The sequence below is a fragment of the Nyctereutes procyonoides genome, unplaced genomic scaffold, assembly GCF_905146905.1.
Source record: "Nyctereutes procyonoides isolate TBG_1078 unplaced genomic scaffold, NYPRO_anot_genome, whole genome shotgun sequence".
NCBI lineage: Eukaryota > Metazoa > Chordata > Mammalia > Carnivora > Canidae > Nyctereutes > Nyctereutes procyonoides.
In genome coordinates, this window is record NW_026575051.1 from 20,660,260 (window position 1) to 20,804,438 (window position 144,179).

General features: G+C 42.6%; 2 protein-coding genes and 1 non-coding gene across 4 annotated transcripts; 2 read left to right on the forward strand and 1 right to left on the reverse strand.

Annotated features, from left to right (window-relative positions):
* Window positions 1-44,066: 44,066 nt before the first annotated feature.
* ELOVL5 (ELOVL fatty acid elongase 5) lies at window positions 44,067-119,121 on the reverse strand. Of its 2 annotated transcripts, none has more exons than XM_055329971.1 (8): window positions 118,971-119,121; window positions 72,142-72,207; window positions 68,934-69,121; window positions 53,423-53,500; window positions 52,283-52,454; window positions 49,974-50,098; window positions 47,369-47,503; window positions 44,067-45,933 (listed from the first exon to the last, which is right to left on the reverse strand). In XM_055329971.1, the coding sequence occupies exons 2-8, from the start codon at window positions 72,197-72,199 to the stop codon at window positions 45,790-45,792; spliced, it is 900 nt and encodes a 299-aa protein (XP_055185946.1). In that variant the 5' UTR covers window positions 72,200-72,207; window positions 118,971-119,121; the 3' UTR covers window positions 44,067-45,789. The 2 variants fall into 2 exon arrangements, with proteins under 2 accessions (XP_055185946.1, XP_055185948.1); XM_055329973.1 differs by lacking the exon at window positions 118,971-119,121 and adding an exon at window positions 116,873-116,993.
* On the forward strand, window positions 74,182-75,494 carry LOC129512596 (40S ribosomal protein S27-like). The gene has a single exon (XM_055329974.1). The coding sequence runs from the start codon at window positions 74,992-74,994 to the stop codon at window positions 75,244-75,246; it is 255 nt and encodes an 84-aa protein (XP_055185949.1). The 5' UTR covers window positions 74,182-74,991; the 3' UTR covers window positions 75,247-75,494.
* Window positions 119,122-138,531: 19,410 nt separating the features above from the next.
* On the forward strand, window positions 138,532-138,666 carry LOC129513202 (small nucleolar RNA SNORA44). Its single transcript, XR_008665183.1, has one exon. It is a non-coding gene; the product is annotated as a small nucleolar RNA SNORA44 (small nucleolar RNA).
* The last annotated feature ends 5,513 nt before the right edge of the window (window positions 138,667-144,179 follow it).

Below are 144,179 nucleotides of genomic sequence, written 5' to 3' on the forward strand. Positions count from 1 at the left end.
AGTTTATCTTTGTGTATGGTGCAAGAGAGTGGTCCAGTTTCATTCTTCTGCATGTGGATGTCCAATTTTCCCAGCACCATTTATTGAAGAGACTGTCTTTCTTCCAGTGGATCGTCTTTCCTCCTTTATCGTATATTAGTTGACCATAAAGTTCAGGGTCCACTTCTGGGTTCTCTGTTCTGTTCCATTGGTCTATGTGTCTGTTTTTGTGCCAGTACCACACTGTCTTGATGACCACAGCTTTGTAGTACAACCTGAAATCTGGCATTGTGATGCCCCCAGATATGGTTTTCTTTTTTAAAATTCCCCTGGCTGTTCGGGGTCTTTTCTGATTCCACACAAATCTTAAAATAATTTGTTCTAAGTCTCTGAAGAAAGTCCATGGTATTTTGATAGGGATTGCATTATACGTGTAAATTGCCCTGGGTAACATTGACATTTTCACAATATTAATTCTGCCAATCCATGAGCATGGAATATTTTTCCATCTCTTTGTGTCTTCCTCAATTTCTTTCAGAAGTGTTCTATAGTTTTTAGGGTATATTTTGAGAACCATTTGAATGGTAAATGGTTCTCCAACCTTTTATTTTCAGGTTGTAGGTGTTCTTCTGTCTAAAATGAGTCTCTTGTAGACAGCAAATAGATGGGTCCTGCTTTTTTATCCAGTCTGAAACCCTGCGCCTTTTGATGGGGTCATTAAGCCCTTCACGTTCAGAGTTACTATTGACAGATATGAGTTTAGTGTCATCATGATATCTATTTAGTCCTTGTTTTTGTGGATTGTTCCACTGAACTTCTTCTTAAAGGGGAATTTTAAGAGTCCCCCTTAAAATTTCTTGCAGAGCTGGTTTGGAGGTCACATATTCTTTCAGTTCCTGCCTGTCTTGGAAGCTCTTTATCTCTCCTTCCATTTTGAATGAGAGCCTTGCTGGATAAAGTATTCTTGGTTGCATGTTCTTCTCATTTAGGACCCTGAATATATCCTGCCAGCCCTTTCTGGCCTGGCAGGTCTCTGTGGAGAGGTCTGCTGTTACCCTAATATTCCTCCCCATGAAAGTCAGGGACTTCTTGTCTCTTGCTGCTTTAAGGATCTTCTCTTTATCTTTGGAATTTGCAAGCTTCACTATTAAATGTCGAGGTGTTGAACGGTTTTTATTGATTTTAGGGGGGGATCTCTCTATTTCCTGGATCTGAATGCCTGTTTCCCTTCCCAGATTGGGAAAGTTTTCAGCTAGGATTTGTTCAAATACATATTCTGGCCCTCTGTCCCTTTCGGCGCCCTCGGGAACCCCAATTAAACGTAGGTTTTTCTTCCTTAGACTGTCATTTATTTCCCTTAATCTGTCTTCATGGTCCCTTAATTGTTTGTCTCTTTTTTCCTCAGTTTCCCTCTTTGCCATTAACTTGTCTTCTATGTCACTCACTCGTTCTTCCACCTCGTTAACCCTCGTCGTTAGGACTTCTAGTTTGGATTGCATCTCATTCAATTGATTTTTAATTTCTGCCTGATTGGATCTAAATTCTGCAGTCATGAAGTCTCGTGAGTCCTTAATGCTTTTTTCTAGAGCCACCAGTAGCTGTAGAATAGTGCTTCTGAATTGGCTTTCTGACATTGAAGTGTAATCCAGATTTTGTAACTCTGTGGGAGAGAGGGCTGTTTCTGATTCTTTCTTTTGAGGTGAGGTTTTCCTTCTAGTCATTTTGCTCAGAGCAGAGTGGCCAAAAACAAGTTGTATTGGAACACGGGGGAGTATCACTGGTCCCTCTAGCTGGTCTTCTGGGGGAGGGGCCTGCTGTGCTGATTCTCAGGTGTTAGCACTTGGGGGAGCTGCTCTGCCCCTGCCTGCTGCAGGGCTCAGGGGGGGTTGTTTACCCCGTGGGGCCCCAGGAGGAACAGCAGCAGTTGCTATGGCAACTCTGGAAGCCTGGATTCAGCCTCCGCAGGAACTACGGGGCTCGGCAGGCGCCCCAGGTCTTAATCCATTTTGGGTTGATTTTTGTGTATGGTGTAAGACAGTGGTCCAGTTTCATTCTTTTGCATGTGGCTGTATAGTTTTCCCAGCACCACTATTGAGCACACTGTCCTTTCTCCATTGTATGTTCTTGGCTCATTTGTGGTAAATTAATTGACCATATTTGTGGGGGGTTGTTTCTGGGCTCTCTAGTCTGTTCCATTGATCTATGTGTCTGCTTTTATGCTAATACCACACTGTTCTTGTTTATTTCTTGTTCTTGTTAAGTAATCTCTACACCCAATGTGGGGCTTGAACTCCTAATCCTGCCATCCAGAGGTGCATACTTCACAGACTAAGCCAGCTAAGCACCTGAATACCACACTGTTTTGATTACTACTGCTTTGTAATACAGTTTGAAATCAGGAAGTGTGATTTAATGCTATTATAAGTATCATTTTAATGCTACTGGAAATAGGATTGTTTTCTTAATTTTTCTTTCTGATCATTCACTGTTGGTGTATAGAAATACAACCAAATTTCATGTACCGCTCTCTCTGTTTCATGAATAAATGAATAAAATCTTTTAAAAAATAATAATTTGTTAGTTCTAGCTCGTTTCATTTCTTTTTTTTTTTTTTAAGTTTATTCATGAGAGACACAGAAAGAGAGGCAGAGACATAGGAAGAGGGAGAAGCAGGATCCATGCAGGGAGCCCAATGTGGGACTCGATCCCGGAACTCCAGGATTACACCTGGAGCTAAAGGCAGATGCTCAACTGCTGAGCCACACAGGCATTCCTAGCTCATTTCTTTTTAATGCTGAATAATATTCCACTGTTTGGATGCATCAGTTTATCCATTCACCTACTAACAGACATCCTGGTTGCTGCCAAGCTTTGGCAAGTATAAATAAAGCCTCTACAAATATTTGTACGCAGGTTTTTGTGTGGATATATTTTCAACTCACTCAGGTAAATACAAAGGAGCACGATTGCTGGATCATATGATAAGAATATGTTTAGTTTTGTAGGAAACTGACAAACTTTCTTCCAAAGTGGCTGTACCATTTTGCATTTCCATCAGCAATGAATGAGAGTTTCTGTTGCTCCACGTCCCACCAGCAGTGGATGGTGTCAGTGTTCTGTACTTTGGCCATTTTAAGAACTGTGTAGTGATAGCTCATTGTTGTTTTGATTTTTATTTCTCTAATGGTATATGAGGTAGGGCATCTTTTTATATGCTTATTTGTCACCTGTATATTCCTTGGTGAGGTGTCTGTTCAGGTCTTTTTGCTCACTTCTAAATTGAGTTGTTTTCTTTTGTTGAGTTTTAAGAGGTTTTTTTGTGTAGATTGGATATGTGTTCCTTATCAGATATGCCTTTTGCAAATATTTTCTTTTATTCAGTAAATTTTAAACAGAAATCATTTGTAATTCTTTTGGTTGGAGAAGTGAAGTGAACTCTACAACAGAAGTGACTACAAGATGATAAAACAAAAATCATTTTTTCCATTATAGCATGAAAATTTTTTTGTTGGAATGGTAGTTTTTATTTGGTGGAATAAAAGTACTGCCATTGCTATTCAACCATTAAACAACAATCCTAACCTACTCCCAGGAAAGAGATTGAGGGTAAACACACCACAAATCTCCTCTCTGGAAGATTTTTATAGCCATGAAAAGGAAAGATCATCCACACCTGCATAAACTAATATTATTACAAACTTTCTTATCTCTATTTCTTCTTCTAGAAACCCATTGAGCAGTTTGATCAAATAAATGCTTACTTCCCAAGATTCTTTGAAATAGAATCCACCTTACTGTGTCCAATTCTAAAACATACTATGAACATTATTTATTTTTTAAAAAGATTTTATTTATTTATTCATGTGAGACAGAGAGAGAGAGAGAGAGGCAGAGACATAGGCAGGCTCCATGCAGGGAGCCTGATGTGGGATTCGATCCTGGGACAGCAGGACCATGCCCTGGGCCAAAGGCAGGCGTTAAACCACTGAGCCACCCAGGGATCACTACTATGATCTTTACATCACCCTAATTAAGCCCCTACAATGAGAGACCTGCCTTCAGCCCAACTTCTCAGACCTCATAAATACTCCAACATCACCTCTGAGCTCTAAGACTCTGTCATGGTAGTGTGCCCTCTTTTTTATTACGGGAAGAATAACTAAGCTTTGTCTTAGTAAGAGGTTGTTTCTCTGGTATTTTCTGGGAGCCGCTGTTCAACAGTGGTAAACTGCAATTTTTAAAAATTTATTAATGAGAGACACAGATAGAAAGGCAGAGACATAGACAGAGGGAGAAGCAGGCTCCTCACAGGGACTCAATCCCTGCACCTGGGATCATGCCCTGAGCCAAAGGCAGATGTTCAACCACTGAGCCACCCAGGGATCCCTAAATTGCAATTTTTAAAAAAGATTTTTTATTTTTAAGTAATGTCCACACTCAATGTGGGATTTGAACTTAAAATTCCAAGATCAAGAATCACATTCTCTACTGACTAAGCCAGCCAGGTGCCCCTTATAGGTGAAGTTCTTTTTCCTTTTAAAGACTGTTAAAGTAATCTCTACACTCAATGCGGGGCTCAAACTCGCAACCCCGAGATCAAGAGTTGCACACTCTATTGACTGAGCAGGAATTTTATTTGTTTTCATTTTTATTTTATTTTTTTAAAAGATTTATTTTTTCATGAGAGACAGATGGGGAGGCAGAGACTTAGGCAGAGGGAGAAGCAGGCTCCATGCAGGGAGCCTGATGTGGGACTTCATCCTGGGTTTCCAGGATCACATCCTGGGTTGAAGGCAGGCGCTAAGCCGCTGAGCCACGGAGGCATCCCTGAGCAGCAATTTTAAATATAAATCACCAAGTAGGCCTCCTTAGGAACGTGATATTTGAACAAAGTTCAAAAAAGGGGGTTCACCTTAGGGAATTGTGAGAGGAGAGTGTTTCAGGCAGCAAGGACAGCCAGAGCAAAGGTTCTAATGGGTTTCAGGTCTGTTCTGATTACAGCAGAGTGAGCGAAGAAAGAGTAGTGAGAGATAAGATCAGACGTTATGTATGGTGCTGAGGGAGGTATGTGTGTGCTTCTGCATGCACATGTGCTGTGGGGCAATAATATAATTAAGAGTCAGCTAGTTAGTCTACAAATATTTATTGAGGTCTTTCTATGTGCTGTTCTAGGTACCAGGGACATTGTGATGAGATAAATCAGTTTGATGACCATACATTCCAGTAAACAAACAAAAAAGAGAATTTCAGATATTATGGGCTCTGAAGATAAAAACAGAATAAAAAATGACTTGAAGGAAGAGCCTACTCTACTAATGTGTTAGGAAAGGTTTCTTAAGAAATTGATGCTTGGCTGAGGTACCCATAAAGAGGAAGCAGTTGCCTAATGGGTGTGAAGACAGCATTCCAGGAAGAAATTACAATTCACAAAGCCCTTGGGGAGTCTGAGGGATAGCAGGAGGTCAGTGTGGCTGGAGCATGGTGGAAGAGCAGAAAAGCAGAACTCCTACTCCCTCGATGGTTGAGCAAGGAAGGCAGAGTCATGCCATAGATAATGCTAAGGGCTTGGATATTACCCAACACATTATTGGAAGCCATCAGATGGATAGTGGTATGATTAAGCAAATGTTTATAAAACATCACTCAGATTGCCATCTGAGGAAGGGACTATCAGGAGAAGAAGAAGGGAACGAGGGAGAAAGGGGTTTTACTTGAAGTCTAGAGAAGAAAGAGTTTCCAGAAGGAGGGAGTGGTCTGTTTGGCCAAAGGTTGCTGGCCAGCCTCATAAGATTAGGACAGAGAACTGACCACTGACTTTGGCAAGACCTAGGTCATTGATGACCTCAGTAAGAGCCATTGAGTTAGAGGAGTTGGTGTTGAAAGCCTGACTGGAGTGGATTGAGAGAAAATGAGAGTGAAGATGTCGACAAAGCAACCACAGTCTACCCTCTAGCTCTTACTAGAGCTCCAGGGCGGGCTTGGAGAGTGACATGGCTGGGCCCTGAAGCTGATGGCAAGGGGCGATCTATATCATATTGGGTGAGATCCTCCCATGTGGGAGAAAAGAAGATAAAGCTATGTCTTTTTGACCAGAACTGCCTGAGAGAGCTAGAAGGGGACATTGAAAAATGAAAATATTTTTCTTCAGTTTGTGGGCTTATATGTACACTGAAAAGTTTGAACTAACAAGTGGTGTGGTGGTTAAAACATCAGGGTTTCAGACCTAGGCAAAAATTTTAATGTAGTGTTTTTCTGAGGAAGCACTGTAGTATAGACTGAGCCAGCTTCTAGTATAGACTGAGACAGCTTTTATCTTTGCAGTTGTCCAGAACTGTGCACTTGTTTTGAAGCATTGCTATCATATCTTAAAATTCTTAATATTTTTTAACACGGTGCCCTGTGTTTTTATTTTGCTGAGCTCCACAAGCTATTGCCTAGAGTATAGGTTAGTGCTCATCTCTAAGGCAGGCATTTTGCTATCAAATATGGATCAATTCTAAATAGACTAAAGAAGGCAATATCAGTGTGTTGGTGGTTGTGTGCAAGAATGACTTCCCAGCATGGATGAGCAGACAAGTTTAGCATTTCTAAGCATTACTGTCCTCTTAGTTCATAGGACAGATATCCTTAATTTTACAAGTAAGAGGGAAAAAAACTAGTTAAAAATTATAGATACTTCTGAATATAATTCAGCCTTAATAAGAAAGGGAATACTCATACATGCTACAAAATGGATGAACCTTGAGGATCTTGTGCTGCAATAAGCCAGTCACGAAAAAACAGGTACTGTATGATTCCGCTTATATGAAGTATCTTGAGTAGTCAGATTCACAGAGATCAACAATAAAATGATGCCAGAGGCTGGAGGGATGGGGAAATGGGTGGCTTAATGGGCATAGAGTTTCAGTTTTGCAAGATGAAAGAGTTCTGGAGATTTGTTGCACAACAATATGAACATATTTAACACTGCATTTAGAAATGGTTAAGATGGTAATTTTATGCTTGTGTATTTTACCACAGTTAGAATCCTTTTTTTTTTTCTTTTTCGTTTTTAGAGGGCTGGAGAGAGAGAGAGCTGGTATGCAAGGAGGGGGAGGGGCAGAGGAAGAGTAAGAGAGAAACATTTTTTTTATTCATGAGAGGAGGGGAGAGACAGAGAGCATGCAGGTGCATAAGCAAGAGAGGGATAAGGACAGAGGGAGAAGGAAAAGCAGACTCCTTGCTGAGTGCAGAGCCCAACATAGGGCTTGATGTGGGGCTGGACATGGGCTTGATTCTAGGTCCTTGAGATCATAATTTGAGTGGAAGTCAGACACTTAACCAACTGAGGGGCCCAGGTGGCCCAAGGGAGAGAAAATCTTAAACAGGCTTCTCACTCGTCTCAGAGCCTGACCCCAGGTGCCATCTCATGACCCTGAGATCATGATAGGAGTGAAATCAAGAGGTGGATGCTTAAGGGCTGACCCACCCAGGCACATGCAAATTTTTGTTAATTAAAAAAAATTGTAGATAGTTCTGAAAACTCTTAATACAAAGGTGCTTGGGTGGCACATATCAGATGTTTTCTTCCATGGGGGAAGATATAGGAAATATGAGATTTCTAGGTGATTTTGGTGTCAAAACAGATTTCAAAGGCATGGTGTACTCATCCTTTTGTCTCTAAAGAATTGTGTCATATGAACTACATTATGCTCTCTTGACTTGACTTGTGTATTTTTCTATTATGCTGATAATGTTTTATCCAATTCTGTAAACAAACATTTTTTTGAGAGCCTACAATGTGTAAGGCACTGCCCGAGGCAATGGGTATACAGTGGTGAATCTAACAGATTCATCTCATTCTCTGGTCATAAGGCTCCTGTGAGGGAGACAATTTACCACATAACTAACTTGTGATAAGTGTCATGAAAAGAAATTCAAGAAGCAAGGAGAGAGACTGTGACAGGGTCTGAGGATGGAGGTCTAGAAGACTGCCCTGATCATAGTAGGTTCAAGATGGCTGCCAATTCTTTGCCCTTCTCCCCATGGAGAGGTGGGGTCTATTATCCTTCCTCTGAATCTAGACTGGTCCTATGACTTGTGTTAACCAATCGAGTGCAGTGGAAGTGAGGCTGTGTATCCCCTGAGGCTCCAGGTTCCTGACTTTGTTGCTTGAAATGTTTTCCCCTGGAAGCCAACCATCAGATAAGAAGTCTGGCTACCCTAAGACCACCATGTTGTGAGGAAGTTCAAATTAAGCATGTGGACAGAGAGAGGCCATAAGGAGGAGCACCCAAGCACCAGCCTTTTTCGACCTTCTAGTCTAGCCCTGCCAGCCACCGCATGAATGAAAGCTGAGTTGATAATTTCAGCAGACCCCGCATAAGCACCCAGCTGAACTGTGCCTGATACCTGTTTCATAGAATCACCAGCAAATAAAATCATGGGTGTTTTGGGCCACTATCTTTTAGGTAGTTTGTTGCACAGCTGTAACTAACCAAAACAGAGGAAACAATCTTTGACTGAAACGAAGTGATGGATGTTTGGATTTCAGCACCTAGCTTTAGCCCAAGATTCCCAACATTGCACCAGCCTGTAGGGAAGGAACCTGACAGTTCACTGTAAGGTAGGGCTCAGAGGCAATAGAAGAAATAGTATTTACTAATTAGCAGAGACTTGCTTTCTCTGGGACTCACGGGTGCCATGGCAGTGGGATGAATTTGTAGCATCTGAAAGCAGAAAGGTTTGAGACTTGCTCCCAGGGAATAATTTTTTTTAAGATTTTTATTTATTTATTTATTCATGAGAGACAGAGAGAGGCAGAGACACAGGCAGAGGGAGAAGCAGGCTCCCTGCAGGGAGCCTGACGTGGGACTCAACCCCGGGACCCCAGGATCATACTCTGAGCTGAAGGCAGGCGCTAAACTACTGAGCCACCCAGGGATCCCACTTGCAGGGAATAATTAAACATACCCAGTGTGTCCTCTGATTTTGTGTCACCAGCCTCTCTATATACTTGTCAACGTTTCATCCCTTCTGGTACGTTACCTGGCCTCTGGCATCCAGAATTTCCCGGTTCTACTTTGTGCCTATTACCCCCAGAAACCCAGAGGCACAATGTTATACACAAATGTAGAATTTCTTAGAAATTTTTCTGTATCACCAGACACAATACCTGTAAGGTCCCAGTCCCTCCAGAAAGTGAAAATCACCTGCCAGGCCCTCTCTCCCTGTGTTCTACTGGAAGGGGGTATACAATGAGAGGAGAAGCAGACATGTCTGTGCTAATGACAATGATACCCACTTCCGGTGTGCCTGTATGCTGTGTTAAATATCACAGCAACCTGTGAAGAAGGAACAATGATCCCTCTGACACAGATATGGAACCTGAGGCTCAGAAGACGCGGGCGGCCGTCTGCATTTGCACTGCTGGTGGGACAGGGCTGGAAGTGTGCCCTTTGAAGAGGAAGGGACCTCCCCACCCGTGCTCCAAACCATTCAGTAAGCAAGGCCTGAGTTCTTCGGGCAGGTCCTCTGTCGGTGGGACTCCCATGTTTTTTCACAGAAGGTCTTTGTTTAAAGAGTGGGAAGAAGAAGTTAGTACTTGAAATTCTGCTCTCCTGGCACAAATGGCCTTTTCTGAAATGGTTTATTTATTAGTGGATTTCATCAATTTATCAATAGCACATATTTTGTATGTGGCATTGAGCATAGAGGTCTTCATTATGACTCAGAACATGTAAGTCCTACTTCCCATATGAGCTGGAACTCTGACAAATTGCTTTACTATTCAGATTTTTCAGATCTCAGTTTCTTTTTTTTTAGGCTATATTTTATTTATTTATATTTTGGGGGGCAGAGGGGCAGAGGGAGAGGATCTCAAGCCAACTCTACACTTAGCACAGAGCCTGATGATGACCTGAACCGAAATCAAGAGTCAGTCACTTAATTGACTCCCAGGCACCCTTCAGATCTCAGTTTCTGTCTCTTCCACTGAACCGAGAATAATTTGAGGGCAGAGAATGTTCTGGTCTTCTTCATATCTCTAGCATCTAGTACAGGGCCCCCAAATATTTGAAGGTAGAAAGAATGAGGAAAAGGGAGAAGAAAGAACGAAGGGATTTATCACGTAATACTGATCATGGGATCAGCTATAGATTTAAAAACAAAGTGCAGTGTTTGTTGAAAGACAGGTGGATCTGGGTGGCAAGCTTTTGAGGCGGAGGTGGGACCTGTAGCAAGGGCCCCTTTTATATACAGGGCACAGAAAATGGAACTGACATGTACACATAGGTAAATGCTTTGGCAATCTTCCCCTTTCCTTGTTCTTTCCAAAGCAATTGATATTACAAGATGACAAAGTGGTGCAACAAGAGGATGACATCCAGCCACAACTCTGTCCAACCACTTCCTTTCTAGTCACTTGGTAATAAGATGGTGATATAGATGGTAGATGGTAATAAAATGGAGAGGTTGGAGGAAATCTTAACACACATGCGGTATTCTAGCTTGGTTTTGTGTCTCCAAACTCACCTGATACATGTTCTTTGGTGACCTCGATTCTTCTGACCTTTGCAGAGCAATCTCCCACTTTAGGATTGTGCCAGGATTTAAACAGGGAGCCTCAGCTGCAGAGGGCAAAGGAGTCATGCTAATAAGCTCTCCAATTCTGCTTCTTGCAGACAGCTTCAGTCTGGAAGGAGAAGGCATTATTTTTAGAATCCCTTCTTGCTTTCATCCTGTGCCTTGAATGATTAACTCCTAGTGTTTCCTCCCTGGTTGCTCCTGGGGAAGCAAGTACACTCTCAACGGTGGTTCCTTTTTTTTTTTTTTTGAATCATTTTCAATCTGCCCCCTCCACCCCTCCAACTCTCCATCTTCTGCCCCCACAACCTCCCTCCTCTATTAAAATCACCTCCATCAGGTCTCTCGGACAGTGGTTTGTTTGGGAGGCCCTAACGTGGTAAGAGAAACCTTTAACAATGTTTAAGTCCAGTTTAACTCTTCTGGTGTCTAGAAGTGACTTCATAGGCAACCCCGGTGGCTCAGTGGTTGAGCGCCTGCCTTCAGCCCAGGGCGTGATCCTGGAGATCCGGGATCGAGTCCCACATCAGGCTCCCCCCACGGAGCCTGCTTCTCCCTCTGCCTGTATCTCTGCCTCTCTCTCTGTGTCTGTCGTGAATAAATAAAATCTTAAAAAAAATAGAAGTAACTTCATGGATCTTCAAACAGATAATAGCATAACTTAGGACATTAAAATATGGAGGTTGGGGTGAAGGGATAAGAAGTGCACACAGTTCTGCCTTTTGGGAGGGGCACGTATTTAAAACCTCCATGGTCTAAAGGGGCACCTTGGTGGCTCAGTTGGTTAAGCATCTGCCTTCAGCTCAGATCATGATCCCAGGGTCCTGGGATCGAGCCCCACATTGGGCTGTCTGCCCAGTGGAGAGCCTGTCCCTCCCTTCCCTTCTTCCTCTGCCCCTCCCTCTGCTTGTGCTTTCTCTGTCTCAAATGAATAAATAAAAAAATCTTAACAAAATTAAATAAAAATCAAAACTCCTATGGTCTTTCATAGAGTAAGCAGATGCAGTCACTGTTTACTTATAAATCTACAAAATTCTTTCAAGATATATCTTCACTCCATGGTTTGTTTTTGCTGAATTATCCTTTACTAATTTTAAAAAAGAAATCTCAGAAGGAAAATTATAGTTTTCAAAATTAGATGCAAATCAAAATCTATGAGCATCTTTCAGATAAATTTTCTTGAAAGAAAAATTGATGCAAATTGCTACATTTGGGGGAGTATTTGTATCTGAAACAGAAGAACATGCTCTATGTAAGTAGTGAGTAGCTCCTAATACTGACTTATCTAAGTGCATTATTTTATTTTAAAACATGGGACTGTGGTGACCAGAAAAGGAGCCAAAAAAGACGTCTGATTTTATTTTTGACTTTATTTTTAAATATATTTTTATTTTTTTAAAAGTAGACTCCATGCTCAGTGTGAGGTTCAAACTTATGACCTTGAGATCAAGTCACATGCTTTACCAATTGAGCCATCCAGGTCCCCCAAAGATGGGAGGTTCCATGCCCAGGGTGGAGCCTAAGGTGAGGCTCAAAATCATGACTCCGAGATCAATACTTGAGCTGAGATCAAGAGTTGGACACTTAACTGAGCTACCCCGATGCCCTGATGTTTGAATTTAAATGCAAAAACCTTAAGTGAATTTGAACCTGTAATGAAAAATGGATGGGTTTTGCGACCTTGCCAAAAGCATGGGTGTGTGAGTCTGTTTGTGTGAGTGTAATGTGTTTAAAGTTGTATCGAGTTTGATATGGTGGCTCCTGAGATGTAATGATTACGATTTTAAATAAACATAACTTGTCCTTTAATTCTCTAGAGTAGGTTTTAATTCATTAGTTTGTTTATAAGTTTATTTATTTAAGTAATCTCTACACCCAACATGGGGTTTGAACTCAGGACCCTGAGATCAAGAGTCCACTGACTGAGCCAGCCAGGTTCCCCTAGAGCAGGTTTTAAATAAGCTTGCATTGGACAAGAATCTTACTATCCATTATTTTTTCTTTTTTAAAAATTTTGTGCATTTATTCATGAGAGAGAGAGAGAGAGAGAGAGAGGCAGAGAAACAGGCAGAGGGAGAAGTAGGCTCCCTGCAAGGAGCCTGATGAGGGACTCGATCCCTGGACCCCAGGATCACGGCCTAAGCCAAAGGCAGGTGCTCAATCACTGAGCCATTCAGGCATCCCTTATTGTCTATTTAACAGTGAATGAGGACAAATAAATCTTACGGTTTCCTTGACTAAGAATATTTTCCTGATAATGATTTGGCAACACGAAACTTGGGGGAAGTGAACGATAGTTACTGAACAGACTGCCTTTGATTATCTTATGTGAATCACCTATTTAACCTAAGAATACTTTAAATTATTTTTGTAGGGATAACCATACTAACTAAAAAAAATGAAAACCACATTTATTATGGATATATGTGATATATGCTAAACATTTTTTTATTGTTGTCCCAAGTGCTTTAATTGCAACTCCAAAATTTATCTTCCTCCTCCACCTGGCCAACACCAGCACACATATCCAGACACAGACACATAGACACCTACTCCCATATAGCAACCTTACCAAATTGCATCTTTATTAGTGTCCTTTAAGATAAATGTTACCATGTTTCCAAAGTCAGAATGGCTCTTGTAAAGGAAAATAGAAAATGATGAATAGAAGACCCATTCACTTGGCATACGTGGCTCCCCTTTGACTTCTTCAAACCAAGAAATCAAGAGTGAAAATCATATAAGGAGGCAAAACTTGAAATACTTCCCAAATCCCTTCACATCCAGTCATGTGGACCTGTATTGAGTGAAAAGCCAGTTCTGCAAGTCAGCTGGTAGACAGCAGAGTTATTTTAAAAAGATCATCTCAGGAAGCTTATTTATATTCTCTTTGAAGTAATGAGTCCAGTGAACTCTTGAACTGGAGATTTGAAATCCTTAATTTTTGGCTGTCACTTGGACGAGAATTACTCTTGATAATTTTAAATGTAATTTATTGGAGAGCAACAAAAGTGGCTGACATTATTATTAACTGGACTTTTGGCCTGTTTTGGTAAACACCAGATAAAATGTTTTGGGGGTGGAGCTTGAAAGTCTAATTAGACAATATTCAAAATAAATGTCTCAATATCAAGCATAGTTTGTATTTTTTTTTATTTATGATAGTCACACACACACAGAGAGAGAGGCAGAGACACAGGCAGAGGGAGAAGCAGGCTCCATGCACCGGGAGCCCGATGTGGGATTCCATCCCTGGTCTCCAGGATCGCGCCCCAGGCCAAAGGCAGGCACTAAACTGCTGCGCCACCCAGGGATCCCACTCCTCTCCTTGCCATCTCTCCCTGCTGTGGAGCTTGTCGTCTCTGGCACCTTCAAAAGCTCTGGTTTTCCCATCGTGGCTGATGCTCGTGGCGGGCTGTGGTGGGCTCTGACCCTCCAGCGACTGGTGGCTGGTTCCAGGTCCTGTCCCAGCATTTTAGGTCTTCCTGTGAGGTTGGGTTGGGCCAGTGGAGAAACCAGGTGTGTGGGAGAGTTCTGGGACCTAACCTTCTCTTTCCTCTTCTTTTGTAGTCTCTTTGTTAAAAACAAGTAGAAGAAATAATTAAAAAAAATATTTTATTTATTCATGAGAGACACACAGAGAGAGGCAGAGACACAGGCAGAGGAAGAAGCAGGCTCCCCAGGGGAGCCCGATGCGGGACTCAATCCCAGGACTCCAGGATCACGACCTGAGCTGAGAGCAGAGGCTAAACCACTGAGCCATCCAGGTGCCCCCATAGTTTGTATTTCTACGTGGACATGAACGACTGTTAGAACATTCTGCCTAGCAATTCTGAATCTCAAAAAACTGAGGTAAGAGGTCTGGCATGGAATTTGGCGTAGAATGTTTTTCCACAAAGTGTAATGAGAAAGAACATTGAGGCAAGAGACTTAAGATTCAGTTTAGTTCCAGTTTTACTCCTGTGATCCTGGCCAAATCACTTCAACGTGAACTTGGATTTTCACAGCTACTGAAAAAAGGAGTTGGACTTTTAGTCCAACATCTCTGATGATCTGTGTTAGATTATCCTATATTCAGATCCTATATCCATCCAGATACAGGAGGCCACGTGTTTTGGGCTATACCAATTACCATTTAAACAAATGATCTTCCCTTGTCTCAGTGGAGGAGGAGGTTATACACACGCTCTGCTGCCTTCCACCGTGGGAAATCCAGATGGATTCCAATTAGCAGGCCCCAATTGACTGATATGTCCACAGTCAGTTCCCATTCCACGGATGGGAGGCTTTTGGAGGCAGTTGAGTCATTCTCTCTGTGACCAGTTGGATGGACCAGCAACTACATAATCCATCCTCAGGAGGGAGAATGGGGTGAATGAGCGAAGATTCTGGGGAAAGCTTCATTCAGGTTATTTGCTCTGTGTGAAGGCCCAATCACTTCAACCAGCCTCAATCCACTTGCTCTGGCCTCTTTCTTTCCCCACATCTTCTCTGGATCTTGATTTCCCTTCTTGCTAGTGCAGCTGGATTCTTGTTGGCTCAGAGAAGATAATGTACCTAAGCCATTCACGACCACCCTAACTCTTCCTTGGTGGCAGAACCCTGATTGGGATCAAGGGTGCCCCAGCCTCATGCAGCTAAGTGCTGAGCTCCAGGGGAAAACCCTGGCTGTTGTGAGCCATCCTCCTATTACCCTCACTAGTGATTGGTTTGGGTAGGGGCAGGCATTATAGTTCTGGCTAATGTGGGTGAGATCAGTCGAGAGACTTCTGGGAAAACTCATATTGTGATGTCTGCATGCAATGCCTTTTTTTTTTTTTGCATGCAATGCCTTGAATGTCATGGCCATCCTCTGAAAATAGGAAAGATAAGCTGACAGGCTGAATGAACTTGGTTGTGTAGGGAAATGGGAAGAATTACCTGATCCTTGGTGATATAGCCAAGCTGCTTAATGAATGCTGGAACCCATCTAGGTCTTGAATTCTTGCTATATGAGAAAACTTTTTTCTTACTATTTGGGTCAGAAACCAAAAACATTTTAATACAGTTCATGATGGCATGCTGGCGAAGCAATGAGGAAACCTCATTGCAGACTTCGGCTGGTCTGTGCATACACCATCTCTGAGGAGAAAGACAATGTGTGGGACTCTGGACTACTTGCCCCCAGAAATGATTTAGAGGAGAACATACAATGAGAAGGTTGATCTGTGGTGCATTGGAGTACTTTGCTATGAGCTGTTGGTAGGATATCCACCCTTTGAGAGCCTTTCCCATAATGAGACCTACAGACACATCCTCAAGGTAGACTTAGGATTTCCCCCATCATTACCTTTGGGGGCCCAGGACTTAGTCTCCAAGCTTCTCAGATACCCGCCTTTGGAAAGGCTACCCTTGGCCCAGATCATGGAGCACCCCTGGGTCAGGGCCCACTCAAGGAGGGTGTTGCCTCCATCTTTCAAATGGCTTCTTGAGGCCTGTCTGCACCTGTTTCATTGTGTTTGTTCAGAGCTTTGCTGGCTCTCTTTTGTTTCTTCTAAGATGCTAATTAATAAAAGCTGAATCATTTTGTAAAAAAAAAAAGTCTGCTTGAGAATTTATGTGGACCCAGTTTTCAATATCAGTTCCTCCACTTATAGGTTGTTGCTGAGAAACAAATTAATTCATTAACTTAGTGACTTAAAAAAAAACACTACGCATCTCTCAGATTCCATGCATTGTAAAACTTAGGATAGCTTAGATTTTTCTTCTCTCATGAGATTGTAAACAGATGGGGTTGCAGTCATGATGGCTTAACAGGGGCTGGTGGGTCTGCTTCTCAGGGAGATTACTCAGGTGGCTGATGGGAGGACTCTGCTCCTCCCTACCTGGGCTTCCCCACAAGGCTGTTTTAAACGAAGTTCTTATTAGGTCTATATAGTCCTTATTAAAGGACTAGATGGTATAGTCAGTTAAGTGTCTGACTCATGATCTCAGCTCACGTCTTGATCTCAGGGTCATGAGTTTGGACCCTGTGTTGGGCTCCATGCTGGGCATGGAACCTGCTAAAAACAAAATTAAAATGAAATAAAATAAAATAATCAAAATAAATAAAATAATAAATAAACGTCTTATTATTTTGATGTGGCAAGGACAACAGATCAGGGAATGACTGCCAATGAAAAGAAAATTTGGGGGATGGCTGGGTGACTCAGTGTTTGAGCATTTGCCTTCAGCTCAAGACATGACCCTGAGGTCCTGGGATCGAGTCCCGCATCGGGCTCCCCACAGGGAGCCTGCTTCTCCTTCTGCTGCCTCTCTCTGTGTCTCTCACGAATAAATAAATAGACCCTTTTTTTTAAAAAAAAAAAAGATAATTTGGTAAACTCCCAGATCACAAGAGGAGGGCACATCTATTCCATAGGAAAGCACTAGGAAAGGTCTGGAGGCAGAGGCAGTAGAAAATGTGGGCAAGAGGCTTTATTGAGGTTTCCATGGGAAGGAATGGCTAAGTAGGCTTAGGATTGGCTAGTTTGAATTATTTCAGCAGGCTCTGGGGCATAATGGCTGTTCTCTAGTTGTCTAGTACCTGGCCATGGGGTGATTAGGACAAGTGGACAATGGCCCAGAGTGTGGGAGCTCAATAAAGGAGGGGATGTGAGCCCTGGACCATTTGGCTTGCATTTGAAAAGTGTGCTCACCGACAAGGTGTTTGTTATCTCTAGGAATTGGCTTACCCTTGGAGGGGCAATCCCTTTAGGTCATTAAGGTCAGAGATGTCAAAGCATGAAAATACAAAAATAAAAGACATGATTTGTACATCCTCATAGTGTAGGTGGCTGGCTCTGCCCAGAGTAAGCCATCCAAGAGAGGAAGGAAGAAGCTACAACGCTCTTTGTGATCTAGACTCAGAAGTCAACATACCATTACCTCTGCCATACTCTACACAGATCAGTCCTGATTAAATGTTGGAGGAGACTACACCAACGTGTAAACATCTAAGAGGTGAAGATCATTGGAGTTCATCTTAATGGCTGGTTATCACACATTTAAGAAATTATTTAACCTCCAAGTCTCAGTTTCTTCATCTGAAAAAGATGGTAATTATATTATGGTAATTAGACCTCTTGGTTGTAAGCAACAGAAAATGATCCTAGCTTACTGAGACAAAAGGGAATTTATTGGATATAATTAGGGCAGTTCACACAATAGAAGGAGACTTGGAAGCAGGAAACGGGGTGCAAGGTCAGTGGTTTGGTGGGGAAACCTCCCCCACCCCGACACTGGGTATTTCTGCTGGAGCTGAATTCCCAGCACCATGGCTGTTGCTGTAGGTTGTTCTCAACTGCTTCTACATCCTGAAGATTCCACTGCACTCTTTCCAGGAAGACTTGGCCTCTTCTGCTTACAAGAATTCAACAAATGTCCACTGCAAATCCCCACCTCTTGGGATCCTCATGAAGATTGAATAATATTTGAGTCTTTGGAAAACTGAGAATCATCAGTAATTAGTTGTTTAATAGAAGGAAGAACTCAGTCACCTTGGGGTGGCATCAAGTGGATGCAGAGATCTCGGGTGGAGAGGGATCTTGTGTTAGACTCTGAAGCATCCTCATGTGTCCAGACACATTGACTACTTCTAGTCACATCCTCACCCCACCTCTACTCTTATACACATATATACATTCTGTGTGTTTCCAGCTTTATTGAGATATAATTGTGTAAGTTTAAGGTATACAAGGTGATGATTTGATATATGTCTATATTGCAAAATTATTAGCCATCGTAGGGTTAGTTAATACCTCCATCAGCTCAGGTAATTATTTTTTTTTGTAGTGAGCACATGCACACATTCTTAATTTGCTGAATTTTATGCAAATTCTATCTCCACTCTGATTTGGTTGTCCTGTGAGCAGAGTTTGAGGCAAAGGAGCAGTATGTGACTATGTAGAAAAGCAAAAGTAAAAGCCTCCTGTGAAAATTGCAACCCTGGGCCCTTGGTATTCTGATATGAACCACCATTAATCAAACTGTTTAACTGGTGCTGGCTTCTATTAGTGTCTTTATTATCTTCTCTCTCAGTTTGAATTGTCAAGGCATGGCAAGACACTTGTTCCCAGAGAGCCTGTGCTTTGTTAGCTGTTGGCATGGGTCTTACTATTCAAACTCACTTATTTCATTCAAAGTTTCACCTGTTTTGGGTTTGAACTCACCAAGGTTGATGAGTTTAACTTGTCAGTGGTTCTCAGATTTCAGTGTATATGAGGATCGCCAGGAAGGCTTGCTAAAACACAGATTGATGGGCCTCACCAGATCCTCTGTTATAGTAAGGCTGGGGTGGGGCCTGAGAATGTCTAGTAAGATCCCAGGTGGTGCTGATACTGGTGGTCTGAGACTACACTTTGGAAACCACTGAATTGGGTGACTTGCTGCTGGTGCTGGACTGCTTTGTAAACTTATACTCTTCCCAATAATTGCCTTTCATAAAGAAAGCCAAGACAATATTCAGAGAGCGAATTCCAGGATACTCAGAAATAAATACTGAAACATGATTTCAGTTAGAAAGATGTTTATATGCATGGAATAGTGTTGGCTACTAGCACTTAACCAGATAGTTTATTATTTTTCTCACATTCTGAAGAAATCAGAAGCTGTCCAGGTCTAGTAAGATGACATCACATGATCAAAGGCTCAGGCTTTTGCTTTCTTCTCTGCTACTCTTAGTAAATGACTATCGACCTCATGGTCACAAGGTAGCTGTTGCACCTCCAGGTATTACCTCTGCATTGTAGGCAGGAAGAAGAAGGAAGATAAAAAGCAAATGCAGGGGCTCCTGGGTGGCTCAGTTGGTTGAGCAACGAGCTCTTGGTTTTGGCTCAGGTCATGATCTCAGGGTCATGGGATCAAGCCCCACATCCGGCTCCGTGCTTAGCGTGGGGTCGGCTTACCTCTTTCCCTCTGCTCCCCTCTCTTTCTCAGATAAATAAATAGGAAATGTATGTGGGAGCTTTTCTGAAATTCCCTCTATAGACTTCTGTTCCATCCTCACTGGCCAGAACCATGTCATATGGGCACAATCAGCTTCAAAGGAGCCTAAGAAATCAAATAGTTTTAGTTCAACACTTGTTTACCCAACTAAGATGAGCTTCTGTTAATGAAGAGGAAAGGGAGAATGGATGGAAACTAGCAGGCTCTGTCTCAGCATTCACTTGCTTGATTCTCAAAGGATTCCACACAGTGTACTCAGGCCAACTCTATATATGGTGCTAAAGCAACGCACAACAGGTGAAGGACTGAAGGACACAGAAAGAGAATCTACACTGGCATTTCTTGTTTCATGCCAATGCATATGAAAAGAGTAAACTCTGGGTTAGAACTTGCTTCTTCCTACTGGACTTTTGAGGAGTCTTCTATGCTTAGGTATGTAATGCCTTTCCAAGATGAGGATAAACATGATGCATTTCCAAGCTTATTTGACCACAGAAGCTTTTTAAACATTTTCTTGGAGTTTCTCCCTGAACTAAGTTCCAGGAGAACCTTGATCTCCTTTTGCCAGGAAACTTTGGTCTATACAACATCAACTGTCAAATTCCCCCAAAATGGAAAAGGCTTTTCTTGAACAGTGGGATAGCCCTATCCTTTTTAAGAGGAAGGAAATGAATATAGGAACAGCTGGTGAGTCAGGACATGGGGTGTGGTACCTGTCTGCTGCCTGGTAACTGTGAACTTGACAAGCCCCTTGCCCTCTCAGAGGGGCCCTGTTCTTATTTGCAAAATAAGATCTGTAGGAGGCCAGGCTGCATCCTAATGAACTAAAATTTTGCAACTTCACAGCTCCCAGAAAAGTCAGGAAGGAAAGTCTGAATAATCTTTGCTAATGGGAGACATGGTAAGTAAGGAAGATAGTTTAAGATAGATAAAGGCCTTTATCTTTTTATTTATTTTTTAAAGATCTTATTTATTCATGAGAGATAGAGAGAGAGAGAGAGAGAGAGAGAGAGAGAGAGAGAGAGAGAGAGAGTGGGAGAGAGAGGCAGAGACATATGCAGAGGGAGAAGCAGGCTCCATGAAAGGAGCCCGATGTAGGACAAGATCCCGGGACTCCAGGATCACGCCCTGAGCCGAAGGCAGATGCTTAACAGCTGAGCCACCCAGGTGTCCCAAGATAAAGGCTTTAGAGGTCAAGAATAGTTTGGTTGTTTTTTAAGATTTTATTTTTGAGTTATTTCTACACCCAACATGGGGCTTGAACTTAAAAGCCTGACATCAAGAGTTGAATGCTCTACTGATGGAGTCAGCCAGGTGCCTCTAGAAGTCAAGAATAGTTTTGTTTTGTTAAAGATTTTATTTATTTATTCATGAGAGACACACACAGAGAGAGAGGCAGAGACACAGGCAGAGGGAGAAGTAGACTCCATGCAGGGAGTCCGACGTGGGACCCGATCCTGGGGTCCCCAGGATCACGTCCTGGGCTGAAGGCAGCACTAAACCACTGAGCCACTGGGGCTGCCCAAGAATAGTTTTATGGGGAAAAAACCCTTAATGACTATGAGGGGTGGAGAATGTGGGATTGCATTAATTTCCTATGATTGCCCTAACAAGTTACCACAAACTTGGTAGCTTAAAAAAAACAAAACAAATTTTTAACAGTTCTGGAGGTCTGACATGGGTCTCATTGGGCTCAACCAAGGTGTCAGCAAGATTGTATCCCTCCCTGGAAGCCCTAGGGGAGAATTCACCTCCGTGCATATTCTGGTTTCTGAAGGCTGCCCACATTCGTTGGCTCATGGCTCCCTTCCTCCATCTTGAAAACCAGCAACATGGCACTGACCATTGTCTCTTGTTACATCTGCCTCTCTGACCATAGCTCTGATCAAGAGGTTTTCCTCTTTCAAGGAACCCTGTGATTAGGTGGCACTCACCCAGATAATTCAGGACTTACCCCCACCCCCTGAATTTAACATCAGCAGAATCCCCTTTGCCATGTAAGGTAACATATTTGCAAGTTTTGGGGATCAGGGTGTGTTCATCTTTGGGGGGCTGGGGGGGACATTATTCCGCCTTCCACATGGATGAAATGTTTTGTTTAAAGGAATGTAGGGTTTTTTTTTAAAGTGTAGATGTTGAGAAGACTCGCTCTTCTTCCTTTCTGAGTCTCCCTGAAGTTCTATCTGTATCTACACTTCATAGCTTTAATAAACTGCTCTCATTTCCAAAAAAATTAAAAAATTAAAAAATAAAGCAGTGTAGGAGTTGAGAAACTAAAGAATGTTCCTGAAAAATTGAAATTAGGCTTTATAATTATGGAGTAAAAAGGAATAGACAGGGTTGATATAAAAAAAAAATCTAAGAAAGCAGAGAAGTTACAACATGAACAAAAATAGTTAACAGTGTTAGATACACATTAATCCTTTGTGGAAAAGCCAGAGCAAAGATCAGAGGCTTAGCGGGGATCACTTTTCTCCATTATATAGCATACCTTCACAAAACAGAACTAAAAACCTAAAACTCATACCATTTAAAAAGTAAGACTATATTAGCATTAATGAAGTTGGTCCTGCTTGGCCTTGCTTGACTTTTAAGGGTGGAAGAAGGTGGAAGGAACCCCATGAATGGTCTGAAGTCATCACAGACCCCCAGGCAGTGTTTGAAAGAATTGATAGGAACCTGGTGGGGTGAGGACAGTCTTGTCTTTGTTTAGTGGCTGCAGGACATAGAACAAAAAGAAACATGGTATTTACATCCAAGGTGAGAGTGGGCTGACGGGCAAGGGAGGCCAAAGCATCATTCAAGGGCAGATAAGATGGTAAAAACCAAATTCAAGTCAAAGTATCTAAATGAAGGGTGTATGCCATGGCTTTCTCAGCCTTGACACTATCAGCATTTTGGACCAGATCATTCTTTGATGTAGGAGACTATCCTGTGCATTGTAAGAAGGTTAGCAGCATTTTCAGATTCTACCAATCAGATGCTAGTAGAGCCCCTTCCCCAGGCTGTGACAGCCAAAAGTGTTCCCAGGTACTGCCAAATGTCCCTTAAGAGAGCAAAATTGCTTCACCTGACAACCACTGGTATAGACCGAGAACAGGTGAGGGGAAGCAGTGAGCCAGTAGGTTGAACCTGAGAGCCTGGAAAGATTTTTTCCAGACGTGAACTAAAGCTACATTCTCTAGGATCTTTTGCTGGACCTCGGGGGCTGGCAGGGAGCCACCAGGAACGTCCAGTTGGTCTGCATATTGGTCTCTAACTTGGCTGTGGCAGCCTCCAGGTCAAAGAGCTCAAGCTTAGGTGTTGCACTCTGCCTATTTGTTATGCAAGCAGAGGCTTTAAAAGGCAATTCACCTGGGCAGGTGATACCCTTGTTTGTAATATAAACAGCTTGGGATCTATTATCTTGTTTCCCTCATCTAGGTTAATTGCAAGTCCTCAGGACCACTGATTTGTAGAAGAGGGAGAAAAGGCGGACTGCGGACTCTCAATGCAGGCTGGGCCACTTCAAACCTGTACAAATGATCTTAGGTAATTTAGAAAACGTGCACCCCTGGTGGATGAATTCAATGAGCGTGTCCCTCTGGGCACGTTAGGAGCAGGGTTAGGAGAGCAGATGCACCTAGTGTGCAACTCTGGCCCCACTCAACATGGCACCCTGAGTGAGCGCAACGGCCGAGCCCCTGGGCTGGAAGGTCAAGCTCTGTGCCCTGTGCTGCATTTCACATATCACAGGAGACACATGGTAACCTTGGAATCAGACGTGACATTGGGGCCCCCTCACTATGACAGGCCCTAAACTTTCTTACTGTTGGATTTAGAATTTTCCAATAACTCATGGTCAGAAAAAAAAAGGCAATAGATTACGAAGCAATGAGCAAGAGGTGGTTTAGGAATGTTCTAAGGAAGGAAAAAGCAGAATGGATAGCTAGAAGAAGCTGTACCTATTTGTCTTTTTGTGTCTGAACTATTCATTTATAAATTTAGGACTTAAGGGATGAGGTGGATGCAGAGAAAAATAAGGGAGCCAGGCTTTTTGAGTGAGGCCAGACCTCCGAAAGCACTTCTAACTGATTAATGGCCTCTAGTTTAGGAGATGCCATTCCGCAAAGTGGATCATGATCTATCTATGGTCTGCATTCCTGTGAACTTCCTTCAAGGATCCCAGAAGACCAGCAGTGTTAACCCTCTTCCCAGATGGGCTAGGTGTCATCCTACCAAGGGATGGAGATATTTTTTTAAAATTTGAGAGAGTGAGGGGAGTGAGGCAGGGCAGAGAGAGAGGCAGACAGGATCTCAAGCCGACCACGCTGAGCTGGAGGCAGGGTTCAATCTCCTGACCCTGAGATCAGGACTGAAGCTGAAACCATGAGTTGGATGCTTAACCAATTGTGTCACCCAGGAGCCACAGGGGAGAGAGATTTTTTTAATAAAGATTATATTTGCTCGTGAGAGGCAGAGGTGTAGGCAGAGGAAGAAGCAGGCTTCCCGTGGCGAGCTTGATGTAGGACTCGATCCGGACCTGGGATCACACCAGAGCCAAAGGCAGACGCTCAACCACTGAGCCATCCAGGTGCCCCAGAGAGATTCTAAATCGAGAAAAGCTTCATTTAATGCAGCTGTTTCCCCTGTAACAGCTGAAGACCCTGAAAGGTAGAGTCAGACCAGCTGCTATCATTTGCAGGCCCTGTGGCAAGAGTACACATGGAGGCCTACACAGCCTAGGTTTGATATATATATATATTTTTTTCGGTTTGATATTTAAATAACATTTGCTCCATCCTTGTTCCTGGGCAAATATGTCTTCAGAGCAAAAACACTTGGGAGGAAAATGAAATCTATGGGTTTTGAAGGTTTGCAAAAAATTTTATTTTTTAAAGATTTTATTTATTTATTCATGAGAAACAGAGAGAGAGGGGGGGGGGCAGAGACACAGGCAGAGGGAGAAGCAGGCTCCTTGCAGGGAGCCCGACATGGAACTCGATCCCTGGTCTCCAAGATCATGCCCTGGGCCTAAGGCGGTGCTAAACGGCTGAGCCACCCAGGCTGCCCACAAAAAAATTTTAAAATGACAATTTTGTGATTAGTGCTCACTTGTGGCATTGTTATGACACGTTTAAATGAGCATTAAAGATGCACACAGTTCATATATGATTACATATTTATCCATAAAATTAATGTTTTTAATATCAACAAAATATTTTTGTTTATTTGAGAGAGTGCAAGCGGGGGGGGGGCAGAGGGAGCGGCAGAGGGAGAAGCCGACTTCCTACTGAGCAGGGAGCCTGATGCAGGCCAATCCCAGGACCCCAGGATCATGATCTGAGCCAAAGGCAGACACTTAACTGAGCCACCCAGGTGCCCCACAACATCATTATGTGCTTATAATCAATATTTTCACATAATTTGTGTTCTGTGACAGTAAAACTACACTAGATGAACTTTCTTGAATCTTAGGTTTTTTTTATTTATTTCAATTTGGGTAAGTTTTGTTCAGCAGCAATTGAAATTGTCAAAATTATTTTTTTATTTTAAAGGTTTATTTATTTGAGAGAGTGAGAGAGTGTGGTGGGGAGGGGCAGAGGGAGAGGGAGAGAGAATTTTAAGCAGGTTCCCCACTGAGCACATAGCCAATGCCCAGCTCGATCTCACCACCCTGAGATCACCACCAACTGAACCGAAATCAAGAGTAGGTTGCTTAACCAATGGAGCCACCCAGAACTTTAAGAATAAAATTCTTAATTTTAAATATCAAGCATTGGAATGGGGTCACACAGCATATCGCCATTATCACAGGCACTATTATGAGTATTTAAAGTCATGATTGGAAAAATCCTTTAGAATATCTTATAAAAATCTAGATCCATATAATATCATAAAGGGTTGATGTCACGTTTCATGCATATTATGAGTGTACCTACATACATTTAAGAGTAGCATGCATGAGCTAGTTATGAATATTGTGCTAATTCATGAGAAACTCTAGAACCACATACCGGAGCATGAAGAAGAATCCATAGGTGATGAAAGTCTGGAGAGCTAAGTTATCTTTCATCTCCTTCAGGAGCTTCTTCTGTTCCTTGATCCTCCTCACTCTCCAGGGCAGTCACTGTCTGTGTCTCCAGGGCAGTGTCTTCATCTGATGTCAGCAGTAACACATCCTACAGATGCCTGCAGCTTTGAGTGTGCTTGCCTTTTATTTGGAGAACACAGGGCAAAATATAGAGGCACGCCTGGGAGATGAATGGTGTTAGCCGCCAGCCGATGATCAGGGTCACAGGTGGTACTGAGCCAGTCCTCAGAGCCACATGACTCCAGCCTTTTAAAGTGTGGGCTCTGGAACCCCAGCCCCGCTCTGTGGCCAGCATGCCAGGTCACCATATAAATATCACTGTAGTGCATTGATGGCAGCTCCCAACAGATATGCTCATGTCCTAATCCCTAGAATCTGTGAATGTGACCTTATTTGGGAAAAGGGTCTCAGCAGATGTGTTAAATTAGGGATCTCAAGATAAATCATTCTGGATTATCCAGGTGGGCCCTCAGTACCATGACAATTGTCCTTAGAGGAGTCAAACAGGTGAATCAGAGGGAGAAGAGAAGGCCACGTGAACACAGAGCAGAGCGGAGGGCTGTGGCCACAAGCCAAGGCCTGCTGACAGCCACCAGAAGCTGGGAGAGGCAGGGAAGTGTTCTCCCCCAGAGCCTTCAGAGGGAGCACTGCTCTGCTGACACCTTGATTTCAGACTTCTGGCTCCTAGCACTCTGAGAGGATAAAGTTCTGTCATTTTAAGCCACCAAATTTGTAGTAATTTGTTATGGGAGCCCTAGAAATTTAGAAGTAATTACAACAATTACTAATAACATGGAATATTTATTAGGCCTGATTACAGGCCAGGCCCTTTGCTAAACCTCTTTTATAAGTATTATCTCATTTAAACCTCACAACAGTCTCAAGAGACAGGTGCACTATTATCCCCATAGATAAGCAATGAGGTTCAAAGGGGCCAAGTAGTTTGCCCAAGGCCACATGGCTGGTGAGCTGGGATTTGAACCCAGGTCTCTCTCTCTCTCTCTCTTTAAAGATTTTATTTATTTATTTATTTATTTATTTTTAAATTTTTATTTATTTATGATAGTCACAGAGAGAGAGAGAGAGATGCAGAGACACAGGCAGAGGGAGAAGCAGGCTCCGTGCACCGGGAGCCCGATGTGGGATTCGATCCCGGGTCTCCAGGATTGCGCCCTGGGCCAAAGGCAGGTGCCAAACCGCTGCACCACCCAGGGATCCCAAGATTTTATTTATTCATGAGAGACACACAGAGAGAGTCAGACATAGGCAGAGGGAGAAGCAGGCTCTCTAAGGGGTGCCGGAGGTGGGACTCGATCCCAGGACTCCGGGATCATGTGCCCTGAGCCTAAGGCAGGCGCTCAACCACCGAACCACCCAGGTGCCCTGAACCCAGGTCTCTCTGATTCCAGAGACCTCCTTTAAGCACACCCTCTCCACCAGCCCTGGGCTCTTTACCACTGCCTCAGAAGTGAGATATAAATTACAATGGGCCGTTCTTCTAACTCAGTGGATCATGGGAACACTGTTTCTGTGTCATAAAGAAACATTTTAGGCATACACAATCACTCATAGTTCTTTGCATCTATTTAGCCTCTGGGTCATTTGGGTTTATTTGTAGATGTTGCCAAGATGAAGCAGAAATCTGCAGAAACTATTTGTCCTTGGAGAAGGACAGTGGTCAGGATGGATTCTTGTTACTTTCTTTTTGCTGATTTTGAATTTGTGCTAAGACTCTCTCACTGTCCCAGGAGAAACAGAAATTTTGTGTTCATAAGACTTAAAATATATTCTCTGAGCTCACTTAAGCTATCAGAACTTCAGCACTGGACTCTGGTGATGGTGTGGTTTAGGAAACAAGCATTTCTTTCCTTCTCTACTTTTGTCCAGTCTTTTGGGGATTAGAAGGGACTGTTCTCCATCTGCTTATAAACCCAAATACTCAGTGTATGTGTGTGTGTGTGTGTGTGTGTGTGTGTATGCGTGTGTGTGTCTGGTGATGGGGTGGTTGGAGGAAGAAGGTCCAGTTGAGGTGGTTATTTTTATTTTGTTACCCTTTATTTTCTTTCAAACCAAATCTACCCCATTGTACAGGTGGAAGCACTGAGTCTTGGGATAATCCAAGATAATTCAATCAGACTTAATTACAAATGCTCTGCTTATTCTCTCAAGAAACATTCCATCTAGTGAAAACGAGAGCTGTTATACAATGAGTTTTGAGGCTAATTTTAAAGCAAGTCATGTGTCCCTCCCATTGCTCTGACCCAAATATGAGACAGAGATTCAAAGTTATGCACAAAGAAAACCAGAATCAATAAGGAGGCCCTACATGAGCACTTTGGGTGATTACGGGAATGTAAGCCTCATTTTCCAGCCACTGCAATGCTTCATCACTTGGGATTCACTTGCTGTTCCCGTTAGGGCATGGCCCCCCGAGACTGTGCAGAGGGGGATCTGAACCCAGAGCCAGGCCCGGGGATGACTCTGGGTCATTGTTCTCCCCAATCCTGATTTCCAGAGCAGTCAAGAGATACTAATCTAACCCCTCTCACAAAGATGGCTTTGCACTGTGCTCATCAACATAGCTAAGAGATTTGAAACCTTTGTTCTCTTGAGGGGCTGACCGTGGAAGAGGAGAGCCGGGCAGCTGACAGTCCAGCGCTGGGAAGCGTTAGTGCCGACAGAGGTGCTGGCCTAAGCCAACAGAAGGTCACTCTCAGTCTCACGTTCCTGAATCCCTTCTTTCTGTCCAAGGGTCCCATACACATCCTCCCTCTTCTCCCCCCACGTCCAGAGCTTCTCTCCTCTCTCATTTCTCTAAACCCAAATCTACTCCCAGGGAAGAATCTGATAAATTCATTTGCATCATAGAGTGAACAAACTCTTCCCAAGAGTATATGTATTTTGAAGACCTAAGGTGAGAATAATGGGTCTCTGTGCAATTTCAGATGTCAGGGAAATCAGGTAAGAGGGGTGCGACCCACTCTGAGGGGACAGGGAATGGTGCACAATGGGGGGGGAGGCTAGGGTGAGAGCAGGACAAGCATTTTCGAGAGGAAGACAGCCCCCAGCCAGGGCTCCAGGGGCAGATGGAGGTGACCGCGGGAGCTAAGGAGGCAAAGAGCAGGAAACCTTGAACTCAAAACTCATGTGGGAAGTTACCTGCTTTTTCCTTAAAGTGAGAGATTCAAGGGAAGAAGGTATATGTAAAACTCACTCATGTATACACTGTCATTCATTTAAATGAAGTGGTATTTGCTATCAGAGAGACAACAGAGAGAGCCACGAGCAAGATAGAGAAGGCCTCTCTATACCTGAAACAATGGAACTTTCTCTCCAACTGGCAGGGTGAAGCTAACAACATACAATTTCACGTGGTTCTAAGTGCTTTGACAAGATAAAGCAGGGTAAGGAGATTCAAGAGCGGCAAGGCAGTTGCACAGGGCAGGTCTGTTTAGATGAGGTGGCTGCTTAGGTTTACCTAGGTCGGGTTTCCAGATTTAGCAAATAAAAATACAGGACACCCAATTAAGTTTGAGAGAAACAATGACAACTTTTTCAATGTATGTGTGTCCTGTGCAATATTTGGGACGTACAAGTACCCAAAAATTATTCATTGTTCATCCAGAATTCAAATTTTACTGGGTGTCCTGCATTTTATCTTCTAACTCTAGCCCAAGAAACCCCCACAAATGAGGTGAGGGAGAGTTCCAAGAGAGAAAACTGGAAGGGCAAAGATTTCCAGGCAGAAATGAGCTCGGTTTGTTCAGGAAGTTCCATGTTGTTGGAATAGGAGTAGTCAGGGGACCCCAGGCACATGTGAGAAGTCTGCATGTTAATCTCATCTGTTGAATTGTTTTTTAAGATTTTATTTATTTATTCATGAGAGACATAGAGAGGGAGAGAGAGAGAGAGAGGCAGAGACACAGGCAGAGGGAGAAGCAGGCTCCATGCAGGGAGCCCGACGTGGGACTCGATCCTGGGTGTCCAGGATCACGCCCTGGGCTGAAGGTGGCGCTAAACCGCTGAGCTACCCAGGCTGGCCTCATCTGTTGGATTTTTAAAAATGATTTATTTTAGAGAGACAGAGTGTGAGCATGCGTGTGTGCACGTGCGCACACACATGTGCATGCACGAGTGGGGGGAGGGGGAGGGAGAAGGAGAAGCAGACTCCCCGCTGAGGGCTCCATCCTGGGTCTCCACCCAGAACACTGGGATCATGACCTGAGCCGAAACCAAGAGTCCTACACTTAGCCAACTGAGCTGCCCGGATGCCCCTCATCTGTGGAATTTTAAGGAGAGCCCTCAGCACCACAATTACTCATTTCCATGAATATTCCAGTTGAGTATTGTGTCCCAAAGCAGGCACCGCTGACATTGCTTTAAGACCAGACGTTGGAGGAACACCTGGGTGACTCAGTAGTTAAGCACCTGCCTTGGGGCAGCCCTGGTGGCTCAGCGGTTTGGCGCCGCCTTTAGTCCAGGCCTGATCCCGGAGTCTCAGGATCGAGTCCCACGTCGGGCTCCCTGCATGGAGCCTGCTTCTCCCTCTGCCTGTGTCTCTGCCTCTCTCTCTCTGTATTTCTCATGAATAAATAAATAAAATCTTTAAAAAAAAAAAAAAAGCACCTGCCTTTGGCTCAGGGTGTGATCTGGGGTCCTGGGATCGAGTCCCACACCGGGCTCCCCGCGAGGCACCTGCTTCTCCCTGTGCCTGTGTCTCTGCCTGTGTCTCTGGGTCTCTCAGGAATAAATAGATAAGATCTTTAAAAACAACAACAACAAAAAAGACCAGACTTTCAAATGAGAGAGCAGGTAGGAGCTTCCGCCCTGGGGGAAAGTGAGCCTTGCCTTCCCTAAATTTGCCTGGCCTCACCCTTCTTCCTCAGTCACTGCGGCCCTCAGTGAGCAGTCGTTCATGCTACCAGAAGGAACGAGCGTAACCGTGCCCCTGGGACGAGAGACTTAGGGACTCAAATTCTGACGAGGCTGTCAGGGACTACCAGAAAGTGTCTTGAAAGTGATGAATGGGACAGCGTGTAGCAGGAGTCAGGCGAGGATGGCAAAAGCCTGAAAAGGGGGAATTAGAGGGCGCCCGCGTCCAGCCCCGGCAGCCTGCCTAGTTGGCCTCGCTGTGCCCCCGAGGCCGCCGGGCCCGCAGAGCTGGGAGCAAACTCTCGCCCCTTCTCCGCATCTAGAAGGCCCAGGATCTCTGGTGGAAGAGATGTTCAGGGCCAGGCTGGCGGCAAAGCGATACTGCCAGATGGCCGAGCAGTCAAAATATTGAGCTGTGAAGCCCGCACTGTGTTTGGGTACAGGCTGAACTTGCCTTCCTGCCCTAGACCTTGGTGGGCTCGGGTCTGAGAGCGTTTCCTGCCGCCTCCGCCACGCTCCTTGGTGACTCACTGAGTGACTCACGGCTCATCTCAGCAGCTCGCTCCTTGCGGAGATTTCTCTCCCCCAACCCCAGCCTCTGCCCTGGCCTTCTAGTAAAAGACGCCCGATGCTGAAAAAGGAGTCTTGACTGTATTTCTGTGAAAATAGCCCAACCTGACTTTCCACAGAATGTGGGGTTTGGGGGCCCAAAAATAATCTTGTGAGGTAAACAGATAAGCAGCCCCAGGTCCCAGTGGCGGAGCATGGACTTGGGCCTTGTATCTTTTCTCACACATGAGGGGCCACCAATTCATTTGAAAATGATGTAATGACTTGTTCTAGATCTCATAGCTGCTTGTGGCCTTCTCAGATAAAAACGTGAGGGGCGCCTGGCTCAGTTGGAAAAGTCTGTGGCTCTTGATCTCAGGGGTATGAGTTTGAGCCCCACGTTGGGTGTAGAGATTACATAAATAAATGAAACTTTAAAATAAACATGTTAGGGATGACTGGGTGGCTCAGCGGTTGAGCATCTGCCTTCAGCCCAAAGCATGATCCAGGAGTCTCAGGATCGAGTCCCAAGTCAGGCTCCCGGCCTGGAGCCTGCTTCTCCCTCTGCCTGTGTCTCTGCCTCTCTCTGTCTCTCTCTCTGTCTCTCAGGAATAAATAAAATCTTAAAAACAATTTAAAAAACAACAAAAAATAAAATAGACATGTTATTTTTCTAGAAAACCATGGTTTAGAAAGTAAGACAATATAGTATCTTCAAAGGGGGAAGGAGGTTTCTCCCATTTTTGCAAAGGCATTTCTTTCAGATTTGAATCACTTGATGATGGTCATGTAATGACTCCCCCATTATACAGATAATACATGTTTACTGCAGAAACTTTGGAAACGTTAGAAAAACACAAAGGGACCATAAATATCACCTGTAATCCTCCCACTTAGATATAATTGCTGTTGACATTTTGATATGTATCCTTTCTTTTTCCATATACATATGATTGTATTTTAACAAATTAGAAGAAAATGTGGTATAAACTGATCGATAACTTGTTTTTTTTGTTGTTTTTTTTAATTTTTATTTATTTATGATAGTCACAGAGAGAGAGAGAGAGAGAGGCAGAGACACAGGCAGAGGGAGAAGCAGGCTCCATGCACTGGGAGCCCGACGTGGGATTTGATCCTGGGTCTCCAGGATCGCGCCCTGGGCCAAAAGCAGGCGCTAAACCGCTGCGCCACCCAGGGATCCCGATAACTTGTTTTTTAAATTGTTTTTTCATTTAACAATATTTCCATGATTATTTTCTCATGTCATAAAATGTTCTCATCATCCTATGAATGAGGTCCCTCAATATACCATTTGGACTTTTAGATTGTCACCCTTTTTATTTTTTATTTTTATTTTTTTGTTTTTTTTTTAATCTATTTTTTAAAATTTATTTATGATAGTCACACACACACAGAGAGAGAGAGGCAGAGACATAGGCAGAGGGAGAAGCAGGCTCCATGCACCGGGAGCCTGACGTGGGATTCGATCCCGGGTCTCCAGGATCGCGCCCTGGGCCAAAGGCAGGCGCCAAACCGCTGCGCCACCCAGGGATCCCGACCCTTTTTATTTTTATTTTTTTTGTCACCCTTAAAAAAAATTATAAACACCATTGCAATGGCCATGCTTAGTTTTGTAAAAATAAAGTGATTTTTCTGCCCAGTGGTTTGTCTGGGCCTTGGTTTGAGAAAGGATTGAAAACAGAGAAAGAAACAGAGAAAGTTGATAGGCTTTTGCTTGATTTCCATTCATCTCCTGGAGAAGGGGGAGAAGCGAGGCCAGGATTGCAAGGATCGCCCCCTGTAAAGGCTGTTTCCTCCTCTGAGCTCTTCATTCTGTTCCTCCATCTCGGCTCTCATGATATTTATCACCTCTGTCTCTCTGTAGCTCCTCTGCCTTTTCTCTGCCCTGCTGGCCCTCATCAACACCCCAGAACCCGCCTCATCGGACACTCCCTGGTTCCGCTGGCTACTGAGGAGTGTTTTCTGCGTCTTGACTCAGTATCTGAAAAGTTGTTTCTAGGAGCAGTAAATGAAGGATCGTCATCACAATATCTGCAGTCGTGCCCACAAAACTCTTCGGCAGACCACTGCACTTCTTTGCCTGGGGGGAAACCCCACTGCCCAACTATGCCTGACCCAGGAAGTGGTAAGAAACTCAAAGAAAATCAACAATCGTGTGATCTCTGGATTTCTTTAATTTCTTTGCTGGACGAAGCTACCATCCCTCTATTCCCTTCTCATCAGGCACGAAGTGTTTGTGAGTTCTAATAACTAGGAAAATTGAGATGATCATAATTCCCAAGGAATAATTCGAGAAGTAGATAAGAAAGGTCATAAAATCAAATCAGACTCAACTGAGTGCTTAAAAAAAAAAAACCAAAAAACTTTTGTTGCAGGATCCTAAAAATAGCTCCCAATGCTGTCCTTCACCTTCACAATTATTTTAGTCGTCCTTTTTAAATCTGAATGGCACAGAGCAGCAGAATTTATACATTATGTTCATAAGAGAACAGACAGCTCATTAATTCTTGACATTGGTGGGATTTGACTGTTGACTGTCATATGCTCCCTTCTGAAATATATCTGGTCTGCTTTCCTGAGATGATTAAGATGTCTTATTGATAACCCGAGGGATATTAACAACACCAGTACCCTTCTTGTATGAGACAAGGTCACAGCCTTCCCACGGGAGAGTGTGGGCGACACCCCACACTAATCATCTCAGGTTCATTCGTTCACAAGTTCATTTATTCAAATATGTGAGACTTCCCTAGGTGTCTAGCAAGAGAAAGTCTTTGCCTTCCAGGAGGAAGACAAATAACAATGAAAATATTACAAAGAAAAGTAAAGCCAAGTAAGAGAATGGAGTGTGTGTTTTGGGAAGTGGGTAGAGTGTGTGTGGGGGGATGATATTTTATCTTATTTTAACAATTTTATTTATGTATTCATGAGAGACACAGAGAGAGAGGGGCAGAGACATAGGCAGAGGGGGAAGCAGGCTCCCTGTGGGGAGCTTGATGTGGGACTCAATCCCAGGCCCCTGGGATCAAGACCTGAGCCAAAGGCAGATGTTCAACCACTGAGTCATCCAAGCACCCCAGGGGGTGGTATCTTAGATCTGGTAGTTAGAGAAGGCGTCTTTGGGGAGGTAGCATTTAAGCGTGGGAACCAGTCATGGAAATAACTATCTGAGGATGAGGTGTAAGGACAAAGTCCTCTTAAGATGGGAGAGGATCCATTGGAGAGCCACCAAAGACTTTAGGGTGACTGAATGCATTGTTGGGGATGGGAGTAGATCCTAGGAATCTGGGGAGGGCCTATGGATCACTGGGAAGATTTAGCATTTTATTCACTGTGAAGCAATTGTCCAGAAGTGGCCCTGAGGCCGGGGGAAGATGACCCCTAAAGCTAGTCGGCTCTACCATGCTCTTTCCCATATGCAGATTCACTACAGACTCTTCCAGTCCCTGAGCCCAGCAGTGACCACTTCAGGTCCCAGCAGGCTGGAAGCATCTAGGGATTCTAGGGAGAGTCTCTGGGTCCTGGTGTCTATGGCTCACACACGTCTTGCTGGTTTTACAATGCAGATGAGCTGCCCTGGTATCTTAGGTCTATTGGACACATGAGATTTTTAAGGAAAGCCAACTTTATTTCTGCTACACCACCACCTCACATAGCCATCAACAATTATGGGGGGGTAATTGCTTCTGAATCTCCTCTGCAGACTGTGTGAACAACATGTTCAACTTTCTCCAGCCCTGGAGAACCATGGTGAGTTTTAGAGGAGGTTAGATAACCTGACCAGGCCACATTGCATCTTAGTTCAGGCTGCTATACCAACGTACCGTACACTGGGTGGCTTTCAACCAGGCATTTCTTTATTATAGTTCTAGAAGCTGGAAGTCTGGGATCAGAGTGCCAGCATGGTCAGGTTCCAGTGAGACCCTCTTCTGGGTTGCAGATGGCCAATTTCTCCTCATAGCCTCATGTGGCAGAGAGCAGCAAGCTCTCTAATGACGCTTATAAGGACACTAATCCCATTCACAAGGGCTCCACCCATTACCTCCTCTACTTCTAAGTACTTCCCAAAGTCCATCTCCTAATACCATCATATTGGGGCACAGGGTTCAACATGGACTTGGAGGGGATGCACATTCAATCCATGACATATGCTTATTGAGTGGTGGGGGGATTTAAATTCAGATCCAATTGGTGGGAAAACCAGTTTTTCTTACTATCACACTGGCTAATTCTTCCTGAGTACTTTCATTCATCACAACATTTATTAAACACCTGCTGTGTTTGGAGCTGTACTGGGCACACACTAGGGATGTAGACACAGATGAGAATTCCTGCCCTCAGGCTTCCTAGAATTGAGTGGGCTCTCCGGAATCTATACTTCTTCTCCCAGAATGGAGTGAAATCACACAGATGCCCCCCCAACCCTCTGCCACACACCATTTTGGACTTTCTGAAATGGAAATTTGTCTTATTCTTCTCATTAAAGAAATTTGCCGGCTGCCAAGCAGGTTGTGCCGTGCATGTATAGCATCTGTTGACCCATTTGTCATTGGTTGACATTGGTGCCACCTGCTCACACTTGGATTTCACTTTAATTTGGATCCTAAATTGTCACTTTAAAAGATCTTCAGAAAAAAAAAAGATCTTCAGAAAGTGGGGCTCCTGGGTGGTTCAATGGGTTCAATGTCCGACTCTTGATTTAGGTTCTGATCACGATCTCAGGGTTGTGGGAATGAGCCCCACATCGGTCTCCATGCTCAGCGAGGAGTCTGCTTGTCCCTCTCCCCCATCTCCTTCTGTCCCTCCCCATTTTCTCTCTTTCTAAAATAAAATCTTAACAAAAAAAGTTTTATGAACATTTTTTTTTCTGAAAAAAATTTCATTAAATTTACAGGTATTATTCAGTGTTAACTTTTATGACTTGGTGGTTTCTTTTACTCAACGAAGGAAATGGTATAATAAGTAAAAGCCCTTTAAAGATTTCAAAGCTTTAAATCAGACATTTTAATATTTGGGGATCTCTTTGAGTGACTCTCTCAGTGTTTTATTCCATTAACTGACAATTCTCACTAGATAATGGGTATTTTTTAAATGTAAGCTGCAAAGATATAACTTGTGGGCAATTCTTCCCACAGGTGGGAAGGAATAGCCAGCATGATTTGAATACATGCCGCTGTTAATTGCGCTGAGAAGAGGTGGCCTGAGGGGCTGCTGTCGGGGTGGGGTGTCTCCCCCCATAGTGAGCTCTAAGGGCCAGCCCGCAGCATGGGAACAGGAGAGCCCCTGAGAACAGAGGTCCCGCTTCCCCCAGGCAGGTCACAGGTTGTGTCTCCTCTCTGCTTGCCCTGTAGATTGGGGAGGACGGCTGCCAATACCCAGACGGAGGGAAGAAAGCGCCGTGGCCTCGCCTCGGTTGGTGCTTGGTGCTAGGCACATACCCCAGCTCCTTCAGGCTGCTGTTAACAGAACACAACAGACAAAAAACGTTTATTGCTCACAGTTCTGGAGGCTGGGGGGTCCAAGATCCAGGCGCCAGCGGGTGCGGTGTCTGATGAGGGTCATAGATGGTCACCTTCTCGCAGCCTACAGGACACGAGCGAGCTCTCTGGGGCCTCTTGTACAGGGCAGTGATCCCGATCACAGGGGCTGCCCCTTGTGATGGTACCACCTCCCACAGGCCCTACTTCCACGTACTATCACATTGGACATGAGGCTTGCACACAGGAGTTTGGCAGGGGTGGGGTGTGCAGAGGGGGCACACACCTTGGCCCTGGCCCCACCTGACTCCTTTCTAGGACACCTGAACCAACAGGGAATGCCTTCTGGGATTTGGAAGGCTGGTGAGAGCACTTCTTCTAAACTCAGATCAAGGGCAGCCCGGTGGCTCAGCGGTTTAGCGCCGCCTTCAGCCCAGGGCCTGATCCTGGATCAAGTCCCACGATGGGCTCCCTGCGTGGAGCCTGCTTCCCCTCTGCCTGTGTTTCTGAATGAATGAATGAATCTCTCTCTTTCTCATGAATGAATGAATGAATGAATCTCTCTCTTTCTCATGAATGAATGAATGAATAAATAAATAAATAAATAAATAAAATCTTTAAAAAAAATAAACTCAGATCATAAGAAAAACTGCAGTCTCCAGAAGAGTGCCCATTCTCTGGTGCTTTTCTTGCACCAACGGGTTCCCTTTTAATCCTTTTATCCAAACTTCATGCTTTTTCCTAATCTTTCCCTGCCTCTGCTTCTTCAGAAACCTCAATTCCAGCACAGGTCCAGGGACACAGTCCATGCTCACTTGGATTTTGGGCCAGAGAGGTTGCTGAATTTCTTGACGTCATTTCATAAAAAGCCATATTTAAATCAGAAATTATTTCGAGTATTGTGGTAAATTTAAAACACGGCATAAAGGGTTGCCTGGGTGGCACAGTTGGTCACCTATCTGACTCAGGTCATGACCTCAGGGTTGTGACATCGAGCCGCGCATCGCAGCTTCCACTCATCGGGCAGTCTGCTTGAGATGCTCCCTCTCCCTCCCTCCCCCTTGTGTGCACGCATACTCTCTCTGTCAAATAATCTTTTAAAAAAAGGACATTTGGGCAGCCCCGGTGGCTCAGCAGTTAAGCACCGCCTTCAGCTCAGGAAGTGATCCTGGAGACCCAGGATCGAGTCCCACGTTGGGCTCCCTGCAGGGAGCCTGCTTCTCTCTCTGCCTGTGTCTCTGCCTCTCTCTCTCTCTCTCTCTGTCTCTCATGGATAAAGAAAATCTTTAAAATAAAAAATAAAAAAAGACACTGTAAAAAATATGATGTTCTTTCTCAAATAAATCTCCAAGCACTGAGAACTCTGGACAAGAGCCAAAATAATATTTTGCTATATTAGATCCAGATAAGGAGGGTCTCGATTTCATACTTTTTTTTAAAGGATTTTATTTATTTATGAGAGACCCAGAGAGAGAGAGAGAGAGAGAGAGAGAGAGAGGCAGAGACACAGGCAGAGGGAGAAGCAGGCTCCATGCAGGGAGCCTGACGTGGGACTCGATCCCGGGTCTCCAGGATCACATCCTGGGCCAAAGGCAGCGCTAAACTGCTGAGCCACCCGGGCTACCTTATTTCAAACTTTTTAGTACTCATCTTCAGAGCTGCTTTTCTCAAGAAGTGTTGAGAAACATACAGAAGGTCTTACAGTCTAAGGTCCCACAGAGCCAAATAGTGATCTTTGTGTTACACCCTGTATGTTCAAAGTCTCACATGAAAGGTGTATAATAAGCACATCTGCCTTACATCAGTGTCCTGGGAAGGCAAGGAGCTATAACCAAATGTGACAGTCAGGGTCCTACTTTGGAATCACAAAATATTAAAGATGGAAGTGACGAGAACATTCCTACAACCCCCTCATTTAGATGAGACACCCAGCAAATCATGTGTCCTACCAGAATTACATGCCAGTTTGTCCTCTAATAGATAATTTTCGTTTTTGAGTGACTACTTAGGATCAGACAACTTTCCGATTTATTTATTATTTTTTTAAATTTATTTATTTTTTTATTTATGATAGTCAGAGAGAGAGAGAGAGAGAGAGAGAGAGGCAGAGACATAGGCAGAGGGAGAAGCAGGCTCCATGCACTGGGAGCCCGATGTGGGATTCGATCCCGGGTCTCCAGGACCATGCCCTGGGCCAAAGGCAGGCGCCAAACCGCTGCGCCACCCAGGGATCCCCAACTTTCCGATTTAATATCATTTTGTGACACCACTAAATTTAAGATGTTCAGTTCATCCATTAAAAAAAAAGATTTTATTTTTTCATTTGAGACAGAGATAGGGCGTGTGTGTGTGTGTGTATGTGTGTGTATGCATGAGCAGGGGCAGAGGCAGAGGGAGACGGAGAAGCAGACTCCCCAGTGACCAGGAAGCCCAATATGGGGCTCGATCCCAACACCCAGAGATCATGACCTGAGCTGAAGGCAGACGCTATCTGAGCCACCCAGGCACCTCCAATTCATCCATTTTGAAAGAAACTTGAGTTCCCTTGCCAAAAGTTATTATTAACTGAGCTTCAACCAAGAATAATCTTAGTGAATAGATTTAAAATCTGATACAAAATTGATCGGCATGCACCTTCTTCCTTGTGTACTTACCTGTGTGGTCTTCCATCCTTGATAATGACTATTGCTTATTGATAGTGACTATTGCTATAAAGCTCTGTCCTAAACACCTAATATTTTATCTCTGCATTTAACCTCAGCCATCTGTGCTAAGCATCTATATCGGAAACAGAAGTTCAGAAGAGTCAGGTGGGGCACCTGGGTGGCTCAGTCAGTTAAGTGTCTGCCTTTAGCTCAGGTCATGATCGTGGGGCCCAAGGATTGGGCCCAGCAGCCAGCTTTCTGTTCAGCAGGGAATCTGCTTCTCCTTCTTCCTCTGCCCCTCCCCCTGCTCAAGCTCTCTCTCAAATAATTAAATCTTAAAAAAAAAAAAGTGAGGTAACTTGCTTGCAATCCCACACTACACGGCAAAGTCTTTATTCTAACATGTACACTGTGCCGCTTCCAAAGATAGGTGGGCCCCTTCTAGCCCAGGCAGGAGTGCCTCCTGTGCCCTAAGACATGTGTCCTATTGCATCCTGTTCTAAAATAAGGGTGGGGCTGTAGTTTGAGGCCACCACAACCCCCTCTTCTGAACCCCTTAGGGAAGTTTAAGTTTGGATCCTGACTGCTGTCTTGCAAGGGCATTGCATGACTCCTGGCCTTGGTCTCCTTACACATTTAGCCCAGTGCCTTAGAGCAGAGGGCCAGAGCTCTGAATGAACCCAGGAGCAGGGAGGAGGGGCTCTGACAACTCTGGATCACACAGCCTCACAAAGGACTGACCACCTCTGTCGTACTTGAGGTGGGCATGAGGTTGCTGGAACCCGGTTTTGATGATTTGCTACAAATAGGTACCCGTGTCACTGGGAACATTGTCAAGGGGTGAGGCATACGAATTGCTGAAAGGCACTAGCTTGGCTAAAACATTGTCACATTCATCAGTTGAGGGAAGCCCATACCTAGGCTTATTATTGGAACATAGAATGTTAGTGGTAAGTTGACATGGTCACTTAAGAATCTGTTCACGAGGCAACGTGGAATCCCACGTGGGATCCGTTCCTTCCGATGTCCCAAGTTTTCAGACTTCAAATGCTAGGTCTTTGGCGAAAAGTAATTTTCACAGGGGCGGAGGCCCCCTTTGAATCCACCTGACAGACTCCCATCGCTTCATAGCTACCAGGTGAGTCCCAAGTCCCATTGCAAGCACTTCTGGCCCAGCGCTGCTGGCCGGGGAAAGCAGGAGGAAGGCATGTGGGCAGGAGGCAGGGCTGGGGCTAACCCTGATGAGGTCTAATTACTACCTCCCCCTGCGAGCTCGGAGCCACATTCTACACATTTCATCACTGGGAACACCCAAATTCCACCCTCTTCCCGTTTCACCTTATTTAAAAAAGCAAGCCGTGTCTCTCACCCAACAGCTTGGGGAGATTGCCATCTCACCGTTGTCAGCCACAGGCTCCTGCAGGTGTCCAGAGCTGCGACGCTGTCTCCTAGACCCCCCTCAGCCACCACCTCCTGAAATCTCCACGGCCTGTGAAGGCTCGGAGGAAGCCCCCACCCTCACAGAGCTTTCCTCGGCCACCTTGCTAGAAGAGTTGTCTCTTACGCCCACCTCATGGAACTCACCACAAAGCACCCTGTGAGAGCATCTGTGCTTGTGTTCGATACCAATCTAAGAAGGCTCCTTAGGAACTGAAGCCTTATCTCGCAGAGCTCGGCTTCCTCAGTACACTGAGCTCAGCCCTGTGCACCAAGCACTCTCCCAGTGAGCCAGGTTAACATTCGTCAAAGGTCTGGTCAACGCAAGAACCCCAATGGGCAGCAGAGGTGGCAGTAAGCACCGTTTATTCACCAGAGTCCAGATGATCCGAGAAAGGGAACAACTCCTGGTAATTGGTTCTCTGCTACCACTACATCGTCAGGTACTGGGTTCCACCCGCTTGTTCCTCCAACTCCCACCGCAAAGTCTGAGCCATCTTCCACAACCTTAGGCCACAAGCTGGGGCCAGACATCCTACGAAAGCTACAGCAAAAATCGGTCCCAGGGAACTTTCTCCCTTTGGGTGAGTGCCATCCTTATGCTGGAGAAGAGAAAATGAAGCTCATAAAAATGTCAAAGATGACAAAAATGAACTTTAAAGATTTTATTTATTTATTCATGAGAGACACAGAAAGGCAGAGACATAGGCAGAGGGAGGAGGAGGCTCCCCGTGGGAGCCTGATGCAGGACTCAATCCCAGGACCCCAGGATCACGACCTGAACCAAAGGCAGGTGCTTCCAGGAGCCCCCCAAAATGAGCTTTATTATTTTTTAAAAACATTTATTTTAGAGAGAGATTTGGGGGAGGGGCAGAGGGAGAATCTTTTTTTTTTTTAATATTTTATTTATTCATTAAAGATGCAGAGAGAGCAGAGACATAAGCAGAGGGAGAAGCAAGCTCCTCACAGGGAGCCCGATGTGGGACTCGATCCCAGGACCCCAGGATCACAAAGGCAGCCACTCAACCCTGAGTCAGCCAGGCCTCCCCAAAATGAGCTTTAAATTGGTGTCTAGAATGAGAACTAGTGGCCACCGATGCAGTGCTATGAAAGCAGAGAGCAAAGGCAATCATTATCTTGCTCCTATTATTTTGTCTAATGAGAACAGAGAAACATCTGCTCAGTACCTGAAGTCTAAGAGTGATGGGACAGTGGGAGACACCTGTTTAAAAGAAGTTCACACCGCGCTGTCAAAACTCTAGAGAAATCATGAGCAACAGAGGACCAGATACTGAGAAGCACTGCCCTATCTTCCTAAGGGGAAATCAAGTAGATTTTGGAAACTCCTGAATGGTGAACTTCATGTAAAATGCTGGCAGCACCTGGAAATGTTATAGATGATAAACATTCTGACAGGATCCTAACAATTGCTGGTTTCTTTTTTTTTTTTTTTAAGATTTTATTTATTTATTCATAGAGACAGAGAGAGAAAGAGAGAGGCAGAGGGAGAAGCAGGCTCCATGCAGGGAGCCCGATGCAGGACTCAATCCTGGGTCTCCAGGATCACACCCCAGGCCGCGCCAAACCGCTGCGCCACCGGGGCTGCCCCAATTGCTGATTTATTTCCAGCTCTTGATTCAACAGAGTGCCACACCAAACTAACTTCCTTTCTTGTTTTTCTTGATAGAGGATTACTACAGCAGCCAAATGAGGAAGTAATAAAGCAATAGTTGAGAATTTTAAGAGAATAGTGGGGTGGATGGAACAGAACATAATTTGAAGGTAACAGCTAACAAGAGTTTACTCTGTGCTTGATGTGGATCCAAGGGCTTCTGTATTGTATTTGCCTAAAAGTCACACAGGTATAATCCTAACCAGGCAAACAGGTCCCCAAGTTGTGCTGCTTATATTAGGCTACAATACGGCCTACCCATATGCACTGCAAGGCTGCTAAAGAGGGGAAAACGTGAATCCTCCCCTTTCCATACAGGTGGGCCAACTTGTCCTTCAGCTTCCCTGTAAGAGAGAAAAAAGGATGGGAACACATCTTGCCTTGCTTTGTCCTCTTACCCACTTACTTCTCTGAGGGGAGGAGGGCGACTTTCTGGTTGCCAAGATTGGGAGATACAATGAGTATATTTTCTTGGCACAGCAAGTTGTTAGGACAGAATCTGACACCAAGGGGAGCTTATAGTTTACAGTGGGTCAGTTACTGGGCTCATATTCAAAATATTTTAATAACCAGTTCACCACCAGACCAACAAACACCACAAAAGCCATTGGTGTGCTAGGGCCAGCCCTAGTAAGTTTGCGTCAATAGGGTTATCAGCTGGGGTAATAAGCCCTGTTGTGGTTTCAGCTTCACCAATCCAGTCTTTCCAGTAAGAGATGAACTATTTTGATTTTCATTTATCTGATTTCTAGGTCCTTCTTTTTTTCTTTCTTCTTCTTTTTTTAGGTTCTGTTTTTTCAACATGTTCTGCACTTGGGATGGGCAAGGATATGACTATCACCACCAAACCCCAGGAGTCCTCTGTACTTTTCAGCCAGCATCCCCAATACTAAATGCAGTTTCACATTTTCAAGGTGATACTGATAAGCTAGAAGGCACTCAAAAGTTAAGATCCAGTCTACACTGGAGACCGTGTAGTATGAAGGAGATGGAAGGAACAGTGGCCATTCACATGGCTCCATGTGTATATGGTTGGACCTGTAAGTCAGACTGGCAGGCAGAGGGGTATGAAATGGCAAAGAAAGTGGTAGAGCTTTTGGATTAAGGTGGGCTCTCATTACTCTGGAGAAGGGGTCAGCAAATTATGGCTACAAGCCTTCTGTTTTGTGAGTAAAGCTTTTTTGGGACACAGCCATGCCCATCCATACACATATGGCTGCTATTGCACTGTACAATGGTGTAGTCCAAAGTTGGGGCATAGACTGTATGGACTGCAAAGCCTATAATATGTACTAGCTCTTTTTTTTTTAAGATTTTATTTATTTATTCATGAGAGAGAGAGAGAGAGAGAGAGAGAGAGAGAGAGAGGCAGAGGGAGAAACAGGTTCCATGCAGGGAGCCCGACATGGGACTCGATCCCGGGACCCCAGCATCATGCCCTGGGCTGAAGGCAGCTCCAAACCACTGAGCCACCTGGGCTGCCCCTATCTGGCTCTTTACAGGAAAAATTTGCCAACCTCTGGTCTAAACCTAGGAAAGGAAAGGAACTAACAGCTTGAAGATATGGGTAGGGAGGCCGGAAGGGTGAGAGGAAGAAGGGGTAGGTTTAGAGAGCTGGGACACCAGAAAAAGGCAGAGAGAACCACCACCATGCCTTACTCTGTGGGGATCCCTCCTCACGTGAGTTGAGCTACAGAGTAATCTTGACTGAATTATCTACATTTATTTGGGTGAGTTCCTAGATGAAGAAAGTGGATTTTTCTTCAGTCTGTCCAAACAGGCAGCATATAAACAATGTAAAACATGAGCACAGGTAATCAAAAACGTTTTAATGATTAATGTTTAGACATTATTTAACAGTGTGGATATATCCAGATGAGCTAAAGCACACTTTGACAGCACACTATTGAATGTTATAGTTTCTGTATTGAAATATGTAAAGACATTTGCAAACTAGTACCTAGGAAGACATACATTTACAAATATACACATTCTAGATTTGATAAGGTAAATGTAAACAGATGCCATGACTCCCTCCAAACAGAAAACCCACAAGACTAATAAAGAGAACCAACTGGCTCCCCTAATATGAATGTGCAAAATTAAAGCATGATAAACTGATATTTACATAAATATCAAACCAACAATTAGTTTATACATTGTCGATGACCTTCTAAGATGTGTCATGAGTGGTTCAATGACTGGTTTTTCTCCCAAGGGAGAAGGTATTCAGAGTAAATTTCAACACTTTAAAATGACACACAACAGTCCTTATCTGTTTGACCACTGCCTCAAGGGTGACAGACATGATTTTATGATAAGCAGTCTCACTTTTAAATAAGCAGTTCTACACAAATCTTTAGATTCTAGGCAGAAAAAGAAAATTATAGGTCCTATTAGATTTCACCAAGCAAATTATCTCTATCCAATTTCCCAGTTCTCTTAGGCTGTAGCTATCTGTTTAATTTTACCTTAAAAATTTTAAAGTCCCTTTTTCCCCCTTTATTCATTTTAATAAGCTAGGCACATTTTACGAGAAGTTTGTGTCAAAACAGACAGCAGTACAGAAATCAATCTAAATTTGGACCCTGGCAACCAGTTCCCCATTGCTCATCTATGGGAGGCTGTTGAATGTAAATATTCAATTATCTCTTTTGAAAAGTATACATCTTCTCTCTCACGAGTGGAAAAGCAAAAGTGGGCATTATCTCCTGTATAAAAACACTTAGCACTTCAGAAATTTTAAATGTCCTACTCATTCTACATACTTTCTAAAATCTTGAAGACAAAGAATATATATTTAAGGTTTCATCAAGACTGCTTTAGAGTCCCCCCCCCCTTTTTACATTATCAATAGTGGCACTCAAAATAAAAAAATAAGATCTGTTAAAAAGTTAAACTGACCTTCCACTAGATTTGAGCCTGCCTGATTTAAAGCCAATATTATAAAACCGAAGGTGCCTTTTCTGATTTCACATGTACAAGTCATTTGACATTATGTGTCACACACTAGTTTCATAAATCATGGTCTTTGATTTTTCTAAACAGAGCTATTAAAAACGAATAAAAACTTGAAACATATCCTAATTTAAATTAATAAGCTTTGGGGCCCTGCTTTTTAAATTTTAAGGCATGTGTGTTTCTCTACTGTAACAACATTGTACAAATTTACAATCACATGCATGATCTACAGTAAAAAAAAAAGTTTGAATTACAGTGTTTTTAAATTGTGAATCACAATTCAGCACCTATCATGTTATAACTAATAAGGCAACAGCAGTGTTGTATACTACAATAATACGCCCTCCACAGTCTAGCGCAGGGGTCGGTGAGAGCCCAGAAATGTTAAAAATCTTATGCCTACGTGTATAATCTGTATACATTTTCTAGGGGTTTGGAACTGATGAGAGAGGTCCTACATGAATCACACTATTGTAGGCCGGACTAGTTACAGCAGCTGTTAACGAGCATCGGGCACAACTCATACTGTGCTTACAATCAGACGATGGGTTTTGGAGGTTTATCAACTCCTCGGCTTCAATCCTTCCGCTGCTTCCTCGGCTTCACATTGTTTTCCAAGGAAGAAAAGCTGTTGGTGTGTCCGTTCACCGCAGCCACAGACCCATTCTGGTGGTCCTTCAGATGCTCTTTCCTCCGCGAGGCCCCCTTCTTGTTGTAAGTCTGCAACGCATCAGGGCAGATGGGTCACGTGACCGGCTGTTCTGCTGCGGGGTAGGGTTGGGGGGTGCCCACTTCCCTAAGCCTAGCCTTGATTCCCGTTAGGACCCAATGCCACTGGGATGGAAGGTCTGCAGTCCAGCAACTCTGGGAACATTTTTTTGCCATTTGCCATCACTCTTCCTTTTCTGAGGTATAGCCCGAGGTAAGTTCACAGGGGCAAGGGCTGTGATATAAGTGCTATTCTACAGATGAAGTAGGAAATGCAAATTATACTTCAGTTGGCTTTACCCTCTTGCATCTGGAGGGCAAGAGAGGGGGGATTCCATGGCCACATCAGTTTCTCCCACTCTAGTACCTCTCCCATCACTCCCTTCTCTCATCTTCAAAATTTGCTGGTGACTTCAGCAACTGCTTTGGCCTGTATGTACAAAGTGCAATGTTGCTATAAGCAGTTAAAACAGTGTGATTTTGGTTTTGTCAGGCCCTATCCTTCAACCTCCCTCATGCCTGACAAATGTCCCAAAGTGTGGCATAGACCACCAGTGCGGCTGGACCATGGGCTCACTCGGACACACCACCAAGCCCAAGGGTGTGGGATGAAAGGTGCCGGTGGGTATAAGAATGGGGAATGTGGCAAGGCCCCCGCGTGGCTGCACAGCCAACTGGACTTTACTGCCTCTACATCCCTGGCTTCTGCCCTTGCTCCTGACCTCTGGTGCCTGCCCAGAACCAGGCACTGCCCTCAGGAGTAGGAGCACACCTCACCCAGGGGAAACTGGGAGTTGCAGAGTGACCAACTGGAGATGATCTGCCCTAATTGGGCCCTTCAGTGAGTAAAATTTACCTTACATCATGCACAGGGGAATGAATGAGTCCCCACATCTGAGCAGTGGATGTGTAAGGAAACTGGGACAAAAGGGCAGATTTCTATCTACAGCTGAGGGCTGTGAGACTGCTAAATGAAATCACCTGTCACGTGTCTGCAGAAGTCTACACACTTTCCTAAAATCTTGAAGACAAAGAATATATGTTTAAGGTTTCATCAAGACTGCTTTAGAGCGCCCCCCCCTTTTTACATTATCAATAGTGGCACTCAAAATAAAAAAAATAAGATGTTAAAAAGAGCAGATCTGTTAAAAAGTTCGGCAGTAGAGAGCCTGCTGAACAGCTCTGCGTTCCCACAGGAATCCTCAGCTTCCTTGCCATAGATCTAGAGCTCTGGGGTCTGGGACAGATTTCAGTACCTTCTCTGTTGGCAGTGGTCCCCCTCCCAAAGGTAGGGAGGGACTGCCTTGTCACTGGGACTAAATTAGAGCCCACTGCCTGGCACACAGCACAGAGGTTCTACACATCATCCTCCTTAAATGAATAGATGAGGGCTTCTGCTGGAATGATCTCAAGTCCCACCCAACTGCCACAGATATGTAAGACTCACCTGAATATAGAAGTTTGTGAAGAGAGCAATCAGAGAGATCATGTATCCAATCTGGAAGTACAGCCACCCAAGGGGGAACGAACACGGCCAGATAACCCCACAGCTGGTCTGGATGATTGTCAGCACAAACTGAAGCTGGTGGGAGAGAAGGGACACAGCTGAGTAGCGCAGCCACCGCCCAAGGACAAGGTGCCACACCAGATGGGCTCTCCAGCCAGCATGCTGAGTGTGTGATCAGACACTTACAGGCCTTTCTGTAGGTGAAGCCACTCCATAAACACCAAGCATACATTTTATGCATAAATTGCTCCTGAATTGCTATTTATGTGTCATGGTCAAATGTTTCTTATCCCCTTCTCACTACTTAAATTACCTTTAAAATTCAGACACTAACACTACCATATACTGTATACATGAAAATTGCTAAAAGCAGATCTTAGAAGTTTTTGTCACAAGAAAAACAAGTGTAGCTATGTAGAATGACTTCGGATGTTAACTGAACTTACCAAGTCATGTCACAATACATACATATACCCGATCATTACAGATCATTACACCGGATACCTCATACAATGTTACAGGTCTAGTACAGCTCAGTGAAATTGGGGAACAGAGGAAAACGAATCTCCCCAACACAAAAGCTTTAGGGAGTCCATATAGAGATGCAAGGCATTTTTTTGTTTGCTTTACATCTTTAAAAGAGAAAGGAAGGGTGTGGGGTGTATGTTTAAAGAAAACCAGTGATGCTGCTATGGGATGTGCAATTCCACTGGCCACTTTTCCTAGTCCTCTTTTTTATAAAGATTTATTTATTTGAGAGAGAGAGAGAGAGAGAGAGAGAAAGAGAGAAAACAGGAGGAGGGGCAGAAGGAGAGGGACAGAGTCTTTAAGCAGACTCCCCACTGAGCATGGAGCCCAACCCAGGGCTTGATCCCATGACCTTGAGATCATGACCTGAGCTGCAACTAAGAGCCAGATGCTCAGTGGACTAAACCACTCAGGTGCCCCAACTTTTCCTATTTCTCATTCATGTACTCTTGGTTTGAAGAAGGCTGGTCAACAGATTTAAACTATCAAGATATAATGCTTAAGTCCAGGTGATTTCTGATGAATAATTTTTTTTTTTTTTTAATAAGTCTTGAAAAGCAGGTGGAAACACTTGGAGAAATAGGGGAAAAGTGTTAAAATGAGGTGTGGCTACTGAGAGGCGAGTCTTCAAGAGGAATAACAACAGTAGGGGGCAGGGTTCTGCCCACAGAATTTCTGGCCCAGCTCCCAGGGTTTCCATGCAGGCCTGTTTGGCTTTTTTTCCTTCTCTTTTTTAAGGTACATATTCAGGCTAAGAAATAACTAGGAGTGAAGCTTAAAATGAATCTAGGCAAACTAGGTGCAATCTTCTACCTCAAAGGGCAGAGCTTAATAGGGAACCAACTTTCCCAGTCTGTTCTTTTAAATTCTGCTTTTACAGGGCTGTGGCTGTGTGGTATAAATTGATCTCTGCATCACTTCTCAAGTGTAACAAGAAGGTTAAGAACAATTATCCTTCCTCACAGGTGGGTGAAAAAATTAACAAGGACTAGAGAGCAGCTGGCAAAGAGGTGATAATGAAATGTCAAACACATAAGTAGCTCAGACGATCTTCTCAGATGTTTTTTTTCCAGATTGTTATTTTTAAATATTGAAAAACCACAACTGACTTGGAAAGATTGGCATCAGCTTGGTTTCTTTAGAAAAATGTGTGATAAGGCAAGGCTAGGGTGGGCTAAGGCTTTAGTGTTTAAACCCCTCAGTCAGCTAAGCTTTGGTGACTGCCTCAGTGTCCTCATCCATGAAGTGGGGATCACTTCAGGCTACTGGAATGGTCCACATAAAACTGCTTACTTAGCATGAGTGCTGACACATTATACACTCAACAAATGTGAGTGTTTAACGTTAGTAGTACTAATGTTAATATTCAGTTCACGAAAAAAAATCACAAAGGGAGAGAAACAGGCCTCTATCATATACTGACAACTCTGGGAAGCTTCAGAAAGGATGGTAGGACATAATCACCAAATGCCAACAGCTGCTAGGTGGTCCTGGCATGGTAAACCTCAGGAAGGAGGCAGTCATCTAAAGCACAGTGGGTGCCATTCTCGCCAACAGATGCTTTACTACATGGGTGCCAAGAGGTCACCTGCATCTATCCTGCTAGATGGTTCTCACTGCCCAACAGCTACAAGCACGCAGGACTCCTGCTATCCCACAAGTCCTTCTAGAATTCCTGGGAACACAGGAGGCAGTGGTCACTTCGTATTCTGGATAATTGGGAAACACACATATGTACACAATGCTTTGTGCAAAACCTAAGGACAAAGGACTGAACCTGAAGTCAAGAAATTAGATTCTAGTCCTTACATTCTACAACCTAACTAGCTGTGTGCCCACAGGCATGGTTTCCTCAAGTAAAATTAAATGCTCTGCTCTGTCCACTTCAAGGAGTTTAACTGGATCAAAAAAAGAGAGGGTGGGAAAGGCACATAGCAAAGCCTATTAAATAGTAATAAAGCCAGGAAGAGCCGTCCACCAGGCTGCAAGTCCTGGGGAAAGAGGCCGAGGTACTTACCAGTTGCCCCTGAGTGATATACTTCTTCCACCAGAGGTATGGACGCATGGAAGGGACAGATGACAGGCCATAGTACGAGTACATCAGGACATGGATGAAGCTATTAAGTGTGGCACCAAAATAAGCTGCAAAACAGAGGGGATATGGGAAAGGAAATGGATCAGTGTTTTATACATAACAAGTTAAAGAAAAAAAAAAGATTCCTTTCAGATCTGAAAAAAAGATGCATTTAAAAAGGGGTTGGCAAACATGGTAGCAGCAAGCTCCGCACGGATCTATACTCAGAATTCCGTTTCCAGTGGGCAGGCAGCTGCTGGGATGCTTTACAGCCAGGGTCAGCTGGAGCCAGGGTCAGCTAGTGCAAGAGACAGAAGGCCACTCCCTCTCGCCTGGCCTCTGGCACCTAATGGCTTTGTCACCAGACCCCATCAACTCCCAGTGCTAGCTGCTTTTTTTTTCTTTTTTTTTTTTAATTTTAAGATCTTATTTATTTATTCATGAGAGACACAGAGACAGAGGTAGAGACACAGGCAGAGGGAGAAGCAGGCTCCACGCAGGGAGCCTGATGTGGTACTCGATCCCAGGACCCCAGGATCATGACCTGAGCCAAAGGCAGAGCTCAACTACTAAACCACCCAGGTGCCCCACTAGCATGGCAAAGTGCTTCAGGCTGCTGTGCTGAAGGCCTGGGGGAGACAGTACGTTCAAAGTTGGCTGGCTAACACATCTGCTGAAGTTTGAAGAGGCCTTGGAAGTTGCCTCCTTGTTACTTCCTGGGACTGCAGTACTGAGGCCATATTATTTTTTTTCAACAGTACAATCCAGAGTCCAGTTCCTTAGAGATAAAAAGATTCCTCTTTTATCACATGCTTTTAATTTCCAGTAGAACCACCAGTTCTTTTTTTAGACTCTCCGTCCTCCTCCCCCACAGCGGGCAATCCAGTAGGGCTCTCCAACTTTCCCACATGCAGTCAGAGGTACACAAGACTGGGGTCAGGGGAGTGTCTACTCCTGACTAGGACAGTGACTGTGTGACCTTGGACAAGTCGCATCTAGTTTCTGGTTGTTTTTTTTTTGGGCATTGGGGCTAGTTAAAATCTGCCACCCTGTGAGTTCTTTGAAAATGTACTCTTCAAATGTAATGAAACACTGTTTCTATTAGAAAGTTAAGTCAGATAATCAGAAGCCTGAGATGCAATGGGGGGGGGGGGACCCACAAGAGGAGGGCCTGGAACCTGAGCTCTACCAAACCTTCTACTATCTCAATTTCCTCCCAAACCAAAGGGAGCTGGGTTTGGCAAGTTACCTTCCTAGTTCTAAAATCCCATGACTATGTGAATCTTGGTGGGCCAGGTTAATCCAGGGCAGTGCCATTTTAGGAAAAAAACATGTGAATAGACCCAATGGACCTCAAATTTGTCAGAGTGCTGGATGGCAGAAATTTTGATCAGGATATTTGTTAGAACTTCTCAAACTAGGGCAGCCCCGGTGGCCCAGGGGTTTAGTGCCACCTTCGGCCTGGGGTGTGATCTTGGAGACCCAGGATCGAGTCCCAAGTCAGACTCCCTTCATGGAGCCTGCTTCTCCCCCTGCCTGTGTCTCTGCCTCTCTCTGCCTCTCTCTCTCTCTCTCTCTATGTCTGTCATGAATAAATAAATAAAAGTTGTTTTTTTTTTTTTAAAAAAAAAGAACTTCTCAAACTAAACCTAAAAGAGACAACTTAATCTCCAAAAATTGTAAGAGACTTCAGACCATAAGCTTTCTAAAAACAACAGACATCCATCTTTGGGAATTTACTTCAGATTTCAGCGCTTGCCACTGAAGATGCCCTGCTAACCGTGCTTCATGGGAGGCTCATTATATTAGCACAGGTGCAGACTTCCTTCCGTGCTATTCAGCTAAAGCTGTATTTCATCATTAGTCTTGTGCCCTGGGACTCCCTCAATGGTGTGGTTACAGCTTTCTGGCCTGCCTCTACTAGTCAAACATCTTCCAAATTGTAGAAAAACAAGGACTAGAAATAAACTGGAACAGTGTCTTCTGTCCCTATTTCCTAATATGCCCCAGCCTGGGAATTTGGTATTTCCCTCACCTTGCCAAGTCAGCTAGAAAAAGGTTTTTGTCAGCTTACTGAGTGCAGAGGCCACACAAACTATCATTAAAGCCAACTCGGACACAAAGTTAAAATGTTTGACCTAGAAATCCACAGAAACAGCACCTAGTCTCTAAAAGCCTTGGTTTCAACTTAGCCTTTCTGCACACACCTATTCCCATCACCGCCCACCCCTTGTGCCCCCTGTTAGACTTACAGTGGCCGCAAGGGACCCAGTTCATCACAAACCACCAGATGTTCAGCATGGAGGCATGGTGGTAGACATGCAGGACTGTGATCTGGTGGTTGTTCTTCCGTAAGATGAAGAAGAAGGTGTCCATGAATTCAATGAGCTTGGAGAAATAGTACCACCAGAGGACACGGATAATCTAAAGGGAAGAGATCACCAATGTTTCTCTGGAATATTACCCCTGACATGTTTTACTAGTCATCTCAGAATCCCAGGTCACCTCACTGACCCCTAAAATCCTTCTGCAGCTGGGAGCTCTGGTCATTCTCAGAGTGTCTCTAACCAAAGAATACTGGGGGGGACAGTCGGGGCAGTTTGGAATGACAAGAGGGAAAATTTTAAAAGAAGCACTGACATCCTTCAAGACTAACAAAAACAGGAGGATCAAAGTTCCAAAAACCCTAAAGCCTGCCTATTCCCTCTGGAAGAAGCTGCAGAGCCATCGGAACAGAAAAACCTGAGAGGCACTTCTGATTTCAGTGACTGGTGTGGGGGCAGGTGACAGGATAGGAGGCAAAGAAGAAAAGGAATCAGAACTTTCCATGTCCAGTCCCTGCCCAGTTAAATACGTCAAACAGCTCTAAGGAAATGACTGCCCATCTGACCTTAAAGCAGCAGCCTTTTATTTAAAACAAAACAGAGTGGAAGTCAGAATCTAAAAGACCACTCTCAGAGATCACTTTGAGGAATAATTACAGCAGAGATGTTTATTCTTATGATCCTGTTTGTATAAATGCTGACAGAGGTATGCATTTTTTTTCCTGACAATTAAAAAAATTTTTTTAAAAGATTTTATTTTTTAAGTAATCTCTACACCCAATGTGGGGCTCAACTCACAACCCCAAGAGCAAGAGTCACATGCTCCTCAACTGAGCCAGCCAGTGTCTTTTTCTGGAAACTGTTAATAGGACTTACTTTACTAAATGAAACTTTTGTTTTCATCTTATACCTCTCATGTTGTTCAAATTTTCGTACTATGTGGGCATTTTTTAAAAAAATTCTTTCAAAAATTTCAACAACAATTACCTTGGGCAGTGAGGACATGAACCATTTTGTGTTTTGTATAATTAAAAAAAGAAAACTTTTTGAAAAAGAGAGAGACTGTACCTTCATATCTGCTTCTCCTGCGCTGCGTGTACCTTGACAGAAGAAGTTGTACCTGCCTTCCCATACTCCTGTCACTAACTAAAAAAATAAAGGAAAAAACCAATTACCAATATACCAGAACTATGTAAAGACCTATTCAATTAAACTTCATTGGTTTCAGAATCACGACAATTGACCTCAGGCTGGCTGTGGCCAAGTTTAGTCTTTGCTCCTCAGCAAAAATCACAATGATAGGGAGTGTGAATACCGGGAAGCCTCTATTTCACAGGGGATGGACCGGGAATCACTCCAGGGTGCTCCCTTACCAAGCTGGCTCTCTCCATAATTCTCAATTCCCTAGGCTATTTCAAGGCCTTGACCAACCTGATGGCAGGCTTTGGGTCCTGTCCTGGTGAGCAGCCTCAGGGGAGATCACACCTTCACCTTTAGCCCTTCTGAAACTTGAGCGTGGTACACCAGAATCCCCTCAAGGGCATGTAAAAATGGGATTGATTGGGGGGAGGGGGGGTGTTTCTGATCCAGGAGGCCTGGGGTGGGGTCCAAGAATTCATATTTCTAACAAGTTTCCAGGTGATCCTGATGCTGCTGGTCCAGAGTCCACCAAGAACCCCTACTGTAAAATCTAGGGTAATTTAGTCAGCCTCGCCTTCAGTATCTCCTGTTGCTATGTCATCGGCTGAGTCCAGGAAGCGGCCCTCTGTCACGTCACAGAAAGGACCTGAGAATCAGGCTACATGCAAGCTCTACATTACAGAACTACAGTATCATCAGCTCTCTACGCGGGCCTCAATTTCCTCATTTGTACACAGTGAGGACCCCTGGCCTAGATGAGATGTAAGGACCCACTGTAACTGTCCAAAGAGAAGGTTTAATTTGAACACCGAATCAGGTGCTATTCCTGAGGTGCTATTCCTTGTCCATGTAAACCACAGCTTCCTGCTTCTTCCCAAAGCCTACAGTGATCCTGAATTCTCTCGGTGACTTTCTCTCTGGGGGCCAGTTGGGACTCTACAGATGGGGAAAAATCTGAGGTGGCCAGCCTGGTCTGCCTGATCTCAGCTAGTACCCAACATAAAAAACTGGCCCTGGATCTCAAAGTGTGTTCCCCAGTCCAGCTGCATCAACATCACATGGGAACTTCTAAGACCTGGAAATTCTTGAGATTGCCCTAGAATCAAAACTCTGAGGGTAGACCATCGAGGGAGGGCCTCAGAATCATGATCACAGACCCTTTGAGAACTGAATATGGCAGTTTACAAAGTGTGGTTCCCAACCCAGCACATCAGTATCACCTAGGAATTTGTTAGAAACAAAATCTCAAGCCCTACTTTAGACCTTCTGAATCCAAAATTTCTGGGTGGGAAGCCCAGCTGTGTGGCAAAAGGCTGTTTTACAGGTGACTCTGCTGCAGCTAAAGTTTGCAGATAGAAAGGAGAGAAAATGAGTGGGAAATATCAGTGAGGGAGACAGCATGAGACTCCTAACTCTGGGAAACAAACAAGGGGAGGTGGGCGGGGAGATGGGGTGACTGGGTGACAGGCACTGAGGGGGGGCACTTGATGGGACAAGTACTGGGTGATATGCTATATGTTGGCAAATAGAACTCCAATAAAAAAAATATACAAAAAATAAATTAAAAAAAAAACCTGCCAAAACAAAAATAACAAAGTTTGCAAACCACTGGCTGAAAGCTGTGGTTCCCACTCTAGTTGCCTAACAGGATCACCTGGGGAGCTTCTAAAACCGGCTAACACCTGGTCTCGCTCCATCATGAAACCAGAATCTTGAAGGGCCTTTTACAAAGCTCTTGAAGTACTTCCAACCTGCAAGTAGGAGCGGAAACCACAGGTTGCATGCTGGGTAAGCAAGGGAGGGATGACAAGGGCCCGAACAAACGGTTAAACTTCCAGCTGGTCTGACTTCAGAAATGCCAGCAGTGGGTGTGGCCAGTGTACTCTCACTGAACGCCCTTCTCAGAAACTGCTTTTTCTTCTATTAACTTCCTTTCTGTGGTTTGCCTGCCTTTTGGCTTTGTCATCTTCTATACATAAAAAAAGTATTAAGTGTTAACATGGTTTTCAAGGCCAAAGACCAGCAGAGAGAGGGGTTTGGAGTACACATGAGGGAGGCATCGTGATGAGAGTCTGAGTTAGGAAGCAGAAGGCTGGGAGCTGGGGTCAGTTAGGCTGGCATCCACTGCAGCCCGAGACCTGAGGGGAGGCTGCTAACCTCCTCAGGGCCTGGGTGTTTTTCTGTAAAAGGATGAGGTTGGTCTACGTTACCTCTAAAGGTTCTGTTCTAATCTTCTACAATTTCTATAGTAAGACTTTTAAAAAACAGACCACACACAAATGATAATATATTTCACTATCTTTGAAAGACCAACATCCACAAGGTAAGTTATTAGAACATACATTGTCCTTTTGGACAGTATTATGCTCTCAAGTCATGGCCGGTTAAGCACACCACATGCAGGCCATCCCAAGTTCCAAGAATCAAGATAAAAGCTAGAACCCAAAGTGGGGTTGGGAGGGGGTGGTGCTGGCATGTATGACCTCTGAAGACCTATGGTGGAGAGAAGAGGGTATGGTCTCCCCACCCTTCCTTCTACCCCATGAGGGAACCAATGAATTATCCTCTGTGGATGGAGGATCCAGAAAGGGAAGAATGGTTCTTGAGGAAATTTTCACAGGACTACTGCAAATGATAAAAAAGTAAGGGCAACACAGCAAAGTTCTTCATGAAGATAAATGTATGCAATTCAAAAGATACCTTTATTTAAAACAATAGCCTTTACTTGGCAAAATTAAAAATTTATTAACCAGGATTGTCCTCATTAGACATGGTTTTTGAAATTATAGCATCTTATGAATTCAAAATTTACTGTTTTTGTTTGTTGAATCCTGAGACACTGTGGGTTGGTCTGCTTTTGCCAATTTTATTTTATTTTATTATTTATTTTTAAAAGATTTTATTTATTCATGAGAGACAGAGAGAGAGGCAGAGACATGGGCATAGGGAGAAGCAAGCTCCCTGCAAGGAGCCTGATGTGGGACTCAATCCCAGGATCCCAGGATTACGACCTGAACCAAAACAGACAACCACTGAGCCACCCAGGTGCCCCAAGCTTTTGCTAATTTCAGAATAGGATAGCTGGTTGTGTGTGTGTGCGCAGAGTTACAGATGACTGTATTCTTGAATCCTACCTAGGTAGGAGAGGGGATAGGCAAAGGAGCTCTCTGAGGAAGAGGAGGACTGATCTTTCCTTGTAACCCCTAGGTACCTCATCCTCAGGGTAGACACAGACTGAGAATGTATGTTAATTCCAGCAGAAGGGACTAAGGTCTTTCAGAAGGCAGCCAGGCTGGGCTGCCTTGCTCCTTAAGCTAATTACCTTAAAATTTCATTTGTTCCTCTTCCTATAAATGAGAAAGAAATGTCTGTATCTAAAAACACCCACCATCTCTAGAGGTGAAAGAACTCCAGGTCTTGGGTGGTGAACTTCCCCAATACTGAAGCATAAAGCAGGTACACAAACTAGAAGCTCTCATCCAGTGCCACTGCACTGCCCTGAACCCACTATCCTCTTGTCCCAGGAGAGGCTTCCTGCGGCCCCTGGAGCAGTCCTCCCTGCCTCCCTCACTATTGCTACTCACCACTGTTCCACTGGGGCCCCTGGGCCTCCCAAACCACTAAGTTCTGGGTTTAAAACCCTTCAAGTGACCCTCAGTGCCTTTAAAAAAAATTTTTTTTAAAGATTTTATTCATGAGCGACAGAGAGAAAGAGAGAGAGAGGCAGAGACACACACAGGCAGAGGGAGAAGCAGCCTCCATGCAGGGAACCTCACGTGGGACTCCATCCCAGGACTCCAGGATCATGCCCTGGACTGAAGGTGGCGCTAAACTGCTGAGCCACTGGGGCTGCCCCAGCTCAGTGCCTTTTAAAACCCAATCCTAAACCACAGGTGCAGAATTCACATTCTTCCACTCCACCCCTGCTCCCCCCAAGCTGACCTTCCACCACCTCCCTGACCTATAGTCAGACGGGCCCTGTTGCATTCCTCACCCACCTCACAGTGGCCAAGGGCAAAGAGCACAGGTTTGGGCACTCACCTAAAGGGCTTTAATCCCACGTTCAGCTAGGTGACCTTAGACAAAGGTCAGTATACCTCTCTACACACACCTCAGTTTCTTTCTTTTTTTTTTTTTTAATTTATGATAGTCACACAGAGAGAGAGAGAGAGAGGCAGAGACACAGGCAGAGGGAGAAGCAGGCTCCATGCACCAGGAGCCCGATGTGGGATTCGATCCCGGGTCTCCAGGATCGCGCCCTGGGCCAAAGGCAGGCGCCAAACCGCTGCGCCACCCAGGGATCCCCACACCTCAGTTTCTTCACTCCCCAAATAGGATAAAAATAGCTGTCCCGCCTCTTAAAGTTGCCATGAGAAGTAAATGAGATGGATGGAGTGTACAAATGCTTATCCTACCCAATCTGGTACATAGGATAAACACAACAATTGTTAGCAGTGACCATTAACTTATTCAACTGGAATGCTGTCTGCATCCAGGTATCCCCAACTCTAGCTCTTAAAATCCTATCTATTCTTCAAAGTTTGGCTAAAATTCTCTTTTCTTAAAAAAAACAAAACAAACAAAAACTTATTGAGAGAGTGATTAGAGGGAGAAGGAGAAAGAGACTCAAGCAGACTAGACTCCCCACTGAGCATAGAGCCTGACATGGGGCTCAAACCCACAACCCTGAGATCATGACAGGACCCAAGAGTCGTATGCTTAACTGACTATGCCACCCAGGCACCCCTAAAATTCTCTTCATAACTGTTTGCTTGGGAACTCCAGCCTGAAGTCTGTCCTTCTTCCTCTAACCTCATCCTGCCATGGCTTGTTGATATTTGCTCATATGCTCCCTTTCAGCCTTTATTGTTAAAGGGTCTGTTTTAAGCTCTTTGGTAAGCTCACAGAAGTGGGGACTGTGACTCCTGCACCCACAGAACCCAGCACGCTGACCTGTACACAAGAGGTGCTGAATATTGGCTAAACTAATGACAAAGAGTTCAAGGTCCTGTTTCTTACATCCCTCCCCGCGCACTGAAATAAAGGCCTAATGTATTATTCATAGCCAAAAAACACCTTCAAAAAGATAACCCAAAACCAAAAAGATGTCATTTCTGCTTTGCAAATGGAGAAAATAAAACATGTGAAATTATTTTAGTGAAACTTGAATGACACTATTCATCTGAATTCTGTTCACAAGATGGAAAAACCAGTCCTCATCAAATGTCATAGTGGGGGGACATGGAAAGTTGAATTCTCAAATATCCTTGGCTTCAGAAGAGAAAGAATAATTTTAAACATGAGGACCAACCCCCTGAGTTATGTTTATTCATCTAAGACTCTTATCAATTCTCTATAAAATGGGCCAGTATTAGAAGGTTCTGTTCCCCCCATCTCCCATGAGAGGGAAACAGCATGGGCTCTGCAAGGCTTTTCCTTCTAGCCAGCACCCCCCCACCCTCCGCAACACATCAGTGGAGACAATGCTCTAGTCAAAGTCACCTTAGCTACCCTTAGAGCTTTCCCTTCAGGGCTCGGGCCTGGCTTCCTTCCAGAGAGCTGCTTTAGTCAGTTCCCCAGAAATTCAACACATTGCTGCAGACACTGCAAAGTGAGAAGGCCCAGGAGGCTGGACCACAGTGAGGCACCAAAAGTAGGAATATAGGTCTCTCTACCTTGGGCTTCTGGGAATCAGCTCAAGAGCACGCAGGACTGTACCTCAATAAAAACGGAGGCCAACAACAAAGAGCTTGCCACCACCTGCACGGTTCCCTACACCACCAACTACTCTAAGAGCAACTGAGCATGCATTATTTACTCTACCTGGCTTTTCCCAAGTAATCAAAATACAAACAGCACCACTGCAAACCATATGTACTTTCTCCTTTCTGGAGTGAAGCAAACTTTAATTAGACCAAGAGCATGAAAAGAGCTGTAATTAAAGCCGAACTAGAAACTGTCTCTTCTTATGGGACAAATTCAATAACCAAAGGAGTTTTCATGGATCTGTTCATTTAAAGTAGGGAAGTTAGGTGAATATCACAGCTAGGTCTGGATGATGCAGTTCATGGAGTGAATCACTTCTAATGGTGAGAGGTGACTTCTCATCTAACACCACATTTAGCCACAAATGAGGTATAATCTTTAGTATGATAACCATTTCCAGGGCACTCTCTGGAATTCTACCAAAGCATCTCAAGAAACAAGGCCATTTAACATTTAAAGAATAAGCAGAAGAATGTCATCTTGGGGGGACATACAGCCCTTCATCTCAATATCTCAAAATGTCAGAGCCACAAGATAAGCATTTTCCAAAGGGCTGGCTGCTTTTAGTGTTAAGGGCTTGGTGAGCTGTGTGGTTATTACCCCCAATCAGATATATCCATCCAATGATATGTAATGAGAATACAGACTGTCTATACTGAAACTCAAACTGCATCTGTAAGAGGACCTCAGGAACATTTCCAAGTAACACCAAGTGTGCCTCACCTTATAACTTAGGCATCAGTGATGATGGATTTGTTTTGGTGTGTTTCGTGTAGTATTTCTGTGTGTGTTTACAGCAGGGGAGTTGGTTCTGCTTTTTTTAATTTGTTGCATTCTCAGAACCAGTGTTGTGTGGGGGCTGGCATTTTCATAGCTTTTATTGTTTCTTTGTGAATGCCCAAGTGTGTATTTTTTAGACTTGGTACAAGCCCATGTTTTTAATAAGGAAACAGAGATGAAAAGTGATATGGGTGCCCCAAAGTCACATAGCTTTTTGGTGGCACCAATGGGACTAGCACCCAGGAATTCTGGCTTTCAGTTCAATTGCAATCTCAAACAGGAGTTCCATGTCCCTCTGACCTTTTTTTTTTTTAAGATTTAAAAAAAATATTCATAGAGACACACACACAGAGAGAGAGAGAGAGAGAGAGAGAGGCAGAGACACAGGCAGAGGGAGAAGCAGGTCCCATGCAGAGAGCCTGACGTGGAACTCGATCCCGGGTCTCCAGGATCACGCCCTGGGCTGCAGGCAGAACTAAACCACTGTGCCACCGGGGCTACCCCCTTTCTTGTTTTTGAATCCTTAATAATTCAAGAGCACAATGGGGTACTACTCTATCCATGAAGAAATCATGGGAGAGTAGACTTTTACCTGAATCTTTACTTCAGCAGATGTTTAGTTTAAAATTAACCATCAGCTGCTCCAAAACTGAAGGTATCTAGTTCTTCTAGGGTTTAGCTGGCTGCTCTTGGCTGTGCTATTATGGAAAAGGGTCAGGTCAAAGCATGTGGCTTTGAATTTCAAATCTTTCATGTCCAGACCATAAGGATGCCTATTAAAATAATTTCACACTCATAACCTCCAAAAGTGTTTTGTTTTCCTTATGACCAGGAATACCCTTGGGGTTCTTGATGAATGGAATACTTATGGTTAAGTCATAAGGACAAGTTCTGTACACTAGAGAAGTCTTCATAACAAAGTACAGAGAAATAGCCTGTCCTCAACCCAACTTGAAACATGCATTTTCCTCTGAACCCTAGACTGTGTCCTTTTATGCCGGCAGTCCTGTTCTCTCAATGCTCAGGCCTCCTGAGGAGTGGCTTCTGCTAAGTAGCTGCCACAATCGAACAAGAAATGTGCATTTGATAGTTCATGGGGTGTCAGTGGTTAGGGAGAGGAAAACCTTCAGCCAAGACTCAGCATCTTGACACAGTACTGCACAATGGTTTGAGGCACAGACTCAATCCCAGGAACTCTCCCTCTGCAGAAAGTGTGCTAACAGTACAAGGAATAGTAAAGGAATTAGTCCAGTACCTGGCATAAGGAGGCACTATATACGTCTTTGCTATAATTGTAGCCAGATGTTTGCAATTTCTGCTTCCCAAGCACCAAAGCCCTTGACTAGGTATGAAGTGGTGCTGTTCCTACTGTGCACCGATGCTCTGGGCAGGGCATCCTTTGCATAATTTAAAGAGACTTCTCCAGCCTACCTACTAACTCTTGTTTTGCAGACTAAGTCTGCTCTGGTGAGGTGTTCTTTGTTACACCAGTTGCAGGGCCAAGTTACCAAAGGCATGCAGGGTCAATTTAAAAAGTCAGGCCTAGCTTTGGACCAACTTCAAAGCTTGCACTCTACTGGAAGGGAATCCTCTCCCTTCTGCTGGATGTGAGGAGTGAGGGGAAGGCTGTCTGGGTTGTAACCTTTCTCCATTTGCCAAATAGAAGGCATTCTCTCAGGGCAATGACAAACTGAGGGGAACATGACTGAGTGGGATGCTTCCACTCCCTGAGAAAAGTTTCCTTCTGAGCATGGAATTTCAGTTGCAAGGGAACAAAGACTGAGAAATATTTTAAGGGAATCCTCAGCCTTTCTGAGAAGTATTAATCGCATCAGATGTTTCAACTACTCTGTACTTCAGTTAAATAAGAAAAAGCAGAATAGTAAATATCTTTCTTGAAGTACTTTGGTAAACAATATATATATATATATATATATTTTTTTTTTTTAAATAAAATTCAAGGGCAGCCCGGGTGGTTCAGTGGTTTGGTGCTGCCTTCGGCCCAGGCTGTGATCCTGGAGACCTGGGATCAGGTCCCGCGTAGGGCTCCCTGCATGGAGCCTGCTTGTGTCTCTGCCAGTCTGTGTGTGTGTGTCTCATGAATAAATACATAATAAAATATTTAAAAATAAAAAAAATGAAATTCAATAATCAACTACCAGGTCTTTTAAGTGTTTTTCCAAATCCAATTCCCCCACAATAACATTTCTATTTTAGGAGAGCCTGAAGGGAAAGAAAAACAAGAAGACAGTTTAGAATACAATGTTTCCAAAGCAACTACTCTGTGGTTCTATCAGGACGCTCAAAGCCAGAGCTCAGGGAGGAAGAGGCTGTCAGGTGTCTGGGGAAATGCTTCAACTGTATCAACCCCACAATTACAGAGAGGTTAGAAGGCACAAGCAAAACACCCATCCCAGCAAATTTCTTTCATGTTTTTAATAAAGAAGCATCAGATATCTTCAAAAGAAGATTAAAAGAAAAAAGTACTGACATCTGGTTCTGGCAATGCAAACTGAACAAAAGCAGAACCAACTACTCCACTATAAACACACAGAAATGCTACATGAAACACACCAAAACAAGTCCATCATCACTGATGCCTAATTAAAGGTGAGCCCCCCCCCCCCCAAAACATTCTTCAGAAAAGAGCAAGTTAGCTTACATTTAAGTCCTTTTAAAATCTTTCTTTTATTTGGGGAAGATACGTTACCTGAGATGACCTCACCCAGCAATACTAGTTTGAGATGCTTACCCAGGACACCAAACCATTTTGTTTTTAAAGAAGAGACTTAATGTAGAGGTATGACCTCACAGATGTTGCTGAAAGCAAATGGTTAAGTTTGAAGATCACTGTCATATCTAGATCATGGAGAAAAAAAAAACCCTACAGTGTTCCTATGGTATGTAATGGGAAAAAAAGAAAAAGTCAAGCAGTAAACCTGAAGTAATAAACGATATATAGTCATTTACACTAAAAACTCAATAGATGGACAGAACAGCAGAGTAGACACATAGTGTGAGTGAATCAGAAGAATGCAGGAAAGAGATAAAGAGGCACAAATATGCAAGAGAGGCTATGTGGAACAGGGGCAGTCTAACACATGTCTAACAGTGGAAGGCAGAGTAGGCCAGAGTCAAGCAGATGATGCCTGAGTACTTTCCTGAACTAATGAAATATGTAAACTCTCAGACCAAAGGCTTGTATGTCCTGAATGAGATCAATACAAATAGAAGAATGCCCAGGCACATAATTTTTATTTTTAAACTCAACAAGTACCCAGAACAAAAAGATTACCTACAAATGAACAAAAATAGGACTGCAGCTACTTCTCCAGAATAAATCTGCAAAGTGCTGAAAAAAAAAAACTCAATCTAGAGTTCTATGCCCCAATTACAAACTATGCAAGCTTAAAGACCAATAAAATGATGCTCAAGCAGAGATCAAGAGTTGAGCCTTCACAGGAAAGAATGACTCCAGAAGAAGGAAATGGAGCCTCAAAAAGAAGGGATTTCACAGAAGAAAAGTGAGCACAGAAAAGAGCAAGGCCTGACTGTAAGACAATGGCAGTGCAGGACATTAGCAAACGCTGGGACAAAACACAACATGAAAGACATGGAAGAGGAGGATCAGTGAGCAAACTTCCAAGGACCTGTGTGACACAGGAAGATAGAAATAAGAATTCACTGTAGGCTTTATGAAGTTGAGGAGGCATGTTGAAAACTTATGGGAACATTAAAAAAAAGAATTGAATAGTCATTCAACCAGTACAATGAGAAAAGAAATATAAAAATTCAATAGAAAGCATTAAAGGAGAGGAAAGGGACAAAAACACATATACACACAAAAAAAGGTGAAAGAAATTATCCAAAATAATCACTATGCTAAATGAAAATGGGTTACATTTCCCCACTAAAAGACAAGAGACTACCAAGACTCAGCCATTAAAGTTCTAGGTGTATGTTTAGTAAAAAATAATAATAATTCACATTTGCACAAGGAGACCAAGAGATCATTACAACACAATCAGAAACCTGTATGTCCATGCAAAGAAAGCTGCATAAAATGGTATAATAAATTCTAATACTGAAATAACACAGAAGTTAACTAAATTAATTAAATCTCCATGATTCAACATGGATGCATTTCAAAATATAATACTGACTAAAAGAAAGCTATCTAAAAGAGTATTAAAAGTAACCATTAGCATTAATTCATAAAAATTTCTCAGAAAACACTATATATTGTCATGTATACATATACATGTGTTGAAAGAATAAAAACATATTCAAAGAAACATGGACTTCAAAAGAAAGTTGTATCTGGGACTTTTTTGCATTTTTATAATTTTTTAAAAGATTTATGAAAAAGAGCAAGCAGGGGAAGGGCAGAGGGAGAGGGAGATGCAGACTCCTCACTGAGCAGGGAGCTGGATACCCGGCTTGATCCTAGGCTGAGATCATGATCTGAGCTGAAGTCAGATGTTTAACTGGCTCAGGGACACTCAGGTGTCCCTAGTATTTTCTTTTTTTAAACAAATAATTCAAATCAGTAATAAAAGTCAATATTTGTGAGGTACATAGATATCATTTATGTGATTTTACTTTCCATATTTTGAAGTAGTTCTAAAATGACAATTTAAAATAGAAAATGCGGGATCCCTGGGTGGCGCAGCGGTTTGGCGCCTGCCTTTGGCCCAGGGCGCGATCCTGGAGACCCGGGATCGAATCCCACATCGGGCTCCCGGTGCATGGAGCCTGCTTCTCCCTCTGCCTGTGTGTCTCTGCCTCTCTCTTTCTCTGTGACTATCATAAATAAAAAAAAAAAATAAAAATAAAAAAAAAATAAAATAAAATAGAAAATGCAAAGGGGAAGAAAGTAAGTTTTGGATTTATGCCAATCCAGATCCATCTATCCAGTCAGTTATCAATCACTGATTTATTTATTTTTTTATTTTTAAGATTTTATTTATTTATTCATGAGAGACACAGAGAGAGAGAGAGTGGGCAGAGACACAGGCAGAGGGAGAAGCAGGCTCATGCAGGGAGCCCGACGTGGGACTCGATCCCGGGATTCCAGGATCACACCCTGGGCCGAAGGCAGGCACTTAACTGCTGAGCCACCAAGGGATCCCATCAATCACTGTTTTAAAATTGCATTTTAGGGATCCCTGGGTGGCGCAGCGGTTTGGCGCTTGCCTTTGGCCCAGGGCGCGATCCTGGAGACCCGGGATCGAATCCCACATCAGGCTCCCGGTGCATGGAGCCTGCTTCTCCCTCTGCCTATGTCTCTGCCTCTCTCTCCCTCTCTCACTGTGTGACTATCATAAATAAATAAAAATTTAAAAAAAAAAATTAAAATTGCATTTTAAATGTTCTGAATGTTTGAAGCTGTTCTCTCACCTATTCATAACACACAGTTCTAACGGCAAGGGAATAAACATAAACAAGTACTCAAAAAACAATCTTACTTGTAATCTATCATTTTCTTTGTTAAATAAAGTAAAACCGTGGTTTAGCCACTTGCTTTTTTCTTTCGGCATTTGCTTTTTTCTATCCTAGTGCTCACGATACATTTGGTGGAGCTATATTAACAAAGAGGAAACACCGAGATCACAGCCATTTTCTAAGCCAGTGATCTTCGTGTGAGGGCCAGGATGCTGAGGCCGCACCCACCACAGCACTTGAGTAGAAAGCCATGTGTCATGTTCCTTGGGAATAGTGGGAAGGTGAGAGAGGTTTAAGAATCATTGCTTAGTAGAGTAGTCCTCAGACTGTGTGTGCTCCTGGCTTCACAGGGGGGAACTGATCCTTGCATAGAGTCCTTATGAGATAGAGACTGTCAAACAGAGGTGGCCTTAGGTCTGAAAGGAAGAGGGAGTTTCTTGGGGGGTAGAGACCAGAAGAATGAAAGAAACTGGTGTTGGGGGGTTTGAGCAGGGCATAACATAACATGCAGGCTGAGAGCTCAAAGTGTCTCCTACTCAGTAAAGGGGGTTGGCAGTGATTTTTTGTTTTTGTTTTTGTTTTTAAAGATTTTGTTTATTGATTCATGAGAGATGCAGAGAGAGAGGCAGAGACACAGGCAGAGGGAGAAGCAGGCTCCATGCAGGGAGCCTGATGTGGGACTTGATCCTGGAACTTCAGGATCACTCCCTGAGCCAAAGGCAGATGCTCAACCGCTGAGCCACCCAGGCGTCCCAGGACTAGCAGTTCTTAAGGCTCAAAGCCCAGCGTCCTGTACAATACTGACCATGCTTTCCCCGCAACTACTGCAGAGTCCCATCCACAATCAGTGCATGAGACCCATGCCAATCAACAGGGACGCTCCCAACTGACTAAGTCACCCAGGTGCCCAAGTCTAAATTTTTTGTATATTTTAAACTGTTTCACAGTTTTCAAACTATCATTTAGTTATTTTCCTTCTTCTGGTAATTTTAAAGTGACTCCCTGCTTTCATTTCTTTGTTACTTCCCTTCTTTCAAGATTAGTCTCCTTTAAGTGACAGTTAATTTTATTTGAATTAGCCTAGAACTTGCCAAGGCAGCTGTGAATTCATGCCACAGGATTAAATAAACACAGCTATCAACGACTACGTATTTATTTTTTAAATTCCTTACAAACCCAAATATGTAGATAAGCAGAAAGGTAAATAAAGATTAATAATCAAGACCAGGCCAACTGTTATGACCACAGGAAAATGGTTCCAGCTCTCAGGACATTTCTCTGAAACAAGGGGCCCAGGTGAGGTCCATGACCTTCTCAGTTTGTTGTCATAAAACTCTATAACTGCCCTCCTAGGTTTTAATATTCAATGGAATATAAATGCCAATTTAAAGAAAAAAACAGTAGTTAAGATGAAATAAAAAATTTGACAAAGGATATGTTACAATGGCATTACTGATGGGCTTATGTAAGTACAGAAAAAAGACAAAAATGGAATGTAACAAGTAGTAAAATTTAGGGCTTATTTTCAACTCCGAAATACTTGATCTGAGTATATTTTTAGAAATTGGATTTAATTTAAGGAATGACTGCCTCCTTATGATTACTCTTTATGTATACTAAATTGTGAGTTAAAAATGTTTTCCTCCAATGTTTATTTCTTAAGTCTCTTTATCCAGTGCTCAGACCATTCAACATCATATCTAGTTCTCACCAAGCTGTCAGAGAAAAATTTGTATTTCCTACTATGGTGCTTCTGGAACCCTCCAAATTCAGTCCTATGCACACAGCAGCAAGTACTTTTCTTCCCCTCTTTACCCAAGAATTACCCATTAAAGAGAGGTTAAATTATGAAGTTATAGCTGTACCTCTAGGGCTTGAGAAATGGCAGATCCTTAAGTTCTACAAGATTTAATAATCTTAAATATTTTGTCTCTAGAATATTGCTATACAGAACAATAAACTCTATAAAGGCTTTCTTAAGGACATGGCTGTATCATCTACCAATTATGGGAAAATAAACAGTTCACTCTGAAAAACCTGACAGCTTGTAGTTCTGTCCCTCGAACACAGATGTGCATAGTGCGGGGCCCAGGAGTCACTCCTGGTGCACTGCCCCTGCCTCCAATCCTGCAATATCCATCCTGGAGGCTAATTAAACTGACTTCATTCTAGAATAGGATAGAAAAAAGTGGAAAACGGGTTGTAAGCATTTCACAAAGTATGAGGCATAAAAGTAATGATAGTAGCATCTACCATTCTAATGATAAACTCTCTGCCTGGCTTACAAAACATCCATGGAGAACAAGGTAGACTTCCCAGAGGTGCAATCAGTATCTCTCATGATCAAACAGAGCATTCTGCAGTGGTGTATCCACCGAGACACTTTCTTGCACACAACCACATGCAGACAGGGGGGCAGGATGGAGAGGCCTGAGGCTAATGGGAGAATTCATTCTTTCCTCTAAACACCCCTTTTAAGATTCATTTTAATTTCTCCCCTTCTCCCCTTATCTTCTTCTTTACTGCTCCTTGGAGAATTAAAGCCACAATAAAAAAATAAAAATCTAAACGGGAATGCTTGCAAATGTTTACATATGGCTTAATTCTCCACCCAGAGATTTAACAATAGTTTTGTTGTGAGACATTTGTATCGCAAGCCTGAAAGGGGGAGTCCCCTTCCCTAAAAATATATACCAACTGTGTTTACCCTTGGAGGGCAGCTTTCCTCCCCTGTTTAGCTTTAAAACCTGTATTACATAACAGTGGAAAATAGGGAGGACCTAAATTTTGATTCCAATTTCTTTCATTTTTATTTCAGCTACAATGTTACGGTTTGAGATCATCAAACTTGGTTTTCAACATCCCAGAAAAAACATGCACAGAAAAATTTGGCTCAAACTTACAGACCATTCAAATCCTAAGTGCAGATCTTACCATCCACTCTTCTTCAGCTTTAAAAAACGAATTTGTCAAATCTCAAAGCTATTTACAGTTATCAGATTAGGTGAGAGGCTGACTTACCAAAAAACACACCAAGCACAACTGCTACCCACTTCCTTCCTCCCCCACCTCCAAACAAGAATCCTACATTTATTAAATGCTTAATAATAAAATGTTCACAGATCTGTTTTTCACATTTTGTTCATTTTCCACTCTGTATTCTGTTTGCATTAAAGTATTTCTGAAAATATTTAATTATGAATATAACATGAAACATCAAAAAAGAATCAATAGCAAAAGCTTCTATTTTAGATATTCTAGAGGGCATATTTATATAAACAACTCTGACATTCTGAAAAATCAATTTTAAAATATACTAAAAGTGGATTAATGTATTTGCTCTCCCAGTCCACCCATCCCACCACCCCTCCAATGCAGCTGCCCTTCTTCATTTAGGAACACAACAATTCAGGACAGTGATCAGAGCACATTTAAGGCAGACACTTACCTCACAGAACATATAGAGAGACAGCAATGTGAGGCCAAGGTTATATACCACTAAAATTCCCCGGCAAGAGAATGGCTGCCTATTCTTCATGTATTTTGGTCCCAGCCATACAATTAGTAAGTATATGACAGAGCAGATAAAAGTAGGTATGTAATTGTCCAGAAGAAACCATCCTTTTACTCTGGTATCTGGAAAATAAGAAAAGGAAAATATTTAGTGATTCATAAGGCAGATATAAAAAACAACCATAATTTTTTTTCAAGTATTAAAAATCTTCTCTCCCCATAATTTTATAATAGTCATCTAATACTCAAGTACCTAAACGCCAACAAAGCAACTGGAAAGGAAGCAAGAGTTTTCAATATCTGTCATAAAAGGTGAGGTTCCTTGTTACATGTTCTGAATAACGTGTAGATCATGCATGGTTTTTGCTAAAGTAAAAAAAAAAAATCCTTTCTAAGAATCATAAAGAAAGCAAGGAGAAAGCTAAATTTTCCACTAGCTATATTGGCCAGATCTGCTGAATGAATTATGCACAGGACAATGAAACTCCAGAAATGACAGTCTTTGAACTCCAAAGTCCTCACCTGAAATAAAGTATCTGCTAGCCTACCCAGCCAGAATGTGCAGACTCAGAGAAAATGGTCTATTTATCCAGCTCAACGACAATCAGTGATTAGAAAGGCAGCATCTGCTCTAAGTGCAATGGTCAACAGCAGAGGAGACAATTTTTAGGGGGGGGGGGGAGGATGAAATAGCAACGAGCAGTGAAGTGACTACTAAGGAACCTTCTGAGCAGCAGAAGCTTGAGAGCAAAGACCTACAATGATTCAAGGGAGCTACAGTGTAAGAGAGATCTCCCTTACTCACATCTTCTTTCCCCAGTGGGGATGAGGAAAATTAGTTTCAAGTAGCTGCCAGCAGCAATCTGACAGCCCTCTCCTCGGATGGGGGTAACCTCCTTGGCAGCCAGACTCCCTAGGTGTTAACCTATCCCTTGCAAGTCAACTTCATCCTGCAGCTGACTCCCAGGAAGCCACCTCTTCAGCACGTTTCCCTTGGCATGCTGCTTTTATGAACTCTCAAATCTTATCTGCCCTCCAAGGTCACCTACTCTGGAGCTCAGAGGCACATGCAGGTTTTGCCTCTTCCATCTTCAGAGAAGCAGCAGCTAGTGGGGGCAGTCTCTGTCCCTTCTTCGACCTCCTGACTGGGCCATCCTGCTACTTTCTCCCATGCTTTTTCTTCTGATCTTGTAGGAAAAGCACCCATCCACTTGGGGAATGGATTGTCACTCTCCTTTCCTGCAGACATTCTACATTCTCCTAGTGTTTCTCTGCAGTGCTCCTCCCGTGGCTTCAGAGGGAGATGCCCTCCACCTTCTCACCACTACTTATGTTAAGGTGGTGGTGTGTGTTAGGACAGTTCTGCAGAACTGGCAGTTCTCAGAAATTCTTCAGGGAGGTGGTTGGCCCCAGGGAACTTAAGGAAACAGTTTCTTAATGCCTTGTGTTCTCAACTCTGGGCCCCAGTTGTCAAGTGTAAGAAAGCAAGTTCCCACTTAGCAACTAACATTAAATTGTTACATATATTTGTGTGTACATATATATCATAAACACAATAAATACACACACAAAAACCTCCCATTTCCTTTTACTTAATGTTCTATTTTATACCTTGCTTTTTAAGTTTTATAAGGCCAACCTCCTTCATAATGCCAAGTACTTTCAGCCCAACTGTGGCTCCAGCAGTAAATTCTTAGGGATCTAGCCAACCCTGGTAGTCCTTGCCCACTCTCTGCTGACTTGTTCAGACATGGGCATGTGAAGCAGCTGTGGCCTCTGAGCTCCCAAGGAAATGACAGTTGGGCCAAAGGCCCTGTGGAAGAGTTTCCTTGTTCTTAAAACCATGCAAATGAACAGATTTTTTCCTCCTCCTCTGCAGGTGCTGTCTGGAGCTTCTGCACCATCCTACAACCATGAAAGGCAGAGGGACTTTTCTGAGGACAGAAGTGCTGATGTACTGAGAATGCAAAGTAGAACATGACAAGAACAAGTGTTCTGGTCTCAGGAGTTAGTCAATCTTGATAATGTAAACCGATCATTTTTATTATTGTTTCATCCATTTAATATTGGATTCTTTTCTCCCATAAAGTTGGAATAAGGCATCACTGTAACACAAATAAATACAAGATGATCTAATTTGTTTTTTTTTTTTTTCACTTGGCTGAACACTAATTTACTCAACCTGTTTCCCTCTTGATGGGCACCTAGATTATTTCCAGTCTTGTCAAGCAATGCTGGAGGGAACATACTTATTCCTATCTTTGTATAAATGATCAAGATAAGCCATAGGATAAAGTCTCGGGAGTCAAACAGCTGAGTCAAAGGGCATGTGCTTCTTGATTTCAAAGGAAGACACAATTACCCTCCAAAGAGGTCATACCAATTAGACTCTTTCTCCACATCATTACTATTACCAAATACATTTCATTTCTACAACACTAAGTGATGAATTCCCTTTCCTGTTTTCTTTTGTACTTGAAAAATCATAAAAAAAAGAAAAAAGAAAAATCATCAGTGAAACTCAAAGTATTTTCATCTGTTTAAAAGCTTCTTGCAATTTTTAAATGACCCTTCCTATGAACCTAATGAATTCCTTCTTTATAGATACATCAGGAGACATTACAGATGACGCTCAAAGAAAGCAATATGGAGTGGATTTACTTCCTAAAAGGAAACAAACGATGAAGTATAAAAAGTGAGGTCAGGTGCATATATTTACCCATCGAAGTGACACAACATGAAAGGACATTAACATGCCCTTAAAACTGTAAAAGGGGAAAAGTTTTAAATTACTCCAGCAGTACATTTTGGAAACTAATCTCATCTGGAGACTCACAAGAACTGAGGAAAACACACCACCAATGATGGTGAAATCTGCAGCATTTTCAGGCTGCAAGCTTTCCAGCATGATCTGATCCCCAGCTACAATCAGCAGAGGGTCACAGCAGCTGTGTCTCTGCTCTGATAGCCAGGAACACTGTACTACTTCAAGACCATTGTCACAGGACTTCTCCAGCCCCTTGTTATCCAGGACAAAGCATTAGTCTTATCATAGAAGACACTAATGTTTTCTAGAATCTCTTCATGCAATATTTATAAGTGTCTATAAGGGGAGGAGAGCAAAAAAACCAAAACCACCTTACCTCGGGGGCCTAGTAATGCCTTGAAATAGGTACTAAGTGATGCATCAAAATTTTCCATTTTAAAACCTATTAAGAAAAATAGACATTGATTAATCTCTACTCAAAATGCTTTTTATACAGTTTTATCATAAAAGAACAAGAACAAACCTTTTCAAAGGATATACTACAGACAAGGTTATGTGGAACCTTTTTTTTTTTTTAAAACTCTCCAAGTAACTTGTGTGCTAGGTCTAATTTGAAAATCACAGGGAATACAGAATCCCGTGAATTCACTTTATAAATGAAGTGCCAGTTTTCTGAACTTCTTTTTCACAGTTCCATAAAAATGCCTTCCGCGAAGCTGGAATCTCAGTGGAGAAAAGAGTGGAACTGGACTGAGAAAGGTGGCAGACGGGAGAAGATCCCATCTGGGCAAGAACCAAAGCTTGAGGTAAGCTTGTCTGTAGCCAAGATAGGATGAGCCATGTTGGAGAAAGGAAGTCCACAGTGAGGAGATGGTTTCCTCTGCTTGCTATTTCATTAAATATTATTTAAAGATATTTCATGTCCATGGTAAAAAAAAAAAAATCAAATATTAAAAACGAAAAGAGGCGCTAAAACCAAAAATCTCATTGCTTCACCCCAACCACAATTCCAAAGCCCCACTGTCAGAAGGAACCTGATGGTAACATTTCTTGGACATACCTCGAGATTTTTCTCTTCTGAGCACAAACGGCATCATGCCAATGGGTCTTAAAATTGTGGATTTCAACCCACTACTAGATGATTAGGTCAACTTAGCATTAAAAAAAAAATTACAATAATAATAATCAGTGCTTTACCCTAATGAGAATGAATATTTTCATAAATCTTTCATAATATGTTACTGTATCATATAAGTATGATATATGTAAGTACAATGTACTCTGTTGTGATATAAAATATATTCTTACTATGGAGGCTGCAGTAAGATAACAAACAGAAAACAATGTTATATCAAGAAGAGTACATATTACTTACTTGCTTTCACTTAAAACATCTTGGAGATATAATCTTCTATCAGTATTATAGATTTACCTTCATCTTCTAAGATTTTATAGCTCCTCACATTTGCCCCCATTTAAGATTTACATTTACAGTACAGCTAAGCATCTTTTCATATGCATATTGACTAGATTTTCTATATTAAAGTTAGAAAGTATATATTTTCAATTTTCCTCGTCATTACTCTTAATAGAAATAACCACAAATATTTTTCTTTCCCTCGGCAAAGGCAAAATTGGTTTTATTAACTAAGTAAGCTGTTAATCATTTAATGACACTTCTCTTCCTTGGCTTACCACACCGAAGTATATGTATTGTTTGGCTAATTTCATGGATAAACTTTATCCATGGACTCTAGTAGTCAATGATGTCGATCCAGCCTACAGTGAGACAGAGACAGGTGGAGCCATCAAGAACACTTTGAAAGAAGTAGTTACCAGTCTTCTGTTCTGACATCTATCCTTCCCCCCAGGGGTGGGAGTGGGGTGACTCCTTCAACCCATGGCTGGAAACCAGAAACCCACCAACTTCCACACATCCAAGTGCCAACAATTATACACAATCACAGTGCTATATCACTTCTGAAATTCCAAAATTAAACAGCTTTTTAACATACTGCACTCCTAAGACCATTCTGGTCCTGATCCATTTTCCTGCACCAGACTAAACCTCTTCAGGGGACAGAAATTCTAGAAAATCTCAAGAATTGGTTAAGCTTTACTACACTCCCTAAGCAGAACTCCTCTTAAAATGGGTACCATCTTTAAATAAGAAATGCTTTATCTATTAAAAGTCCTACAGTTAGGGACCCCTGGGTGGCTCAGCGGCTTAGTGCCTGCCTTCGTCCCAGTATCGAGTCCCACATCAGGCTCCCTGCATGGAGCCTGCTTCTCCCTCTGCCTATGTCTCTGCCTCTCTCTCCCTCTGTGTCTCTCATGAATAAATAAAATAAAATAAAATCCTTAAAAAAATAAAAATAAAAGTCCTACAGTTAAAAAACAATTCAACCATACCTAATTATTTTTTTCATCATCTACTGAAGATCATCTAGAACACATAAGTTTTTAGAAGACAAACATCATGTTTCTGTGAAATTGAAATCACTGATACAATTTAACTTTATCCACGTATATGGAGGTCAGGGATTCCCCTTCACCGTCAACAAAAAGCAAACAGGCATAAGGAGGAGCAAGGTTATAAACACCTTGACTACTGGACTGATGACTAATGGACAAGATGCCCATGGGGGGCAAATCCACTTTCTTCCAAAACATTTTAAATCTAGATTCTGCTTTTACTTAATGGGTATACAGCTTACTAACGGATCATATTACACATATAAAAATCAGGTATTAAGTACAAAGGAGCTGAGAGCAGGTATACAGGCATAACAGGCCAGCAGGGGATTAGGTGGCTAAGTGCTGGGCTCTTTATCAGACCACTTGGGTTTGAAACCCATTTTGTCCACTTACTAGCAATGTGACTCTGGACAAGTTATTTAACCTCATATCTGTAAAATGGTGGCAAATGTAGAGGAATTACTTCAAAGGTTAAGAAGATCAAATGATTTAATACACATACAATCCTCAGAGCTGTGCCAGCATGCAATAAGCCCTCAATAACAGTTTCCTGCTGTATGTATGCAATGAGTTCAACTATGAAGTTGAGAAATACTGCCAACCATCTGTGGCCCCTCGTGCTTCTTAGCAGGGACACTGCAGAGTTCTACCCCTGGCCCATGTACTTACTCAATGCCATCAACGAGCCCCCAGTCATCAAGATAACCCACCCACGCATTTCCGGTGGTGATGACCTCCCCACGAGAACATGCCTCTTGCGAAGGATCTCCTGCACCCGTCCCCAGAAGAGGAGAAGAGGAAGCACAAGAAGAAGCGCCTGGTGCAGAGCCTCAACTCCTACTTCATGGACGTGAAGTGCCCAGGATGCTACAAAATCACCACCATCTTCAGCCACGCACAGACGGTAGTTCTGTGTGTCGGCTGTTCTACTGTCCTCTGCCAGCCCACGGGAGGAAAAGCAAGGCTTACAGAAGGATGCTCCTTCAGGAGGAAGCAGCACTAAAAGCTCCCTGAATCAAGATGAGTGGGACACTATCCCAATAAACAGATTTTGGATAAAAAAAAAAAAGATAACCCACCCACAATGTTTTCTTCAATGTCCCCCACGAAACAGCAATGGAGGGTGGGTGAACTGATAACATCACATGAGAGAGGGGCTGATCAATATGAGGCATTATCTAAAGATGGAAGACAAGGCTAAAACGAATGTAGTAATGAACTACATAAACATCAAGCACCTACTGTGTACAAAGGATTGCTGAGCAGGGATAAACACAAAAGGAGCATACCTAGACACCTAGAACAAACTAGACATTTACAGTGCGGAAAGAAACCAGATGCTGGGCAGCCTGGGTGGCTCAGTGGTTTAGTGCCGCCTTCGGCCCAGGGCGTGATCGAGTCCCATGTTGGGCTCCCTGCATGGAGCCTGCCTCTCTCTCTGCCTGTGTCTCTGCCTCTTTCTCTCTCTCTCTCTCTCTCTCTCTCTCTCTCTCCCTGTCTCTCATGAATAAATAAAATCTTTAAAAAAATTTTAAAAAATAAACCAGATGCTATAACGTAAAAACAAAACCAAAGTCACCCAGCAAATGAGTAGACATTAGAATGATACATACAACAAACTGTATAATTAATACTAAGCTGTAAAGTTAATATTCAAATCATTAGGAAAACACCTGACAAAGCAATAAGGGAATCATTCTAAGTTTTAACCAAGAGGTCTTCCTGAGGAGCTATAACCAGTTTTGTTTTGTTTTTTAAATGTAAGGAGGATACAGAAAAGGTGGAAATAAGTTAAAAAAGATAAAGTAGAAAATGAAAAGGAACTGATCTGTGGGATGGAGTTGGGAGGTGGGCAGAATGTGAGTGGTCTTAGAAAAAATTAGCCCCAGGAACCGGTATAGCGACCTAGGAATAATGTCTAGGACATCATTCAATTTGAGAATCTAGGCTAACATCACAGTAACAGAAAAGCAGCTTGATTAAACATAAGGTAAAATTTTAGTCCAAGAATCCTGAAGCCAACAGCAGGTTACCAAAAGAAACTGTGAAATTTAGTATTTGGAGATATTAAAGAATTCTGTTACAAGCCATCTGTCCTGAGTATTCCCAGTCTAAACCCATCCTGAGCAGAGGCCCTTGGAAGCTGGCAGGCACAGGAACACTCTTGTGACTAAGATGGAACATCTCTACAAAAGCATACACACAAGACGTGATTTTCCTCGGTAAGAGCACATCTGTTCTTAGACTGCATTTCTCTTTCACTTGAGAATTCTTGTCTTAGTTTGGCAGAACTTATCACAAGCAAACTTAGGAACACAAGGGTGGCTTGGTGGTTGAGCATCTGCCTTTGGCTCAGGGCATGATCCTGGGCTTCTCCCTCTGCCTATGACTCTTTCTCTGTGTCTCTCATGAATAAATAAATACAATCTTTAAAAACAAAACAAAACACTTTAGGAACATATGAAACAGCTAGCAAAACATACCCTGAAAGAACATATACGGAGAATAACAAGAGAGTGGCGTGTTACTCTCGAAATGTCTATAGTGAAAGGGGAGAAAAGATGGTACACAGGTCCGCAGTCAGTGGAGTCCAGATCTGTGAACCACAGGCCTGATTCTGGGCTGCACTCTGACACGTTAAATGCTTCCCCCAAACTCCCCCTCTACCACACTCACAGCTGGATGCGTACTGTAACCCTGTCAGACATAGGTGTTTGTTTTCACACAGGTTACCAAGAGACAGTCGCCAAAGGTTTACTTTCATCGTTTACTCAGCATAAGCTCACGTTTCTGTCTAGCCAGCCATGTATCCAACACCCCTCTGTACCATGTATTCACTTTCTCACACATGTCGTGCACTTCCCAAGTGCCTACTATGTGCCAGGCACGTAGGCGCTGAGGGATGCAGCAGGGAACGAGATGAAATTCCAGGCTGGCAGAGAGACATGCACCTATAGTATCTGTTATGTAAACTGACTGTCAGTAAGAAAGTAATACAGCAGGGGTGGGGTGGGATCATGAAGCATGATGTACTCTGGAAAATATAGTTAGAGAATGCAGCCCCAAGAAGGTGACAAGAGAACAGATACCTGAGAGGGGCAGAGCATCAAGGCAAAGGATATACCAGTTAGCAGAACAGGTGAATACAAGGGCCCCAAGGCCAGTGGGTGCTTGGCATGCTCCAAGGCCACGGGGTGGGGGGGGGGAGGTGGTAGTGGATGGCAAGTATGGGAGTCCTCCTGTCCTCCACTCCCTGCCTAGCACCCAGAGCTCACTCGGTAGTGGTCCACAGAAAGCAACCACATGGCACAACTTGCAGACAGCATGTGGCCAAAAGGCGGGGAAGAGAAGATGCCAAGCCTTAATTGCTCTCACTGCCACTGTCCCCTCATCCTCCTGACTGCAGCCTGCTTGCCAGCACCATGCCCTTTTTCTCCTCATCTCCCTTGCTGAGCCGTAGGCATATGACAAAAGGTTTCAGCAAATTAATTCTTCACTGCCAGGCGGGGCTGGCCCACCCTACTGGGTGAATCAGACACATGCTGAGTGGCCTGTGGGCCCGGCTCTACTCTTTTGTACTTTTCTAAAGGAACAGGAGAAGCAAAGGGCCCTGCAAAAACCCTTGACACTCTGCCTAGTGACCTGCAATCATGGGAACAGTATGACCCACTTTGCACAAGACATTCAACCATATTGCCAGGTCTGTGGCCTGCCTGATTGCTGCAGTGCCTCCCTCTTCTAGGCTGCCCGTGGGCCAGAGATATTACTTCTCAACAACCTGAGTCACCGTACCGGCAGCTCGGGCAAGCCAGGCCAAGTGGGAACACAGCTGCTCTGTACAATTGTACTAGCAGGGACCAAGCCCAGGCACTGGGCCCATGGTAGAAGAGCTTTGGTCTTAAATGAAGAAAAGAACAAGTCATTCTTTGATCTGGCCAGGAAAGGGGGTGGTCAGGACCTCCCAGGAACCAGATCATACTGACACTAGGCCAAACATCGCTTCCCTATCTTCCATAATGCCAAGTCTCTGATGCCCTCTCAACCTTACAGGGCTTCCCAGAATTACAGGCCACGATGGGAATAGGATCTGTCAAAAAAAAAAAAAAATCCAAGCATAACAGTATTCAAAGTATTCACTAGTTCACAGGCCACAAAAAAAAGATAATGACATTAAAAATGGGAAAAGGATAGACATCAGAGACAGGTAACTTAGAATAGAATTTAGGGGCTCAGTTGGTTAAGTATCCCATTCTTGATTTCAGCTCAGGTCATGCTCTTAGAGCCGTGAGACTTAGCCCTGTGTCAAGCTCCGTCCTGGTGTGGAGCCTGCTTAAAATTTTCTCTCCCCCCTCCCCACCCCCTCTAAAAAAAGAACATATTTTATTTTTAAAAAAGATTTTATTTATATTTATTCATAAGAGACACGGTGAGAGAGAGGCAGAGACACAGGCAGAGGGAAAGGCAGACTCCCTGCAGGGAGCCCTATGTTGGGGGGCTTGATCCCTGGACCTGGGATCTGGGATCATGACCTGAGCCGAAGGCAGACAGATGCTCAGCCACTGAACCACCCAGGTGCCCCCGGAAAGAACTGATTTTAAAGAATTCCTCTTTTATGCACATTTTCCAAAAGACAGTTGAAAGCTGCCTCTTGCTATCAAATTCTAGAGTGTTTGCGGTAACCATGTAACTATTATAATTGTGCCTCACCGCAAGTATCTAAGAAAATTAATTAATGAGCTGGGAGCCTGACAACGTGGGGGTGGATCCCAGAACTCCGAGACCATGACCTGAGCTGAGGTCAGTTACTTAACCCACTGAGCCACCCAGGTGCTGCGAATCACATGTTAATTCCACGTCCTGCAGCAAGTTCCTGCCGCCACACATACTAAGAGTGGTAGGACTGAGGTACACGTGAAGCCTGAATGCAAGAGAAACATCAGAACTACCACGGCCTGAAATGCAGAAACCTGACCGTACTGATGCAAGCAGAACACAGAAGGGCAAAACCTCATCCTTCAGAGAGAGCCCTGCTCATGTGGAAAATCTGTCAGCTCCCTCCAGGAAGAGTATGTCCAGGTGAATCATCTGTGTGAGGTTAAATAACCATTAGTGGTGTTCTCTTTGATCTATTATCAAAAAGAGTTTGCTGGAGGCTTGTTCAAAAGAGATAAATAAAAAGACACCACACTAAGCTTTAAGCAAATCAGTTGCACCCCCCCAGCTTTCCATCTGGCACCCAAGAGGGACCACAAAATGTGAGAGAATGGGAGGGGGTGACAATAGAAGGGTGCTGGGGTTAACGAGAGATGGCGTAGAAAGTTGCTTCCTTCACAGCTCTCAAGAGGAGTTTTTGGTCTCGCTGAGAATGCAAATGCTATCATCTTGGCTGTTTATATCTGCAGCAGGACAAGGGGGAAGGCTGCTCAGAGGCTGAAAAGTATGAAGATCTTAGGGCAAATCTGTTTTAAAAGACATCAAGATTTTAAAAAAATTTTTGCTATAGTGAAGAAAGTTAATTTCCTAAACTCACAAGCAGTAACGATCTCTGGGGTCAAGTCTTGGCTTTGCTTGCTGCTACGGCCATGGTAGGAGGCAGTGGGCAGTTTGCTGTGAAAATCAGTTAAGTCACATGGCCTTTGGCTTACAGATGTGTTTACTGCAGATATTTAACTACTGTTTAGTAGAACTTCCTCATCATATGCTGTTTTATGCTTTGAATGGTCACAATTCATCTAAAAATGAGTCAACTGAGCTGACGAGCTACGAGGGGTCAGGATGAAATCTGCCTCCACTTTCTCTTCTCCTACCCATTCATCTCTTTAACAGTCAACTTGTGTTAGGCAGGCATGGGAACATTCTTCAAGTTGGCTGCCAATAACACAAAACATTAAATAGTGCTTTAATTTGGGAGTCACAACACTCTTTCCTGAATTTAAAAAGATTTTTCTAGGTTGGAGAAAATCAGCTCCAGAATGAGAGGAGGAACGTAAACCATACCTTGCTCAGAAATGTCAAAATATAAAATATAAAAAACACTATCATAAAGACCATGAGGGGAATGATATCTAAATGCTAGCAAGCTTTCAGATACGAAAGTAAACTGACAACAGAATTCCTTTAGAATGCTGGCATTTAAAAAAGTGATAACTCTGGATTAAATAAATCTTGGCTCGAGAGACACTATCTGCCACATCAGCACTGTTCACTCTGCCAACCCACGAATCTATGCTGCTGCTTTTTTCCCTGCAGGATTCCCATACTTTCTAACCTCCATTCTACGGGCATAACAATCTGACACAATCATGTTGCTTACCACACTTCACCCAAGTAGAGAGAGAACACAGTCTTACTCAGGGCTTTGGATAAATAATTGCAAAAGGAGGGCACAACAAAGGACTGTTTCAGGTTGGCTCCATGGTTAGAGACAGGTGAACAGCCTCACTCTGGAAAAGTGTTCAATGGGGGTGGGGTGGATTTTAAATGTTGCAATAATCAATTTTCCTTATTACAAAGGTAAGATTAGGGATCCCTGGGTGGTGCAGCGGTTTAGCGCCTGCCTTTGGCCCAGGGCGCGATCCTGGAGACCCGGGATCGAGTCCCACGTCGGGCTCCCTGCATGGAGCCTGCTTCTCCCTCTGCCTATGTCTCTGCCTCTCTCTCTCTGTGTGTGTGACTATCATAAATAAATAAAAATTAAAAAAAAAAAGGTAAGATTAGACAGGTCAAAAGAGAAGTGCCCATCTCCCACTCCTTAGCTGCCCACCAGTTATTTAAGAAGTACTATTATTTTTTTATAGAAGTACTATTTTAACCACTGCTGGTTAAAAAAGGACTCCAGTGGAGTCACCTCTGTGGCTTTGTTTTTCAGTGAATCATCTGTGGATCTTTCCTCCCTGCTCTCCCTTAAGGTCTTCATTTCCAGCCCCATCTCCAAGGCCCAGATTAGATGTTGCAAAGACTCCCCATTGGCCTCTTGCAACTTTGCGGTCTTGACAAGTTGTTTAGCACATATCAACTTCAACTCTGACAGGACTTGCATACTTAGGTTTTCAGGTATTATGGGAACACACTTTGCACCTCTAGGTAAAGCCCAAGTCCCTCAAGGGCAAGTATTCCAACTTGTTCTATGCATACAAAAATTATTTATTGGTGATACCATCACTGAGGAGATATACCTGCTATTATAAAACGGAAGAGGGTGTCAGAGAGTGATACACATGAGCCCACAATGGCAGCTTCCTAAAACATGGACTAAGTCCTACTTACAGAAGGCGTTCCCCAGAGAAGAGCTCTGCAGTGCTAGGGATTTGGAACTCTAACGGAGTTGTTCTCCTCATAAGATGTTAAAGATACAATAACAAAATACCAAAATGCTTAACACACACACACACACCCTCCTTAAAGAGTAGAAGGAATTTCTTCCCCACTCAGTAGATGTAGATAATTTTTTCAGCAGTAGGAAGGAGGAGAGTAACATAACTTCAAACTTTTTTCTAGGGGAATTCTTATTCACAGTTAAAGAAAAGAACGTGCCAACGAATTCAAAGTCCTTTCCCAAGTTCTCAGAAGGAGGATTAAAGGACCCCATACACTACCCCCACTTACCCAACAACATTTGGAGAGGATTGGCCGAAAAAATTACTCTTATAGAGTTTTATTACCTTAAAGATAACAACTTTATTCTCACTTGTTCACAGAAGAACAAGAACGGTTGTGATGATGACTTCTGCTTAGGTGAAGCACCCTGTCATCTGAAAAAGACCATGCTAATCTACATAGAGAACATTCCTTGCTGATGGATGAAGGCCAGATTGCTGCAGATGGACTTATAACTCTGCTCTCCAGAGTTTTGCTGACTAGTTAATCCCCAGAAGGCTACAGTGAGAAGGCAAAAGATCAAGTGCCGGGATTTGGTCATCCCCGTGACTAGTTTTATTTCTGTGCTCCCAGTAATTCTCACAGAAGAACTGTCCTTCTCTCTACTAGTCAACGGAAAGGCGCCTGACTCACTGAATTAACAAATATTTAACAAGTGCCTACCATGTGTCAAACAGCATACTGCTTGATCAGGAAATGACAGCAGATATGGATGTGATATGGATGTGACCCCATCTTCTTGAAAGGTATAGCAATATACAGTGTGCAAAGATAACTGTGAGTCAATCACTTCTAGAGAACAGTGATTAGGAGCCTATACCCTGGAGCTATACAGCTTGGGTTCAAATCCCTGCCCCACCACTTAACTGGCCATGTGACCTTGGGCAAGTGACTCACTCTTTCATGCCCTGGTTTTATTATTTATAAAACAAATGAATTACAGCGGCACCTGGCTGGCTTATTCTGTAGAGCATATGACTCTTGATCTTGGGGTTGTGAGTTCAAGCCCCATGATGGGGGTAGAGTTATTTTTTAAAAAATAATAAATGTTCTATAAGGAACTTATTAAACTCAACAGCAAAGAAACAAACAATCCAAACATGAAATGGGCAAAAGACATGAACAGAAATTTCACAGAGGAAGACACAGACATGGCTAACAAGCACATGAGAAAATGCTCCGCATCACTGGCCATCAGGGAAATACAAATCAAAATCACAATGAGATACCACCTCACACCAGTGAGAATGGTGACATTGAACAGACAGGAAACAACAAATGTTGGAGAGGATGTGGAGAAAGGGGAACCCTCTTGCACTGTTGGTGGGAATGTGAACTGATACAGTCACTCTGGAAAACTGTGTGGAGGTTCCTCAGAGTTAAAAATAGATCTGCCCTATGAACCAGCAATTGCACTGGTGGGGATTTACCCCAAAGATACAGATGCAGTGAAACGCCGGGACACCTGCACCCCGATGTTTATAGCAGCAATGTCCACTATAGCCAAACTGTGGAAGGAGCCTCAGTATCCATCGAAAGATGAATGGATAAAGAAAATGTGGTCTATGTATACAATGGGCTATTACTCAGCCATTAGAAATGACAAATACCCACCATTTGCTTCGATGTGGATGGAACTGGAGGGTATTATGCTGAGTGAAATAAGTCAATCGGAAAAGGACAAATATTATATGGTCTCATTCATTTGGGGAATATAAAAATTAGTGAAAGGGAATAAAGGGAAAGGAGAGAAAATGAGTGGGAAATTACAGTGAGGGTGACAAAACATGAGACACACCTAACTCTGGGAAATGAACAAGGGGTAGTGGAAGGGGAGGTGGGCGGGGGGTTGAGGTGACTGGGTGACGGGCACTGAGAGGGGCACTTGGTATGAGCACTGGGTGTTATGCTAAATGTTGGCGAACTGAACTCCCAATAAAAAAAATTAATAATTGGGGATCCCTGGGTGGCTCAGCAGTTTAGCGCCTGCCTTTGGCCCAGGGCACGATCCTGGAGTCCTGGGATCGAGTCCCGCGTCGGTCTCCTGGCATGGAGCCTGCTTCTCCCTCTGCCTGTGTCTCTGCCTCTCTCTCTCTCTATCATGAGTGAATGAATGGATAAATAAATAAATAAATAAATAAATAAATAAATAAATTTTTTTAAAAAAATAATAAAAAATAATAAATGTAATTACAGTACCTTCCTCATGTGATTAACTGAATATATGTCAAATCTTAAGAATAACGAGTACATGGCACACAATGTATGCTGCAAACATATTAGTATCATCTTACAAAGACCTTTGCCATTGATCAATTTTACATTCAGTAGTTATGAAAATGAGTTTTGCCAAGCCATGAATCAAGAGTTCCCTGCAAAGGCCATGGGAACTGTGAAATGTGCCCATATCCACCACTCACGGGTCTGATATTCTCTATTTTGGGTGGATCACATGCCATAATAATATTTGTGAACATGGAGATTTGTTTTTTTTAAGATTTTATTTATTTATTTATGAGATACAGAGAGAGAGAGAGAGAGGCAGAGACACAGGCAGAGGGAGAAGCAGGCTCCATGCAGGGAGCCCAACATGGGACTCGATCCCAGGTCTCCAGGATCAGGCCCTGGGCTGAAAGTGGCGCCAAACTGCTGAGCCCCAGGGCTGCCAGGAGATTTTTAAGGGTCTCTAGATAAATTCCTCTAGAATGTTAAGGGGATGTCACTGACTCCTCTGTGGGTGGAAGAGAAGATCCACTCTTTAGCAGAGTGGAAAGAGGTCTGTACCTGAGATGCCATGGGTTTTAAGATTGAGCCCCATGTCAGGATCCACACTCAGCAGGGAGTCTGCTTGAAGAGTCTCTCCCTCTGTCCTTCTGCCTACTTGCATGAGTGTTTTCTTTCTTGTGCGCTAAATAAATCTTAAAAAAAAAAAAACTAGCCCATACAAACTTTCACAGAAGCATCTTCATCACCATAAAAGGATGGTGACAATATGTATCAATATTGTTTGAGTTCATATCCGTGAGAATGAGAGAATTTCATTTTCAAGAACATAAAAAATAAATAATATTATCAAGTTAAAAAACCAGAAATCAGTCATATTCACCTATGACGCTTAGTAAGAGAAGAGAGGCCTCGGAAATCTTCTCTACATGGGAAGATGATAGAAAAAAGGATAGCAAAATCCTCCTGACCTCCTCTTCATATGCCCATCACCACTTCCACTGTATCTCAATCAGTGATAAAATTATAGGCTTATTTTTTTTAAATGATGTGATTATCAGTTATACTGTAATTATCTGTTCATTTGTCACAATCGCAATTAAGCTCTAAGCTCTTCAAGGGCAAACCTCTGATATTCTTATTTGTATCTCCAGAGAGCCTGGATCGATGCCTGATAGGTGGCTGATTACTGGTTGAAACTATGGATGAATGAGTGAATGAATGCCTCCATGTCTTTTAGAGTTTCATATCAAAGAGTTCTCAAATTTGTCTGCATTGAGAATTACCAAGGAGGTTTAAAAAACACAGACACTGTGATCCCATCCCTAGAAATTTCTGGGACCCACTACTCCTAGAAATTCTAATTCAGTAGCCTGGAAGCTGAGAAATTAATTTTTTTGAAAAGTCACTTGGGTAATTTAGATAAAAAGCCTTCTTTGGGGGATTCCTGGGTGGCACAGCGGTTTGGCGCCTGCCTTTGGCCCAGGGTGCGATCCTGGAGACCCGGGATCAAATCCCACGTCGGGCTCCCGGTGCATGGAGCCTGCTTCTCCCTCTGCCTGTGTCTCTGCCTCTCTCTCTCTCTGTATGACTATCGTAAAAAAAAAAAAAAAGCCTTCTTTGGGAACCATTATATATATATATATATATATATATAGTTTTTTTTGATGCTAATAAATCCCCTAAAGTTCTTGAAGTTCTATCACTGAAACAGTATCCATATATTGCACTACACTGACAGAGTCTAGACAGGGACTATGGTCTCAGGAACAAACTATTTTTCATTCTAACAAATTTTGTTACAATTCGATTTGCTCAAACTCCCACCAGCCAGAAAAGAAAATACAAAAAAATCATTTCCTTTCAACCCATCTCTCAAGCTGAATGAAATAAAACTCGATTAGGTTAGAGATCAGTTCTCTGATCTTTCAAACACTGTGTTACAGAGTACATATCACATATTAACAGCATGCATTAAAGTAGCCTAAATTCCATCCCCATTCTGGAATGTCTGTCAGTAAAGAGAGAGAACCCTAGTCCCTAGCACAACCTCCTGAGCCAGGCAGCAGTGGGGGTCATGTCTGTAAAACTCAGTGAGGATAGGGAACTTCTCTTTTGCTCCCTATAATCCCCAGCAGCTGTTCTGGGCAAACAGAAGGAATTTAGTAACTACTTGTTTAATCATACTGAATGGGCGGTATGGGATGCCACTGACTGGCTACCACCACCAGAAATCATGGCATAGACTTGGGCCACAGCCAACTATGTACACTCCTTGGAAGAACAAGTGGGCAATGGGAAGAATGTGGACACTGGCTGAGATGTGGGTGCTGGCTTGGGCCCTGTTATCATCAGTCCTAAACTGAGCCATTTCTTATTGGCTCCATTACCTGGATTAGATGGTCATGGTTCCTTTCAGTGACTCTGGTAATTCTGTGAAAAAAGCCTCTAAGATGCCTACCCCCAAATGATCCACTCCCACACTGAACCAGGGTTGTGCATATGACCAAAATAGCAAAAGGGATGGCATGTCACTTCTTGGACCAGGTCTTTAAAAACACTGTGACTTCCTTTTTGGTCAGTGCCTATGTTTCTGTTTTTCAGCTTATTAGCCCTGGAGAACGCCAGCTGCCATGTCATGAGCAGTCCTACAGGGAAGGCCAGCCTGGCAAGAAACTGAGGCCTTCTGCCAACAACCACCTGAGTGAGCCTGGCAACAGACCTGTGGCCCATCAGCTGCAGCATGTCTGCAGCTGCATGAAAGACCCAGAAGGAGAACCACTGGGCTAAGCCTCTGAGGGACTGGGATTCCTGAACCTCAGAGACTGGAGGGACAAATGATTGCTGTCTGAAGCTGTTAAATCTTGCAGTAATTTGTTACTCAGCAACAGAGGCAAGACTTAGAAATTAACAGATGAGTAGGGTAGAGAGGACAGGTTCTTCAAAGTTAACTCTCCTTTTCGTTGCTGGCTTTCATTTTGGTTTGGACACATGATCAAGGCCCCAAGTGGCAGCTCTGCCCTAAGGAATAAATGCTCCCTCTGCCTTGATTAAATTGGAACTAGGAAGGAAATGAAAAGGTCTGTTGTCTAAAGTATAGAATTTGGTTATGAAGACAATATGGTACTTTTATTACTAGCCCGAGGCTTTAACTGACAAGGAAGCTAACATTTATTGATTATTATTCAGCTTTTCAAAGACAATAAAGAATTATCCTCATTTTTAGATGAGGAAAATGCAAGTTCTGAGAGTTCAGATATTTATTTATCTGCAGGATACAGACTTAGGGTGGCTGACTATCCTGGTTTATTGGAACTCAAGGGTTTCCTGGGTTACAAAATAAGTGTGTGTGGGGGGATCCAGGAAAGCCCCAGGCACACTGAAAAGAGCTGTTACTCTATGTCCACACCTTGGGCTCTTTGTAATTCACCACACAGTTTTTTTTTTTGTTTTTTTTTTTTTAAAGTACATTGTAAGGCTATCATTTTGTCAGCTTAGGACCTGGAAAATGTATTTTGAAATGCCACCTATGAAAATGAAAAAAATCCACCACCTTTCTATATATCTCAGTACCCAAGACTGTTTTTTCTGTAAAAAAAAAAAAAAAAAAGTAGAACTGCTGTTCTTGATACAATATAGCAAGAAAATTTTTCTACCTAAGAGTTTCTGCAAACTTTTGTTTCAAAACAGCAACTGAGTCCAGGAATGATGAGTAGCTACTCCCACCCCAGGCCTCTGTAGGCCCTTGAGCCCTCCAGCACAGCTCAAAGGGCTGCCAGCCAGACCGGATGGGCTCCTCCCAGATCCACACACCAGGTCAAGTGCTCAGGCAGGAGGGGAAGGTAGGTTCACAATTTCCTCTTTTTCTACAGAAGTCCAGAGGCAGTCACCACTGAGAACTTCATTAGTAGTACGCAAAGGGTTTTCATATGCCAGGATGGCCACCTCTCAGCCAGTTAGCGTTGCTCAAATTGCTCTAGCCCTGTCTCTTAGTAACACTCACTAGGATGGCTATAAACATAAAGACCAACAATTATAGATTTTGGCAAGGATAAGGAGAAATTGGAACACTCACACACTGCTGGTGGGACTGTCACCTGGTAACGTTTGCTGTAGAAAACAGTTTGGCAGGTCCTCAAAAAGTGAAACAAAGAGCTACCTAACCATCCAGCAATTCTACCTCTAGGTAGATACCCAAGAGAAATGAAAACATATGTCCAAGTAAAAACCTGCACACAAATATTCACAGTGGCATCATTTTCAATAGCCAAAATATGGAAACAGCTCAAATGTCCACTGACTGATTAATGAACAAAATGTGTACACATCCACACAAGAGACTGTTATTCAGCTATAAAGCAAATAAGTATTGCTATGCACATGCTACAACATGAATGAACTTGAAAACATTATGCTAAGTAAAAGATTCCAGATGCAAAACACATACTGTATGACTTCACTTACAAGAAATGTCCAGAATAGGCCAATCCATACAGACAAAAAATGCTAGTGATTGTCTGGGGATGAGGGAAGAGTGTAAAGTGTTGACCTGTATGGCGTTTTTGAGATAATAAAAAGGCTTTGGAATTAGATGCACTTAAAAATAAAAACTTTAAAAAAGGAGAAGTACTTAAAAAAACATAAAATTTTGCATGGTCAAGTTCACTTCTAGAAATTCTTATGCTAAGGAAATAAAAGCAGATGTGCATTACAATTTACCTATAGGACTGTCATCAGTGATATAATAGCAGAAAAATGAGGGGTGCAGGTGGTTTAAATATCCATGTAGAAGTACAGGCTAAATAAACTATGGTACAGGTACAGAATTAAATATTAAGTGACCATTAAAATTATTGGGCATTTAGAAAAATGAAAACCTATGTTCACACAAAAACCTGTACCTGGTCAAAGTAGCTTTATTCGTAATAGCCAAAAACTGGAAACAAATATCATGAAACATTACTCAGCAAAAAAAGGGAGCACTCTATTGATACACTTTAACAACCTGGATGAAGTTTCAGAGAATTAGGCTGAGTGAGAAAAGCCAATCCACTTATATAGCAATTTTGAAATGACAAATTTACAGAGGTGAAGAAGAGAGGAGTCGCTGTCTGGGTTAGAGATGGTGAAAAAGCAGGAGGGAAGCTTATGTGGCTAGAAAAGTCTCTAGCTTGACTGCAATGATGTTAAGTATCCTGCCTGTGACATAGAACTACGGTTCCACAGGGGAAACTGGAAAAAAGGTACTGGAGTCTCTATTATTATAACTGCTTAGGAATTCAGAATAATCTCAAAAAAAAAGTTTAATTAACAACAACAACAAAAAAGATCCACATTGGGGCACCTGGGTGGCTCAGGTCATGATCTCAGGGTCTTGTCATCAGAGCCTGCTTCTCCCTCTCCCTCTGCTCCCCATCGCCCTGTACCCACTACTTGTGCTTGTTCTCTCTCAAATATCTTTTTAAAAAATCCACAAAAGTGAGGAAAACAAACCAATAAATAAGACTAAACACTTGATTTTTTAAAAAATTCAAATACCATATCCTATACCCACACCCCAATCCAATGACACATGGCTGTGATATTCTGATATTTAACCTTAAAAGGAGGGTTGTGCTGGAAAGGAACTGTCTGAACTATGACTCCATTCGTGAAAGCTTAACCCTTGACCTAAGTGCTGGTATTTTAACTAAGTTTAGTCTTCACAGTCTAATGTAGGTTCCCAGTAAATGCTTATTTATATCCAGACTAGTCAGGCTTTGGGGAATACTGTTTTGATCAGTCTCATGTTCTGATTCACTTAAAGAGCTCATACAGCTTACATGGGCCAGTTTTCAAAGAACAAGAAAATCTCTAACTATATCAAATAAAACCTTCCTTGGGATGCCTGGCTGGCTCAGTTGGCACAGCATAAGACTCTTGATCTCAGGGTTGTGAGTTTAACCCTCACGCTGGATACAGAGCTTACTTAAAAACAAACAGACAAAAAAATCCCACTAATAAAGATCTTCCTAAATAAAATTTATGATTTTATTTAATAATATTTATGATGATTCAGAGGCATTTGTGATGTTTGAGTACTTCAGAGCCAGATGTATGAATGCCAACTCCCATTTTACAGAACTACAGACGAGCAGGCAGAGATAATTTGGATAAATCTGTAAATAACACCATGCCTCTATAGCTCAAATAAGTTCTTGCAATCAGTCATTTCCTTGCCACTTTCCATTCTCATAACTGGAATGTAGAAAACTTTAGATAGCAAACACTGAGAGCTGTCAGGTTCTACATGTTTTTTCAAAGTGAAAGATATTAGGAAAAGCTTGTCATACTATGAAAAATAGAAACTGCTTTCTTCTTTTTGGATCATTTTCTTGTCAATCCACTGAGAAACAAGGTGGCTCAGAAGCACTTTTGTAACATGGAAGAGTCCTACATTGTGCTTTCGCGGTTCACCAGGATGAGGGCCTTGCAGCCGTGTCACACATGTGCTCAGCTGTGGCTCTCCTTGCTGTTAAGAGGAGAAGGTGTTCAACTCCTGGAGCTCTCCAGAGGACAGGGGCACTCCAGAAAAGGGTGAGATGGCTTCTCTTGTAACCCTCACTGGAAATTCTCCGGTAAGATTAGATCTCTTCCTAGCAATGCTTTTCTTCTATTCACCAAGTGCTACTTGTAACAAATGTGCCACTGTGTTTAAAGCCCCCTTGACAACCATTAAAGGTGAAATGCTGAGAATCAGGCCCTACGGTGATAACATTTTAGTGGAACTGCAAGTATTTTAGCAAGTCATATTAATGTAACTGAATATTCTGACTGCCTAATAAGATTTTCCCTTCATTTCAACTATCCCCAAGTACCAATATTCAACTCCAAGCTGTCATAAAAGCCATTTTGCTGTAACAAAATGAAAAAAAGGGAAGCCAGCAATCAAATTAACATGAAGTCCATCAGGTGCCCACCTACAGCCAGAACACCAAGGGAGAAACACTAACAAGTCCCACAATGAAAATTAAGAACACAGTTAAGGAGGAAAAAACAAACACCTAACCTTGTGTATAAAACTTGTAAAAATTCTTTCCTGGATAAGTCCATCAGGTAAAAACTTTAGGAAAAGAATTTAGGTTGCAAAATGGCTTGTATCATTGTTTAACAACATGGTTACTGAGCACCGAATGTGTTTATGGCCTTGGGGAAGCTCTGGTAGAGATAAGAGAACATGGTCCTTTCCCTGGAACTCAAGAGATCTAGCTGTCATTCAGTTGGAATCCACATCTTTTAATTTATTTCAAAACATAAATTTAGCACAAATAAACAACAGTTCAACACCCCCCCACCTCTGAAAGGCAAGATTATTTATTTATGGCAAGAATATTTAATTGGTGGTGGTGGAAACACATATAACATGATATATAATATCCCACTTTCAAAGAAATATATATTTTTAAAAATATTTTTTATTTATTTGACAGAGAGAGCACAAGCAGGGTGAGTGGCAGGGGGGAAAGCTCTCTGCTCCGCATAGATGTGAGAGTCGATCCCAAGACCCTGAGATCATGACCTGAGCCAAAGGCAGAAGCCCAGCCGACTGAGCCACCCAAGTGCCCCCAATATCCCACTCTGATCTGGAAAAGCTATCACATTTTCCTATGAGGAATCAAATGAAAACACTACTTGAAAAAAATTGTGACTACAGAAGCAGTGACATGTTTAAAATGTATATCGTTTTTTCCACAGATTTTTTTTTTTCACGGACATGAACAATTTAATATATTTCACCAGGCAAGAGATAGAAAGGGAGAGGGTCCTAGCCCAGGCTGCTATAATAAAATACCACAGACAGGCGGCTTAAATAACAGACATGTATTTCTTACAATTCTGGAGGCTGAGACATCCAAAATAAGATGCCAGCAGATTCATTCATCCTGTCTTGGAGACAGCCACCTTCTAGCTGTACCCTCACAAGATAAGGACAGAATGCTCCTGGGTCTCGTCTCTTCTTAGAAAGGTACTAATCCCATCATGGGCATCCTCATGACCCCATCTAAACCTAATTACCTCCCAAAGGCTTCCCCTCCAATACCAATAAACTGGGGGTGGTGTGTGTGTGTTAGAACTTCAGCATATGAATTTGGCACAGGGGGCTGGTGGTGCGGGGGGAGGTATATACAAACATTCAGTCCGTAACAGGCAATTTTCCATTTGAGACCTAACAGGAATGATTATATTACAGTGTCTAAAGAAAATTGCCACTTTTAGAAAAACCTGGTCACAAAGTGAGTCATTTTCATTCATTCAAGTTATCAAAACACATAATCTCTACTTGACAAAAAGGGCTGTGTTCCAGATGTTAACTTATAAACTAACTTCCGGTCTTTGGAAAATTCTATTTTCTATAATATTCTATTATAATATTTCTATTATAATTCTATTTTCTAATAATATTACATTATTCTATAGAAATAATGTTATATTAGTAGTTATTAACCTTTTGCGGATCCCACACCAATTGTAAAAATCTGATTAAAGAAAAAGAAACCTTTCCTCTATCCACAAATGATAAAACTGACATTTAGAGTCTTCCAAATCCTAGGGATCCCAGTCCCCAAATTAGGAACCCAACCTGTAAGTGGTTGATAGACATCCAGATGGGCCCTATGCCAATTAACTCATAATGAAGTGGCCCCTACAGGACTATAGATGCTCATTATTTCTAGGAGAAAATATAATCTGTAATAGGTAAAATTTGAGTTGCAATTCCTGTGCTCTGACACAATACTGTAACATACAATGCTTGGAAAGCTGCTCACCTGTACAGTTTCCTGATCTATAAACATGTGCAAAGTAATACCTATATATTATGGGGTTGTTGGGAGGATTAAGTGAGATTATCTAAAATACCTGGTACAGTGCATCAACACCTTCATTCCTGGCAGCTATTTTTACTATCAGCAGCAAACATCCATCAAACATATATTTAATGTATTGTGACAGAAAAACCCACAAGACAATAAACCTGCCTCCAGAGAGGTCAGAGTCTAGCTAAGGGAGAGAGAAGTGATAAATAACTGTAATAAAGTGATATAGGTGCCTTGACGAAGGATGTACAGGGGAAATGGGAGGATAAAAAAAGAATGGTCAATTTTACATAAGGACAAGTTGGTCAGGTGAGGCTTCATGGAGGCATGTTTGGGTTAAGGCTTGCCAGTTAAGGATGGCATCGAGGGGAGGGGAGAGAAAAGTGAATGACGCTGCTGGAGAAGCAGGTAAGGGCTCTAGTGTTTATTTTAAACTGGGGAGGTAGAGTGAGAGTGGGGGTGCGCAGGAGGCTAGAAAGGTGAGGTGAAGGTCATGTCATGTAGGAGGCTACTGCTGTAGCCCACATGAGGGGTGGGGGACACCGGCAGGCCATGTCAGGGAGAAAGTGCTGGGGCTGGAGAGAAGAGATGTCCAGAGGTGGGCCAGGTAAGGGAGAGGTAAGAGTCTAAGCTTCTGACCTCCCACTCTGCACTGTGGATGGACTGCTACTCAGAGTCAGCTACTCAGAGTCAGTCAGCACAGAGGCAAGCAGGACTCGAGAAAGTTCTGACCATCTAGAAATGTATTGGTCCACTACTAATCTTACTAATCACAGATCAATTATACAGTTTCATTTGTGCCTGCTGAGTTAGGAGGCTCACCATACAATTTGAATTACTGGAGTGCAAATTTGTGAAAATTCACTGTACTGATATGTTCTCTTATAGGGAACCATTTTGAAGGTGAGCTGTAGCCGAGTTCATGATATTAAGTGTAAGAAGTTCAAGCTTATGTTGGGACCTATGCTACAGATTTGTTTAGAGATTTACATACTTGTGTCCTAAAAAAAAAAATTAGGCCAACTATGCTTTAACGTGAATTAAAATACACTTGTTGAGGCTGAATTATTTAGCAAATTGCTCTTTCCTTTTACTAAATGGTCTGCTGCTAATGACTGCTCCAAGAGAGTTCCTCAAGTCACTCTCCTATCACATTAACATATCTCCAAGACAAGCTAATAATCACTGAGAACCTAAATAGCTCACCATTTCAAATGATTGTTTTTCTTATTTTCACGTCCATTTCCTTGAAGAATATAATGATTATAACAATAACAAACTAATGCTCAGTCCCTACTATGTGCCAGCAGTTTTTCTGCTACAAATTTACAGGGATGATCTCACTTAAATTCTCCTATCACTCTTCCACACATCCCTCTGCACAGATAGAGTACACTGAGGCAAAGAGCGTGGAGTCACTTCTCCAAAGCCACACCAACAGCAGACCTGCTCTTTTAACCACATCTACTCCCTCCCCAATGTTACAGTAAAAATTAAAAAGGGATGTTTGCTGCAGAAAATCTGTAAAGTTTTTTTGTATCATTTTAAAGTAAAGACAAAAAGCAACCAAGAATGTTGGAATGTTGCAGAATTCACGTTCCCCTCCCACCACTTATTAACAGAGTGATGGTGAACAACTTGACCTCTGACAGCCTCAGCCTCCTCACCTGGAATATTCCCTTCCAATGGGACCAAAAATAATACCTTCAAGTGAGATGGTTCATGTAGAGCATTTAGCATGGAGCTATGCTAATATTCTATAATAAACATACAAATATTTAAAATATGAATCTATTTCTTCTTTTTTTATGCTTTAAAATAGCACATACTTGCGATCCTGGATTTTGGCACTGTAGCAATCATTTCCTTCAGGAATCTGAGTTCTAGAACAGTATTAATATAAATGCTTTAATTACTGCCCTATTATCATTTAATGTTTCCAATTTTTACTATTCTTAAATAATACTGTAATGAATATCTTTGCACATAAAACTTTAGCTATATGTTATTTTCCTTGAGTGAGAGTCTCAGAAATTGCCAATTAAATTGGTTGAAGGGTCAACATATATTGCAAAATTTCTCTCCAAAACATTTTTACTTATAACATTCCCACGAGCAGGATCTACATGAGTAGCTATATAATTGTATCTTGGCCAGGACTAGATAATCAACCTCAAGGAAAAAAAAGATTTTTTTTCACCAATTTAGTCTAATATACAATGCTCTTTGTATATATCAACTATAAATCCTACAGAAATCCCAATGGCTAAATAAACACATTGAATGAATTATACACTGAAAATCTGGATTAATAAAGAGTCATTTCTAGATAATGCTCAAAACATAAAAATGAGTAATAAATAAATACTGTGCATCCTCCACTTTCTAAAGGATTAATTTGTGGATATAAGAAGCTGGTATTTGTTAATTGGTCACTTATGTTAGGAATCTTTCTCTCAGGTTATTAGTAAGTGGAATTGTCTGCATTCTACAAAAATTCCCCTTCAAACCAAGGAACTAGTAACTCTAGTTACCAATTTGTAAAACCTTTAAGAGAAGCATTACATTTTACATAAACAACAGTGATCCTTGAGAACAAGCGTGGATTTTAAAAAGCACAGTGAAAGCATTTGCTAAGTATCTATTTTGTCTAGGGACATGGACTTTAAAAAAAGAAATGGAATCTACAAACCACAAAGGAGCCCTGTAAAGAACAGTAAATTTGGTTAGAGTGAGATAGGTTCGTGAAACTAGCTTTAACTAAATGCTTAAAAAAACCAAAATCCAAAAACCAAAAAAACCCCCCCAAAACCCAAATGTTTTATGTATTTAACAACTTGAAATGCAAAGACTCTCAGTTGGGTTTTTTAACTGTGCACACATTTTGCAAAACATAGGCCATTTTTGCTAATCAGTACCAGAGTCAGCCAAATTCAGTTTATGTCATTACTAGTACTGTCAATAAAGTATCATAAAACAGCCTGATTTTTCTAATCCCATGTGGAAGAACTGAGCAAACAGAAAAATATTTTGACTTGCTCACAGAGAAATTTCATATGAATTTCAGAGGACACAAATAAGAAACCCCAAAGAGTCTTCCTGCCTCCTTTCAGCTCAGTCACCACATCCAGAATAAATAAGTGGCATAGGGCCCAACAGCTTCCATTTAGAATGAACCAACTCCTACTTGGGTCACAAAAATTCTCATGATGACAAGTGGCATACTATCCAAGAGTTAAGTCACAATGAAAGGAAAACTTGATCAGCAAAATGTCGGGTGGACACTGGGATAAGCTATCCAAAGTCTAATGGGATGAAAGGGCATTAACTCTGGCCTAATTTGTGCCAAACAAATCTCCCATCATTATAGATTGTAATGCCTCACTAATGAGTTAAGAGGATTTCATTATGAAACCATAATATTCTTCCTTTAGAGAGTCCCCGGCTTCAGGATGGCAACATCATTAAAAATAGAAAACACAACAATGATAATCATAATGGTAACTAACCCTGGACACTTAGTACTGCTAAGCATGGTATCATGCATGCATTCACAGGCACCATTTAATCTTCTCATTAACCTTGTAAAGGGTTATTTTTCTTACTTTACAGAAAATGAAATAAAGGCTCACATACTAGACATTACTGCACACTATCACTGAGCCTGTGCCTGCTTCAGGGGTGTCAAACCCTGGGCCATCTGTTCCCACAACTTGAGCTCTTAACTGCCTCCTGTAGTGACATTACACTGAGTTGAACTTTGCTAGGAAATTGAGCAAGTGCATCAAAATAGCAATCCACAAATAACTGTAACCCACTGCTGGGTCCTACATAATAATGTAAGCCTTTGTGAGGAGCATGTATGCCCAAGGCAACCTAACACCAAGAATGGTGTACATCAGTGTCAGTGAGCAGAGGGTTACAACTGATGGCAATGCTTCTGTGACATACATTTGATTTAGGTTTTCTTCTCCATTTAAGTGATTCATCATGAAGAGTTTGGTGTCCTATAGACCACATAAATGAGGTCATATTAATTCTCAGGTAGCAGGCCTCTTTAGAAATGACATAAAAGTAAATAATAATGATAATGTGATTTCAGCCAGGCTAGAACTAAAAAAAGGTAAGTGGAAACTTCTGGTAAGGGTGTTCAGGAGGATAACATGACAGGGAATGAGAAATGTGTCCATCGTGTTCAGTACCTGTCAGTTTCTAGAGCCAAGATGAATAATGAGTTTTTCCCATAACCCTTTAAAATATGGATGTGCAGGCATGTAAAAAGATTACAGATATATCTTACCTCTAGACACTAATTACATAAGTTTATGTCATTAAAATACTTTTAAAACATGGATATGTTCAGTTAAAAGATTTAAAAAAAAAACAGGCCTATGGCAATGAGTTTGGAATAACTAAGCTTTGGCAATACAAAAAAGTTGAGGGATGAGTTATCATACAAAAAAAAAAATCAAAATTTATCTCTAATGAAGATAAAAGAGTATTAGCTTGAGGTAGGATATATGGAAGACCTTCCAGAGATGTGCAACCACAAGAAAAGGCCTGCATAAATAACCCCCACCTCTCTTCAATGGCTGAGAGTACAGATTACCCTAAAGCCAAGGACATTCTTTAGACACAGTTAATCCTACTCCACTTAGGCTGAGAAAAGGCAGGGAACCACTGTATTAAAGGCTACCTTAGTCTCCCGACTTTGCCCCACCCTCCAGGCCTACTTTCTATCCTATCCCACAGAGAAAATACTATCCCACGGTTAAATTCTTTCAGGAAGGTCAGTTTACAACTCCTCTTCCAAAATGCCATTTGTTTCCCACTCAATTTACTATTGACCAACTTCTCAGGTGTTTAGATGTCCTTTCCAAGCACAAAACAATTTATGGAAAGATACAGCAAAGTTGAATCACTTGGCCATTATTCTTAAATCTGAAACAAATTCTAGGCTGCTACTCCATACCATGTCATAAGCCAAATGTATAACCAAATGCTGTTTTTTTTCTTTTTAAAGTGCCCATATCTTACTCATGGGAATTTAATGAAGATTATAAACCATGTGTAGATAATTATACATGTGAACTATTTACAGGCACTCTCTTGGATGGAGTGGACTTGTTAAGAGTCTGTAACTGTCCAATATAACAAGAATCACATATACATGTAAAGTTAACACAAAAGCACCAGGTAAGAGGAGAGCCAAAGGGGTGAGGCCTATGGTGAGGAAGAAGAGATCTGGGGCTGGGACATTGAGAGGCTTCCACAAAGCAGTGGCTTGACCTGACCCAAGATTAGTAGCGTACGGGTAGGCCAAGGATTGAGGGAAGGGTATTCCAAATACCGAGGCATGGAGAGGGGAGTGGGATGCCATACTCTGAGAAGAACTACAATACTGGGTGGGCCTGAGGAATGTCTCCAATTTTACCTCAACTTTCAAGTAGCCCCATAGCTGACCTGCAGGTGATAACACTCTATACCTTCACTAGAAAATCAAGTCAGCAATGAGTTATAGCACTTTAAAACATGTGAGAGCCCCACAAGTATTTGTTAAATGGACTGCTTCTGAACAGGACACTGGGAAGCCTTCACAAAAGTGACATATGACCAGGTTATTAAGGATTTTACAAGCCAGAAGGCCAAGGAGGTGGAGTGTCAATGGGTATTTCAAGCTGAAGACACAGCACAGAAAGAGACATGGAGGCATGAAAGGAGACAGTAGGAAGAAGGCTCAGGGTACCAAAGCACTCGTCACCTCCTCACCTGTTGATGCCATCTCCCACATTCCTTATCAATATCCTCTTCCCATCTGTGCCACAATTCCAGACCAGGGCACCGTTTTCTTTCATATGGACACCCCCTGCCCCCTCAGTAGGCTTCCAAACATCTACTCCTGTCCCCTCCCATCCATCCTCACACTGCACCAGAGTATTTTTAAGCCACCAAACTTGATCAGGCTGCTCCTGCCTGAAGCATCTCAACCGTGTTCCTTGATCTTGGATACAATCTACAATTTCTCACTCTGCTTAATGCCCTATTCATGTACTGGCTCACATCAGCTTCTAGCTCAGTTTCTGCCTTCCCCTCCAATGCTCTGCCCCCCAACCACACCCACTTCCTTCCCCCTTCTCCACTCCAACCTTTACTGTGACAGATCCTATGCATGGAAGCCGCCCTCATCCACCTGCCCTCCCTCCCGCTTCCCTTTATATATGCTGCAACCCTCCTATAACAGATTGGTTACTCCAGAGAAATCTTCCCTGACTCCTCTCCCCAAGTCCAAGACTAGGTTAGGACTTTCAGTTTACTCTCCAATCACATCCCAAATACAAATTAACACTTAGTATATAAGTCCTTGAGAACTGTGCCTGGTCTGGTACACCAGGTACCATCAGCTCAGTGCTTGGCACACAGGGGGATATCCATGATCTATCTGTGCAACAGGTGGTATGCTGGGTTGTGAGGCTGGAGAGATCAAATGGGGAAGACTATGAAAGCCAGTAAGTCCTTAAAACTTTATTCTGGAAACAGGAGAAGATAGCTGGGCTCTGCGGTGGCCCTGCTGCCAACATGCTGGACACCATCACTAATCTCAGTGACAACCAAAATGGCTGACTCAACTTCAGAGAAGCAGAAAGAACTCCAGGTCTGCTTCCCACCACCCTGCTTCCAACTGAGTGAGCAGCCCTCAGAGCAGCAGGGCTGCATCATTACCCAGCAGGCCACAATTATAGAGCCTTCCACCTCACTTGCCTCCTTAGAAACTTGGATTTGACCACCCGCTCACTGCAGCGAGCAGTTCTGGGTGGCCCTGACTTACAAACAAGGGATTACCCCCACTTTGGATGGGCTCCTGTTTTGACATCTATTCTCTAACTTGGGACCCTAAATTTACCTCACTCTGAAAGATGACATTCCTCCCACTTTTAAAAGAATAATAGTGAAAGGGAATAGAAAGGAAGGGAGAAGAAATGGGTAGGAAATATCAGAAAGGGAGACAGAACATAAAGACTCCTAACTCTGGGAAACGAACTAGGGGTGATGGAAGGGGAGAAGGGCGGGGGGTGGGGGTGAATGGGTAACGGGCACTGAGGGGGGCACTTGATGGGATGAGCACTGGGTGTTATTCTGTATGTTGGCAAATTGAACACCAATAAAAAATAAATTTATTATTAAAAAAAGAAAAAAAAGAAGAAGTTCCTTTGTATTCACTCCTCTTCCCCAATCCCCCATGGGACGCAGTCATTTTTGCTTCTGGTGATTACCATTACCATTCAGACCTCCGATCTCACCGTCCCAGCTCAGGCCCCTTGGGAGTGCGTTTCCTGGCTCAGAATGGACCTCACAGTCAGCCATTCCACAAAAATCCTTTTTTTTTAAAAAAAAAAAAAAGATTTTATTTATTTATTCATGAAAGACAGAGAGAGAGAGAGGGAGAATACGCAGGCAGAGACACAGGCAGGCCCCATGCAGGGAGCTCCACATGAGACTCGATCCTGGGTCTCCAGGATCACGCCCTGGGCTGAAGGTGGCACTAAACTGCTGAGCCACCCTGGCTGCCCCTCCACAAAAATCCTTGATGCTGCATCCACCTCTGTGGAGCCTTAAGCTGAGGGACCTACAATTGGATGAACTGTTGATTTTGCTGAGGCTCAGAATGTCAAGATGAATTCCTAAAAACTTCCTCTCCTTAAGTTATGTCACTTTTTACCAGAGGCTACCTGTATGAAACTCAAAAACATTATGCTACTAAATGAAAGAGGCTAGATACAAAAGGTTACACATGTTGCCTAATTCTACTTATAAGAAATAGGCAGAACAGGCAAATGCATAAAAATAGAAAGATTAGTGGTTGCCTAAAGGCTGTGGGGGCAGGGAGAACAAAGTGACCACTAATGGGCCCAAGGTCCCCTTTAGGGGTTAATAAAGATGTTCTGGAATTAGAAGTGATGGGAGCACAGCACTGTGGTTGAAATTCCACTGAACTGTCTACGTTAAAATGAGTAATATTATGTGACTTTCACTTAAAAAAAATCAAATACTTAAAAAAAAGAGTCATTCTTTCCCCTTCGAATTCATAAAGAGTGGCTTTCCATCCTCCTGCCTGTACTCTGGATCCTTTCCTGCTTCGTTCAAGAATTTAACTCCCATTTCCTTTTACCTTCAATTTCTTGTCTATAGGATCCTTTTTTTCTGCTGACAAATCTGTTCAAGCCTTCCCAACCTAAAAATCCTTCCCTGAACCTTGTTTTCCCCTCAAATCTCATCTAGAAGCATCTCAAAACCTCATAAAAAGCAGCCAACATCAACAGCCTTCATTTCTTCAGCTCCAATATTTCCTCTAGTTCTCTCTCCAGTGATAAGGCAGCCTACAGTGAAGCCTATTTGCTGTAACACTTCTAAAACTGACAAAATATACACAGAAAACCTCTTCTAAAAATGAATAGATGAGCCCACAAGAAACTGAGGTCAAGAATGAGCCAGGCATGAGTCATTAAAAAGAGGCTGCCAGACACTCTTGGAGCCACACTGCCCAATAAGAGGGACAAGAGCCCCAAGTAGCTATTTAAATGTAAATTAATTAAAATTAGTTCCTCAGTTGCGTTACTAGTGATATCTCAGGTACTCAATAACTACCTGTGGCTACTATATTGACCAGAGCAAAATACATCTCCTGGAAAAATCTTGGTATGTAGAAATAGTGCAGCTCAAAATGTACCTGATGTAGACATTATAGAACCAGAGGTTAGGAATATTTTGAAAGAATCCTCTAGAGTAAGATAAAAGAGAAGCACATGCAGTGCTTACCTCCAAATTAGACCTCTACATGATCATACTACACAAAAAAGGTTAGAAGAACCTTTTTTTAACACATGAAATTATAAAGATTAAATGGAGGAAAATGAACAAGATGGAGAAGTGGGGCATGATGCAGCAAATTTTTATTAAAGCAAAAGCACTGTCCAAAATCAGCAGTTAAAAAAACAGTATCAAATATGCAGGAACAAAAATATAAATTAGCTATTTTCAAAAATATCTCCCCAAAAGCCAATCTAAAGGCCTAAATATTAATACATACATAGCAAACAGAATGGGATAAATTAAAAAATAAAATGAACATCTAAAAAGCTATTTATGCTACTGAGACCTTAATGTCTTAACTTACTCCTTTCTGCTTTGTATTTAAAAAAACTGACCACTACAGTTTTCCATGAGCATCCACACAAGCAACCAGGATTGTTAGAGGACATGGATTTACTTTGAAATATTATTCTAAGTAGGGTACCTCACATAGTTATTTGATAAAATGACCCAAACCAGCCTACCTAATGATGTTCAAATATTAAGGTAACATTCAGAAGGTAATAGCTGCTGAAATAAGGAAAAAAAAAGGTGTTTTCACAGCTAAGCAGAACTTTTTTAAAAATTAAATAATAGGATCTGATTAGAACAGGGTTTCTCAAAGTATAGCCCAGATATCTGTGAGAGTCTTTGGGCTCTTTTCAGCGGTTCTACAGGACCCAAACTATTTGTATTCTATTACCAAGAGATTACTTGCTTAATCTCATCTCTCTCATCATTATAAAATGTCTCAGAGACTGTGTGATGTGCAATACTTCACTGAATGCAGCAGGTTAAAGAACCCAGCTGTCTTTCATTAAGCCAGATGCATAGTATGTTGGCAAAAATGTCAAAACAATGCCTGTTTACACTATTTTTTTTACTATTTTTTTTAAATATAGGTTATTTATGTTATCATGTAATGGGCTCATTCATATTTTTAGATGTATTACTGTTTAAACTGTTTTTTTAAATAACATCTAATAAAGTGAATCAAGATATAACCCACATAAACTAAAGCTCTCTGAAGTTTTTTAAAAGTGAAGGTCCTAAGACCAAAAGTTTGAGAGCTGATATACTAAGAATTGTGTATAGAATCTTTCCCCCTTTACAAGGTTTTGTTTCTAAAAAGATTATAAATGTAGCTTCCCAATTTAACAGCAAATATCCCAAATAAACTTCAAAAAGTGTGTGTCTTTATATTTTAGTGGGAGTTAAATCTAACTTAGAGTATAGAGTTTAAAAACTACACCTTCAAATACGTGAAGCTTGTTTAAATATAGTCAATTTGAAAGCAAGCTAATAGTAACAAATGAAACTTAATATATTTTAAAGTACCCCATGAGATAATTAAGTTCTTACTCCTTACCAGCTCATCAAGTTATATATACTATGGTTTGATGAGAAACAACACCAGGGCCACCTGGGTACTCAGTCAGTTAAGCATCAGCCTTCGGCTTAGGTCATGATCCCAGGGTCCTCTAATCAAGCCCCACACTGGGCTCCCTGCTCAGTGGGGAGTCTGCTTTACCTTCTCCTTCCCCCTACCCCTTGATTCTGCTCTCTTGCTCTGTCAAATAAATAAATACAATCTTAAATAAAAAAAAAAAAAAGAAAAGAAACAACACTGATCAGACAGGATGAGGTGATTTTCACATTACTATGCGGGCATAAAAACTCTGAGACTTTCTCTATTCAAAGCATGATACTAACTCCCCTTCCAAATGAGGATACACCTCATGGAAACTTACCAAAAACTAAAATTTTAAGTCATAAAAAATGAGAGCTGCAAGTTTCCTGTGGCTCAATCACATTAAGTAGTTCTGCAAGTAGACTCTATTCATCAACCACAATACAAAAACTGAAGTACTTATATATTTTTATAGGAGAAAATGCTAGCTTGCAACCAAAGTCAAAAATTCATTTTCCAGACTTCAATTTGCCACAACAAAGCACCTTTTAAAAAGCCACACTTTCCATTGTCACCTCAGTTGTCCAATATTCACCAGATCCTCATTTCTTTGACTCATTTTGCAATTCAGTTCAAACTAGCATTGTGTAGGTAGTTGTTCAAAACTTCAAAACGCAGCCTCCTCAGACAGAAAGCTTCCCCTGACAGACTGCAGCATGGCCATGATCTAATAATCCCAGCATCATCGGCTAGCCTGTGGGCTCACCTCCTTTCTTCCTCTAAATGGGGTGTCAGGTAGGTGCAGATATGGCCCTGACATTGTATAGAAATATAATTACCAGAAGGAAAGCAGAGTCTCAGCTGAAGGAAGAAAAAGCAGATCAGCAGAGAGAGACACACACAAGGAGTATGAACAAAGAGGGAGAAAATTGCATGACACTCCCTTCTTCTCCAAAATAAGTATCTAAGAGTGACATTTCACCTCTCCAAGCATGACTCCTTCCACTTGGAGGTTTGAAGTGTATTTGTTTGGAACAGAGCAGTGTCAATGAGAGAACAAATCTTGTGTGAAGCTTAACACTTACTTGCTATAAAGGTACATTACGTACTCCCATTTGTTCTGAAGAATCACCATACTTTTCACCCAGAGCTCAGCGCATTCACCCGTAGGTCACAGCCACAGAGCAGGTATTTTTGTAGGTTTCTCTCTGCAAAACATTTTCTCTATTTGCTTTCTTAATTTGGAAAACATTACAGAGAAATGCCTACAAGCCAAGTAGTTTGTTTCACCAAGGAAACAAGAATTCAATTCAAGGAAAAAGTTAAGAGGCACTGAAAAGGACCAACACTTTCTTTTTTCCTCTCCTTTTCAACAGAGCTTCAAACTATCTCACATTCAGTTTCTGCTTTCTAGATGTTTGGGGGGCTCTGTCTTACAGGGATACTGATTAATGTAAATGACAACCTATAATCTAGCATTCATCAATCAAAGGGCAGAGGGAAGGGAGAACAAAGTTTAACTGGTCAAATCAGAATGAATAAGATCTCTTGTTTCAATTTTATTTCTTTAAAAAAAAAATTTTACTTATTTATTCATGAGAGACAGAGAGAGAGAAGCAGAGACATAGGCAGAAGGAGAAGCATAGGGAGCTCCCCTGCAGGGAAGCCTGATGTGGGACTCGATTCCAGGATCCCGGGATCACAACCTGAGCCAAAGGGAGACACTCAACCACTGAGCCACCCAGGTGGCGCCATCTTATTTCCATTTTTGAATTTTTTTTTTAAGTTTATTTATTTATCTGACATAGAGAGCTCAAGCAGGGGAAGCTGCAGGCAGAGGGAGAGGCAGAACCAAGACTCCTTGCTGAGCAGCGAGCCAGATGTGGGGGCTCGACCCCAGGACCCCAGGATCATGACCTGAGCCGAACGCAGCAGCTTAACCACCTGAGCCACCCAGGTACCTCTTATTTCCTTTTTGGAGAATAAAATAAAAGTAACTCATTGAAATCAAAGTGATTTCATGTGTGGTTTATGGAAGTCATTTATTACTCATACCTCATATCTTTACAGGCTTTATAAAAATTTAAATTATATTCAGTACAGTCTTTGCTGAAACATCTTTCTTTTTTTCTTTTAAGCTCTAATTATATGGTGTAAACCCATCAAGTAAAGGACAGTGATCAAACAGATAAAACACCATCAATAGACAGGTGGGAAGACAATGTGGTAAATGGGAAAAAAAAAAAAAAAAAAAACCTGTAATCTCAATATGTTCTACACAGTTGCCCTGAAATGGTTTCTCTTTCATTTCTCAGGAAATAGGCTGTAATTTCAATCATTACAACCAAGCTCATTATGAACAACAAAGGAATTTGGAAACCAAGAACCTTTCAGGATATAACCACCTCTAAAATAGATGCATACATAGTTCAACAGCAAATTGATACTTCTAAAACAGCTGTGGAAATGATATAGCAAGAAGCATCCATGACACCTTTTTCAGCACAAGTCAAGTTTTGTTTTGAGCTCCATTCTACCTACTCAGTAAGGGAGATCTGACAATTTCAGGACCTGGAAACAGGACCCAAATGACTGGCAAGGTGACAAAAGACCAACTTGAACCACAGAGGCTTCTGGGAAGGTGACCTACATCACAGAACAAAATATGGAAAAGAGGGTCATAGAATTATGTTATTTTTATTTTACTTAAGTGTACTGGTTATTTAGTATTAGTTGTGTTTATTAAAAAATTTAAGGTCATACAGATTCAAATGGCCACAAAAATAATTTAGTAAAACACTAGGAAACACTTAATTTTAAGGAATATAACATAACTGGATTTTAAAAGAGTTGCTGAGTCTCTACCCTAGAGAAATTTAAAGAAACAGATAGATAAAAACCATGACCAATGACACCCAATCCTGCATCCCATCTCAGACATTAAGTGCCAGTTTGCATCTGATCTTTTTCCACCCACACACATGTGATGTTCCTGAATCTCAAACTCAGTAAGCCAGAAACTAAATTTATTATACTTCTCTTATAATCTTCTCTTCTGATTCCCATATTTGTTACTGGCTCTATAACCTTCCCTGGAGTCTGGTTCCAAAAGTACCCTCCATCTCTCACCTACCCTGGATACCTGGCCACCCAGGCTTTGGGTCCTATGTAGAGCCTCGGCAATTTCAGCCACCTCTACCCCACTACCTTCACCCTTTCCCCCTCCAGGCTCACCCCATCACTTCTCTACCTGAAGAGTCTTCTAAGAACTCCAGAACTTCCTCCTCACCAATCCCTGTAACAAATGAAGTTGTCACACTAATCCTTCTTAGAGCACAGCTCTCCTTCACTAGGCAAACAAATACTGACCACTATTTTAGTTTTCTATGGCTACTGTAACAAACTGCCACAAACTAAGGAGCTTAAAACACATATTTCTCCTACATTTGAGATCAAGAGTCTCAAATGAGTCTCATCGGACTAAAATCAAAGCCCTGGTAGCAGGGCTGCATTCCTTTCTGGAGGCTCTACAGAAGAATCTTCTTCCTGCTTGCATTTCTTGATTCATGGTCCCTTCATCCATCTTCAAAGTAAGCAACATTGGGCCAAGTCTCCTTGTGCCACCACTGTTCTAGTTCTCTTCTGCCTTCCTCTTCCAGATTGTGGGACACCTGTGATTACACTGAGCTCACCTGGATAATCTGGGATAATTTCCCTATTTTAGTCAACAAGTTTAATTCTATTTACAACAATAATTCCCTTTTGCCTGTAACCTAACATCTTCACAGGTGCTGGGAATTAGAACACAGCCATCGTTGAGATGCTCCTATTCTGCTGACCACAACCACCTAATACAACGCACCGAGGCAGGCGAAAGTTAGAAAAAAATGCAGACTTCGCTTTCAACAAGGTCATGTTAAGTCCTTTGATACCAAGTGTTAATTGGCTCCCTGTTGCTAAGTCTAATCCACTTAGTCTTATATTAAATTAAAGGCTTCCATGATTTCAAAATAACTTCTGCAACATGGTCTTATACTACCTTCCTTGTAGCACCCTAAGACTGTACTCAAACCGCAGAACTCAGGAGCACCAAACACACCTAGTCTTATGTAATTTGCTCTATCCAGAGGCCCTCTCCATTCTCCTGTGCAAATTACTGTCGTCTCGTAAGACCCAGACCCAAAGTCACTTAGCTTCTCTTTATCTCTGCCTTCTCAGAAACCCACAATGCCCCTTCTGCCAAGTTGGCATATACAGAGGGGATAGAAGGGAACAAGTTTAGGCAGAGAAAGTTCTGGGTGCTACACACAGCTAGTTGGGTGACCTTGGACAAGCTATTTAAGTTTTAAACCTTGCTTTCAGGCAGCCCCGGTGGCGCAGCGGTTTGGCACCGCCTGCAGCCCAGGGTGTGATCCTGGAGACCTGGGATCGAGTCCCATATCAGGCTCCCTGCATGAAGCCTGCTTCTCCCTCTGCCTGTGTCTCTGCCTCTTCCCTCTCTCTGTGTCTCTATGAATAAATAAAATATTTTAAAAAAATAAAAATGAACCTTGCTTTCATCATTTGTCAAGTGGTACAGACTGAGAGTTACTGCCTAATTTCCATAGAGTAGCAGGACTTTTGGCTGCCGATGGCCAGAATCAACTGAGACATTTCCAGCTTCTCTTGCAGCTTAATGTAGCTACATGTCTAGTTCTGGCCAAAGAGACAAGCAAAGTATCTAGGGGCGGTTTCTGGGGACCTCCCCTAAGACAAGGTATGGATGATCCCTCTGCCCCATCTTTGTCTCTTCAGCCTGCTGGCTGGAAGACAGTGATATCATACTCCAAGCCTGATACACAGTGAGCCAAAAGTGAACCTATGGAGGATTAAACCAGCCCTGGACCATCTCTGTAATCTTTTATGGGAGACAAACTTCTCCCTTATTTTGAGATCCCACTCTGGAGCCACTATTAGTTTGAAATCTCCATCACTTACAGCCAAGCCTTACTGAAAAAGATATAGCCATTTCTGTAGTGCCAATAATTATGTTGACTCAAGTATATATCTCACCTCTTCCACTGGATTGTAATCTCTTTGCTAGTGGATGTATGGTCATGTGTCACAGCAGGATTTATGCTCCTTAGCTGAGGACAGCTGAGGGCAGCACACAAGAATCTCCAATGGTGAGTGTGAATGATAAATGAATTAATACCTATCTGTGTGACGCAGATAGGCTCTGTCCAACCTACACAGTCTATCTCAATCTGGAATCAATGCTGTGGCCAACCAAAATAAGGTTAAAAAACTGTTGTCAGCTTCCATCACTTTTTTTTTTAAGATTGTATTTATTTATTCATGAGAGACATAGAGAGAAAGGGAGAGACTTAGAGGGAGAAGCAGGCTCTTCGCAGGGAGCCCAATGTGGGACTTGATCCCTGGACCTGGGATCATCCCCTGAGCTGAAGGCAGACATTCGACTGCTGAGCCACCTAGGCATTCCAGCTTCCATCATTATTTTACATGGAATAGCTGGATGCCAAAACACCGGCGCTTACTCCTTCCTTGGGCACAGTGCCACAAGTGTGGTCTATCAATAGCACATATGCAAAAAAGCAAGGCTCTTTAAAATAATTACATGTGTCACCTTCGCTCCCGGGTTAAGTGGGATGTCCAACAATTTGTATGGTCTGTACTGTTGCTCTTCTCCCTCAGCTTGGAGTAGGAAATGGTTAACATTACAGGCAGGGAGGCCAAGTTTCCCAGAGTCCCCTGCTAGAGTACTCATTTGTGAAGTATTATGTATTCTCAGGCTACTGAGGTATACTCATCTTCACACAGCCATTAGCACAGATTACTGAACTGATACTTGAAACCTACATCTTTAGAGACACGTTCATGTAAATAATTGCTAAATAGCTACCACATGATTGATGGTATATAGGTACCGAGGACACAAAGATAAACATGCCAAACTCTGAGCAGAGAGAAAAGGAAAGTGCTAGTCATTCTCACTTTAAGAATGGGGAAGCTGAGGCACACAAAGGTTAGGTATTAGAACCAAGGTTCTATAAGCAGGAAGAGATGAGAACATCTGATTCAATCAAAAGGATCAACGATTCTAGGGTGTGAGATTTGACTAATGAAGAACAGAGCTTTTTCTGCTACTAAATTTGTTTTGCTTTTGTGTTTTTTTTTTTTTTTTTGCTGGGAAGCAACTGGTGAGGAGGCATCCAAATACAGCCTGGACAGAGTAGAGATGGGAACAGACAAGGAACATTTGAAGAAATGAAGTCTGTGGTGTTTTCAGCGAGAAGTGCAGGCAGGAAAAAAGCAGGAAGTGAAGCTGGTTCAAGAATGGCCCTGAAGAGAAAATGAAGCTTTTAGGATGGAGTGAAATGATCCTATAACATGTCAGGATGCCATGGTGACAAAAGAGTAGGGACCAGACCACAGGGGAGCCAGGAAGGAGCCAGGGAGAAACCATAGTTGTCCAGTTAGGATGATGGGAGGAGAAGGGGCCATGGAGAGGGACAGAGAGGAGCACGAAAGGACAAGACTTGCTGACTAACAGCTGGAACAGGGGACAGAAGGACATGGCTGATGGGAAGAAGGATCCGAATACCACGCTTGCAGGCGTGGGCAAACTGGTGGATGGTGGGGCTCCTGACCATGCTGGCCAACAGGACAGAGAGGTTTGTGGGGCATCCAAGTGAACCTAGTTGATAAGAAGTTGAGTCTGGAGCTCAGAAGTGGATTAGAAATAAATGAGATGGAAACTGGGTAGATAGTCAAACCTATGGTCAAGTACATCACCCACTGAGACTGGTCTTCCCACAACACTTTGCAATTATTCATCTAAATCTTGAATTTTGGGAAGCCCTTTAAAAATATGCCAATCCCATTTCTCAAAAAAAAAAAAAAAAAGATAAACTCAAGCATGAAGGTCTGTACCAAGGTTCAGTGAAAAGCAACTCTCTCACTATGCACTGCATTCAAAGGCATCTTCCTTTGGGGTCACTGAGCCCATTCAAACCTACCACTCCTTGCCAAGTAAACAAAAAGGAGCTGCTCTGAAGAGGAAGCAAGTATAGTGTTTATAGCATTCTCCTGGGGACATAGAAGTCCTGAGATTACTGTGTTTAAGGGGCACTTCGGAGAAGCTCTGACCTGTTTCACAGGGCAACCACTGTCTCCTTTACAAGCATGCTTCAAAAAAAACCAATGGCCGGGATCCCTGGGTGGCGCAGCGGTTTAGCGCCTGCCTTTAGCCCAGGGCGTGATCCTGGAGACCCGGGATCGAATCCCACGTCAGGCTCCCGGTGCATGGGTCCTGCTTCTCCCTCTGTCTATGTCTCCACCTCTCTCTCTGTGTGTAACTATCATAAATAAATAAAAATTAAAAAAAAAAAAAAAACAATGGCCAAAGCCCATCATGAACATCAAGATCTTTTGCATGCCTCTAACGGTTGCCTTAAAGACTAAGCTTAAAGACACTGAGAAATGCTTCATATTCCTAAACATCTAAGTCAGACTGCCAATTGCAAATAGCTGGAAGACAAACATTTAAGGGGCTTTTAAGCTTTTCTGCTATGGGCAGCTACCTGTAATTCTTTTCTGATTGCAGTCTCTTAACTGATGTGATTACTTGAATATTCAAAGTAAATTATCATGTTCTTCAAGCTAATTCATACAAATACACAAAGGCAGCATCATAGCCTCAATTGAAATTAAAAGAGGATGGAAAAACATAATTAACAAAGATAGGTTATGCAACCCCCAGGAGAAGTCTTGGAAGATTTAAAACTCAAGCCTGTGTAACATAAATAAGGCATGTGACACGAGAACACATTTCTTTGTTTAAACTGAATCCAAACCCTCACATTTTACAAATGTTATTTGAGTATGGAGGTGAATGAGAAGGAAAGGCAGAGTTAAAATGTTTTTTTAAAAATTAAAAGAAAAAAGTTTGCAGGGTGCACTTGGGTGGCTCAGTTGGCTAAGCTTCTGCCTTTGGCTCAGGTCATGATCCCAGGATCCTGGGATGTGCCCTGCATTAGGCTCCCTGCTTAGCAGAGAACCTGCTTCTCCCTCCCTCTCTCTCTCTCTCTCTCTCTCTCTCTGCCCTTCCCCCTGCTCGTGTTCATTCTCTCTCTCTCAAAAAAAAAAAAAAAAACCCTAAAAAAAAAGTTTGCTGTGATGCGCCATTTTTAAGAGATTACAAATCATTTATTCATCTCTCCTACAGAGTGTGTGTCCAAAGCCAACAGTTACCACCTGGTCACAGACCATGTTAACAGGTAGGCCACTCTGAATTTTATGATTCTCTTATTTTAGAAATTGTGGAACCCATACACATCATAATGTTGTCAGATCTACTGATCCAAACCCAGAAAGAAAATGAAAAGGTTCAAGAGCCTAATAACCCCAAGAGAACTAAGGGTGGCGATAAATGTGTCTATCTTGAACCTGAATAGGTGGCCCTCAACAGGGCCTGTGTCAGAATGACCTAGTAGATGTTTTCAAAATGCACATGACTTACACCTCCGTCCAAGTGAAATCAGACAAGCTGGAGACAGAGGCTCCCTAGAGGATTTGAGTGCCCTTCCCTCCCAGCCCACACCTCTCAGGTCTTATACAGCTTGTAAATCAAACCCAGCTGGAGCCAAGGCCAGGTGAGGAAACTGATGCTGGATGCCCGTGGCCAGTCACAGTCATCCAGCCTACTGGCAACTGAGCTTTTGCTTACAGATTTTTTTCTTTTACACCAATGATCATAGAGCTCTTCTGTTTCCGTGCTTCTTTTCCAATTACACCAAAAAGAGAATACTTAAGTGCAGAATTCTGGAAAAAAAAAAAAAGGACTTGGAGAAGAAACAAAAGGTTACTCTTTCAAGGGCCAATCATAAATGTTTTTCTATTAGCTTTCTTCGTTTAGTTATTGTCAAAAGTCCTATTGTGGTTATGCCGTCAATCTCTCAGAATGTAATGATGAGTAAGAAACTCAACTGTTTCCTCTAGTTCTATCTCTAGAGCTGCAAATGCAAAGAGGACTACCTAGATCTCACAAGCTTACAGTGTAGCAAGGTGGCTAAGGGCTGACAATAGCCAGACTGCCTGGGTTTGAATCCTGGCTCTGCCAGCCAGTGGCTGTGGAGCCTTGAACAAGTCACTTCACCTTTCTGTGCCTTAGTTTTCACATCTATAAAATCAGGGTACCTACCTTGTGGAATTTTGTGAAGCCAAAATTAATTAATATATGTAGAGCACTTTAGAAAAGTACCTAGTATGGCTACTGAATAGTTACATACAGTACCACGGAATAGGCTCATTCTTTTTATAAGCTGCAAAGTTTTCTATTGCCCAGCTGTAATTTATTCTGAAAGACACTTACTCTATTGTATCTTACAATCTTTTGTTATTATAAACAATGTTTCAATGGACATCCTATACAATAGAGAGATCTTTTTACCGGATCATCAAAATCAGTTCCCTACTTAACTTTCGCATTTAATACTGATGGTTTGAATACCTTTCCAAAGTAAGCACAGGTATTAGCATCTAAAAGTTCTATCCACCCATAAGTGGAAGAGTTGGAACCCCATCCAGATGGGTGGCTGCTAACCTCAAAGGCAGCCTCTTTAATCCACTTCCCACAGCATTGCTAACTTTTAAAAAGCATAGTAGATGCTCTTATAAACGTACCTCAGATCCATGGCAAATACTTAAAAGTTCCAAAAGAAGTAAAACTCAAATTTTCACAGAAGTATGTATCAGTTAACATGGCAGATGGAGGGATCAACAACTTCTGTAAATATTAAAGTAATTTACTACTTCTGCCAAAGACTGAAGCAGAGGTACCCTGAACACTACCCCCTAGGGATATACACCACACTGCCAAACTCCCAGAGTAAATGAATAATTATCAGATTTGGCATCATGAGAACTATTCTTTGGGGAAAGAGAAATTCTTAACAATTACTCTGTGGTAGCATTTGCTATGCCAAGACAAGAGAAGAGGTAATCTGGCGTTCAGCATAACAGATACAATAAAGACCTGAATGGCCAATAAAGACCAACATGGCTTTAATGAGATCTTTTTAGTATGGGCTTATAAAGATTTGTTCTGACAGGGTGAAACTGTTGACAATGGGGACAAGAAAGGGCAAAGGTAGAACTTCATAGGGATGGAAACTAACCAGCATGTGCTAGTGGAGAGTGTCAACCTAGTAGAAGGATTATAGTTAGAAATCACAGGTGTTTCGAGAAAATGGTTATTCTCCTAACTAAAGAAAGCATGACAATACCAGCACTAAAAAAATAAATAAATAAAATAAAATTTTAAAGAAATGATTTTCTAAATCCCTGTCAGCAAAGACATCAAACAAAAGTACAAAAGTCTAATTTAATAAAAAAGGTTACACACCACTGTACTTCAAACAAATGACAAGGGCTAGGGAGGAGACAGGGTCTGAATTTAGTCTTTCAGAACACCCACCAAGTACCAATATTTTATATCCAGGAACCACATAATCCCTGGATATTCCAGGAATTATGGAAGTCAAAAAAAATGTTCCCACTCAGGAAATATGCCAGCAGAAGCCCAGTGGGAACCAAACCGTTTGCTAAGGATAACATTTATGGGTTCAAATGAGGGTTGGGGATTTGTGTGGGTGAATGGGGGGTTTGACTACAAATACTCAAAATTAGGTCAGGTATCTTCCTAAACAATTCACTTTGTAGGCCAGAATATTTCTAGCCATTAAGCTTAACCTCTTAAAGACAAAACTGTAACTTCCACCATTAATTTTGACATCGCCTCTCTAAGACCTAAATGATTTCAACTTTCACTCTCTATCCCTAATCAAACAGAAACAAGGGATTTGCTTTTGGCAAAAGTGAAAATAAAAAATTTTAGTTCTGAAAGGGACTTGGGAATCACCTTAATCTTTTAAAGAAAAAGTGACCAATACCCAGAGTTGATGTTCTCATGGTTGGTGGCAAGTCAGAATAGAAAGCCATGGCAGCCAGGTTCTATACAAGAATGATGCCCCAGACTTAAACAGCTATGCCTTCCCATCTTCTCAAATTACTTCAGTTGCAATAAAGAACTACTATGCATACGCTTCACTATAATCCTGTATCATGAGGCATCACTGACTTTCTTATCTATTACATAAGCTGAGATAAGTTAGCTGATGGATGGAGCCCCAAAAGCCTTGCTTCTTACTTCTGGTTCTGCGAGCAACCAGCTGCATGAGCTTTACCAATAACGTATTTTTCTTCTCTCACCAATGATACTTCATTAAAAGTTAGGAGGCATCCCAATTTCAGTATTATTAAAATGTGGAAAAGTGCCTGCAGTGATTTTAAAATGCCATGGATTATAAACTACATCTCTACCAAGGAATGTTAAAATATTAAAAACTGTCGGAAAATAGATGAAACGTGTAGTTGTAGAAAGGCAACAGCCCATGCGGGGGAGGGGTGTAAGGGGGTGGCGAATAGCAGCTTGTCCAGATACATATCTGGGCCGTTTGGATATTTCACCTAATTGCAAAGCTTCCTTCTTCTTTCTCTGTAACACTAAGTTTCTTCTACCACTTGGTCTTTTTTCTTTTTTATAAAGATTTATTTATTTATTTATTTATTTATTTATTTATTTATTTATTTATTTATGATAGACATAGAGAGAGAGAAAAAGGGGGGGGCAGAGACACAGGAGGGAGAAGCAGGCTCCATGCTGGGAGCATGACGTGGGACTTGATCCTGGGACTCCAGGATCGTGCCCTGGGCCAAAGGCAGGCGCCAAACCGCTGAGCCACCCAGGGATCCCCTACCACTTGGTCTTGAGTGTTCTTCGTCTTGTTGGCCCTCATATTCACTGGTCTCCAGGTCTCAGATCTTATCCTAGAGATATCTTGTAGAATGTGTCTGTGCTCACAACTGTAGTTCCACATGGGGTTTTCTCACTGCTCTGGCCACATCCAATAGCCTCCCAACCCATCTCCACAGTCCGAGCCAATTCATCTTACACATTCTGCCAAGAGTCATATTCCTAGGGCACCATGTTCATAATGTACTCCTAGTTCAAAAACTTCAGTGCTACCCTGTAACCTCAGGAGAGAGGGCAGGCTAGGGGCTCAAGATGATCTGGGCTGGAATGTTTTGTGCCCGTGGCCAAGTGTCTAAACTTCTCTAAGCCTCCATTTCTTCATCTGTAAAGTGAGAATGCTCACAGTACTAATTAATAGCAATTGGGATAAATCCATATAAAGTGTTCACTGCAGGGTTTGACACATTAGAGCTTTGTAACAGACAGCTATTATCATCATCAATGACTTGCCTTTCTAACCTTTTCTTCCACTTCTGCACTATCAGCTTCAGTCAACTGGGCCTCCTTGCTTTTTTGCCCAAGGACTCCAGAGATGTTTGCTCTCCAAATTCCCTCTCTCCTGGAATGCCTGTCCTATCTCTTCAAATCAGTAAGATTCTTCTATGAAATGTAAGCCTACATTCAAATGTTGATTCAATTCTACTAATTTTAATCCAATCATCTCTTTGGTACTGACATCCTTGGAAGTCCTTACAGTTAGTCCACTATGTGGTGACTTCCCCCATGTCCACACTGGCCCTCACTGAAGGTATGGTAGCAGCCCAACAGGTGACATGAGATTTAAATCCACTTCCTTAGCTCTGGGATATGCCCCCCCCCCCCCGCCCCTTTATCAGATTTTCCATTGTTCTAGGTATTACTTCAAGTAGCCAGGCTTAAGTTAATCACCTCAAAACCAAGGACCCTCTTTGGAGGTTGGTGGGAAGTGAAGTTCCTACATGAGAATATGTTAATGGGGGTCCAGATCTTTGCTGGCCATCATCTTGCAAAATCAGCCTATGGACATAACCGTCATCTGAAAGGACTACAGAGACACTGATAGAAAGTTTTGTCCTCAGGACTTTTCAGGTCAGGTGGTCATTTTAAGCCCATTTGAGTCAGGTGTTCTGTTTCCTGTAACTGAAAACATCCTAACCAATCTTATAGTGGTAAGCGCTGATATGTCTAACATAGATAGTTCTGCCATACAAAAGCTTTCCCAGAGTTACACAAGTCCTGGAGAAATCTACTTCTGACCCCTTTTTTAGTCCCTGGTATAGATTTTAGCATAGGTATGAAAGGATTAAAATGTAAACGAACTCAGGAAGACTTTTGGAGTCAGAACTGTGTCATTCAACTTTTACATAACCTCTCTCAACACACACACAAACTACACATAACTGGCAAATCAATGAATTAAAAAGGCACCTAGAAAAAATAAGGGAATAGATTTAAGGTAGATCTGAAAGATGACATATTGTTAATCTTAGACAAGTTAACTAGGTCTTTTTTTTTTTTTTTAAGAATTTATTTATTCATGAGAGAGGCAAAGAGAGAGGCAGAGGCAAAGGCAGAGGGAGAAGCAGATTCCCGGCAGGGAGCCCAATGTGGGACTCGATCCTGGGATCCTGGGACTCCGGGATCACGCCCTGAGCCAAAGGCTCAACTGCTGAGCCACCCTGGCATCCCAACTAGGTTAGATTTTTAATAGAGTTACATAAATGGCACATATCTGTCTGAAATAAAAATTTCTTAGGGGAAAGGAAGGATAATATGGCCAGATAAAAAAGTAAAGCTGTCACACTCTCTATCATCTACTTGGGCATCAAAGTTACCCGAAAGGAAGGAAAACAGTTTTGCCTTGATTTGTGTAATTCATGTTGGAAATAAGACACTCACCTCTAGAAGCAGGTGGACAATCAATAACTATGCTAAAGAGTAAGAGAAAAGGTAATGAAAGAAAGATCCTTGCACACACTCAAAGATTAAGGTCTCTAACCAGGGCGGGCAGGAAAAAAAAAAAAACGAGGCTCTGCTAGTCCCAGCGAATGAGATAACTTACCTCATTTTCAAAAGTGCCTTCATAGCGATACTGGAATTCTTGTCTGTGAAAACCTAAAGTTTTGAATATTTTCCCAGTCGTTTGAGATTCTTGCACTTTATTCTTGGCCACATCCTCTATATCTCACTTCCCCTTCCCCAGGAAGAAAAATAAGGAAGCATTTATTAAACCAGTATTTGGAGGACTCCAAGCTGGGCTTTGATTTGTATCCTCTCCTGAAACCCTAAAAATTCTGCAACAGGAAACACCCCTTTATATGTAAGGAAATTGAGCCAGGTGAACGAGGACAGGAGGACAGCGTTTGAAGTTAAAAGACACTTTTCTTGAAAAATCTGACAAATGTTAGTATGCTTTCTACTTTCACTTTTCAGCAAAGTTCCACATTCTGTAAAATTAGCCATGTAGCCATCAATAACATCTTCCTTTCAGTCTTCAGTTAGAAATGGAAGAGAAAAGAAAATGCAAAAGAGTACAAGAAAACCCTTGGTGATGAAAAGTTATCATCTGGGATAATAACCTAGAAGGGACATGAACGACCTTTCTCTTTCAAGTGCGGAGCTTTCCGGGAGAATCCCAGGCAGCATCTGAGCGGACTAAATAAAAAAAAAAAAAGTGATTCACTCCTAACCGAAGATGGAAAGTTAAAAGTGTTCGTCCACAGCCATCGAACACAAAACTGGCGATGTCGGCATCTGCAGATTCTGCACCAAATGCTGTTGGCCGAGATGTGCAAGTAAAACAAGTGCAAACCAACAGGTTATCTACCAAACGGGGGAACAAGTTACAAAATCTGACAAGCAACAATTAGCTCTTCCGTACAACCCTAAAAAAGCACTTCCTTGCAACGGGTCCGTTATTAAAGAATCAAGATTTCACGCTTGCCGCAATCCCGCACCCCCAGCCCCGCCCCCCCGCGGGCCCCTCTGGGTCCCCCAGCCCAGCTAGTAAGTCAAGGCACCGATTCCTCCGTACGGGACCCCCCCACCCCCCGGGGAAGAGTGGCGTGTGGAAGCGTCCTGTATCTGGAGCCAACAAAGTTGGCCTGATGCATTCTCCAAATTTGCAATCGCGAGCGGGGAGATGAGCTGAACTGCAGTCGTCGGAACGGGAAACCGCCAACCAACCCCAGAAGTGCAAGAGCAAGGAACCGGTTGCAAGAGACAGTTTTAAAAGAACAACTCTTGCTCCGGGCACCCCCCCGCCCGCCCCCCCCCCCGCCTCTCGGACGCGGGCGGACAGATGTGGCGCAGAGGGGGCCAGTCCTGCAGGCGTGGACACTGCGAAAGGGCACTTTTCCTTACAAGTGGCAGCCGCCACGACCCCAGGGCTCCGCCGGCTCACAGCCGCTCCCGCGCCGCGCGCCTCCCCCCTCCCCCCTCTCTCCCTCCCTCCCTCCCGCGCCGGGACTCCCCAAAGGGCCGCCCAGGTCGCCCTCGAGTCCCCGCCCACCCTCTCACCCCCCGCCCCCCGCCTCCCCGCCGGCCTCATCCCTCCCCGAGCACCGCCGAGCTGCAGGTCCTCTGGTTTTAATAAAACCCGAGTGGCCCTGGGCTAGCGGGCTTCCCTCCCGGAGGCAGAGGCGGGGAAAGGAGAGGCCGGAGGGTCCCCTCGCCGCCGGGCGGGGGCGGGGGCGGGGGCGCGCCCCGGCCGAGGCTCTCGGAACTCCGCGAGCCAGCCCCGGCCCCGCTCCGGGGGCGCTTCCCGGCCCCGCGCACCTCGCCCGCCAGGTCCTCCCGACAGGGCGGGCTCACCCGAGCCCCCCGAGCCCCCCCGCCCACCCCCGCCGCCCGCGGGCCGGGCACGCCGTGTGTCCCCGCCGCGCCTGTCACGGCGCACGCCTGCCCGCCCGCGGCTTCCCCGCGCCGAGCAGGTGAGCCAGCGGCTCGGCGCGAAGTCCCGAGGCGCCCGCCGTCCGCGCCCGCCGTCCGCGCCCGGGGGAGCCAGGCGGGGCCCCGCCGCAGCCGCCGAGCTGCTCCGCCACGCGGGCGCGGCGCGGGCCGGCAGCCCCAGGTCCCCAGCGCGGCTCGCAGCCCTCGCTGCGCGGGTGTCATGGCCGAGCGGCGGCCCCAGGCGAAGTTTTCCGGAGCCGACGGCTTACCTCGTCGTCCGAGGGGGGCGGCGGCCCTGGGCGGAGCGGCGCGACGGCGGCACGGGCGACCGCGGCCGGCGGAGCCGAGGAGGACGAGAGAGCGAGGCTCCGGGAGCCACGGAGCGCCGCGATGGGAAGAGGAAGGCGCCGGGTATCTACAATCAGAACGTGGGCTGACCGTGACGTCACAATGGCGCGGCCAGCCAATCGCGGCCCGAGGGGTGAATCAAGCGCTATGATGTCATGCGGCCCCGCAGCCAATAGCGAGACAATAGAACTTTCGTGATCGTAAATTCCAGAGCCCGGTGCAGCGGGGAGCCGAGGCCCGGGTTGGTGCCCTCGGCTTCACGTGTCTGCGGGCGGTCTTTTCCCCCCTTTCTTCCTAATAAGCCTGCGTGGAACGCAGAGCCTGCGCACTCGCAGCGGTGAAGTCCCTGACACCCTGAACTCTGCATCCCTGACAGCCAGCCCGGCAGGGCGAGCTTGTGCGGCCGCGGTGGCACGACGGCGGCTCGGCGGCGCGCTCTCAGAGGCCTCGCCTCTGGGGTTCTGAAACGGATCCGCTTCTCCCTGATTTTTTTTTTTTTTTTTTTAGCTTAAAGGGTTAAATACCTGCAGAGACCACCGGAGCGGAGGTCTGCAGTTGCACAAGATAAGGCAACGGCGAAAAGCACTCAAAATCCTTGCTAGATCTTAACTCCATTTGGATAGATTTACTGTGACTTTTTTGTTTTTTCCTCCTAGGGATTATTCTCACTTTTCCTTAGAGGTCACTACCAACTTCATTTCTACTCTAGAAATTATTCCACAGGCTTATTTTATTATTATTATTTGTGATAGACACGGAGAGAGGCAGAGACACAGGCAGAGGGAGAAGCAGGCTCCATGCCAGGAGCCCGACGTCGGACTCGATCCCGGGACCCCAGGATCGCGCCCTGGGCCAAAGGCAGGCGCCAAACCGCTGCGCCACCCCGGGTACCCCCTTCACAGGCTTTTAAAAGGAGGAAAGGTGGTGAAGTAAGTGACGCCTTTTCAGCTAGACGAATGTAAGCCCTCAAGACAGTGCTTTGTGCTCAAGGCACGAATTGATCCTTGCTGTTTTTCATTGGTATTTAAAACTCCGGGCCTTGGTCATCCTAGTATCCCACACTTGCCGCATATCAAGCCCCAGAAATTAAGCCTTTCTCCTTGTGTCCTCTTAACTACTCCAAGTAGGTTGAGCCAACGTAGGCAACCATTTAATGTAGGTAAGTGTATTCTCAATGTAATGTTTATCATGTACCAGCTGTGTTCCAGGCACTGGGCCACTGCAGTCAGAATAAGGATGTACAAACTGTATACAAATTAGATAATTTAAACATACACAAATTGAGGTGATTTAAACATACACAAAATAGTCCATTGTCATTCAACTCCACAAACACTGAATGGCTTCAGTTTGTCAAATGCTGTACTAGATGTTAGAAAAAGAACCTCAAGGAACCCCTCTGCCTATAATAAAGAAATAATAAAGTAATAAATTCGGGAAACGATTACCATGCGGCAGTCAATGCCACAATGGAAACCGAGATAACACTGATTAAAAGATTTCTGATAAGGGGCATGTGAAAAGCATGTGCTAGAAGCATAGAAGAGTTTGGTGAAGGTATTTCCTTTATTTTTCATTCTTCTGTTAGCAGGCCAAGGCCAGAGTTGGTTCAGCTCTCTGTTAGTCTAGCCAAGTTCTGTCTTTCCCAGTTTTAAAAGTTTCAAATTTAACTTAGTATTCCAAAAATCTCAAGTTTTACAATACACTCAATTTTATTGTGCTCACTTATCAGTAAAATGTTTTAAGCCTGTACTAGCAAAATATTTGTGTTTATTTTTAATTACAGACTTAAGTAACTGTCAAGTCATATAGTAATTATTTTTTCTTAAGGTAAAAGTAAATATAAAGTTGTAGTATTTTATGCATGTTGTTTCCTGATTGTACTATCTTTCTCAATCCATGAGATAGATGCTTGTACCCCCACTTTAAAGACCACTGCTTTAGGGATCCCTGGGTGGCGCAGTGGTTTGGTGCCTGCCTTTGGCCCAGGGCGTGATCCTGGAGACCCTGGATCGAATCCCACGTCGGGCTCCCGGTGCATGGAGCCTGCTTCTCTCTCTGCCTCTCTCTCTCACTGTGTGCCTATCATAAATAAAAATTTTAAAAAAAAAGAAATATTAAAAAAAATAAAGACCACTGCTTTAGGTTGTAAACTCCATTGGAAGGGGAAACATGTTGAATTTTGCTGTTTATCCACAGATCTTAGTACAGTGCTTGGTATATAATAAGAGCTTAGTAAATATGTTTTGAATGAATGAATTCTTGTTCCTCCTCCCCATCATCCCCAGGTGTTTCCATTTTCTGTTCTAGAATTCTAACCCTCTGTCATTTAGTGTCCCAGGACTATTGATTCCTCTTAATCCTAAGGTGTAAAGGCATGTTCTCTTTCTTCCTCTCTAGAGACTTAGGGTTCCGAATACATATATGATTTAGGGAGAATTCCCCCTTCCCTCACCCCACAGCTCATCTTATACCCTACAGTGTAAACTATCATGACCACAGTACCAATTATTGTAGATTGCACCACTATCACAATCATGGATAAAGGTTTAAGGAAAGCAAGCAGTAAAACTGAAATGACTTCCCAACTTAAATATGGGTTGCTTTTGCTTTTTTTTTTTTTCCAAATAAACCAAAAGAATGCCTAGGATTCATTGCCAGGGTTCAAGAAAAGTGTTTTAGGGATGCCTGGGTAGCTCAGCAGTTGAGTGTTTGCCTTCGGCCCAGGGCGTAATCCCGGGGTCCTGGGATGGAGTCACACATCGGGTTCCCTACATGGTGCCTGCTTCTCTCTCTCTCTCTCTCTCTCTCTCTCTCTCTCTCTCATGAATAAATAAAATCTAAAAAAAAAAGAAAAGTGTTTTACTTAGTGTCAGAATCAGACTCTTGGCCAACCAGGTTCTTGACACTGTGCTAGAGCCATCCCAGTGCTTATAACCAACCTATCAAGAGTAAACCCAGGTAAGGTGCAGTAAAAACAAAACAAAACAAACAAACCAAAACCTGTAACTCTTCCTTTTTTTTTTTTTTTAATTTATTTACAATAGTCATACAGAGAGAGAGAGAGAGGCAGAGACACAGGCAGAGGGAGAAGCAGGCTCCATGCACCGGGAGCCTGATGTGGGATTCGATCCCAGGTCTCCAGGATCACGCCCTGGGCCAAAGGCAGGCGCCAAACCGCTGCGCCACCCAGGGATCCCCTCTTCCCTTTTTCTTTACAACATCCATACAATAGTCCCTAAGAAGTGATTGTTGAGTTATTTTCATTACTTAATACTTAAGTATTCCTTTTTATCTTTCTCCTTTTGCTTTTCTTTATTTTTAAATTCTGGTAGCATTCTTTCCTTCTGCTCTTAGTTTTCATCAATGACCTGAAATCTTCTCCAACCACACACTTCCAAGCATATTAGAAAGTTACTTCAATATTGCTCTCGAGAAAGGAAGAATTTGACATCCTGGAAAATATGTTCCATTGTTATAGCATCTGTAGTTAAATTAAGAAATAAAATTAAGGGGTGCCTGGCTGGCTAAGTCAGTGGAACAGGCAACTCTTGATCTCAGGATTGTGAGTTTGAGCCCCACGTTGGGCATAGAGATTAATTAAAAATAAAATCTTAAAAAAATACAATAGAAAGTTTCAATACAATGTAATTCTGATTAATGAGACTTGCTTTGGAACTCCTGGGTGGCTCAGCAATTGAGCGTCTGCCTTTGGCTTGGGATGCGATCCTGGGGTCTGGGATCAAGTTCCGCATCAGGCTCCCTGTGAGGAGCCTGCTTCTCCCTCTGCCTCTCTCTCTCTCTCTCTCTCTTTCTCTGTGTATTTCATGAATAAATAAATAAAATCTTTTTTAAAAAATGAGACTTGCTTCATTTCAGGATGAAACACTATATGTGCTTAGGAGATATTTGCACAATATAATGAAACCTGTTTTTTGAGGTAAGAAATAAGTCTATGTTTGCCTCTGGACCTTTGAAAGTTGGCTAAATATAGGACAAGCATAAGCTAGTTTATGCTAAGCATGTCACTACAAAGTCTCTGTTGGCTCCTACTCCCCCCCGCCCCATGATCTTATTTTTTCTTCTAATTTGTGTTTTCTGTTATCTTGCTGCCAGGGGTTCCCATTGGTCTGGCTTGTCTTTGTTAGAGGCAGATAGATTAAAGGCAGTTTCCTTTCCTCCCCAGAACAAGGAGTCATTTCTACACTTCCATTGTTACTCAGCTGCTACTCCTCTTCATTGTACTGGGGTTTATCTCTATTCCTGTCCTTGAGTGTTTATCCTGATGGATGTGAACTACTTGAGGGCATAACCCTTGCCTGGTCTACCATGTTGTTTTCCCAACGGCTAGTAGAACTTCTGGCAAATAGCTGATGCTCATAAATATCTGTTGAATGAATGAACAGCTTGAACTATTTCTGGATACTCTGGCTTTTCTTCTCCACTTCCTTTTATATACTCTTTAGTACTCCACCCAGGAGTGACTGGACAATGAAAGGGGTCTGTGTCCTCAGTCCTCTGTATATACATCTACTTCCTAGGTGCTATTATCACCCCCTTTCATAGCTTTGGATTCTATATATACTCTATTTACCCCCAAATGTATTTCTCCCAAATGTATTTTCCCCTGAAGTCTAGAATTATGTATATAACTGCCTATTTTTTAAAAGATGTATTTATTTATTCATGAGAGAGAGGCAGAGACACAGGCAGAGGGAGAAGCAGGCTCCTTCCCAGGGAGCCTGATGTGGGACTCAGTACTCCCGGGATCACACCTTGAGCTGAAGGCAGATACTCAATCACTGAACCACCCAGGCATCCCTATAACTGCCTATTAAGGACTTCTCCTCTTAGATGTCTAAAAGACAACTCAAACTGAAAATAATAAAAAATAAATTCTTGATTTTCCCTAATATCCAGGGTCTTCCCCAGCTTTGTAAATGACAGTTCTACTCATTCAGTTTCTCAAGCCAAACATCTTAGAGTTATGTTTAGCTCCTCTCATCCTCTTACACATCCTACATCCTTGCACTAGCTAAATTCTGTCTCCTCAATCTTTGAAATATACCCCGATTCTTATTTTCGCCACAACTACTGGTTTAAATTTTTTTTTAATTTTTATTTATTTATGATAGTCACACACAGAGAGAGAGAGGCAGAGACATAAGCAGGCTCCATGCACCAGGAGCCGACGTGGGATTCGATCCCAGGTCTCCAGGATCGCGCCCTGGGCCAAAGGCAGGTGCTAAACCGCTGCGCCACCCAGGGTTCCCACAACTACTGGTTTAAGTTAACATAGCTGTTGCTCAGAATTTTCCAACAGCCCGGACCTCTAGTGCTTTTGTCACCCACAGTCTTCTCAACCCAGCAGCCCGATTGATACTCTTAAAACCAAAGCCAGATGATGTCACTTGTGTACTTAAACCATCAAGCAACCTATCATCTCAGTTAAGAGTAAAAAAACCCTTACAGTCGCTTATAAGGTCCTTCGTGACTCAGCACCAGTGTCTTCTACAGCTACTTTGTCTTCTACCCACAATCACCTCTTTAGTACTGGACTTGCCTCAGGGCCTTTATACTTACTCTTCCATCCGGCCTAGTATAATCTCACTTAGAAATCTACAAGACTTACACTTTTACTGCATTCTCTATAAATGTCATCGTCTTAGATCTTAAGCTCTTAAGTTTGCAACATGCCTCTCACATTCTAGAACCTTTTTACCCTGCTTATTTTCTTCTTAGCACTTACCACTATCTGACATACTAAAGATTTACTTTTAATATTAAGGTCGAATTCAATTCTCGGTTCTCAACTTCTTCAAATGCTTAGCTCTGTTAAAAATAAGATTTTAAAACAGGACAGATTCTCAATGTGTCTTTTACTTTGCTGGTTATCAACAGATAACTTTCATAATTGATTTTAAAAATTATGTAATATATTAAAGAGCTGAAGATTTCTAGGGAGCAGACAAAAGCAGACAATGACCAAACTTCTGGCTAAAAATTATGTGCAACTGGCAAAGAGTAGCCATGTGGTGTCTATTGTTGAGGAGTATATTCTGGATGAGCTGTTGTGTTCTTCCAGTGCTCTTTATGAGTTTTGGCAATGCTGAGGTAGCACAGAATATGCTTTGCCTTTATTCCATCATTTATAAAACAAGTCCTCTAATAATTACTCATAAATGATTTAGTCATGCTAGGTCATGTGATATTTTAGTTTATATGCACTATAAAAGGCCTTGCTTTTGTGCACCTGCAATGTTAGACATGCTGTTACATTGCAAAAACTGGTAGTATAATTTCTTTCCACAATCTCAAGTTCATTGTTTGGCAGAAGTGAAAGTGTTAGTATCGTGAGACTCACCTGAAATTCTACGAGTGTGTTGCAGTTCAATTGCAAACTATTGTTTGGTATCTGAACATGAAGCACATTTTTTTTTTTTCAAATTCAAGTGTATTCCCTAGGGTTAGGTTCACTAAGTCAATTCTCTTTTAGCTAAATAGCATTACAGTATTGCGTTCTAATCTGAATGATTAAATGACGCACTCTATCAGATGTGGGGCTACACTCTCAGATGTATTTCAATAGAATGAACTCAGGTATAAAGCTTAAAAAGCTATTAGATACCCTATGTGCATAAAAGTGAGGCAATTTTAGGCTCTTTCAGGTCTACAAATAAAAAGTACAATAGTATATCATTACTTTTGCATTTTGCTCAATAAGATTAACTTCTACATAGTCTTAAACTTTATGTAATCTTTTCTTTTGTCTCTACACCCTTTTTACTTCCTTGAATGTGACCTAGAACAGAATGTTTCTTTCCTATTCTCCCCATAATTGGAGCATTCCATGCAGGCCTTTAAGAAAATCACTTATAATATTAATATTATAATTATTTGCTTATACCTCTTTTCCCCAACTCAAGGCTGGAAAATGTGTCATGTGTCATCTTTTTCCTCTAGCTTTATGCTATGCCAGATATTTAGCAGGCATTCAATAAATGTTCACTGAACTAGACTCTCAAAAGACCACTTACTTTCTTCATGATAAATACAGCAATAAGACAGCAAACTGTTTCATGATACGCGAGAAAGATTTTTGAGGCCCCAAATTCATTTCATCAGCTTAATGTGCTCTGATAGTATGATTAGCAGCTTCTGAAAGTGCTCCCAGTGATCCCTGGCACCTGATCTTTATGCCCATGAGTTGGACTCAGTAACTTGCTCCTAACAGAAAGAACAAGGCAACAAATAATGGAAAGATTTTCCAGGATAAGGTTGAGAAAGAATTGACTACTATCTTACTAGCAGTCTCCATTGCAAACTTGTTGAAGCAAGGTGCCATGTTGGAGATGCTCACAAAAAAAGAAACTAAGTATGGCCTCTGGCCAACAGATAACTAGGAACTGAGGTCCTCAGTGTGATAGCCCACAAGGAACTGAATCTTGCTAATGACCACATCAGTGAACTAGCAAGTGCCTTCTTCCTTAGCAAAGCCTTTAAGAAGACCCCAGGTCCAGTTAATTTTAATTGTAGACTGTGAGAAACCCCAAAACATAAAACCCAGCTAAATGAGCAATTCCCCAATTCTTCACCTGCAGAAACTTTGAGAGAAAAACTGTCATTTTAAGCCACTGTTTGGGGATCATTTGTTATAAAGCAATAGATAACTAATACAGATAAAATCAATAATTTTACTTTTAAAAACAGAATCAGAGACAGAATAATTGAAATGAAGTTTATTTATTTGTTGGAACAATCAAGATATGCCTGATATTTTGATAACTATGTCAATATTTTAGTTCTAAGAATTTGCCTTTCCCAGTATGGTTTTCTCATATCACAAGAAAACATTTACACATATGGGAGTAGGTTGCCAAATTTCAAAAGGAGGAGGTAGAGATCAAGGCAGGCCACTCTGTAAACAAAGCAAGGCATACAGCTCCATGGTATGAGGGCTGAGAAAGGACCTACATTCTCAGCCCAACATCAATAAACGGTTTTCAACTCAGAGGGTTAGTCAAGTGCTTCAAATTTTCATTTCATTTTTGCTTTGAATCAAGGCATTGCCAGTTGGTTACTAATAAAACACAAACAGGAAAATAGACACAAACACTATGTAAGAAGAAGAATACACTGTACTTTCATTTACTAATAGGTAGGCCGAATTAGTTTATTGGATCAATTAAGTTCAGAAAGCATGAAAGCCTGGAAAGTTTCGTTGTGGTGAAGAGAAATTCCCAAACACCAGGGATAAAGGGTGCCATAGTGGATGTACAGGACAAGCATAAAAATACAAAATTAATATTTCAGGAAACACAAATGCTCATTTCACTTTTTAAATTTTCCTGGGCACCTGGCAGCGTATCTGGAAATATGTGGATACGGGGTATATATTTACTGAGTATTTTTTGGGGACCTGGTATGTGCCAGGAATTGAGAGAATAAAACTATAACACTGGGTAAAAAGTCACATACCTTAAGAAGTGCAAAAAAAGTGCTTTGAAAATTCAAATGTTGCAGAGGATGAGAAAAGGGAATCGAACCCCTTGCAAAGGCTATACTCTCCTTAAAACTGCTCACCTCCCCCTTTTCCAGGTCTCAACTTACAAGTCACCTTTTCAGATGCACCTTTCCTATTATCTTGGGTAAAAAATCAGTCTTTCGTCTTTGCATTTCTCCTTCCTCAACCACACGCTAATCCTGAGTTCACAGCACATTGCGTAATCTGTAATTGTTTTGGTTGCTTATTTTTATCCCCACCTGCCCTAATGAAGCTTTTACCCTTCAGGATGTTAGAAACAAGTCTATCTTGCCCCCCGAGGTGTGCCGGGCATAAAGTAGGCACACAATAGATATCTGCTGAAGGACCCAAAGTGAACTGTGAAGTCAAATAAGGGACTGGTATAGCAACAGGAAAAAAAAAAAAAAAAAAGCTGCCTTTCCAGACAGGGATGTCCAGACACGGAATCCAATCACAGCTCTTACTCCGACGAGCAAGGCCCTGTTTGCACCGCGCGCTCAGAGAAGCCAGCAGGGATTCTCGGGGCGCGGGGACGCCCCTCGCCGGGGGCCTGAGAGCAGGCGCGGCTTCTCCCTCCCCCCTCCCCCCCCCCCCGCACCTGCACCCCCGCCCCCACCCCCGGTCTGCATCGCAGCCCCTCTGGGGCCCCTATCACTTCCGGGCCCCCACAGGCGCGCCCAGCCCGCGGACCAGAGCCCGCCCACCGGGCTCCCCTCCTCCTCCTCCTCCTCCTCCTCCTCCTCCTCCTCCTCTCGCCCGGCGCGGGGACCGTGGGGCGCCCGCCGCACAGGGCGGTGCCGCCGCCGCCCCTGCGCCCCTCTGCGGCTCGCCCCCGCCCGGCGCCCTCCGCCCTCCGCCCTCCGCGTCCCCGCCCCGCTCCCCCGACGCGGTCACCCCATTCATCCCGCGGCCGCACCCGCCAATCACCGCGCACCGCCGGCGCCGCATCTGGCGATGGGGCGGGGCCTCGCAGGCGGGCGCGCTCCTTCCCCGCCCCAGGCTCGCGCGCCGGCAGGGTCATTCCCGGGCGTTGACCGGCCTCGGCCCGGCGCTGACCCGGCGGGGGACCCGGGGTGGGGGTGGTGGCGCTGAGCCTGGGGGCGGGCAGCTGGGCGGCCCGGACCGCGGAGGAAGGCCGGCGGCCCGGGGGAAGGCTGCGGAGCGGTGCTGCCTCCGGGGTCCGCGCGCTGCGCGCATCCCGCCCGGAGCATCCCGCCCGGAGCATCCCGCCCGGAGCATCCCGCCCGGCGAGTGCGGCGTCCCGGGTCTCCGAGGCGCGCGACTCGGTGCAGCTGCCGGGGGTGGGAGAAAACGGCGAGGAAACGTGTCGGCGGGCGGCCCAGCCCAACGCCGGGGCCGGGGAAAAGCCTCGAGAGAAGCTTTCAATTATTTTATTTTATTTTATTTTATTTTATTTTATTTTATTTTATTTTATTTTATTTTATTTTATTTATTTATTTTGCTTTCGATTATTTTAGTCTCCCCCCCCCCCCCGTGAATTAGCCCTCTGCTCTGGACTTTGCTGACGTGTGTCCACTGCCGAGAGGGAGGTATTACAAAAGGCTGAGGTTTAAAATTTAAATGTGAGGTTGCATTAACATTTTTAAAATTTGAGCTTTAAATTATATTTGCTTGTGGCAGCCTCATAAACTGTGATGTTGAAAATACTTCTTTTGGGGGCATCCCAGCTGGCTCAGCGGTTTAGCACGCCTTCGGCCCAGGGCATGATCCTGAAGACCTGGGATCGAGTCCCACATCGCGGTCCCTGCATGGAGCCTGCTTCTCCCTCTGCCTCTGTCTCTGTCTCTCTCTCTCTCTCTGCATCTCTCTGTCTTTCATGGATAAATAAAATCTTTAATAAATAAAAAAACACAGAGCATATGTTTTAAAAAAAAGAAAATACTTCTTTTGGAATATTTCATAAATGGGCTCCTCCCTCCACCCCGCCGCTGTCTGATTTATCTTCCATAGTGTCTTATTTCCCCAGGAAGGATAAGAGGAAACCTAGTTGGCTTTTCTGTTGGTGGGAAAAGTCACTCTTTCACTCCCCACTCTCCACCCCGTCCCCAAAACACTTAAAGGCACAGAAAGCACTTTGATCACAAACTGCTGCTAGATGTTTTCACTTCTCATTTAATTCTCTCTCTCTCTAAAAGGTTTTATTTATTTATTCATGAGACACACAGAGTCAGAGAAGCAGAAGATCCACGCAGAGGGAGAAGCAGGCTCCCTGCAAGGAGTCCGATGTGGGACTCGATTCCGGATCCTGGGATCAGGCTCTGGGCCAAAGGCAGACGCCCAACCGCTGAGCCACCCAGGCGTCCCTCATCCCTCGTTTAATTCTCCTAACCAATCTGTAGGAATAGGTATTATCACTCTTTTCAGATGTCAGAACCAGATCCAGATGAACCTGGCCAAGGTCACAAGTTTGTTAGTTACAAAGTTTGGGCCCTTTCCACAATTCTTTCCCTGAGATCATGTAATTTCAATCCTCAGTAAGTGAAAGGTGGGAAGAAATCTAACGCTTTGGGAGTCCTTAGCTCAGGATGGTGCATCTAGCCAAGTGCAAGCACTTCTTGGAGATGGATTTGTGTTTCTTGAGAACTCTGTTAAGTGCATAGTTTTCATGCCAGAACTTTGAAGAGTTCTGGAAGTAGAGTTCCTTGAAGTTCTGAAATGCATGGTCACATGTGGGCTGATGCCTTTTGCAACCCTTGCAACCTGACCTGAAACAAAACCCCTGTTCATAATTAAGTGTTGCCAGTGGGGATGCTGGAAGGCTGCCCGGTCTTGGTTGGATTAAAGACGGAGTTAATTAGGTCACAGAATGCTTTCTGTGGGTAGAAAGTAGCAAGCTATGATCGGACTTTTAACTCAATCCGATTTAACAGATTGGCTGAGTATATCTGCTCCATGCTCCATGCTGTGGGTACACAAAGATGAGTGAGAAGCTTTTCCTGCCTGCTAGAAAAGATCACAGTTGGGTTAAGGCACATTAGTGAGTTCAGAGTATGAATAATAGTAAAGGAAGGCAGTACAGAAAGTGACAATAGGTGGATACCAGGCAGGAATTATGGATGAACTTTCACCAAGCAGTGCAGGTCAAAATGCAGAAGGAAAGGAGGCCTCTTTAGGCTCCAAGATGAAGAGTCGGGACTTTTCTTCACCAAGCAGCCAGAATGGCCTTTTTTGAAGAAAAAAAAAAAAAAAGCCAACCCAATATCCTTCAACATCCTTTAACAGCTTTCCCATTGCACTTGGTACTAAATCCCAAATCCTTACTATGATGTGGAGCCCTGCGTGATGCAGGCCCTGCCTACCTGCCCATCCTCCCAGGGCACCACTGTCTATACTTGCACCATGCCCTTCATCTCTTTGTTTCTCAGAAATGAAACTTTTTCTCAACCCAGGCCTTTTACACAGCATCCCCCCTGCCTGGTCACTCCACTACCCTGTCCCCTTTCTGTACCCTTTTTCCTAGGTCATCTGTTCTATCTCAGCTTCAAGTTGCTTCCTCTGAGAAGCTCCCCTTCTAAATAAGACCCACTGTTATAACTCTCATCAGATCCTTTTGATTCCCCTTGTGCTTAGCAAAATTTTCTAAGATATTGTTATTTATGTGATTATCTCTTTGACATCTGCCTGTCCCAGCAATGCACCATTTTTTCTAATAGGGCTTATAACAACTTATAAGATATATTTATTTCTGAAATTACTTGTTTTTATGTCTGTTGGCCCAACCTCCTGTGGGCTCCATGCACACGTGTTTTTGTTTTCTATCATATCCAGCAGTTAGCACAATGGTTGGCATATTGTCAGTGCTCAATAAATATTTCTTGAATTAATTCTCAGAATCTGTCCATCTAGAATACATGTTGGGGAATAGTGGGAGGTGGGCTGAGAAGATAGGATGGAGCAGATGCAGGGGGTAGAGAGAAGCATTTCTACCCTGTGTTAGATCTGTCTGGTTGATACGGAAGCCACTGGCCATATGTGAGTATTTAGCACTTGCAATGTGACTAAAGAACTGACTTTAAATTGTTTACTTTTAATTAACTTACTTGTATTAAAGTATACCTGGGACAATGTGGCTATATGAAGCTACTTTTAAACATCTTTTAAAAAATTAATTTATTTTCAAATTTAAATTCAATTTGCCAACATATAGTATAATACTCAGTGCTCCTCCCATCAAGTGCCCTCCTCAGTGCCCATCACCCAGTTATCTTATCCCCCCACCCACCTCCCCTTCTGCAATCCTTTTTTGTTTCCCAGTTTGGAGTCTCTCATGGTTTGTCTCCCTCTCTAATTTTTCCCACTCAGTTCCCCTCCTTTCCCTTATAATCCCTTTCACTATTTCTTATATTCCACGTGTGAGTGAAACTATATGATGAATGTCCTTCTCCAATTGACTTACTTCATTCAGCATAATACCCTCCAGTTCCATCCATGTTGAAGCAAATGGTGGGTATCTTCTTTATCAATTCATCCGTTGAAGGACATTGTAGCTCCTTCCACAGTTTGGCTATTGTGGACATTGCTGCTATGAACTTTGGGGTGCAGGTGTCCCAGCGTTTCACTACATCAGCATCTTTGGGTAAATACCCAGTAGTGCAATTGCTGGGCCATGGGGTAGCTCTGTTTTTAACTTCTTGAGGAACCTCCACACTGTTTTCTAGAGTGGCTGTACCAGCTTGCATTCCCACCAACAGTGCAAGATTATCTTTTCTCTACATCCTCACCAACATTTGTTGTTTCCTGTCTTGTTAATTTTAGCCATTCTCACCAGTGTAAATGAAGCTACTTTTTAAATAAGTTTTATGAAATTCAAAAATTGGGTTAAGGAAAATATAGTTTTAGACTTAGTTTCGCTAATTCTAGGGGCTATACCCAAAGAATTGAAAGCAGTGACTCAAACACATACTAGTACATCAAAGTTCATAGCAGCAAATAGCCAAAAGATGGTCATACCCAAATGTCCACCAACAGATAAATTCATAAGCATAGTGGGATATATATGTGAATATAATTCAGCCTGAAAAAGGAATGAAATTTTGATACATGCTACAACATAGATGAACCTCAAAAGTGAAATAAATGAAATAAGCCAGTGGCAAAAGAACAAACATGGTTTGATTCCACTTATATGAGATAACCTAGAACAGGCAAATTCACAGAGAGAAAGAAGAATAGAGGTTACCTGGGGCCAGAGGAATTGGGGAGTTACTATTTAATGGGGATAGAATTTCTGTTTGGAATAATGAAAATGTTCTGGAAATGAATAGTGGTGATGTTTGCATAGCCTGGTGAATACACTAAAAGCTCCTGAATTGTACCCTTAAAAATAGTTAAACTGTGAATTTTATGTATGTTTTACTGCATTAAAAATTAATTTCAGTAATTCCTTTTTACTTTTGAAAAATGTGGCTTACTAGAAACATTTAAATATCAAACATGGCTTCCTCATTATGTTCTATCAGGCAGCACTGGGTTAGACAATGGAGAAGATGAGTAAATTTCTGTGGTGAAGGGTTCACTGATGTCTGTGGCATCAGGAAGGCTGCTTGCAAGGAGGGCAAGAGGGTATCACATTGTGATGAATCCAAGAATTTAAAATTTGGCAGAATAGGTTATATATAAAAAGATACATATGGAAAAGCCTGGATGGACAGGGGAGGGGATGCACATAGGATTTGAACAAGGAAGGGCTTTCTTTGTGCCTAAAGTGGGAACCTTCTAGAGACAGTGTTTTCTTTGCAGTAACAGGATAACTTGGCAGTTATCCCAGCGTGATGTTTCTTAATTGTTGAGGGATCAAATGAATATCGTGTGTGAGAAAGCTTTTTAATCTGAGAGAGGTATCAGTGAGGTGAGAGACAAGGGTGAGACACAGATAAAGTAAATCACAAGAATGGGATTTCTTCAGGGTGTTCATGGTGATGCTTTCCATCTGTCCGCTCCTGCTTCTATAAAGAAGCCCTGGCTTGGGAGGTTTTCTACTAGTGCCACAGGATCATTTGTATAAAACTGTGAGAAGGATCATCCATCTTGATTCCTTTAGTGAGAGAAACCCACACCTCCATAATTGTGCCATCACTGTTTTCAGAATAGTGTTCTTGGAGAACAATTATCTTCACACATTCAGCGTTGCTCTGTTACTTGTGAAGTTTTCAACCACCCAGAAGCCAGGTAAGTGCTGACCCCAACTCAGGAATGTGTACTGGGCCCAAGGACAAGAGCTATAGGAGAAGGTGTCAGGACAACAACCAAAGACAATTTGTTCAACTTGGTCTGTAGCTCCTGGAAGCCAGTGTGAGATATATGATCCAGAACTGCTTGAGAGCTGATCTTGTGGGTTCTTGAGAGTAGTTCTCAAGAGCTACATGGGTTGCCTGGACCTGACTCCAGCACATCCTTACAGCCCTCTGACAGTTTGGAAACGGTCCAGTTCTTTGGGCCCCAGAGTAAGAATGGCTGTCGATGGGGCACCCAACACCAGATCCACCCTGGTCAGAAGTACATGTGCCTCTCCAGAATTAAAATTTCACCTGCATGAGGCTGAAAATGGCTCTGAGACTGGGACTATAGGGAGTGAGGCCAAGTTCCCTGGAGAAAAATCCATATAGTCAGAATATGAGTTTAATTCTCTACAAAACAATGCAGGGGCATTCTCTGCCCAGATGAAATCAGAAGCTTGGTGGAATTGCTAAAAAGTTTGTACCGAGTAAGCTTTGTATCTATCTGCATATTTGTATTTATTGCTGTTTTTAGGTTTAGCATGGCTTAGTTTTTTTAAAAGATCCCTGTGAGGCCTAAGATTATGTCCTTGTCTGACCATTCCAATAAGTTACCAAAAATAAGTTCCTAGAGCAAGTCTGTATAGCATTGGTGCTGGTATGGGATGAAGGAGTAGGTTTTAAATACGATCCAAATTCCTACAGCCTACCTCTGTCATAAATAGTGCCTTTGGAGAGAGTTTACCCTTAGGCCCAACTGTGTTGGCCTGATCATGACTAAGAGCTTACATTATGTTTCTAGATATCACAAGTAATTGAGTTACTAACATAGTTTCTTTTGTCATCTTAGCACAGAATGCTATTTCTGTGCTCCCCATTTCATGGCTAGGTTTGCTCTCCATGGAGTAGAAATTCGGATACTTATCTAAAAACAGAGAAGATCTTTGGCTTGAATGTTTTACCTAACAGCTGGTTTAACTGAACCTGGTAATGATTCTAGCATCCACCATTTTCCACTTCAAGGAGACATGGGAGCATTACACAGATTCCCAGGGAAACAGAGGCATGGAGAAAAGGTGCTCATCTGTTAAATGCTTAAATTGTCTGAGATTAACTATTAAGATTGGGCTCCAAACAGCAGACTACTAGAAAAAAAAAATCACTGTTTTATAAATTAGCAAACTTCTTGGGGCTACTGGGTGGCTCAGTCAGTTAAGCATTCATCTCCTGGTTTCCGCTCAGGTCATGATCTCAGGGTAGTGAGATTGAGCCCCGTGTTGGGGCTTGTGGAGCTTGCTTAAGATTCTCTTTCTCCTTCTGCCCCTCCACCACCGGAGAAACCTTAAAAAAAATAAATTAGCAAGCTTCTTGATTCATCTTATGCGGTAATGCCAGAGAATGCAGCTCAACTAAAGGTGCTAAGAGATTAAAAAGGATACCTAAACCTTTTAATCCACCAACACCAATAAATGGTAAATTCTTTAATCTTTTGGATGCTCTGGGAGAGATATGGTGGTTTTATATATCAATGACTATAATATTTGTACACTAAATTGTCATGATGTCAACATTTCTGCATTCTCAATTTCTGGTAGTAGTTGCTGTAGTTGTTGCTTTGTTTTTTATGAAAGGTTAATGGCATGGTTCTCTATTGTGTCTTGTCCTCTTGTTGCCTAACAAATCTAAGCTGTTTTGGTAAAGTCCAGTAACTGTTTACTCACTACACTAATGAGAAGCCCTTATGGGAAGGGTAGAAACCACTGCTATCAACGGTTTGTTTTTCTGAAGGATTCATAAAAAATCTCAAATCCACATATTGCTTGGTCCTGAACGAACACAGATTTTTATATCCTATAACCAATTTTGTTTTTCCATGTTGCTACATTATCTTTTTATTTTTTAAAGATTTTATTTATTTGAAAGAGAGAACTTGCAAGTCGGGGGGGCAAGTGGAGGGAGAGGCAGAGGGATTCAAGCAAACTCCCCACTGAGTGCAGAACCAACACAAGGCTCCGTCTCAGGACCCTGAGATCATGACCTGAGCCAAACTCAAGGGTCAGACACTTAACTGACTGAGCCACCCAGCTGCCGCTCTATTATCTTTCAAAAAATGTCCATTTAATAATTGTACCATAGTCATTGCTTAAGCCATTTGTACTTAATGTAAATTTCTACGTTTTGGACCAAATCTACTGAATCCAAATAACTGGAGGTGAGCTCAAGAATCCCTATCACACAAATTCTACTTTACTAGAGCTGGCTTAAAAGTTGTAATTTTCCATTGTTATAAATAAATTTGCAATAAATGCCTTTGTGAACCTTTGATTTCCTTCTTTGAATAATTTCCTTATTTTTTTAGTATGTCATTTTTTCCTAAATAGGATGAACCAAAAGTACATGTGACATTTAATCTATTTTCCTTTTTAATATTCTTTTCCCATATTAATTAACAAATATTTCCAAGAATAATAGACTTGATTTTTATCTACATTTTAAATCCTGCATGTGAGACAGCCAATAGTTTAAATCTAGAGAAATTAGGAGACAAAAGACAAAATATTTCCACACTCTACCTGGTTGACTAGGTTAGGAAGGAAGGCAATGGAGATGTAAAGGGGATTTGTTTCCACACATGTGGGAATAGAAGTAACTAGTGGTAGTGAACGTTGTTCATTCTTAGAGAGAAATTTCGCATACTTTTTAAAAGATTTTATTTATTTGAGAGAGAGAGAGCATGAGCAAGATGGGGGGTGGGGGGAGAAGCAGACTCCCCACTGAGCAGGGAGCCTGATGGTGGCTCCTTCCCAGGATCCTGAGATCATGACCTGTGCTGTGCAGGTAGCCCACAATTTCACATTAATTATCTGATTAGGTTCTCTTAACCCTGTGAGGTAGATATGATTATTCTTACAGTATGGATAAGGAAGCCAAGGCTTAAGGTTGCTAAGAAATTGCCCAAGGCGTGGGTGATTGAATGTGGGAGTTTTCCTGCCAGCTCTGTTCTGTGCTGTTTCACATCATAGGATTTATTTATTGGGAGTACCCTTTTCTTAAGAGAATGTTCAGAGAAGTTTTCTTCTTTACCTCTACTTTTATTTCTGTTTGAAACTTTGGACGATCCCAGTCGGTTTAATGACAAAAGCAGGTAATAGCAACAAGTAATTGGAAAGTACTGCATCAGGTACTGTAGAGAGTACCAAGATGAGAGGGAACAGCCCAGGCCTCTAGGGGCTTTCATATGGGAAATATAAATAGCATGTTTAAGACAAGAAGGGGCCAGGGACCATAGAAGATTTTGCTGATTTCTTCCTTGACATTTGAGGAATAAGAGGCCTAACATTCCCCATCTGAGTTATTTCAAATAATCCCTCTTTGCTGGTCTCCTTTCATGAACTCTAAGCTCCTCAAGAGTGGGACATGGGTTCCCAATGCCTGTCGCTGTCTCCAAGGTTCATGCACTGCCAGGTACAGAGCTGGCACACATTAAATGCATCTTGGCCCCAATTTCTCCCACATACAATATGTTTCATGATGTTTCCCCCCACTTAATGGGTATTTATTTAGTTTCTACTATGTGATAGGCACTATTCTAAGAAACTTGGGAGATCAGGGAACAGAACAGACAAAAATCCCTACTCTTGCAGAGTCAAAATGTATAATCATTGTTTTGCCCTCCAGGAGTTTGATCCTTGCATGGTATATAGCAGAGGAGAGGTGTTGAGAGTCTTGGCTTCCAGCTTTAGTTCTTCTGTACTCTTACAGCTAAAGAAATGCATGACTGCTAATAGCTGAAGAAGTTTCAGGTACCTCCCTGTTACTCTTTCTGTTAAACTTGACTCTACATAAACCTAAACTTCATTTGAAATTTTAGGGAACTGTCTAGGCAAGGACCTGGAATGGTGAAGGGCCTGCTTGAGGGTGGGGCTGGTGGAATGGATTAGCTTGAAATTAGGCCAGGCTGAGATCAGAGTAGAGAGCCTTGGAGAAGCCATTTAGGTTTTGGGTAACTGAGAGTGTTTTGACGTTTTTGAGGAAGAAAAATAAAGTATTATCTGTAGAAGGAAGGTTTCCCTGGTAGTGGTGAGAGGGTTCACCACAGAGTACCAAGACAAATTAGGAGGGTCTTCCACAGAGCCTGCTATGAAATACTAGACCTATAGCATGACAGAAGAAATGAGAAGAGGGAAGGGAAGCTGCACAAGTAGAAACAATATAACTAGATGGCTGATGGAGAGAATTGGTGAGGCTGATAGGTATCTGGGAAGATGTTAGTGACATTAGCCATTAAAAATACAGAGCAATAAAAAAAAATTACAGAGCAATGACCAGGCTTTTGATTGCTAGATGTGAATGATATAATGAATGCAATTTTGGATATTTTGTACCAATTAAGTAGGACAGCACCAGTCGTACTGCTTATGCCAAATTATTACATTTAATTCATCTCAATATATATTTCTAGAGTTCCTACCACTTGCTAAGTGTTAGAAGTCATACAAAGATGAATAAGACAAGAAAAAACAAAGATGAGTAAGACAAATATTGCCTCAAATAGCTTTCAGCTTGATGACAGAAATAAAAAACAACAATAAAAGGTAAAATACAGTATTTCATAAGAGAGGTATAGGAACCATCAAGACTTGAAGAAGAAAAAGCTTATGGTCCTTTAGGGGCAAGCTGTGATGGTTAGATATATATATATTTTAATTAAAAAGCATTTTTCAGCATATTTCCAAGGGCCTTGGCCGGCTGTGGCCATGGGATCTCCAACTGCATGCGAGAGCAACCCAAAGACACTTTGACAGCACAGGTCAGCATAAAGCCTACGTGCAGCTGCCATGCACCTTTCCTAGAACTGCTGGGGGTGGGGGCATTTTTTCCCCCGCAAATGCCAAAAATATCCAATGAAATAATTAAGTTCAGAAACATCTAATAAATGTGGACTCAAGTGCAGTGATTATACTATGAAAATCTTAGTGAATTCCTTCCAGGGGGATGGCATGAGATGCTGTTTACCATCCACCTGGAGTTTCCTTGGTGAAATCTGAAAGCAGCCTCTGTACTCAGAGGGCAGGGAAAGATGGAAGGAAGATGCAGGCCATTCCAGGTTGGTAGATGGCAATTTTAATAAGCAAAGGGAACTTGTATACTAGGCTTATCGTAGCCTGCAGCAAGATGAGGAAAAAAATTTTTTTAGCAACAAAAACCTGTTTTATTTTTTCCAAATACAGATACAGAAGTTTGCATGTTTTGCAAATATTCCTTCAAAGCAACATTTCTTATACAGTCCCTTTGTTCTAAAAGCTCGTAAACATAGATATGTATCCACAGTGCAATGTTGGCTTATCGAGGATCCACCTTGCATAACACTCATCATTTAAAAAGCCAAAATGATTAGTCGAACCAGACTAAGGCAATTTGTTTGGTGGATAGTTTTTGTCAAGGCAATTTTTTTTCGGTGGATAGTTTTTCTCTAAAGAAAATTTAGGTAGTATACATATTTCTAAATGGTAACAGTAATCTTTGCAAATAATAGTTTCTAGGGCTCCAACTTGGGGTTAATTCAACTTGACCCAGAAATTGGGGTTGGAGCCCCTCAAGATGGCTTTAAATTAGAGAGGTACATTGAGGTTATGAGAACTTGGAGTCATCCCTGCTTCTCTAAGGACAAAAGTCACAATGCATGAAATGAGATGATTTTCTTGACAAAATTTAAATACTAAACCCAATAATGGCCACTTGGAAAAATTAGGGTAATTCAGTTTCTGCTTCCATCTTTGGAGAATACATGAGATTGACTCCCTTAGAATTGTAGTTTTTCCAGTTGTGATGCTCAAATATATTTTCAGAAAAGAAAAATCAGTGGTCTAATAATACAACAGTCATGATACCTCATAGTTGTGGCTCCCACCCACCAGCCAAATCTTAAAAGTTTATAAAGTTTAACCAGGTACAATGTATACAGTGTCAGTGTTCTCAATAACCACATCACTCACTATCTCAAGGCTATGTCCCTGTAGTTGCCTCTGGGAGCAAGAAAGGCAAGCAGAACCCACATCCCAAGGATGGGGGTGGGGGGACACCTCTGAGTGTCTGGGCTAGCTCACAGGTCAATTAGCAATCATGCTAATTGGGATAAAATCATTATCTGCTCAGCCTTGAGGAATTCAATGCTTTACATTATTTGGGACTAGTAGATTTTTCCAGAGCTCTTCTGTGATCATATACAAAATATTCTGGCCTTATGTAATTCAGGTTGTATTTTCTAACTACTTTTGCAATCATGTCTTTTTGATGACGTTCCCCAACAGATGCATGAGTGAAAATCCATGCCTATAAACAGCTAAGAAAAAGACCGGCAAGGATGATTTGGGAGATTTCAACTTACTGTAGCCAACACTTGCTGGCTGAAGATGATGTATATACTTAGGCAGTCTCTTGTTTCTGCTCTTGAACACTTTGATACACCACAGTTTAGGTTTTCTTTGAGCTGGTCAGTCCCCAGGCAACTTGGCTGATAAGGGCAGCCTTTTTAAACACTGCAATTGGGGCACCTGGGTGGCTGAGTCGGTTGGGTGTCTGCCTTTAGCTCAGGTCATGATCTCAGGGTCCTGGGATGAGCTAGCTCTGTGTAGGGCTCCCTGATCCATGGGAAGCCTGTTTCTCCCTATGCCCCTCCCTGGTTCCCCTCCTCACCTTATGCTCAGGCGCACGCTGTCGAATAAATAAAAAATCTTTAAAAAAAGAAAAACACTGCAGTGGACATTGTAAGCACTGGTAAAAATCTCTTTTGAAACTCAGATTTTAAAAAAATAGTACTATTTTTCTGAGTTTATTTGATAAAAACAAAGATGCATTTTCTTCCAAATTGTCAGTGGTTAAGTTCTTTAGTAAGTGGTCCAAGATAGCCAGGTTGTGTGGCAAACTGGCTGGTGTCTATTTCCTTCCACATACATAGGTGTCTGACCAGGAATGCTTCAATCCATGTACCTTTTCTTTCTTTCCTCATTCTTTTTGGCAATTGACATCGCTTTCTTTGCAAAATAACAGGATGCTTCTTGTCTTCCAGCCTGGGAATATTTTTTCACATCCCTAGGGTTAGAAGAATTAAGAGTATTGTCCATGGTTCTATTGGCTCTTTTTCTTTGTTGGAGATGATAAATTATTTTATTTTCAGCATCTTCATTTAATAATTATGGGGCTGGCTTCTAATGACATGTTGCTCATTAATTGCAGACTGAGATCATAAGGTGTAATTCTGTATCCTCTTAATAGAGCTGATGAGTCACTGATTTCAATTTGATCAGCATTGGACTGTCAAGCCGGAGCACCTGTCCTGGTCTCAGGAGTAAGAGGTTATTGAAAATCGGAGCCAAACCAGACTTCCCACAATCTCTCAGCCAAAGCCTCTGCCCCATCCCAGTTAGTATGCTGGAATTAGCTTTGGCTAAAAATCATAATAGGGTCTCTACAGCAGGGAGTGTTGAATTTAAATCTGCTTTTGTTTATTTTTTAATTTTAAAAATTTTATTTATTTTTGCTTTTAAATATGCACTGATTCAAGCTGTTTGGGTTGAACATCTGTTTAGTTAAAAAATTCTATTTTTCGTATGTGTTTTGGTATATAGAAGTAATATAGACTCATTGAAGAAAATTTGAATTACAGAATGCTAAAGTTTGAAGAAAATGACCCAAACTACCCATCATAACTCACTATTGATGTTGTATTTCCTTCTTACCATTTTTGTTTATAAAAACAATTTATACATATATACCTTAGCTTGAAAAATATATATATTTTTCGTTCTAATTTTGCTTTGCAAATTTTGTGTGTTCTTAGTTTAAATCACCAATCCTTTGCACCCGGTCACCTTTGGAGTTGTCTTTGTTTCCCTTCTGTTACACATTTACTCGACATCTGGACCTTTGTGTCTGGTCAGCATGGGACCTTTGGCCACATTTCATTAATAAGGCTAATGCCCAAGAAGGGGGAATCACACCACTTTCCCAATTCTGATTAAAGTATCCTAGTGCATGAGGTTTCATTTTAATAGCCTGATGTATAATTTGATTATTTTTCTGCAGGATGAGTTGTGCCAAGAGCTATGAATTTCATAAAAGACTTTGACCTGACCAGAGGCTATCCCATTAAACATACCCATACAATGCAGGCTCTAAAAGCAAGTTTCAGAGAATTTACCATCATCTGGTCAGATGCTCACAATCCCATTTCTGCAGTCCTATTTATATAAACCCAACAGTTTCATGGTTGATGATTGACTATAGCTGTGTGTGGAGACTTGCACATTCAGGGAGTATGAAATTAAGGGAATCACCTATCACCTCCTCTGTATGTTTTCTTTTTTGAAACTTCGCTCATGGCCACTTCAGTGGAGCCAGACCTAGAACGTCAGTTGTGTGTGTTTCTAGAAACCATAGGTAAGTGGTTACTGTGATTGGTTCTCAATCAGGTTCAGCTGGAAACAGGGAATTACTATTTCTGAGCTTAACTGATGCCTGGAATTTTCTAAGCAAGGCAGGTCTTTACAGCTAGGTATCTGAAAATTCAGAAGAGACTCCCTTTTTACGTTACTCCCTTGAGGATCATCTGGCTTAGCTGAAACTGGCTAGAATGTCATCTACCGCCATTGCCAAATCCATCCCCCATGTCCACTCAATTTCCAATTGTAAGCATTACGTACCTCCATAGTTAATTTAGACAAAAAAGCTGATGTCTTCAAAATGTCTCGTTTTAATAGATTTTGTTTTTCTGAGTAGCATTGGCTCAAAAGTGCTTCACATCCTGACAAAGAAAGATGTTATAACACAGCAAATATCGATGTTCTCTAATATTGTACCCAGTGCAAACTGGAAGAGGACATGGCACAAATGTGTACACGTTGCTCATGACAACAGCAGACACTCTGGCCAATCTCAGAAATGGCTCTAGCAATGTCCACAATAGCCAAACTGTGGAAGGAGCCTCAGTGTCCATCGAAAGATGATGGATAAAGAACATGTGGTCTATGTATACAATGGAATATTACTCAGCCATTAGAAACGACAAATACCCACCATTTGCTTCAACGTGGATGGAACTGGAGGGTATTATGCTGAGTGAAATAAGTCAATCGGAGAAGAACAAACATTATATGTTCTCATTCATTTGGGGAATATAAATAATAGTGAAAGGGAATAGAAGGGAAGGGAGAAGAAATGTGTGGGAAATATCAGAAAGGGAGACAGAACATAAAGACTTCTAACTCTGGGAAACGAACTAGGGGTGGTGGAAGGGGAGGAGGGCGGGGGGTGGGGGTGAATGGGTGACAGGCACTGAGGGGGCACTTGATGGGATGAGCACTGGGTGTTATTCTGTATGTTGGCAAATTGAACATCAATAAAAAATAAATTTATTTTTTTTTTTAAAAAGAAATGGCTCTAGCGCAGAAGGGCTCGGAGAAATCATGTTACCCTAGAAATCATTGGCAAAGCCAGACTGCGAAGACATCATCAGTACAAGGGTTTTCAGCCTTAGTGAAGTCAGAGCAGCATGCAGGTGCTGAGCTGGTCTTTTCAGATGCCTTGAACTTCAATCAGTCACTGGCCCAGGAAACTGTTAACTGCAGGCAGCTGTTTGCAACCCTCCTTGCAATAGCAAAAAGTTGGAAACAATCCACTGAGATAAATGATAGAACAAGAGAACAAACAAGAGAATTGTACCAGGTTGCTGAAAAAGAATGAGGCAAGGTATCTTTTTATGTTTTGACACAGGGATGTACTTAAGTGTTTGTGTGTGTGTGTGTGTGTGTGTTTAAATAAATGAAAAAGAATAGATTACATTATGGTATATACATCATGATTCCAGGGATATGGAGAATAATACCATATATACCTCTGCCTGCATGTAAAAGTTCCCTAAGAGCACAGAAAAACAGATAGTGGGTGTGAAAACTCTAAGGAGAGAAGTTGCAGGGGGTGGGTTAGGACAGCAGAGATTTTTACTTTTTACCTTATGCATATCTGTTCTACTTGAAGTATTTTTAATACACATGTACAATTTTTTAAAAAAGATTTTTTAAATTTATTTATGAGAGACACAGAGAGAGAGGGACAGGGAGAAGCAGACTCCCTGTGGGGAGCACGATGCGGGACTCGATCCAGGACCCCGGGATCACACCCTGAGCTGAAGACAGACGCTCAACCACTGAGCCACCCAGGCGTCCCCACACATACTATTTTGAAAATGAAAATTAAATGGGAAATGAAACATTGTATCTATAGTTAACAATATTATATCATACACTTAAAAATTCAAGAAGGTAGATCTCCTATATTCTTACCACAATAAGGTAAAAAAATATATAAATGAG

Excerpts from the sequence above, each read along its gene's own strand:
- ELOVL5 (XM_055329971.1), bottom strand. The coding sequence starts at position 72,199 with ATGGAAAATTTTGATGCATCACTTAGTACCTATTTCAAGGCATTACTA. Across the intron at positions 53,501-68,933 it reads CTCTCTATATGTTCTGTGAG|TTAGTGACAGGAGTATGGGA; the intron begins GTAAGTGTCTGC and ends TTATTTTTTTAG. Across the intron at positions 45,934-47,368 it reads TCACAAACTTCTATATTCAG|ACTTACAACAAGAAGGGGGC; the intron begins GTGAGTCTTACA and ends GATGCGTTGCAG.
- LOC129512596 (XM_055329974.1), top strand. The coding sequence starts at position 74,992 with ATGCCTCTTGCGAAGGATCTCCTGCACCCGTCCCCAGAAGAGGAGAAG.